Source organism: Heterodontus francisci, chromosome 41 (assembly GCF_036365525.1).
Source record: "Heterodontus francisci isolate sHetFra1 chromosome 41, sHetFra1.hap1, whole genome shotgun sequence".
NCBI classification, from domain to species: domain Eukaryota; kingdom Metazoa; phylum Chordata; class Chondrichthyes; order Heterodontiformes; family Heterodontidae; genus Heterodontus; species Heterodontus francisci.
In genome coordinates, this window is record NC_090411.1 from 26,817,896 (window position 1) to 26,918,988 (window position 101,093).

At 44.3% G+C, this 101,093-nt stretch overlaps 3 protein-coding genes and 1 pseudogene across 6 annotated transcripts; 3 read left to right on the forward strand and 1 right to left on the reverse strand.

The window, feature by feature from the left end:
• The first annotated feature begins 11,102 nt into the window (after positions 1-11,102).
• On the forward strand, positions 11,103-14,135 carry LOC137353653 (ferritin, middle subunit-like). The gene is made up of 4 exons (XM_068020004.1): positions 11,103-11,329; positions 12,415-12,561; positions 12,920-13,045; positions 13,852-14,135. Exons 1-4 carry the CDS (start codon positions 11,228-11,230, stop codon positions 14,002-14,004), a joined length of 528 nt encoding a protein of 175 aa, XP_067876105.1. The 5' UTR covers positions 11,103-11,227; the 3' UTR covers positions 14,005-14,135.
• Positions 14,136-15,934: 1,799 nt separating this feature from the next.
• On the forward strand, positions 15,935-22,763 carry LOC137353545 (ferritin heavy chain-like; annotated as a pseudogene).
• A 2,096-nt stretch (positions 22,764-24,859) lies between these two features.
• Positions 24,860-58,430, reverse strand: tmem150b (transmembrane protein 150B). 4 transcript variants are annotated; one of them, XM_068020007.1, is made up of 9 exons: positions 58,374-58,430; positions 57,450-57,616; positions 55,271-55,434; positions 47,558-47,632; positions 43,382-43,441; positions 38,600-38,667; positions 37,163-37,268; positions 33,006-33,183; positions 24,860-27,927 (listed from the first exon to the last, which is right to left on the reverse strand). In XM_068020007.1, exons 4-9 carry the CDS (start codon positions 47,612-47,614, stop codon positions 27,743-27,745), a joined length of 654 nt encoding a protein of 217 aa, XP_067876108.1. In that variant the 5' UTR covers positions 47,615-47,632; positions 55,271-55,434; positions 57,450-57,616; positions 58,374-58,430; the 3' UTR covers positions 24,860-27,742. The 4 variants fall into 4 exon arrangements, with proteins under 4 accessions (XP_067876108.1, XP_067876106.1, XP_067876109.1 ...); XM_068020005.1 differs by having other exon boundaries at positions 37,163-37,290; XM_068020008.1 differs by lacking the exons at positions 55,271-55,434; positions 57,450-57,616; positions 58,374-58,430 and adding an exon at positions 54,834-55,260.
• A 13,044-nt stretch (positions 58,431-71,474) lies between these two features.
• Positions 71,475-100,325, forward strand: LOC137353385 (histone-lysine N-methyltransferase KMT5C-like). The gene is made up of 10 exons (XM_068019602.1): positions 71,475-71,587; positions 71,715-71,964; positions 75,207-75,343; positions 77,809-77,974; positions 79,685-79,794; positions 82,992-83,155; positions 86,253-86,272; positions 87,819-87,955; positions 88,215-88,396; positions 89,526-100,325. The coding sequence occupies exons 3-10, from the start codon at positions 75,234-75,236 to the stop codon at positions 91,151-91,153; spliced, it is 2,517 nt and encodes an 838-aa protein (XP_067875703.1). The 5' UTR covers positions 71,475-71,587; positions 71,715-71,964; positions 75,207-75,233; the 3' UTR covers positions 91,154-100,325.
• The last annotated feature ends 768 nt before the right edge of the window (positions 100,326-101,093 follow it).

Below are 101,093 nucleotides of genomic sequence, written 5' to 3' on the forward strand. Positions count from 1 at the left end.
GTTCCTGCAGCCATACCAGTGCCAAACGTCGTGCTCTGCACTCCTTTGGACCTCACCAGAAAGGCCGAGAGGGGGATTTTGACGACTGGGCAACTCTCAACCTCCATGAACTCGCCCAGGCATACGCCATGGAGAGGTCACTCCATAGTTGCCTCACAGCGACTGAAACAACATGGAAGGCAGCAGGCCAGTGCAAAGTCAATTATAAGGTGGCAATTATAATCTTAAAGGCAACATTGCTTGTGTAGCACATTGCTGCACTGCTTTGAAGGACCGTTGCTCCTGACTTAACTGCAAAAGTCTCACTAGAGACAGTAGCAATTCAAGGCAGCTCACCCCTGTCAAGGGCAACTCGGGATGTGTCATAAATGTCTGTCTTAAAAAAAAATGAATGAAATCCCATTGTTACCATGAATACAGCAGTTTGTGAATTTAAACATAGCAAGCTTTAATAGTCATAGTCGTACAGCATTGAAACAGGCCCTTCGGCCCACCATGACCATCATGCCTATCTATACTAATCCCACCTGCCTGCATTAATTCCATATCCCTCTATGCCTTGCTCATTCAAGTACCTGTCCAAATGCCTCTTAAATGTCACTACTGTTCCTGCCTCCACCACCTCCTCAAGCAGCTCATTCCGGATACCCACCATTCTTTGTGAAAAATTTACCCCTTTGATCCCCTTTAAACCTCCTCCCTCTCACCTTAAATCTATGCCCTCTAGTTTTAGTTACCCCAACCATGGGAAACAGACTCTGGCTATCTACCCGATATATGACTCATAATTTTATATACCTTTATCATGTCCCCTCTCAGCCTCCTTCGCTCCAGGGAAAACAGACCCAGTTTTCCAATCTCTTTAGAACTCAAGCCCTCAAAACCAGGCAACATCCTTGTGAAATAAAAACAAGAAATGTTGGAAGCATTCAGCAGGTCTGGCAGCATCTGTGGAGAGAGAAGCAGAGTTAACGTTTTGGGTCAGTGACCCTTCTTCGGAACTGGCAAATATTAGAAATTTGAAAGGTTATAAGCAAGTAAAGTGGGGGTGGGGCAAGAGATAACAAAGGAGAAGGTGTAGATAGGACAAGGCCACAGAATAGCTGAACAGAAGGTCATAGAGCAAAGGCAAACAATATGTTAATGGTGTGTTGAAAGACAAAGCATTCGTACAGATAGGGTATTAACGGACTGAAAAATTGAACAGCAAGTATAAACATAAAAAAAAACAGTGGGTAAGCAAACTGAACAAACTAAGATGAAATAAAATAAACATACAAAGAAAAATGTAAAAATTGTAAAAAAAAGAATAACTAAAAGTAAAAGTAAAATGGGGGGCCCGTCATGCTCTGAAATTATCTGAAATAGATCGAGGTTATTAATATATATATCAGGTACAGCAGGGGTCCTAACATCGAACCATGGGAAACTCCATGACAAACTTTCCTCCAGTCTGAAAAACATCCATTATCACTACTCTCTGTTTCCTATCACTCAGCCAATTTCATATCCATGTTGCTACTGTCCCTTTCATTCCATGAGCTAGAGCTTTGCTCACGAGTCTGTTTTTTGGCACTCTATCAAATGCTTTTGGAAGGCCATGTACACCACATCAACAGCATTACCCTGATCAACCTTCTCTGTTAACTCATCAAAAACTCCAGCAAGTTGTTAACCATAATTTGCCATTCATAAAATAGGCTTTCTATAATTAACCCACATTTGCCCAAGTGACTATAAATTTTATTCCAAGTTATCATTTCTAAAACCTTCCCAAAACTGATGTTAAACTGACTGGCCCGTAGTTGCTGGGCTTATCTTTACAACCTTTTTTGAACAATGGTGTAACATTTGAAATTCTTCAGGCCCCTGGCACCACCCCTGAATCTAAGGAAGACTGGAAAATTATGCCTTTGCAGTTTCCACTCTCACTTCCCTCAGTATCCTTGGATGCATCTCATCTGGTCCTGGTGCCTTATCAACTTTAAGTACAGCTAGCCTATCCAATACCACCTCCTTATCAATTTTAAATCATTCAAGTGACTGAATTACTTCCTCTTTCATTATGTCCTGTGCAGCATCTTCTTCCTTGGTAAAGAGAGATGCAAAGTATTCATTTAAAACCTCAGCCATGCCCCTTGACTCCATGTGTAAATCCCCTTTCTGGTCCCTAATTGGCACCACTCCTCCTTTCACCACCCTTTTACTATTTAATATTAATAAGAAGACTTTTGGAATTACTTTTATATTTTCTGACAGCCTCTTTTCATATTCTCTCTTTGCTTCTCTTATTTGCATGTTTCACTTCCCCTCTGAACATTCCATATTCTGCCTGGTTCTCGGTTGTATTATGCATCTGTCATAAACACATTTTTTCTTCTTCATCTTAATCTCTATCTCTTTCATCGTCCAGGGAGCTCTGGATTTGGCTGCCCCACCATTCCCCTTCATGGGAATATACCTTGACTGTGCTCAGACTATCCCTTCTTTCAGGCAGCCCATTGTTAAATTATTGTTTTGCCTGCCAACCTTTGATTCCAATTTATCTGGGTCAGATCCATTCCTAACCCCATTAAAGTTAGCTTTCCCCCAATCATAGAAACATAGAAAATAGGAGCAGGGGTAGGCCATTCGGCCCTTTATGCCTTCTCCGCCATTCAAAAAAGATCATGGCTGATCATCTAATTCAGTACCCTGTTCCCACTTTCTCCCCATGTCCCTTGATCCCTCTGGCATTAAGAAATATACCTATCTCCTTCTTGAATATAGTTAATGACTTGGCCTCCACTGCCTTCTGACGTAGAGAATTCCACAGATTCGCCACCCTCTGCGTGAAGAAATTTCTCCTCATCTCGGTTCCAAATGGCATACCCGTATCCTGAGACTGTGACCCCTGGTTCTGGACTCCCAGTCATCAGGAACATCCTCCCTGCATCTAGCCTGTCTAGTCCTGTTAGAATTTTATAGGTTTCTATGAGATCCCCCCTCATTCTTCTAAACTCTAGTGAATATAGGCCTAGTCGACCCAATCTCTCCTCATACGTCAATCCTGCCACCCCAGGAATCAGCCTAGTAAATCTTCCTTGCACTCCCTCCATGGCAAGAACATCCTTCCTCAGATAAGGAGACCAAAACTGCCCACAATACTCCAGATGTGGTCTCATCAAGGCCCTGTATAACTGCAGTAAGACATCCTTGCTCCTGTACTCAGATCCTCTTGCAATGAAGGCCAACATACCATTCGCCTTCCTAACTGCTTGCTGCACCTGAGTGCTTGCTTTCAGCGACTGGTATACAAGGACACCCAGGTCTCATTGCACCTTCCTCTTTCCCAATCTATCACCATTCAGATAATAATCTGCCTTTCTGTTTTTACAACCAAAGTGGATAACCTCACATTTATCAACATTGGACAGCATCTGCCATGCATTTGCCCACTCACTCAACTTGCCAAATCACATTGCAGCCTCTTTGCATCCTCCTCACAGCTCACATTCCTTTCCCGTCTTCCTGTTTCCTACTCTAGTGCAAGTATCTCTTTCAATTCTCTGTGCATCTTGGTGTTCCTCTGTTCTATTATCTCCTGGTTCCCACGCCCCTGCCAAGTTCGTTTAAACCCTTCCCAATAGCACGAGCAAATCACCCAACATGGATCCTGTCCCAGTTCTGTTCAAGTGCAACCTGTCCAGCCGCTACAGGTCCCATCTACTCCAGAACTGGTCCCAGTGTCCCAGCAATCTAATGCCCTCACTCCTGCGCCATCTTTCCAGCCACACATTCATCTGCTCTATCCTTTATTTCTAGACTCACTTGCACTTGGTACCAGGAATAATCCAGAGATTACTACGTTAGCGACCAGAGATTACCACTCCTCCTGGCTGGCCTCCCGCAATCTATCCTCCATACACCTGAGATCATTGAGAACTCCAATGTCCTTGCCCTAATTCACTCATCATGCCTATCATCGCTGACACACATTGGCTCCTGGTTAAGCAACACCTCAATTTCAAAATTCTCATCCTTCTTTTCAAATCCCTTCATTGCCTCTCCCCTCCATAATGCTGCAATCTCCTCCAGCCCCACAGTCCTCGAGATATCTGCACCCCTCTAATTCTGGCCTTTGTGTATCCCCAATTTTAATCGCTTAACTATTGGCGGCTGTACCTTCAGCTGCCAAGAGCCTAAGTTCTGGAATTCTCTTCTTAAACCTTCTCGCCTTTCTACCTCTCTCTCTCTCCTGCTTTGAGATGCTCCTAAAAATCAGGCTCTTTGCCCAAACTTTTGTCACCTCCATTTAGAATCAGCCTCTCCCTCACTTACCTTCCATTGCATCAAAATCATGAGGGGCCTGGACGAAGTAGATAGGAAGACACTGTTCCCACTCGTGAAAGGATCGAGAATGAGAGGGCACAGATTTCAAGAAATTGGTAAAAGAAACAAAAGTGACATGAGGAAAACTTTTTCACACAGCGTGAGGTTAAGGTTTGGATAGAACTGCCTGAGAGTGTGGTGGAGGCAGGTTCAATGTAGGCTTTCAAAAGGGAATTAGACTGTTATATGAAAAGGAAGAATGTGCAGGGTTACAGGGAGAAGGCGGGGAATGGCATTAGGTGAAATGTTGATTCACAGAGCCGGTAAGACACGATGGGCCGAATGGCCTCCTCGGTGCTGTAACAATTGTATGATTCTGTGTTTCTGCATCCTGCTGCTGCTTTCAAGCTGGAAGGCCTCTGATTGGCCCTCCAGCTTTGACAACCCGCCTGCTGCCCTTAATTAAACGATGAGTCCATCCTCTGGCTATTAATTGTCCTTCCCAGGGAAAATCACAGTGAGTGACTGTTCCCCACACAGTGCAGGTTCAGAAGACCGCAGAGAAATTCCAACCTTAAAGGTGGAGGCGAACACACTGAAGACTGATTCTGGCCTCAGCTGATGTCCACTCACACGTAGACATGTGTCCACAAATACACACACTTACACGTGCAAAGTGTGGGCAGGAGGGCGGCAACGGGAAACACGTCTGCCTCAAATTAACAGCTCATTAGGCTCTTTGAGGAGCTTGTTAACAGACTGGGGAAGGTAAGGAAGCAATTTTTAAAGCTTTATCGCCGAACCCAAACAGAATCTTGCACAGCCGTCAGGTCCAAAGCAGGCAGAGGTGAAAGTTCTTTTATTGGTGATGGCAAATTTCTGGAGCTGGGGGATTTTGTGCAGGATCGTGCACTTGACCATCCATTTGGCCGTTTGGCCACTTTTGTGCTGGGTGAGGCTGCGGCCCGGCGAGGAGCTGCCTGCTCTCTTCTATAAGACAGTGGTAGGCTCCATCATGGCTGCCATCTGCAGAATCAGGACCCTGAAATTATCCAGCCTCAGGTTCCCGAAACCAATTTGAAAATTCAGCCAAAGATTTCACAGCAACAATATCCTAGGAACTGAGCTCAAAAAACTCTCTGACCTGAGCTTTCACAGTTTGCTTTCAATGCCACCTACTGTTGGTGCAGTGAACACAAAGAAAAATGGTGGCCTGGAAATAACAGTGCAATATTATTGGGTAAACACGTTAATTTATTCTTGAGATGTGAGACTCACTGGCAAGGCCAGCATTTATTGCCCATCTCCAATTGTCCTTGAGAAGGTGCTGGTGGGACTTGTTCTTGAACCACTGTAGTCCACGTGCTGAAGGTTCTCCCATCGTGATGTTCGGAAGGGAGTGCTATGATTTTGATCCAGTGACGATGAGGGAATGGTGATTTATGTCCAAGTCAGAATGGTGCGTGACTCAGAGGGGAACTTGGAGGTGGTGGTGTTCCCATACACCTGCTTCCTTTGTCCTTCTAGCTGGTGGAGATCACATGCTCGGGAGGGGCTGTCGGAGTAGCCTTGGCGAGTTGCTGCAGTGTATCCTGTAGATAGTGCACATGGCAGCCCCAATGGAAATGGACCTTTAGGTTACTTGACGTGTTGTTTTGTCTCTTAAGTTAATCGATTTATTTTAAATTAGTTCATGACTTCACTAAAGGACAAGACAAAGGGAGATGTTCTTAGTGTAATATTGAACAGTATAATATCCTAAACAGCAACCTGGTATTTGAAACAACTATTGAACAAAAGTAACTTGCTTCCACCAATCTGCCTTTGATCATGCCTTTTAACTGACTGGTTATCTTCAATTCTCCAGGACCATACAGACCACCAATCCACTGTTGAAGGCTGTTTTAGTTTGTTTTATGTAGAGTAGGAGGAGGCTCATGTGGAGCATAATTGCCAGCATGGACCAGTTGGGCCGAGTGGCCAGTTTTTGTGTTGTACATTGGATATAATTCTATGTAAACAGTATCAGAAACTAACTCATTGGAAACATTTTTGACAGTAGATGGTTGTTGATACAACTGAGAACTGAATATAGGGATAATACAATGGCAGGCATGTGATATGCATCCAGCAACTGATTCCTGGGGAGATTAGACATGTGGGCCTGAGGCCTACCATTTTTTTTTAGAATTAGAATTAGAACATTACAGCGCAGTACAGGCCCTTCGGCCCTCGATGTTGCGCCGACCTGTGAAACCATCTGACCTACACTATTCCATTTTCATCCATATGTCTATCCAATGACCACTTAAATGCCCTTAAAGTTGGCGAGTCTACTACTGTTGCAGGCAGGGCGTTCCACGCCCCTACTACTCTCTGAGTAAAGAAACTACCTCTGACATCTGTCCTATATCTATCACCCCTCAACTTAAAGCTATGTCCCTTCGTGTTTGCCATCACCATCCGAGGAAAAAGACTCTCACTATCCACCCTATCTAACCCTCTGATTATCTTATATGTCTCTATTAAGTCACCTCTCCTCCTCCTTCTCTCCAACGAAAACAACCTCAAGTCCCTCAGCCTTTCCTTGTAAGACCTTCCCTCCATACCAGGCAACATCCTAGTAAATCTCCTCTGCACCCTTTCCATAGCTTCCACATCCTTCCTATAATGTGGTGACCAGAACTGCACGCAATACTCCAGGTGCGGTCTCACCAGAGTTTTGTACAGCTGCAGCATGACCTCGTGGCTCCGAAACTCGATCCCCCTACTAATAAAAGCTAACACACCATATGCCTTCTTAACAGCCCTATTAACCTGGGTAGCAACCTTCAGGGATTTATGCACCTGGACACCAAGATCTCTCTGTTCATCTACACTACCAAGAATCTTCCCATTAGTCCAGTACTCTGCATTCCTGTTACTCCTTCCAAAGTGAATCACCTCACACTTTTCCGCATTAAACTCCATTTGCCATCTCTCAGCCCAGCTCTGCAGCCTATCTATGTCCCTCTGTACCCTACAACATCCTTCGGCACTATCCACAACTCCACCGACCTTAGTGTCATCCGCAAATTTACTAACCCACCCTTCTACACCCTCTTCCAGGTCATTTATAAAAATGACAAACAGCAGTGGCCCCAAAACAGATCCTTGCAGTACACCACTAGTAACTAAACTCCAGGATGAACATTTGCCATCAACCACCACCCTCTGTCTTCTTTCAGCTAGCCAATTTCTGATCCAAAGCTCTAAATCACCTTCAACTCCATACTTCCGTATTTTCTGCAATAGCCTACCATGGGGAACCTTATCAAACGCCTTACTGAAATCCATATACACCACATCCACTGCTTTACACACATCCACCTGTTTGGTCACCTTCTCGAAAAACTCAATAAGGTTTGTGAGGCACGACCTACCCGTCACAAAACCGTGCTGACTATCGCTAATGAATTTATTCTTTTCAAGATGATTATAAATCCTGTCTCTTATAACCTTTTCCAACATTTTACCCACAACCGAAGTAAGGCTCACAGGTCTATAATTACCAGGGCTGTCTCTACTCCCCTTCTTGAACAAGGGGACAACATTTGCTATCCCCCAGTCTTCCGGCACTATTCCTGTCGACAATGACGACATAAAGATCAAGGACAAAGGCTCTGCAATCTCCTCCCTAGCTTCCCAGAGAATCCTAGGATAAATCCCATCTGACCCAGGGGACTTATCTATTTTCACACTTTCCAAAATTGATAACACCTCCTCCTTGTGAACCTCAATCCCATCTAGCCTAGTAGCCTGAATCTCAGTATTCTCCTCGACAACATTTTCTTTCTCTACTGTAAATACTGACGCAAAATATTCATTTAACACTTCGCCTACCTCCTCTGATTCCACACACAACTTCCCACTACTATCCTTGATTGGCCCTAATCTAACTCTAGTCATTCTTTTATTCCTGATATACCTATAGAAAGCCTTAGGGTTTTCCCTGATCCTATCCGCCAATGACTTCTCGTGTCCTCTCCTTGCTCGTCTTAGTTCTCCCTTTAGATCCTTCCTGGCTAGCTTGTAACTCTCAAGCGCCCTAACTGAGCCTTCACGTCTCATCCTAACATAAGCCTTCTTCTTCCTCTTGACAAGCGCTTCAACTTCTTTAGTAAACCACGGCTCCCTCGCTCGACAACTTCCTCCCTGCCTCACAGGTACATACTTATCAAGGACACGCAGTAGCTGCTCCTTGAATAAGCTCCACATTTCGATTGTTCCCATCCCCTGCAGTTTCCTTCCCCATCCTACGCATCCTAAATCTTGCCTAATCGCATCATAATTTCCTTTCCCCCAGCTATAATTTTTGTCCTGCGGTATATACCTGTCCCTGCCCATCGCTAAGGTAAACCTAACCGAATTGTGATCACTATCACCAAAGTGCTCACCTACATCTAAATCTAACACCTGGCCGGGTTCATTACCCAGTACCAAATCCAATGTGGCATCGCCCCTGGTTGGCCTGTCTACATACTGTGTCAGAAAACCCTCCTGCACACACTGGACAAAAACTGACCCATCTAAGGTACTCGAACTATAGTATTTCCAGTCGATATTTGGAAAGTTAAAGTCCCCCATAACAACTACCCTGTTACTCTCGCCCCTGTCGAGAATCATCTTTGCTATCCTTTCCTCTACATCTCTGGAACTATTTGGAGGTCTATAAAAGACTCCCAACAGGGTGACCTCACCTCTCCTGTTTCTAACCTCGGCCCATACTACCTCAGTAGACGAGTCCTCAAATGTCCTTTCTGCCGCTGTAATACTCTCCTTGATTAACAATGCCACACCCCCCCCCCCTCTTTTACCATCTTCTCTGTTCTTACTGAAACATCTAAATCCCGGAACCTGCAACATCCATTCCTGCCCCTGCTCTACCCATGTCTCCGAAATGGCCACTACATCGAGATCCCAGGTACCAACCAATGCTGCAAGCTCACCCACCTTATTCCGGATGCTCCTGGTGTTGAAGTAGACACACTTTAAACCAGGTTCTTGCTTGCCAGTGCCCTCTTGCGTCCTTGTAACCTTAGCCCTGACCTCACTACTCTCAACATCCTGTACACTGGCACTACATTTTAGGTTCCCATTCCCCTGCTGAATTAGTTTAAACCCCCCCGAAGAGCACTAGCAAATCTCCCACCCAGGATATTGGTACCCCTCTGGTTCAGGTGAAGACCATCCTGTTTGTAGAGGTCCCACCTACCCCAGAAAGAGCCCCAATTATCCAGGAAACCAAAACCCTCCCTCCTGCACCATCCCTGCAGCCACGTGTTCAACTCCTCTCTCTCCCTATTCCTCGCTTCGTTATCACTTGGCACGGGCAACAACCCAGAGATAACAACTCTTTTTGTTCTCGCTCTAAGCTTCCACCCTAGCTCCCTGAATTTCTGTCTTAAATCCCCATCTCTCTTCCTACCTATGTCGTTGGTGCCTATGTGGACCACGACTTGGGGCTGCTCCCCCTCCCCCTTAAGGATCCCAAAAACACGATCCAAGACATCACGAACCCTGGCACCTGGGAGGCAACATACCAACCGTGAGTCTCTCTCGTTCCCACAGAACCTCCTATCTGTTCCCCTAACTATGGAGTCCCCAATGACTAATGCTCTGCTCCTCTTCCCTCTTCCCTTCTGAGCAACAGGGACAGACTCTGTGCCAGAGACCTGTACCCCATTGCTTACCCCTGGTAAGTCGTCCCCCGCAACAGTATCCAAAACGGTATACCTGTTGTTGAGGGAAACGGCCACAGGGGATCCCTGCACTGCCTGCTGGTCCCATCTCCTTCCCCTGACGGTAACCCATCTACCTACTTCTTTTACCTGAGGTGTGACTACCTCCCCATAACTCCTCTCAATAACCCCCTCCGCCTCACGAATGATCCGAAGTTCATCCAGCTCCAGCTCCAGTTCCCTAATGCGGTTCTCGAGGAGCTGGAGTTGGGTGCACTTCCCGCAGATGCAGTCAGCAGGGACACTCTTGGCGACCATTACCTCCCACATTCTGCAGGAGGAACATACAACTGCCTTAACCTCCATTCCCACTATTCTAAATTCCCAACAAATCTACTGAAAAACCAAAAAAAAATGTCAAAATTTGTTAGGTTAGCAATCCAACGGACAGAACTTCTTAAATAAAAAGCTGAGGTACTCAGCACTTTAGGGCATTGCTTTTCAAACTGGCCTCCCTACAACCCAGGGAATCCTCAAGGTGATTGCAGGAGGTTCTGAATGGGTCACAACGTCATCATATGTCAACCTATCATCAGATACCTACATTGGTTGACCCACAAGCACATTATTTTTGTTGCTGAATACTAATAGAAACATGTTTTCTACAAATGATGTCTCTATTTTCCAAAGGGCTCCCAGCACTGCCATTTAAAAGTTAGGATAAGGAGTCTCTCAGAGTAACAAACTAATGTAACTTTACAGATCTGCGTCAAGCTTGTCTTAATACCTCCCCATAACTGACAAAATGAGGTTCTGGTGTATATTTTATTGCCATTTTTAGGTCGAGACATTTTTTGGAGTTTGCACCTTTGAGGGAGGTCAAAGATCAAATAAGCTGTGACATCATGGTTGAGTTGTCAATCAAAGAAGCCTTGCCTTCAACATTCTGATTGGCTCCTGGGTCCCAAATCCAACCCTGTGTTGATTGGAATCCTTGGACATGGCAGCTGTTCAATTGATTAACGAGTGGTCAGTCATCATTGATGATGTCATTTCCTGCTTAATGAACTGGGGTTGGGGGTCCTGGAGTATAAATTCCAGTCCTTTGATAGTATAGTTTTAGGCATTTGGTGTTGATCCTAAAATTGTGATAGTTTTTTTTTTGGTTTGTGTAAATTAAAAGCTACATTCTCAAAATGGATTCTCAGATTTGTCAAAACTATCACCAGGATTGTGAGGCTGCTGTCAACAAGCAGATTAATGTGGAACTTACTGCTTCCTATCTTTATTTTTCTTTGGTGAGTGTTGTCTCTGGGTTTACAATAAAATCTATTATGTTGAGGTGAACTCTCTTCCTTCAACCTAACTTGTCTTATTGTATGTTTGAGTTTTGTTGTCTGCATATGTCTTTTTTTAACTTAATTTTTGTAGTAATTTTACTGCAATTAATATAATTGTGGTGTTAGTATCAATTGGTTTGTTAATTGACTATTCTGAGACTGATATATGTGGAGCAAAAGTGTCCTTGCAACTTGAAATTTAGACTTTAGAATTCACTCAGGATGTGGCTGATATTTCCTATCTATCCCTCTAGTTGCCACAACTGAGTGGTTTAGTAGGGTATGTCAGAAGGTAGTTGAGTCAGTTATGTTTGTGCTTGACTGGAGTTACCTATTGGCCAGGTAAGGACTTTTTTTTTAAGTTGGTTTGTTATTTAGCAATTTGACCCCTTCACAATTGCTTTTTCTGGTATTTCTAGTTTGGTGGGTTTTTTTTTCAAGATTTAACATAAATTCTCTGGATTACCAATCCAGTAACATAATTGGTATGCCAGTCTTTTGTCTTTAAATTTGAAAATGCTCTGCTGCTAACATTAAGGAAATTGTGCAGTTTCCTTGGTGAGCTGTGAACAATCCTAACTGTTGAACAATGGAAGGTTTACAATCCTTCTTGGAAGGCCTGTGAGCATTGCACTTGAAGGGATTTGTTTTCAATTCCCACTTCCATGGTGTCTATAAAGTTGCCCATCTGTGTTAATTGTATTCCGGTTACTATTTCAAATTTTCTTTAACTGGAAATATTTTTTAATGGAAAATGGAAAATTTGATGAAATTTAAGCATCAGACTGGAAATTTCATCAGGATTGCTACTAACTTCCTCAAATTTTCTGGTGTGTTTGGTGATTGATTTGGAGTTGGATGGTTTTTTCACTTCAGTTCTACCATCCATACAAACCATCCAAAACACTAAGGAAGGCAAGAGATTTTAATTTCATTATTGAGCAGTCAGTTTAACTGAAAGGCAGGAAGACTATTTGGCTCAAACCTTTTTGAGGAGTAAACGGAGGCCAATTGTGTGAATGAAATTTGAATTGTTCTTTCAGATGTCTTTCTTTGACCGGGATGATGTCGCCCTCAACAACTTCTCCCAGTTCTTCAAACATCATTCCCATGAGAAGCAGGAACATGCGGAGAAGCTGATGAAATTCCAGAATCAGCGTGGAGGCCGCATCCTCCTACAGGATGTGAAGGTTGAAAAAACTAGCTATCTAATCTCTCCTTCCAGAATGTGCAGGTCCAGATACCTTTTTAAATGAGTTGAGGGTTTCTGCCTACACCACTGATCTGTGCAGGGAATTCCTGACTCCTGCCACCCTCTGGGTGTAAAGGTTTTTCCTCATTGCCTCTAATCCTTCTACCAAACACTTTAAATCTGTGCCCCCTGGTAATTGACCTCTCCTCCAGGGAGAATGGGTCCTTCCTGCCTAATCTATTTAGGCCCATCAAATTTGATCCTGAACTTATTTCAGTGGGACTGAGAAATAGACATGGAAGCAATCCTGAAATAGCTGAAACTTCAAGCAGTATAACTGTCTCTTCCCATTTCAGAAACCAGAGAGGGATGAGTGGAGCAATGGTCTACAGGCAATGCAGGTTGCCCTCAGTCTGGAGAAGTATGTGAACCAGAGTTTTCTGGATCTACACCAACTCGCCACCACCTGTACTGACCCTCATGTAAGCTTCACGTCATCCTAATTCTGGTCACTAATAGACTTGTGTATTGTTTCATTCACTTTGAAGTAATCAACCAAAATTAGACTCCAAGCAGATTAATAATCACTATATTCTAGTGTAGCGATAGACACTGATCCAAAGTTAACATACTTAGCAGTTGGTGAAAATATCTATTAAAAATAGAACTTGATGCAACTTGATTTCAGCTGTGGTTTTGTTAGCACTCTGCCTGAGTTGAGAGCTTGTGGGGGCAAAAAGCTGAAGTGTTGCACTCCAAAACTGGACTGTTATACATTTGGTTCAGATGAAATGTTCAACCAAGGCCCCATCTGAGTGAGTGGTGTAAAAGATTGCATAGCAATCTTTGAACATGGGTTATCCCAGTGTTTTGGCCAATATCTAATTTTTTTTTTTTTTTTTTTTTTCCCCCTCCCAAAATCCATAGTTTCTGGGAGCTTGCTGTGCACAAATTGGCTGCTGCATCTTATTACTAACAGTGACACTTCAAAAGTACTTCGTTGGCTGTGCAGTGTTATGGGATGTCCTGTGAATGTCAGTTTTGTTTCACATCTTTCTCAGCCTCTGAACATTCAAAACTGGTTTACCATTAATGAAATACTTTGAAATTTCATTTAAAAGCTGCTGTGTTTGAGTGACCATAACCTGACATAATGCAGCATACCACATCACTTCCTGAAAGCAATCTCCTACTCAAAGCAGGAGTGAGAATTGGCTGCAGAAAAACTGATCTTCATATTTGGCATCTTGCAACTGTGTATATGTAATATATTTTTCTTCCCTTCCAGCTGTGTGACTTCCTGGAGACTCACTATTTGGATGAGCAGGTGAAGGTGATCAAGCAACTTGGGGACTACATCACCAACCTGAAGCGTCTGGGAGCTCCTGAGAATGGGATGGGAGAGTACCTGTTTGACAAGCTCTCTCTAGAGAGTAGCTAATGTGGCATCACATTACCTAACTATTTGATTGTAGACTACTTTGTCTGTATGTCATGTGCATTTCCAACTATAACCAGAATTTAGCTTTCTCTTAGGAGGAAATATTGTACATCAACTGATACATTACCTAAAATAAAACCATCTTCAATTGATCTTGTCTATTGAATGAAATATTATACACTATCATGCAGATCACATACTTATCTTATTTTGACAACTTGTAGCTTGAAGTCAAGTTGCTTAGCTAGTTACAATAGTGATTAGACTCTGGATCTTCTACTGGGTTCCCCTTGCAATGGGGTGAATCTTCACCTGCTCCTAACCCAGGGGTCACTGGACAGGGATCAGGGAAAAAAAAAATTGGGTGAATATTAGTTTCTCAGACTTGTACTTGCTAATGACTTGAACTCATCCCTTTATGATGTGTGGTGACACATGAGCTCCAATCATTCATCAAATTGTCATGATTTGAAGTACTAGAGTCCTGAGGGTGGTGGGGAGAAGTGTTGAAACCAAATTGCTATCCTGCAGCAAAAGGAATTTCTTTTCTAGCCTCGTGAGGCTCCATTTGCAATTAGAGCAAGTTTGTTCCTTTTCTCTTCCCTACTTTCCTTTGACAATTTCTTCTCCTCCTTTTCCACCCCTCCACCACTAGCTAGCCTCTCCTAAACCTCTCATTAAGTTGTGCTGTTGCTGTACTGCAAGTATGTCTTTTTAATCAGCTTTTGGGGGGGAAAGAAGGATTAAGACTGTTCCCATTTTTTTTCTCATGCCGTGTTTGTGTACAGATTTAAGTCACCATCTATTCAATGGTCAGGAAGCTGAAGGGTAGGGGCTTCCACCAATTGCAACAGGTTCTTTAGAACAGTAAATTATGACTTGAGCCAAAAGATGTGAATTGGCTGGTCAGACAAAGTTCAGCTCTGTCACAAACCATCTTGAATTGGACATGATGCTGTTCATTATGGCTGGATCAAAGTTTTAGAACTCCCTACCAATGTTCTCTCTAACTTCTGTTTGCGCATCGCAGGCTTGTGGCAGTGTGCAGCCAATTAAGATGGATGTGCATCTTGAAGGGAATGTTGCTCCTGTGTGGTACATTCCTGGTTACTGCATTGCTTCTAGGGAACATTGTGTCCTACCTAACTGAGTAACTTCACTAGAGACAGCAGCTATTTTGATGCAGCTCACCACCCTATCAAGGGTAACTCCATATGGGCAATAAATGCTGGCCTTGCTAGTGATGCCTACATCCTTAAAGAGAAATCCCATTGTTACTATAAATAGAACAGTTTAAACTTGCTACTTTTAAATTCAATGTTCTGTAATTTGGTTTGAAGTTCAAATATTGAACTAAATTGTCCACTTTTTGTATACTGGCTTGACTTTTCTAGTTCATAAGAATGGTCAATGTCCTATATTCCCCACCCCCAACCCCCCCCCAACTTTCAACTGTGTGCAGATTATTTCCTACAGGAGGTAGGTTTCTTGTAATAAAGTCACTGTGATCTCTTGGGCTAGTTTCCATTGCCTGAAAGACTTGGAGTTTTCAATTTTGTTTTTCCCCCTTGCATGGATTTTTAATCTGGTAGTCTCCTGCCTCTTGCAGGAGATAACACAGTCCTGGGTGGGTGTGGAACATCTATCATGAGCTATGAGAGCACACCTGTGAGATAGGTGAGATGGACTAGTTGCTTACTTGTGAGCCAGACTCACCATAACATAAATTAACCATTGATATCCAGTACTAATGGGCACTTTCCCCAACAAGGAGGGAATATTTTAACCAAACCTTCCGAACACTCGGCTCGCTTCTTTCTATCTACCTTTTTTCCTTTATCAATCTATTGCTGGACAATAGAGACACCACTCGTACTTGAAATCATTGTAAGTAAATCTTGAAGTCTCTGCAAACTGGGTACAATGTAACATGGCATCAAAACAGCAAGAGGAGAGTTTCTGCTATTTGCACAGACGAGGAAAAGTATTAGCACATTCTTGCTTTATTTGGACTCATTTTAAGCATTTCATCAACCATTATCTAGCCTTAAATCCAAACTCATATGAACTGAATCTAATGAACACCAATACTTGTTAAGGGTGACTCAGTCTGCCTGTGCTCCTGTGGTCACCTTACTGTTAGTTCATTAACAAAATCATCTCTGCCACTGTTCTGTGGATTGGGCTTTCAACCTGCATCTTGCACTGGCAGTGAACCTGATACTACCACACTGTACCTCATTTGGGTTGGAGACAGGGGAGCTTCCCTGTTAGATTTTAGCAGATGCTGAGGGGCAGTCAGTAGTTTTGGTGCATAGCACATTACAAACTTACAGGGATTCTGCATAGGCACAGGTTGCAAAAGCACCCTGGATTCTAAACAGCTACTAGAACTGCATCGAATGCTTTGCTATGGGAAGTTCTTGAGGCAGAAACTCTTGCAACTTTTAAGGGAAGACATGATACATGTTTGAAGTAGAGAAAGTTATGGCGCTATCAGGCAGAGTAGGGCAGTGAAACTAGTTTTGGATTGTGAAAAGCCAGCATAGACACGATGGGTAGCTTGGCCCCCTTTCATTGCGTAGTTGAATCAGACACGTGTGTGTGTGTCACCCAATTATTGATATAAATCTGTCATTTTACTGAAATGCTAAATGATGCTTAATTAACTTAAATATTGGATCAAGCTCACGGGCATCTTAAAGTAACAAACTGATACTGTTTTCTGGGTCTGTGTGAGGCTTGAAATCTCCTCTAAAACGTCATTCTCAACAATAACGAGACACTTTCAGATTCTTCACTTTTGAGAGGGCAAGGGACCAATCAGCAATGATGTCATCATTAAACTGCAACCTAAATCTGCCTCATATTTAACATTCAGATTGGCTCCTGTTTTCGAACTCCATCTGATGTTGATTGGAATCCTTGAGCATGGCAGCTGTTTGATTGGTTAACAAGAGTGTGTTGATGATGTCATTTCCTGGATGTGAAAAAATGTGTGGTTTCCAGGAGTATAAATTCAGGGGTTTTTTTTTCTCTAATAAAGATTTAGGTTATTGTTTTATTATTTTAGGTGTCTTTTCTCTATCTTTTAAGAGAGATAAAATAGACAGTATGGAGTCCCAGATATTCCAGAAGTATGACTAGGAGTATGAGGCTACTGTCAACAAGCAGATCAACATGGAGCTCGCTGCCCCCTACCTTTACCTTTCTGTGCTGAGTTTTATCATTTTTCCCCATTACTTGAAGTTAACTTCAGTTTTTTATAAGCTTTAATAGCCCTACTAGGCTGTCTGACTTGAATTCTACTTTGTTACCTAGTTTATGCCACAACTCCAGGCAGGTTTGAGGGACTATACAGCTGCCTTTTTCTTGCCTTCTGTATACTTGTGGGGAGTGGTGATGCTCAACCAGTGGGGCAATTTCCTGTTCTGAAGATTCTTCTGCAGAATAAGAACTTCAACCTGGTATCTGAGCTAAAAGGAGGCTTTGTCATAGTTATACAGCACAGAAACAGGCCTTTTGCCCCATCGTGTCTGTACCAGCCATCAAGCACCTAACTATTCTCATCCCATTTTCCAGCACTTGGTCTGTAACCTTGTATGCTATGGTGTTTCAAGTGCTCATCTAAATGCTATTTCAATGTTGTGAGGGTTCCTGCCTCTACCACCTCTTCAGGCACTTGTGATGTTGTGATGTGATGTTGGTAGTTTTGAATGAATGGGCATAATTGATTTTTCCCCCTTGGGACGTTGTCAGGATAGAAAGCCTGGTATACTGGCAAATCTACACCCATTCTTTCTATTACTGCTACTAATGTGACTGACTACAGTTAAATACTTACTCATTTGTATCTATATACATGTTCTGTTTCTTTATAAAATAAATTGAGATTAGATTGTCCATTCTCTACATCGGTTAATGTGCTTTTGGAAGAAATTTGCTATAAATGCTTGAAGTAGTTTGTGCAACAAGAATCTAACTTTAGATATTATCCCTATGGTCCAGAACTGGGGCCAGTACATTAATCGGATTTGAATTGGTCTTTCAGATGTCTTTCTTTGACCGGGATAATGTCGCTCTTGGCAACTTCTCCCAATTCTTCAAACATCAGTCGCAGAGAAGCTGATGAAATTCCAGAATCAGTATGGAGGCTGTATCCCCTTACAGGATGTGAAGGTTGAAAATGGGGAAATGACCTGATTGAAAAGGGCAGGATTTACACTGGGGCTTTAAGTTGCTATTTTTTTTTTGAAGGAAATTGGATTAAGAAAAATTAGTTCTTTGTTCATTGTTAATCTGCCACTAGAGTTCTGTCAAGGCAAGAACTGAGGAGTCTGCCACTCAACTGGCACAGCTGAAGATTCTTCCATTGAGGTGAAATATATGGAGCTTCCAGGTTGTTCCAAATTGCACATGAGCCCATTGCTCTCTACAAGCTAATTAACATGTTCACTCTCTGTTTCATCATCAGTCAAGTACTAATGGATGTAACCTGAGCTAGTTCTGAATTGTGAAGATAAAACAAATATTCCCAAACTAGCTGACTGAAACCTTGGACGTTTCATCACTTGTCTTTCCCCTTGGAAACTAGAGTGGAGCAATGGTCTACAGGCAATGCAGGTTGCTATGGAGCAGGTGAAGAATGTGATCCAAAGTTTGCTGGATCTATACAAACTTGCCACCACCCAGACTGACCGTCACATAAGTTTTGTGTCAAGATAATTAGGCAAGAATGTTTTTTTTTGAAGTGAAGGGACTGGTACAGAACATGGTTGGATTGGTGTCTCTGGGTCTTAAGACACAACAGAAGTGCACGCAATGTTAAGTGGATCCACACATCTGCTTGCAGACAAGCTTCAAACTGACAATAGGTTAGTATTTGGTCAGTTCTGAATCATTGGAAGTGGTCAATACTGTGACCCACAATGCTTTTTGATCCATTTCTTCCGATTCCAAATCTGGCTTGTAGTCCCTCATGTCTAGAAGATTAAGGGGTGTTTTAATTGAGGTATTTAAGGTGATTAAAGGATTTGATTGAGTAAATAGCTAAACTATTTCCTTGTCCAGAACAAGGACATAACTTTCAAATGAGAGGCTGGGCATTCAGTTGTGATGTCAGGAAACACTTCTTTCTTATGTGGAAAGCTTCCCTGAAACCCAAACCACTGCCCACCCACACCCACCCCACCCCACCCCATCCTAAAATAAAAGCTGAGGCTGGAGGAATCAATTGAAAATTCAAAACTGAGATTGGCATGTTTTTGTTAGGCAAGGATATTGAGGATTATGAAACCGAGGTAGGTAAATTGAATTAAACAGATCAGCTATGAACTAATTGAATAGTAAAACAAGCTCGAGGGGCCGAATGGCCTTACACTTGGCCGTTCCGTCAGGGCCACCCAGCTCCTGACCTCATTAGAGCCTTGGTCCAAACATGGACAGAAGAACTGAACTCGGTGAGTGTGACTGCCCTTGACATCAAGGCAACATTTGACTGAGTGTAGCATCAAGGAGCCCAAGCAAAATTCAAGTCAATGTGGGGGGGGGGTGGGGGTAAAGCTCCCCACTGATTGGGGCCATACCTAGCATAAAAAGATGGTTGTGGTTATTGGAGGTCAATCATCTCAGCCCAGGTCATCACTGCAGGAGTTCCTCCTGGTAGTGTCCTAGGTCCAACCATCTTCAGCTGCTTCTTCATTGACCTTCCCTCCATCTTAAGATCAGAAGTTGGGATGTTTGCTGATTGTAAGATGTTCAGTACCATTTACAACTCCTCAGATACTGAAGCAGTCTGTGTCCATATGCAGCAAGACCTGGACAACATATAGGCTTGGGCTGATAAATGGCAAGTAACATACATGCCAGGAATTGACTATATCCAACAACAGGGAATCTAACTGTCTTCCCTTGACATTCAATGGCATTGCCATCAGTGAATCCCTCACCTATCAACATCCTGGGGGTTCCCACTATCCAGAAACTGAACTGGACCAGCCACATAAATACTGTGGCTACAACATGGGGTTGGAGGCAGTAACTCACCACCTGACTTAAGCCTGTCCGCCAGCTGCAAAGCACACATCAGGTGTGTGATGGAGCACTGTCCATTTGCCTGGATGAGTGCAGCTCTAACACTCAAAGCCCGACACCATCCAGGACAAAGCAGTCTGCTTGATTGGCACCCTATCCACCAACTTAAACATTCACTTCTTCCACAACCAACGCACAGTGGCAGCAGTGTACATCTACAAGATGCACTGCAGCAATGTACCAAGGCTCCAGTGACCTCTATCACCTAGAAGGACAAAGGCAGCATCTGCATGGGAACACCACCTGCAATTTCCCCTCCACACCACCAATCATCCTGACTTGGAACGATTTTGCCATTCCTTCACTGTCGCTGGATGAAAATCCTGCAACTTACACCCACAGTGCTGTTGGGGAGGATCTACATCACATGCACTACAGCCTTTCAAGAATGCAGCTCACTACAAGGACAATTAGGGGTGGGCAAAAATGCTGGCCTTGCCAGCAATGCTCAAATCCCATGTAAGGATTAAAAACCAATTGTGCAGCAGACCACAAACTTCATTTTGAAAGTGACTGGAGTAGTGTAAACCGAATTGGCTGCATTCCTGAATTTTCACTTCGGGTATCTAGTGCCCATTTTAAAAATTAAATTAGGAGGTTACACTGCAGATGTTGCATTTTCCATTCCTCTCTTCCAGCTGTGTGACTTCCTGGAGACTCACTATTTGGATGAAGAGGTAAGGATGATCAAGCAACATGGGGACTACATCACCAACCTGAAGCGTCTGGGAGTTCCTGAGAATGGGGTGGGAGAGTACCTGTTTAACAAGCTCTCTCTAGAGGAGAGTAGTTAATATGACTACAATATTTCAACTGTTTGAAATGAACATGTCTTGTCCATCAATTGGTGTCTCAGCTATTACAAACATTTGTGAACTGAACTTTGTGCCAGATTGTTGTGTGCAAGCTACTTGCAATAAAAGGACTTTTAAATTGGATATAATCATTTATTCATGTCCTGAGCGGTTCAAAAGCCCTTTTATGGAGAAGATGCCCTCGAGTGGTTGAATGGGCTTCATGTATCCCGTAATCTGTGCTGACTTGACTATTCGTAACGAAGGTAAATGCTTTTTAATAGGCCTCTTTAATGCAGCTGGGCTAGGTTGTTGGTCTGTAATGGACTAGCGTGTATGCAGGCTAAAATGGTTTGTTTTAAATTTTACAAATTGAAATCCTTAAACCTTAGTGGATTATTAAATACTATTTTGAGAAACAACTGCTCTTCTAGATAGAATCATGATCCTGAGATGTTGCATTTGGAAGAGGCAAGTTAAAGTCACTTTTTTCTTTATATGACTCTTGTTTTTTTTAAAAAGTCTGAACTCCAGTCTTGCTGGAAAAGGGCTTTTAGTGATTTCTTCACTAGATTCAATATTTATTTCTCAATGCTGAACAGCAATTAATAATGGTCAATGTGCAATTCAATTGGTGCCTAAAACAAACCCCTTCATGTTGAGCATCTGGATGGTTACCATTGATATGTCCTATACTTTGAAACCTCAGGGGGTCTACATGAAGGATGGTCATTTTAAGCAAGGTGGCAATTGGATGGACTCTATACCCCTGCAGAGTGCCTTTTAACAAGTAAAGGCACAGTGTAATCTAGTAAAGAACAGTACAATTTCACAAAATGGCTGGTTACCGAACTCTGATTTTGGAGGTAACTTGCTCCTTCAAGAAATTGTATATTGTCCTTTGATTTACTGATCTGTAATGCCAGTGTAAATTTCAGTATGGGTTACTAGAGGCAAATTTAGATTGGCTAATATATAAACCTTTCCTGGCTACTGACTTTAATTCATATCTCAACTTTTGACTGTATTTTTTTGCACAATATTTAATGTGCACAGCCTTTGTAAAGAGTTCCTGATGATCCTGTACTGTCAAGGCTGCAGCCACTAGCATTGCAGCACCAGATTACCACTTGAGTTTCCATTGAGAGCAAAGACAAGAAGTACTAAGGATTCAGCGCCAACTGCTGGAATTAACTGGTTCTTCAAAACCTCTGAACTAACTTGGGTGCCTCATTCATGCTAGTTTTCTGTGTTGCAGTCATGACATTGGCCAAACCCAGAGATGTTGCTGCCCCAGCATTAAGGTCTACATTTTATAGCCCCAGTTGTGGTTTAAAATAAATGGGTTACTAAGTGGAAAATCTAGACCTGTGTGTTCCAGTAACTTTCTCCGTTAACAATGTTACCTTGATTTTTGGATCTGCAGCTGCATAAGCAGCACTGAAGCTATATTTACAATCTTTAAGTTAGAAACTCCTCTGGTGTCATGGGATGAGGCATGCCCTGGTGTAGAACTAAACCATAGAAATAGTCCCAGGTTTGATCTGTGGCCCTGACCAGAGCAAAATATTTCCCCTGTGCACAATTTCAATTTTAAAAAACCAATTTGCATAATGTTGCAAGGTATTGCAGATCACATCAATCATGGTATGGGCAGACTGGGATGGTTTCCACTTTTCACCTACCACTGACCACCGACTTTTTTTTCTTTACTAGTGTTTCAGCCCCTGTTTTGCCAGATAAACAGTGACAGGTGTTTTGACTGGGGCTGGAGAGCCGAGAATGATAACAGTACTGGTAAGACTCCTTTTGTTCTTATAGGTGAACTCAAGTGTTAGTTTAGCCCATGTGACTTTAGGTTTCCGTTCTTGATGGGCTGGTACAATAACTTTTGATGAGGGCTGTTCACACTCTATTGTGGTGAAGAGTAGCTGGAGACGTAGAAGCTGGGGAGTACCTTTTGTCTTAGTTCATTTTGTGCATAGCTCACTTCCATGTGTGATAGGTTGACTCATTTCCATGCAGATGGGATTAATTGGTTTCACTTCTAGTAAGCATGAATGTGGATTTTACTGCAGGAGTTGGTATGGATCATGTGACTTGTTCTCCATTTTTTTTTTGATGGCAAATGTACCAGTCTTTTAAAATGTTCCCATTTTTTGTAATTCGGTTTGGTTCTGTATTTTCATCACTGAAATTCTTGTGAGTGTGACAGACGTTCTGTGCATATTGGCTCATGATGCTGTGCCATAGAGAAAGGCTTCCAGGATTGTCCTGGAGTCTCCAGGAATGAAAGGTTAATCTGGGCATTGCTGAAAGAAAAACGGAGATAAATCATTTTTATTTTTAAAAAAAAGTGGTCTTCATTTTCTTTGAACATTTTTATTTAGTTACAAAAAATATTGGAGATTGAGCGAAGAAAGGGCTATTTGATTTGCTAATCAGAAAGCCAAGAGCCTATTTGTGTTCTAATTGGTGTGGGCACGACCAGGATGGTTTTCTGATAGGCAAATCCACAGTCCTTTCTCCACCCCCACCCCATCTCTAATATTTTTTGTAACTAAATGAAAATGTTCAAAGAAAATGATCACTTTTTTAAATAACCATGATTTATTTCATATTGAATTATTGTATTGAATGGCGGAGCAGGCTCGAGGGGTTGAATTGCCTACTTCTATTCCTAGTTCTTATGACCTTATGTGCTCACGTGCTACACAGGTCATGTAGGAAGGTACAAAGAAACTGGAGGCCATTCAACCTCTCACCTGCTTCACCATTCAATTAGATTGTGGATGATTTGTATCATGACTCCATTTGCCCTCCATAACCCTTAACCTTGCTAAAGAAGCACATCAATCTCACTTTTGAAATTTCAATTGACCGCCCAGCCTCATAATTTTTCTAGGTGAGTTCTAGATTTCCATTTGCTTCTATGTGAAATGCTTCCTGACATCACTCCTGAACAGCCTAGCTCTAAATTTAAGGTTGCACCCCCTTTGCTTTTTTAATTATTTATTCATGGCATCGCTGGTGAGGCCAGCATTCATTGCCCATCTGTAATTGCCCTTGAAGTTGGTGAGCAGCTGCCTTGAACTGCTGTAGTTCTTGTGGCAAAGGTGCTCCCATAGGGAAGGGAGGAAGTTCCAGGATTTTTGCTCGGATGCAGTGAAGGAACAGCGATACCATCCAAGTCAGTATGGTGAGTGACTTGGAGGGGGATTTGCAGGTGGTGGTGTTCCCATGGGCTTGGTGCCTCCTTCCTTCAAGAGGTAAGGTAAGAGTTTATGGGTTTGGAAGGTGATAACAAAGAAGCCTTGGGTTGCTGAAATGCATCTTGTAGCCTGTAGGTGTGGTGCTCTGGTGATGGAGGGAGTGAATGTTTAAGGCAGTGGATGGGGTACCAATCAAGCAAACTGCTTTGTCCTGGATGATGTTGAGATTCTTGAGTGTTTGTTGGAGCTGCACTCATCCAGGCAAGTGGAGTATTCCATCACACTCCTGGCTTGTGCCTTGTAGATGGTGGACAGGCTTTAGGGAGTCAGGAGCTGAGTCACTCACCACAGAATTCCCAGCCTCTGATGTGTTCTTGTAGCCACACTATTTATATGGCTGGTCAAGAAACTTAACTGGACTCCATCCACCAGAAGAATAGTTTCTCTTAATTTTATAAACTTTAAATCCATGTTGCTGTTAACTTGCTGATATCTCAAGTTGTCAATACAGATTTAGGGGTTTAGTCACCAATAAGATAAGTGTTAAGAATAGTCCTTTCCAAACCTGAGTGCAGAGGCCTGAATCATGTTGACCTGAGGGCTGAGTGTCAGAACTCAAAAGCAACAAGTCGGTCATCCTGTACAAAGCAGTTCCACAGTATAAATGTGTAAAAGGAATAATGCTACAATCAGAAAATAGCAAATCATGTTGACACAGGAACTCAATGTTGGAAAAAGTTTATTCTTTAAAGCTTGTAGCATAACCATTTTTTGAGACACTGTCAAAGAAACACTTGTCGGCAGATACTGCAGTGGTGGGCTATTTTTTGCCAACTGCCAGGTGGTAGAAGCAGGTGATTTCCCTCAGCAGTGAGTTCCCACTCCACCTTAGCACTAGAGTTCAAGATGGAGTCTATGGGCTACACCACAGGAAAGAGCAGTCGGGCAAAACTTACTATATGTTTAGTCATTCCTCAGCAGAGATCAGAAGATGGGAGGGAGCTGGATAAATACTTGAAGGAGGAAAAAAAAATTGCAAGATTATTTAGGGTGGCACAGTGGTTAGCACTGCAGCCTCACAGCTCCAGGGACCCGGTTTCGATTCTGGGTACTGCCTGTGCGGAGTTTGCAAGTTCTCCCTGTGACCGCGTGGGTTTTCGCCGGATGCTCCGGTTTCCTCCCACCACCAAAGACTTGCAGGTGATAGGTAAATTGGCTGTTGTAAATTGCCCCTAGTGTAGATAGGTGGTAGGGAATATGGGATTACTGTAGGGTTAGTATAAAATGGGTGGTTGTTGGTTGGCACAGACTCGGTGGGCCGAAGGGCCTTTTTCAGTGCTGTATCTCTAAATAAACAATGGGGAAAGAGCTGGGGTCAGGAACTGAGTGGCTCTTCAAAGGAGCTGGCACAGACATGAAGGGTCGAGTGGTTGCCTCCTCTACTGTGCTGTTCCATGAAAGGTCTCATTCTACTCAAATCAGACTTCTTCCTTGGCTGGATTTAAATGCGTGTGCAAATCATGCAATAAATTCCACTGAACAGAAACTGCAAGCTGTTGGACAATATATAAATTACATAAATACACTGATCAAGTTATTTTCCAGTTACTTTTCTTAACAATTGCAAGATAAGCAGATTTTTAATGTTGTACACAAAATTTTAGTGTCTCCTAGTTTACATTTTTTAGAATATTTGGCAAGTACTGTACATTTGGTCCTCTACATATGGTCTTGGCAGCCTCAACTGGTGATGTGGATTAGCCTACAGAAGGAGCAGGGCAGGTGGGTGAGGACTGCTTGTTTTACAACTGCTATCTCAGTTAGTGGCAAGTCTTCACATGCGTCTTTAGAAGAAGTCATGTTACTAACAACGGTCATTGAACTTAATTGTCCCCTATATACCTGCTCGTATTACTAAATGTCATTTAAGGGTGGGTTGATAACATTAGAAGAACTGGATGGAAGGAGTCATTGAACTTTGACATTAAGAAGGAGCTGAGGTAACAAGCACATGACCTATGAACCCTGCTCAATGATGGTATTGGCATTAATCCAGCTTCCTTGAGGTGTCAATTTCAGCAAGTCCTTATGCTCAATAAACCCTCCCACTTGGGAGGGTTTCTGTGTCTCTGGCTGCATCACGACAAAATCCAGGTTGATATTCCAGTTGCAGTGCTGAAGTGTCATCTTTTGGATGAGATGTTAACCCACAAGACCCCATCTGCCCTCTCAGGTGGACTTAAAAGATCCCATGGCACTATTCTGAAGAGCTGGGGAGTTCTCCCCAGTGTCCCAATCAATTTTACCCTTCCGTCAACATCAGAAACAGGTTCTTTGGTCATTATCACATTGTGGGATCTTGCTCTGCACAAATTGGCTATTTTACCCATCATCCATGTGCTCACCAACCTACATTGGTCCGGCAATGCCTTTAATTTTAAAATCCCCATGCTTGTTTTCAAGTCCCTTCCTGTCCTCTCCTCTCCCCTCCCTATCTTTGTAGCCTCCTCCAGCCCTACAATCTCCGAGATCTCTACATTACTCCAATTCTGGCATTTTGCGCGTCCCCAATTTTCATCACCCAACATTGGCGTCCATGGCTTCAGCTGCTGAGGCCCTAAGCTCTACAATTTCCTCTTTAAACCTCTTTCCCGTTCTCTCCTCCTTTAATACTCTGTTTATTTAAATCTACCTCTTTGTCTTTGGTTAGTTGCCCTAATATCTCCTTATGTGGCTTGGAGTCAAATTTTCTTCTGTTCTATGAAGCGCTTTGGGCCATTTTCCTAGATTACGGGTATATAAATAAATGAGCTGTTGTGCTTCCTACATTACTACAGCGAGTACAATTCAAAAGTACTCAGCTGTTGTAAAGTATTTTGGGACATCCTGATATTATGAAAGATGCCATGGCAATGCATTTCTATCTCTATTGCTGTCATAGAAACATAGAAAATAGGAGCAGGAGTAGGCCTTCGGGCCTACTCTGCCATTCAAAAAAGATCATGGCTGATTGTCTAATTCAGTTACCCTGTTCCCGCATTCTCCCCATATCCCTTGATCCCTTTGGCATTAAGAAATATATCTATCTCCTTCTTGAATATATTTAATGACTTGGCCTCCACTGCCTTCTGCGGTAGAGAATTCCACAGGTTCACCACCCTCACACTGTCAGGCACAGTAACCCCTCGCAGTCAGTTCACCGTAACAATTTCATGAGTTCTTTCTTGATTCATAAGAACAGACGGAGGCCATTCAGCCCCTGTTCCTCTATTCAATTGATCATGACTGAGCTGTATTTTAACTTCATATAGAGATGACTAGACTCAGTGAATGCAGATTAATCAAACTGGATAAAAACATGCAGAAGGATATCAATCATGACTGATTTTTTTCCCTAATTCTGAGATGCACTTGTGACTGGAATCAGCCTATGCTTTGCATGCATTTTTTTAACCCTACAACAACCTGCATTTATATAGCACCTTTTAATGTAATAAAATGTCCCAAGCTGCATCATGGGAGTGTGGTAAATCATTCCAAGGGGCTTCACGACCCACCGAGCAGCGAAAGAGACCGATCAAACTCTATCAAATGTTTTTTCTTAAAGCAAAACTGTACTGCTGTCCAATATGGCTCCTGCTATAACTCCAATGTGGTGGTTGAGTTTTGAATTGTGGCCCTTTCCCGCATTACGTGGAAGTATTGACCATCAATGTGCTGAAAATCCACCGCAAAGAGCCCAAAGAGAAGGAGGAGAACCATTCCAGCAATCCACTCGCATATCGCTGCTGCTGTTCTCCTCTTCCAGTAGTGGAGCAGCAACACTGGTGTGATGGTCAAGGAAACAGCATCAAGGAGTTTATTTTATTTTCCAGATTACCATGTACAAAACGGTGGCTTTCTCTCCCAATTATCTCCTGACTCGCTATTGGGGTGACTATTCCACAACTGCAGGCTCATCTCTTGTATCTCGTATCAACTACCTGACATTCATGCGTGAACCAAGATGGTATCAGGAGGCTTGGTTGTCTGTATAAGGTGTAGGTGATGGGTCACAGATAAACATGATCTCTTGACCTCCTAGATGTTCATTTATGTATAGGAGTCAGTATGGTGCCATTAAAAGTGGGAACAACAGCTCATTTCGTCACCCACCCTCATTTCTCTCTCTCCTATCTCTACCCTATCAGAAGCCAGGTGGAACAAGATAGGCAAGTGGTTCAACGTGGCGAACAGCACAGAGCAAGGGTCAAATTCGTAACCTTCCTGCTCTGCATAGTTCAGTGCAACAAGATACAAACATACGAATTAGGAGCAGGCCACTCGGCCCCTCAAGCCTGCTCCACCATTCATTAAGACCATGTCTGCTCTGATTGCAACCTCAACTCCACTTTCCCTCCGACCCTGATAACCTTTCACCCCCTTGTTTATCAAGAATCTATCTACCTCTGCCTTAAAAATATTCAAAGGCTCCGCTTCCACTGCCTTTTGAGATGACCCCTTATTTTTAAACAGTGACCCCTAGTGTTAGATTCTCCCACAAGGGGAAACATCCTTTCCACATCCACCCAGACAAGAGCACTCGGAATCTTTTATTTCAATTAAGTTGCCTCTTACTCTTCTAAACTCCAGCGGATACAAGCCTAGCCTGTCCAATCTTTCCTTGTAAGACAACCTACCCATTTCAGGTATTAGTCTAGTAAACCTTCTCCGAATGCTTCCAATGCATTTACATCCTTCCTTAAATAAGGAGACCAATACTGTAAACAGTACTCCAGATGTGGTCTCACCAATGCCCTTTATAACTGTAGCATAACTCCCTACTTTTGTATTCAATCCCCCTTGCAAAATATGATCTATTAACTTTCCTAATTACTTGCTGTACCTAAATACTAACCTTTTGTGATTCATGCACTAGGAGACCTAGAACTTTCTGCATCACAGAGCTCTGCAATCTCTCACCGTTTAGATAATGTGCTTTTTTATTTTTGCTGCCAAAATGGACAATTACACATTTTCCCACATTATACTCCATTTGCCAGATCTTTGCCCACTCACTTAAACTTATCATATTAACCAATCATATTATGATGGCTGATGCCTAGGGGCACCTTCACTGAGGTCATTAATTAATCCTATCTCGTTGCACAATACCAGAGCAGGCTATACTAGGAACATAGGAAGATGGGAACAGGAGTAGGCCATTCAGCTCCTCGAGCCTGTCCCGCCATTGAATGAGATCATGCCTGACCCGCGGCCTAACTCCATATACCTGCCTTTGGCCCGTATCCCTTAATATCTTTGCTTAACAAAAATCTATCTATCTCAGATTTAAAATTCACAACTGTTCTAGCTTCAACTGCTGTTTGTGGGAGAGAGTTCCAAACCTCTACCACCCTTTGCATGAAGAAGTGTTTCTTAACATCTCTCCTGAAAGGTCTGGTCCTAATTTTTAGACCATGCCCCCTAATTTTAGAATCTCCAACCAGTGGAAATAGTTTATCTTTATCTAACCTGTTTTTTCCTGTTAATATCTTGAAGACTTCTATCAGATCACCCCTTAACCTTCTAAATTCTAGCGAAAACAGGCCTAATTTGTGTAATTTCTCCTCGTAACTTAACCCCTGTAGTCCAGGTATCATTCTTGTAAACCTACGTTGCACTCCTTCCAAGGCCGATATATCCTTCCTAAGGTGTGGTGCCCAGAACTGCTCACAGTACTCCGTGGGGTCTAACCAGGGTTTTGTACAGCTGCAGCATAACCTCTGTGTCTTTATACTCCAATCCTCTGGATATAAAGGCTAGCATTCCATTAGCCTTTTTGATTATTTTCTTCACTTCCTCGTGGCATTTTAAAGATCCTCTTTAAAGTGGATGTCTCTTTGGACATCCATTGTACTTAACCTCTTCCCATTTAGAAAGTACCCTGCTCTATCCTTTTTTGGTCCAAAATGGATAATCTCACACTTGCCTGCATTGAAATCTATCTGCCACAGTTTTGCCCACTCACCTAGTCTGTCAATATCTCTTAGCATAAAATTGCAATCATCTAGACTGTCTACAATGCCGCCTAACTTTGTATCGTCAGCAAATTTGGATATATGACTTACTATGCCATCATCCAAGTCATTAATGAATAATGTGAATAATTGAGGCCCCAACACAGATCCCTGCGGAGACCACTAGTCACATCCTGCCAATCAGAGTACTTACCCATTATCCCCACTCTCTGTCGCCTACCACTCGACCAACTCCCTAACCATGTTAATAATTTGCCCTCAACTCCATGGGCTTCTATGTTAGTTAACAGTCTCTTACGTGGGACTTTATCAAATGCCTTCTGGAAGTCCATATAAATAACATCCATAGACATTCCCCTGTTCACTACCTTAGTCACCTCTTCAAAAAATTCAGTGAGATTTGTCAGACATAACCTTCCCATCATGAATCTATGCTGGCTGTCCCTGATTAACTGAATTTTTTCTAGGTGTTCAGTCACCCTATCCTTGATTAGATTCCAGCAACTTGCCCACCACAGATGTCAGGCTAACTGGTCTGTAATTTCCTTGGTTCCTCCTTTCACCCTTCTTAAAAAGTGGAGTGACATGTGCAACTTTCCAGTCCAGAGGGACCACTCCTGAACCCTCCTTCCCCAGTACTGGTGCCAATGTCCCACGAATTCGAACCCATTTCTCCCACACCAATCTTTGAGCCATGCATTTACCTCTTTAATCTTATTGACCCTGTGCCAATTTGCTTGTGGCTCAGGTAGTAATCCGGAGATTATTACCTTTTTGGTTCTGCTTTTTAATTTTAGCCCCTAGCTGCTCATATTCCCTCAGCAGAATCTCTAACCTTGTTCTACCTATATCATTGGTACCTACGGGGACCTCGACAACTGGATCTTTCTCCTCCCACTCCAAGTTCCTCTAAAGCCTAGATGATATCCCAAACCCTGACACCAGGTAGGCAACAGAGTCTTCGGGACTCTCGATCCTGGCCACAGAGAACAGTGTCTATGCCCCTAACTATACTATCCCCGATTACGACTACATTTCTCTTTTCTCCCCCCACTTGAATGGCTCCCTGTACCATGGTGCTGTGGTCAGTTTGCTCATCCTCCCTACAGTCCCTGCTCTCGTCCAAAAAAGGGAGCAAGAATCTTGAACCTGTTAGACAAGGACAATGGCTGAGGCTCCTGCAGCATTACCTCCTGGATCCCTTTACCTGCCTCACTCATAGTCACACCTTCCTGTCCCTGACCACTGGCCAAATTCAAGGTAGTTAAGGGGTGTGACTGCCTCCTGAAGCACAGCATCCAGGTAACTCTCCCCCTCCCTGATGTGTCGCAGTGTCCGAAGCTCAGACTCCGGCTCATCAACTCTGAGCTGGAGTTCCTCGAGCAGCCAACACTTGTTATGGATGTGTTCACCAGGAACCACAATGGGGTCCACCAGCATCAGCGATCATAATATGATGGTATTTTACAACATTGAACAGGCTGAGGCTGTTTTCTGTCGAGAAGAGAAGGCTGAGAGGTGGCCTGATGGGGGTCTTAATGATTCTGAAAGGGTTTGATGGGGTGGACAGAGAAAAAAAAATTATTTTATGGAGAGTCCAATCTAGGGGCCATAAATATACAATAATCACTAATAAATCCAACAGGGAATTCGGGAGAAACTTCATTACCCAGAGAGTGGTTAGAATGTGGAACTCGCTATCACAAAGAGTAGATGAGGTGAATAGCATAGATGCATTTAATTGGAAGCTAGATGAGCACATGAGGAGAAGGGAATAGAAGATTAAGCTGATAGGGTTAGATGAAGAGGGATGGGACAAGGCTTATGTTGAGCATAAACAGCATAGACCAGTTGCGCTGAATGGCCTGTTTCTGCACAGTAAATTCTGTGTAATACATTGTGTGTCTACCACTCAGCCCTCAATGAACTCAATGGAGCAGTAAGATAATGGGCTCAGTCCGGCAATCTGGGATTTGCCAAGAGTAGAGGCACCAGTTAGAGGCCATTCCATCCCCTGCAGTGTGTGAGGAAATCAGGATTGTGGGTGGTGGGCGTTTATTGTTCCTGTCACCATTCATATCTCCCAGTGGCAAAAGGGCATGCAGATGGAGACGGCCTGAACATTGGTTTCTCATCCTCTCTCCAGCAGAGGTGAAGGACTCAACCAGATCTAAAGATTAATATTGAGACAAAAGTTGTGTCTTCTTCAACAAAAGGAATAATTTAAATCTTGTGTGGTCCCTGGGCACTGTCCAGAACCATGCCTAAATGCCCATTTGCGAGCCCAGCAGTGATCATCCTGTGGGATATCACAGCCAAATGCCCATAAGAACACAAGAAATAGGAGCAGGAATGGGCCATTCTCCCCCTCGAGCCTGCTCCACCATTCATGACTGATCTACCTCAACCCGACTTTCCCACTCTATCCCCCATATCCCTTACTTCTCTTTGTACTCAAACATATCCAAATGTCCTCAGAAGCGCCTCTTCCAGCAGGGGTCAAAAAGGGATAGCAAACATAAGCAGGAATTTTAGCTGATTTTTTCCCCCACTGTCCCTCTAGTCCTGGGGCATAGAGGACAATTGCACAGTTACTACGGCTGCTGAAAGCAGTTAACTCAAGACCAGCTTCGGAGCCTGAGGCCTTCTGGTCTGTAAGGCTTGCCATCACATCACATGGTGAATTTACCCATGAAGCCACTGGGGGAGCTTTGCGTGCCAATTGGATCAGGTCCCTGAGAAGATATGTCTGTCTGACCCACTGAGCTCCTCATCAGAGAAAGGGGCCAGCATCACCCCTTCTCGCCTGGGTCAGATTTGAACACAGTCTTCCTGATCATTGATAATGCTAATCGACCTATTGCCTTATGGCTAAAGGATACACAGGATGAGGCAGACAGTGCATACGAGGCTGCAGATTATCCGTACTGGGCCAATCCACTTCCCTCCGTGCTTTGGTTTTATCTTATAGGTAAGTACCACCTGCAGCCAGAAGTAGAGATTGCCAATAAAGAACGTGAGAAAGGCCCCCACCAAGTGCACGTAAATCTGGTTGACGGTCTGTTGAGAAAATAAATGTAGAGGTTAGTGTTCTGGTGGAGTTTGTGGGTTTTTTTGTTTTTCTCCCTCCTATGGTAATGAGTTTAACTACTTGAAGAAGAGTGATGTTATGTAACCAGCCAATAATTAACTATGTAGCACCATCCCGTTATGCCAACCAAGAGACCACCCATCGCTTTGTGGACTCAATTGGAAAGTTCCCAAGAGAGAAAATAAAGGAAAGCAAGAAACATGACCAGCAATAATGTGTCAGCCATGGCTCAGTTGGTAGCACTCACACCTGAGTCTGAAGATTCTGGGTTCAAGTCTGGCTCCAGGACTTAAGCACAAAAATCAAGGCTGACGTTCCAGTGCATTACTGAGAGAGTGCTGCACTGTTGGAGGTGCCATCTTTTGGCTGAGGCATTAAACTGAGGCCTTTCTCAGGTGGAGGTAAAAGATCCCATTTGCACTATTTCAAAGAACAGCAAGGGGGCTTATCTCTGCAGTGCTGTCCTCAACCCACATCACAAAAACAGATGAGCTGGTTATTACCTCATTGCTGTTTGAGGACCTTGCTGTGAGCAAATTGGCTGCTGCATTTCCTACGTTACAACTGTGACTACACTTCAACAAGTACACCATTGGCTGTAAAGCACTTTGAGATGTCCGGTGGTTGTGAAAGGAGCTATATAAATGCTAGCATCAGTAATAATGACCATTGAACTTTAAGATTGTTGTAAAAACCCATCTGGTTCACTAATGTTCTTTAGGGAAGGAAATCTGCTGTCCTTGCATACAAACGTACGAATTAGGAGCAGAAGTAGGCCATTCGGCCCCTCGAGCCTGCTCCGCCATTCAATAAGATTATGGCTGATCTGTTTGTGTCTCAAATTCCACTCTCCCATCTACCTTTGAAGGTATTCTTAGAGTCATAGAGAGATACAGCACTGAAACAGGCCCTTCGGCGCACCGAGTCAGTGCCCACCAACTACCACCCATTTATACTAATCCTACATTAATCCCATATTCCCCGATAACCTTTGATTCCCTTGCCTAAAAAGAATCTATCTACCTTAAAAATATTCTATGCCCCCGCCTCCACCACCTTCTGAGGCAGAGAGTTCCAAAGTCACACAACCCTCAGAGAAAAAACTTCTCCTCATCTCTGTCCTAATAAGGGCAACTCTGAATTTTAAAATCGCGCGCCCCAGTTCTAGACTCACCCACAAGAGGAAACATCCTTTCCACATCCACATTGTCAAGACCATTCAAGATCTTATATACTTCAAGCAAGTCTCCCCACTCTTCCAAACTCCATTGAAAACAAGCCCAGTCTGTCCAAGCCTTCCTTATAAGACAACCCACTCATTCCAGTTATCAATCTAGTAAACCTCCTCTGAACTGCCTCCAATGCATTTACATCCTTCCTTAAATAAGGAGACCAAAACTGCACACAGTATTCGAGATGTGGTCTCACCAATGTCCTGTACGACTGAAGCATAACATCCTTACTTTTATTTTCAATTCCTCTCACATAAATAAAGGATAGCATTCCATTAGCCTTCTTTATTATTTGCTTTACCTGCATACTAACTTTTTGTGACTCATACACTAGAACACCTAGATCCCTCTGTACTTTGGAGCTCTGCAGTCATTCTCTGTTTAAGTAATATTCTGCTTTTTTATTCTTAGAGTCATAGAGAGATACAGCACTGAAACAGGCCCTTCAGCGCACCGAGTCTGTGCCCACCAACAACCACCCATTTATACTAATCCTACATTAATCCCATATTCCCTACCACATCCCCACCACCTACCTACACTAGGGGCAATTTACTATGGCCAATTTACCTATCAACCTGCAAGTCTTTTGCTGTGGGAGGAAACCAGAGCACCCACCGGAAACCCACACGAGCACAGGGAGAACTTGCAAACTCCGCACAGGCAGTACCTAGAACCAAACCTGGGTCGCTGGAGCTGTGAGGCTGCAGTGCTAATCACAGCGCCCCTGTGCGCTCTTCCTGCCAAAGTGAACAACTTCACATTTTCCCACATGCTCCATCTACCAGATTTTGCCCACTCACTCAACCTATCTATATCGGTCTGCAACCTCTTTATGTCCTCTTCACAACATATTTTCCTACCCATTTTTGTGTCACCTGCAAATTTCACTACCACGCCATCGCTCCCCTCATCTAAGTCATTGATATAAATTGTAAAAAGTTGAGGCCCCAGCACAGACCCCTGCAGGACTCCACTCATCACATCCTGACGATCAGAAAAGGACCTATTTATGCATACTCTCTGTTTTCTGCCAGAGCCAATTTTCTATCCACGCTAATATGTTACCCCCTACGCCATGAGCTCCTACTTTGCGCAATAACCTTTTATGTGGCATCTTGTCAAATGCTTCTCGAAATCCAAGTACAGTACGTCAACTGGCTCCCCTTTATCCACAGCGCCTGTTAATCCTTCAAAGAACTCCAATAAATTGTTTAAACATGATTTCCCTTTCACAAAACCATGCTGACTATTCCCAATGACCTTGAGTTTTTCTAAGTGCCCAGCTATAGCCTCCTTAATGGTCGATTCTAACACATTCCCCATAATAGACATCAAGCCTAATGGCCTATAGTTACCAGTTTTCTGACTCCCCCCCACCACTCAATCTTCTTGAATAGAGGGGTTATATTTACTACTTTCCAGTCTGATGGAACCTTTCCAGAATCCAGAGAATTTTGAAAAATTAACACCAACACATCTACTACCTCATTAGCCACCTCTTTTAAGAACCTAGGATGAAGCCCATCTGGACCCGGGGACTTGTCAGTCCGCAGCTCCATCAGTTTGCTCAGTACCATTTCCCTGGTGCCTGTAATTTCACCAAGTTCCTCTCTTCCTTCCACCTCCTGATTTACAGTTATTACTGGAATGATTTTTGTATCCTCTATAGTGAAGACAGAAGCAAAATATTTGCTCATTTCATCCGCCATTTCCTTATTATCTACTATTAACTCCCATTCTCACTCTTTAGAGGACAAACACTCACTTTACTTACTATTTTCCTTTTTAAATACCTGTAGAAACTCTAGCTATGTTTTTACATCTCTAGTTAGCTTCCTCGCATACTCTAATTTCTTTCTCCTGATTAACCATTTAGTCATTCTCTGCTGCTCTTTATATTCTGACCAATCAAATGAACTGCCACTCAACTTTGCACAATTATATGCTTTTCCCTGGTCAGGCCGACATGTGACTCCAAACCTACAGCACTGTGGTCAACTCTTAACTGCCCTCTGAAATGGCCTAGTAAGCCACTCAGTTGTGAAGAAGGCAGCTCACCACAACCTTCTCAAGGGCAATTAGGGATGGGCAATAAATGCTGGCCTTGCCAGCAACACCCACATCCCATGAACGAATTAAAAAAGAGTGGCACAGAAATGGAAGGGAAATATTTTTCAAGAATTAGAGATATCTTCAGAATGGGAATATGGGGGTATCAGAACCACTTTGTTCAAGACAAAAAAAGGGGGTGAAAAAACAGGAAGGAGAGTGGAGGGGGGCGGGAAAGGGAAGTTGGGGTTTCCTTTCATAGATCATGCAATGGCATTTTTGTTTTTTATTAAGTACATCTGTTAAAGAACAGGACTTGTGTTGCTAATGCTTTTGGGTATTTTGCTGAAGTGAAGACAGCAATGGATCAGCAGTTTGTTCACCACCACCATCTCGAGCATAATTATTAATGGGCAATAAATGACTGGCTTTGCCAGTGACACCCACACTCTGTCTCCGGATGCTCTGGAAATCATGAGTGTGGGGAACAGCTGGTCTTTTGTACATATGCAGTCATTATCCATGCTCGATTATCAGGAATGGCAGCTGCCATCGGTGGAACAGTAACCCAGCAAGAGTCTACCCATTCAACCTGAACTATTCCCCTACTGCAATCTACCTCCCCACTTCTGATGCTGCGCTGGAGTCCAATGAAGTTAGTTACCTGAAAATTCCCCACCAAAGACGCCCCCACAGCACACAAGCAGCCGGCCACCAGACTGACGATGTTTAGGGAAGACTGGTATCCGTAGTCAATCACTTGTTGGTACCTGATGACACAAACCCAAGTAACTGCAAAGAATGAGAAAGACCAACTTAAAAAAAACAAACAAACATTAAAAATAAGCAAGATTACTCACAATGTAACCTCTTTTAGATGATGAGAGAAAATCCCCAGCACTTAAACAAAGATGATCCGGCCGTTATCACACTGCTGTTCGTGGGAGCTTGCTGCGCTCAAATTGTCTGCTGCTACTACAGTAACTACACTTCACGTGTACTTCATTGGCTGTAAAATGCTTTGGCACATCCTGAGGTCATGAAAGGTACTATATAAATGTAAGTTCTTTCTAGTCGGTCTTTCTTTATAACAAACCTCTCAGATTCCTCTTTCCAACATTTGTGCGACGACATAGGATATTCAGAAACAGGCCATTTGGCCCAACCCATCCATGCTAGCACTTATGCTCCACTCGAGCCTCCTAACCCTCCATTCCCTTCTCCCTCAAATGCTTGTCCAGCTTCCCAATAAATGCATCTATACGATTCACTTCAACCATTCCCTGTGATAGCAAGAGACACATTCTCGCCACTCCTTGGGTAAAGAAGTTTCTTTTGAATTCCCTATTGGATTTCTGGTGACTATCTTACGTGACTATCTCTTATCTTGCAAGAGACTGCCACATAGAGCAGGAGGCAATGCAAGCAGATGGGAAATGAGTCATCTAAGCTATGACACCTATCACTGGTGATCATAGGATCAAGGAGAGGAATTTCCCTCCTTGAGGTCAACTGTAGTCCAGCCTAAGGTTGCCAACCCTCCAGAATTGGTATAGAGTCTCCAAGAACAGAAGATTAATCTCCAGGGCACTGCTTTGAGCAAACCCTGGACATAAATCATAGGGGAAACTCAAAAAGTGTTTTTCTCCTCCATTTTCTTTGAACTATCTATTCGTTATAAAAGTTATTGGAGATGGGAAAAAGGCTATTTGACTGGTAGTCAAGTACCATCCAATCAGGGAATGAAGAGTCTTTTTGCTTTCCAATTGGTTTGAGGAAGCAGGATGCCGCAAGGATGGGCATGCCGGGTGACCGATAGCGGGAGTGTAGGGGCGGGTGGTTGGAGGCAGGAAATCATGTGGATGAAACCACAAGGAGAACATCCAGCCAAAGTTGGCAATCCTAGCCAGGCTGCTTCCGTTTTATCATTGGGTAACCCAGCAGTTACCAACAATTGATCCTGTGCTCTTTACAGACTCTGTGCCTCAGTCCCTCGCTAAACCCTGGCGCAATAACGTGCCTTCGTTAATTGCAATCAAAATAGTTCTCCGCATGTTCTCAAAGAAAACACAATTGAAGATCGTGTCCAAGACCTACTCACCCAGAAAAGCCCCGATGTTCATGATTTGGCCAAAAATGCAACTCTGGGGAGGTTCTGCCCCACAGATACTGAGGAGAGAACAGAAAGTCAAAGATGAAGCCTTTTTCATTCAGCCAGCTAGCTGTAACTTACATTACGTAGAATTACAGAATTTGCAGCACAGAAACAGGCCATTCGGCCCAACAGGTCGGTGCAGGTGCTTCTGCTCCATACGTACCTCCTCTCACCCTACTTCATCTCACCCTATTGGAAAAACCTTCTATTCCTTTCTCCCTCGTGTGCTTCTTCAGCTTCCCCTTAAATGTATCCATGCTATTCACCACCACTCCATGAGGTAGTGAGTTCCACATTCTGAGTAAAGATGTTTCTCTTGAATTCCCTATTGGGTTGATTGGTGACTATCATATATTTATGTCCCTTAGCTTTAGACTCCCCCACAAATAGAAACATCTTCTCTGTGTCTGCCCTATCGAATCCCTTCATATTTTAATGATATTTATCAGGTCACCCCTCAGCTTTCTCTTTATTAGAGAAAAGAGCCCAGTCCTGTTTAGTCTTTCCTGTTAGTTATACTGTCCCGGTTCTGGTATTATCTTTGTAAATCTTTTCTGAAATTTCCTTCTTTAATATGGAGACCAGGCGCTGGATTTTTGTGGAGGAGGTGGAGCTCCTGGCACTGGGCTGAAAAGGTGGGGGTGACGTCCACCCACTCTCCATGGTATAATACCCTGCTGACACCCTCCATCTGGGCTCGCATATTAAGACTGGGTATTTGGCCATGGTGTTGCAGGATTTATGGTGCCTCTAGAATCATTCCGAGGCAGCAGTGAGTGTCTTCAGGACAGAAGGAGCGAAAATGGGAGGGAGGTAAACGAGGATGATCCCTCTGGGGAACATCATTGGTCGTGTGGAGTTGGGACTGCTAGTTACTTTATGGGGAAGCAATGTGACAGTGATGTCGACACCTAAGGTCTGGCACACCTTGCTTTTCTAGGTGATTAAGTGCTAGCAATAATGGAATATCTTGTAAGACTTGCAGAGAATATCCATCAGCAAATCCCAAGGGCAGGATTTGTAGGTCCCGATGAGGTAGGGTCAGAGGTGGGTACTAAAAATAGCCAGTGTTCTGGTTTCACGTTGCGGTTCCAGCCGCCAGCGACTTTCCTCAGGACAGGGAAAGGCGGGACCCAGAAACCTGCCCGATTTGGAGACAAGGCCAATTAATGTTGTTAACAAGCTCATTGTCAGCTTGTTGAGGGCCAGTTTGGGATTTTGGTGGGGCCGCACCGGTCGCACCTTGGATCAGGGACAGACCAGGTGCATGGAGGTGGCAACACAGTGGCGAGCCAGTCACGGCCACACCATGATATTCAGTGGGCCCATAAAAGGAGCACTGCTGAGAGGGCCATTCAACCATTGGCGCCCAAGGAACATCGAGTGTGCACAGGTTGCGGGGACAGTAGTCTGTACACACATTGGGCAACAGTGGTGGTCACCCTGCTGGCATCACCGGGGCATTAGAGGAGGGGGTAAGGCTTCCAGATATTATGGGGAGTCCAGCTGAGCACAAGGAAAGCAGAAGCTGGTAATGGGAGAATGATGCTGAGATATTGGTCCCAGTGGCTATGAGAATCAACTTCAGCAGCAGCAGAGGCGCAGCTTGAGGCATGAGGAGGGCAGACGAGAGGAATAAGGGGTAGGAGGGCAACAGAGGCCATACCCTCATCATAGGGTGTACCGCCGAAGATGGAGCTACCTGGACATTTCGAGAACCATTGCCGCTGGAGACTGCGCCTATTCAGGCAGATATTCGCTGAGATTTGTGTCCTCATCACAGAGGACTTCACACCTTGCAGCACTGTTCGCCATGCCTGCCAGTAGCCATCAAAGTCACTGTGGCCTTGAACTTCTTTGCCTCTGGCTCCTTCCAAGGATAAACTGTAGACCGTGGTGCCACCACACAATTACATCTCACAGGTCACTGATGCCCTATTTGCGAGAGCTGGACAGTACATTCAATTTCAGACGGACGCGGCCTTGCAGGCACAGGGGGCAGAGGGTTTTGCTTTCCACCACTGTTGCCCAATGTGTGTACAGACTACTGTCCCCGCAACCTGTGCACACTCGATGTTCCTTGGGCGCCAATGGTTGAATGGCCCTCTCAGCAGTGCTCCTTTTATGGGCCCACTGAATATCATGGTGTGGCCGTGACTGGCTCGCCACTGTGTTGCCACCTCCATGCACCTGGTCTGTCCCTGATCCAAGGTGCGACCGGTGCGGCCCCACCAAAATCCCAAACTGGCCCTCAACAAGCTGACAATGAGCTTGTTAACAACATTCATCCATCGCTGGATTGCCGCAGGTGCAGGGCATCACCCATTGCACCATCAGGCTTCTGATTATCTGGTTCCGGTGCCTGGACTTGTCAGGTGGTGCCCTGCACTACACTCCTGCAAGGGTCTCACTCATTGTGGTCGTCTGCTGCGCTCTCCATGGCCCTCCAGAGAGGCGTGGACCTTTAAGAGGGTGAGGCACTGGAATGGCACAGCTCATCGGAGAAAGAGGAAGAGCAGGAGATGGAAAAGGAGGAAGATGCAGAGCAGAGAGGTGACCCAGCTGCACAGGGAGGTGGCCAGGCCAGTGGCAGGACTCGGTGGGAGGGGGGGATCTCATCAGGGTGCCATCAACGTCAGAGATCATTTAATCCAAGCATGCTTCAGCTCAGCCCTTCCAACCCAGGAAGGCGGCATGGTCTGCAACTCACTTTTAGCTGCCTGTGACAGCAATTCCATTGAAGACACAGCCTTGAATAAATCCATTCTTACCATCAATGAATGCTGCAGATCTGTCCCCTTCACTGACCCTTGCTTCCTTTCACCACCTCTGCCCTCTTTTCCAGTCTCACCATTAAAGAATGGAAGCTCACACGTCTGGCTTCATGTGTCAATACTTATATTGTGTTCAAAAAGTTAAAAAAAAGTGCACATTGAGAGGTGAGGGCAAACCCCAGTGAACCACTCGGCCCGATGCAGTGGCCTCCACTCTTGGCCACTTCTACGCGGTGCTCTCCATGAGGCCTCAGATGGGTGGAGGCTTGTCTCTGCTAGCGGCTGAGATGCACGTGGCCGTTGTCCTCATCATGGAGGTGCCAGTGGAGGCACATCCAGAGGCAGCTCCACCGGGGTCAATGCAGGGGCAGCCTCTGGATCTCAGAGTAGCCAAGGAGGCCGATGATGATGATGGTGCCCCATGAGGGATGGCACACTCATCCTCCTTGGTTACTGCCTCAGATAGCTGGAGGGGACCACCAGCTGCAGTGCAACTGGCATCCACTCCAATCATCTCTGCACCACTGACGAGTGCATGCTACAGAGCGTTGCACGTCAATGCACTGTTCCTGCATCTACGCAGAGTGCTGCCACATATGGCTCTCCATGAGGTTGGCCATTCTCTCAGTGGAGGAGCTCATGCGTTTGAAAACCTGAGCCATGAATGGACTCCTCCGTTCTCAGCCCATGACCCCACACTGCCTTAGGGAACTGTGACATTTGGGTGCACATCTATTTGCTCCTAGTCTAAGTACAGCCTCCTTTCCTGTGACTCTGTCCTCCATCCTCTGAGAGGGACTGCTCGCAGCTGCCTCTGCCTCTCTCACCTCCTCCTGCTCACTCATGACATGCACTTTACCCAGTGCCACCCTATCTAATCACATGCGAGGAATCGCCGATGTGAGTGTAGGGTGCACTTGTAAGATGTGACGGTGCTGGCTCTGCTGCCTCTGTTTCTTGTGAGTGGTGTGGTGCCATTGCAAGACTCTGGCATTCCTCCTCCACTTCAGAACCTGGGAGACACAAGAAGAGAGCATGAGAACCAGTCTTTGAGAACAGAAGCCTCTGCAGTGGTGAGGCTTCACAGTGCAGCTGAGTCTTTGCCATGCTGTTGGATAGAGAGGAGTGCACCCCACCCCTTTCATCTACAGATTTCAATATGTTTTCACCCTCTCCTTCAGGTATGTCCATCTTTCCTTCACTGACATGATCTAGAGGGGCCACCTCCATGGCTCCCTCCTCCATGGCAGTCACGTTGTGGAGACGGGGCATTCCTCTTCCTGTCAGAGCAATTTCTCTGGCATTGTGCCACCCTTTTCTCCTACAAGGACAAAAGAGAGAGAGAGAGAGAGAGAGAGATAAAGCACTGCTGGCCTCTGTGACCAATGCCAGCAGCTCATCGACATAGGAAGCTGCATGTATCAGAGCTCATAAGTCGTCAGCAGTGCTGAGGGGTCAGTGAGTACCCTGGGAAACATGGCTCCCATGTTCAGGAGCAGCATGTGCCCTCAGGCTCCTCAGCTGGAGTGTCTGCTGGAGATTGAGTACTCAGAGACCTGTCATCTGGGTCTGGCGTTGCACTCACCTTGCCAGAGTGAGGAAGATCATTGAAACTTTCTCGGTACTGGTCCTGGTTCCTACGGACCACACTTCTGCTACAGACGGTCTCTGCCATCTGCAGCCATGCCAGCTTTGTGTGGGAGGGTGGCCTTCTCTTTCCACCTTCCAGGAAAGAGTACCCCCCTCCTGTCCCTCACCACTTCCAGAAGGATCTCAAGGTCGGCATTGGAGAATCGAGGGGCAGCCCTGCCCCCGGTGCCATGCCTCTGCTTCTCTTCCACGATCCCTAGTGCATGCATTTTCTCCTGCAAACGACAGCTAGAGTAATGGCTGTGTTTAAATTGTCCCGACATTGGTTTCCCGACCCCAGAAGGAAAATCCTGTCCCAAATTACCTGATGTAGGGGAATTCTACTGTGACGTTCACAGAGCCATTTACCACCGCTATTCCAAACCTGCAGAAAATTTACAAGCAAAGTAAGGTTGTTGCAAAATGGAGTGTTTAATGTTGATGTATGACCACATAAAACAATAAAATAACTGAACCAGACAACTGGTATTTGCTAGAATACTGAACTTCATAATGACAAAATTGTGGATCAGGTGTAATGTGTTGGCAGTCATCATAAAGAGACAGCAGAAGTCCAAAGGTGGGAGGCAAAACCTAACAATAATTAAATCACCATGAGAAAGTGTTTGACCAGGCCTGAATGAATATAAATGCAGGACTTCCCAAAAGGAAGAAGAAACAGATGCTGCTTTAAAAGAAAACTTGTGTTTATATAGCGCCGTTCACAACCTCAGAACATCCCAAAGTATTTTACAGCCAAAAAAGTACTTTTGAAATGTTGTCACTGCCATCATGTTGGAAAGGTGTGTAATCAATTTGCACAGTATTGCACTGTATTTTTATGCTGCAGTCCAGGAGTCGGACTTGAACCCACAATCTATTGACCCAGAGGTATAAGTGCTACAAACTGAGCCATGGGAGCTGAAAAGAACATGAGGAGGTAAAATCGGACCTAATATAGCAAAAATGTGCTAAAAGTTCTCAAGGTGCAAGATAGGAGTAATCCAACAGTAGCCCACATTCTCAAGAGTATAAGAAATACAATAAAAAGAGAGGGGTTCTCAGCAGTCAGAGAGAAAAGAATTGTTGAGGACTTCAACCTGCATCATGGAAGAAAAGTGACCACTCCTAGACTAAGAAGGTGGTGAAATCTTATTATGAATTAAAATAACCTCCACAATATTTCTCCTAGTTCTTTAATTATGTATTGAATTCTAAGTTGTATTTAACTGAATCCAGTTCATGTTGGGCTGTCGTAATTGTGAACGAAACTGTCGTGTTGTAATGCTATCACTGACTGATATTATCTTCCTTGTTTTTTGACACATTAGCTCTACAATCATTGATAGTTTGGAGGCAGGCAAGTGTTAAATGGTATCTCAAGCTTTGACGAATTATGTTCCTGTTGCTAGTCAATTTGACTTTGATCCTTTTAGTCAGATTTAGACTGGGTAATTCAGAATGAGCTAAATCTGGCGTCTCATATAAAACCCTAAACCATATGAATTTCAACACTTATACTGCGTTTTATCAGATTTAGTCATTTCAAAGTCCTTCGCATACCGAATCATCAAGTCAGGCAGTATCAGTGGAGAGATATAGAGTTAACTTTTCATAGCCTTTGGGTTATTGACCTTAAACGTTAACTCTATTTCTCTCTCTGTCTGACCTGCTGAGTATTTCCAGCATCTGCAGTATTTTGCTTTTGCGCAATGAATCATATTGGGTGTGAAGTGCAGTGACATATGAAAGCAAATGTGAGCACTAAGGATCAGAACGCCCATTCAGCCCATTGCTCCAATATCCTAGCTCAATCATTACAGTATCCATCGTCAATGTAATGAAGCTATTTGCTTCACCTCCCTTGTGCCTGGAAGATTTCCCCCAAAGTGTCTTACTCTTCAAGAATCGCTTCTTACTAACTGGTCTAAAATTATTTCCCATTCGTTTAAACTTGTGCCCTCTAATCTTACTTTAAAGTAAAAGTCTCAAAAGCTTGAGTGTTAGCTGTGGCTCAGCTCGTAGCACTTTTACCTTTGAATCATAAGATTCTGGGTTCACATCCCACGCTAGGGCTTGAGCCTAAAAATCTAGGCTCATGTTCCTGTGCAGTAATGAAGGAGTGCTGTGCTGTCTTTTGGATGAGATACTAAACTGAGGCCGCAGCTGCCTATTTGGGTGGATGTAAAGAATCCCACGGCACAATTTTTAAAAAGAGCAGCGGAGTTCTCCCCCGTCCCCTGGCCAACATTTATTCCACTACTGACGTCACAAAAATAGATGATCTGGTCATTATCATATTGTTGTTAGTGGGAGCTTGCTGTGTACAAATTGGCTGCTGTGATTCCTGCATTACAACAGTGATTACATTTCAAGAAAGTACTTCATTGGTTGTAAAGCACTTTGAGATGTCTGGTGTTTGTGAAAAGTCCTACATAAAGGCAAGTCATTTTTTCTATACAGTTTGTATACATTAACACTTCCACCCTGTATCCAATCGCCAGCTGCCTAGACTCATAGCCTTAACAACAATTTGCATTTATTTTGCATCTTTATCATAGTAAAATGCCCCAAGGGGCATTGTCAAACAAAATTTGACACTGACAAAAGGAGATAGTAGGACAGTTGACTAAAAGCTTGGTCAAACATCTAGGTTTTAAGGAGGATCTTAAAGGAGAAGAGCGAGGTGGAGAGGTTTCGGGAGGGAATTCCAGAGCTTAGGGCCTAGATGGCTAAAGACATGGCTGCCGATGGCAGAGCAAATAAAATCTAGGATGCACAAGAGGCCAGAATTGGAGGAGTGCAGAGATTTCGGAGAGTTTTGGGGCTGGGGGAGGTTACGGAATAGGGAGGAGCAAGGCCATGGAGGGCTTTGAAAACAAGGATGAGAATTTTAAAATCAAGATCTAACATTTGCGATCAGTCATGTTGCTTTTCCCTGAACCCTCGCCAAGCTTTGCAAATTTTTGTCCTTTATCCCAGTTTCCTCCCCTAGCTCTCCTGAATAAAGACAAGTTGTAACTCCACAGTTACCTCCCCAGTTGGCTACTTTTCATATGCAAGCCTGGGCAATGGAAGTTAGCACGTTTCCTCAGCTTAACTCCATCAGTGGCAGCAATGTAATGATAAGAGGCAGGAATGCTATCTTCTGCTCTCCCTATCCTTTGAGGTGAATCACCATATCACTACCATTATCTGGCTGTGATTAGGCTCACCTTGGATTGGGGCTACCCGGGCCTAGGATCTTTTAGGCCACATTGCCCGTACACTTCCCCAGTTTACCAAATCCTACCAGATCCTTCTCATTTATTCTCGGGCTTCAAATGCTAATCAGGTGCAGATCACAGTATCCACCCATTGTGTGTGGTACAGATAGGATATAAACTGCACAATGGCCAGAAGACTGAATGGAAATGATTGTGTTCCAGCCAAACTTGAGTGTTCTCCTCCTCCCACTGTCAAAATATTGCCAGAGTGTTGAAATATTAATTTTTGTTGGCTACTCATCATCTCAGTCACAGCACAAGGTACTCAGGTTTCTTACTTATTTATGACTTTACAAAAAACCTTAAAACAATCTTTCTTTGAGCTTCTCATAGACCACTAACATACTACTGCCTTCATTTCAGCCTTGAATCAGTGGTAGTACTCTTGCTTTGAGAAGGTTAGCATTAGGGTTAGGGTTCACACTGCGATTGAGCTAGTCTAGGCTGATACTTTAGCGCAGTATTGATGTCCTTCCCTTTCCCTATCTCTGTAACCTCCAGCTCTACGACACTGCTTGAATTCTCTGTTCCTCTGACTCTGATCCCTTATACATTCTTCATTCCCTTTACCCCATCATTGGCAGCCATGTCTTCAGCCGTCTCAGCCTGCAATTCTGGGATTTCCTCCCTAAACCTCTCAGCCTCTTTCTCCCATTTTAGGACACTGCTATAGCTTTGCCCAAGCTTTTGGTCACCCATCCAAATGTCCCCTTCTTTGGCTCAGTTACGTTTCTGTGAAGTGCCTTTGGAGGTTTTCTTACATTAAAGGTGCTATTTAAATGCAAATTGTTGTTGTTAGGATTCTGTATAAGGAGGATGATGGAAAGGGATTTGGTCTGTTGTAGAAGAGAGATGAATGGGGAGAGTTTCTTAAATATAACCTGTCCTTGGCATGTGGGCAACATTGGCTAGGGTCGCATTTATTGCCCACCCCTATTTGCAGAGAATGCATTGAAGAGTTGAGTTCATAATGTTGGACTGGAGGCACGAGTAGGCCAGACTAGGGTAGGGGTGGCAGGTTCTCTGAAGGCCATTAGTGAACTAGTTGGACTGTTACAGCAGTGTTACATCTTGCATGGTTGCTTTACCTGTATAAGGAGAGTGAATGGGAAGGGGATAGATTGGTGCATTGGAACCTCATTGATCTTGCCTGGAATTGAGAGTAATGTCTCCGACTAGATTGTCATGATGACATATACAAGCATGACATGCGTTAGTGCTCAATGCATACTTACACGGCCCAGAAACCTCCGACCGCAGTGACCGCCATCAAGATGGGGAGTAGGCTCCATGCCCACATCCTTCGCAGTCTGGAACAGATTGCAAACTATTGGTTACTCTGAAAACAACATTACCCACCAGTGTACCATAGAACCTTCCTCAAGCATGGGGTGTTAGCGTTCATTAGCAGAGGGATTGAATTTAAGAGCCGTGAAGTGATGATGCAGCTGTACAGGACCTTGGTAAGGCCTCATTTGGAGTACTGTGTGCAGTTCTGGTCGCCTCATTTTAGGAAGGATGTGGAAGCCTTGGAGAGGGTGCAGAGGAGATTTACCAGGATGTTGCCTGGAATGGAGAATAAGTCTTACGAGGAAAGGCTGAACATTCTAGGCCTCTTCTCATTAGAAAGGAGAAGGATGAGGGGTGACATGATAGAGGTTTATAAGATGATCAGGGGAATAGATAGGGTAGACAGTCAGAAACTTTTTCCCCGGGTGGTGCAAAGCGTTACAAGGGGTCATAAATTTAAGGTGAAGGGTGGGAGATATAAGGGGGATGTCAGGGGAAGGTTCTTTACCCAGAGAGTGGTCGAGGCATGGAATGCCTTGCCCGGGGAAGTTGTTGAGTCAGAAACTTTAGGGACTTTCAAAAGGCTTTTGGATAGGTATATGGATAAAGGAGAATGATGGGGTATAGATTAAATTGTCCTTGACAGAGGACAAAGGATCGGCACAACATTGTGGGCCGAAGGGCCTGTTCTGTGCTGTATGTTCTATGTTCTATGTTCTATGTTCAGTTGACTGTGTGAAGTGTACACTGTCACAAGGAATCTTCACAGGCAGTGACCCCTTGGCGTGGATTGCGAGTGCCTAGTGGGCCACTTTTGGTAAGCAGAACTGGCGCTGCGGGATGAACTGAACACCGGGTTTTTTTTTTTGCAGCGGCGACAGGGAGAGCGAGGTGGCAGCTGGGTAAGTAAGTCCTATATATTTGGGCAGAGGTGCATTTGTTTTAATGCAAGAAGTGTAGTAGGTAAGGCAGATGAACTTAGGGCTTGGATTAGTACCTGGGAGTATGATGTTATTGCTATTACTGAGACTTGGTTGAGGGAAGGGCACGATTGGCAACTAAATATCCCAGGATATCGATGCTTCAGGCGGGATAGAGAGGGAGGTAAAAGGGGTGGAGAAGTTGCATTACTGGTCAAAGAGGATATCACAGCTGTGCTGAAGGAGGGCACTATGGAGGACTCGAGCAGTGAGGCAATATGGGCAGAACTCAGAAATAGGAAGGGTGCGGTAACAATGTTGGGGCTGTACTACAGGCCTCCCAACAGCGAGCGTGAGATAGAGGTACAAATATGTAAACAGATTATGGAAAGATGTAGGAGCAACAGAGTGGTGGTGATAGGAAGTTTTAATTTTCCCAACATTGACTGGGATTCACTTAGTGTTAGAGGTCTAGATGGAGCAGAATTTGTAAGGAGCATCCAGGAGGGTTTTCTAGAGCAGTATGTAAATAGTCCAACTCGGGAAGGGGCCATACTGGACCTGGTGTTGGGGAATGAGCCCGGCCAGGTGGTTGAAGTTTCAGTAGGGAGTTTTAGAATACTCATGGACAAAGACGAGAGTGTTCCTAAAGGAAGAGTGCTAAATTGGGGGAAGGCCAACTATACCAAAATTCGGCAGGAGCTGGGGAATGTAGATTGGGAGCAGCTGTTTGAAGATAAATCCACATTTGATATGTGGGAGGCTTTTAAAGAGAGGTTGATTAGCGTGCAGGAGAGACATGTTCCTGTGAAAATGAGGGATAGAAATGGCAAGATTAGGGAACCATGGATGACAGGTGAAATTGTGATACTAGCTAAGGGGAAAAAGGAAGCATACATAAGGTCTAGGCGGCTGAAGACAGACGAAGCTTTGGAAGAATATCGGGAATGTAGGACCAATCTGAAACGAGGAATTAAGAGGGCTAAAAGGGGTCATGAAATATCTTTAGCAAACAGGGTTAAGGAAAGTCCCAAAGCCTTTTATTCATATATAAGGAGCAAGAGGGTAACTAGAGAAAGGATTGGCCCACTCAAGGACAAAGGAGGAAAATTATGCGTGGAGTCAGAGAAAATGGGTGAGATTCTAAACGAGTACTTTGCATCGGTATTCACCGAGGAGAGGGACATGACGGATGTTGAGGTTAGGGACAGATGTTTGATTACTCTAGGTCAAGTCGGCATAAGGAGGGAGGAAGTGTTGGGTATTCTAAAAGGCATTAAGGTGGACAAGTCCCCAGGTCCAGATGAGATCTATCCCAGGTTACTGAGGGAAGCGAGAGAGGAAATAGCTGGGGCCTTAACAGATATCTTTGCAGCATCCTTAAACACAGGTGAGGTCCCGGAGGACTGGAGAATTGCTAATGTTGTCCCCTTGTTTAAGAAGGGTAGAAGGGATAATCCAGATAATTATAGACCGGTGAGCCTGACGTCAGTGGTAGGGAAGCTGCTGGAGAAGATACTGAGGGATAGGATCTATTCCCATTTGGAAGAAAATGGGCTTATCAGTGATAGGCAACATGGTTTTGTGCAGGGAAGGTCATGTCTTACAAACTTAATAGAATTCTTTGAGGAAGTGACAAAGTTGATTGATGAGGGAAGGGCTGTAGATGTCATATACATGGACTTCAGTAAGGCGTTTGATAAGGTTCCCCATGGTAGGTTGATGGAGAAAGTGAAGTCGCATGGGGTCCAGGGTGTACTAGCTAGATGGATAAAGAACTGGCTGGGCAACAGGAGACAGAGAGTAGCAGTGGAAGGGAGTTTCTCAAAATGGAGACGTGTGACCAGTGGTGTTCCACAGGGATCCGTGCTGGGACCACTGTTGTTTGTGATATACATAAATGATTTGGAGGAAAGTATAGGTGGTCTGATTAGCACGTTTGCAGATGACACTAAGATTGGTGGAGTAGCAGATAGTGAAGGGGACTGTCAGAGAATACAGCAGAATATAGATAGATTGGAGAGTTGGGCAGAGAAATGGCAGATGGAGTTCAATCTGGGCAAATGCGAGGTGATGCATTTTGGAAGATCCAATTCAAGAGTGAACTATACAACAAATGGAAAAGTCCTGGGGAAAATTGATGTACAGAGAGATTTGGGTGTTCAGGTCCATTGCTCCCTGAAGGTGGCAACGCAGGTCAATAGAGTGGTCAAGAAGGCATACGGCATGCTTTCCTTCATCGGACGGGGTATTGAGTACAAGAGTTGGCAGGTCATGTTACAGTTGTTTAAGACTTTGGTTCGGCCACATTTGGAATGCTGCGGGCAATTCTGGTCGCCACATTACCAAAAGGATGTAGATGCTTTGGAGAGGGTGCAGAGGAGGTTCACCAGGATGTTGCCTGGTATGGAGGGCGCTAGCTATGAAGAGAGGTTGAGTAGATTAGGATTATTTTCATTAGAAAGACGGAAGTTGAGGGGGGACCTGATTGAGGTGTACAAAATCATGAGAGGTATAGACAGGGTGGATAGCAAGAAGCTTTTTCCCAGAGTGGGGGATTCAATTACTAGGGGTCACGAGTTCAAAGTGAGAGGGGAAAAGTTTAGGGGATATGCGTGGAAAGTTCTTTACGCAGAGGGTGGTGGGTGCCTGGAACGCGTTGCCAGCGGAGGTGGTAGACGCGGGCACGATAGCGTCTTTTAAGATGTATCTAGACAGATACATGAATGGGCAGGAAGCAAAGAGATACAGACCCTTAGAAAATAGGCGACAGGTTTAGATAGAGGATCTGGATCGGTGCAGGCTTGGAGGGCCGAAGGGCCTGTTCCTGTGCTGTAATTTTCTTTGTTCTTTGTTCTTTTGTTCTTTGTTAAGGCGCCCGATGCCCAGACCAGTGTCTGCTTGCAGATGAGCCTTTGACTAGTATTACAGGGTATCTCTAGATTTTAACGCAAATAAATCTGATTTTTTCAAATAATTCAAATTCTCCCATTGACTGTCGCAGCTAGTGGCGTGGTTTAAAGAGCGGTTGAGATTATTAAGTTTTCTGCTGAATCTTCTTCAGCAAAATGAAAGTCATAACTAAAGCCTGTCTTTTGTTCAATTTTAGCCATGGAGAAAAAAAACCATCTTCTTGATCAAGGTTCAAGTCTAAATGGTTACATACATAACTATATAATATTTGGTTATTTCTGTTTATATAGAATGGCACAAGATGTATGGGGGCACAGTGAGGCTTTTTAAAATTTATTCATTCTCAGAATCTGGGCATTGCTGACAAAGCACACATTTATTGCCCATCACGAGTTGCCCCTTGAGAAGGTGGTGGTGAGCCGCCTTCTTGAACCGTTGCAATCTGTGTTCTTAGGGATGGAGATCCAGAATTTTGACTCAGTGACAAGGAAGAAATGGTGCTAGCTATCCAAGTCAGTTGGGGTGCTTTAATAAAAACAAGAAATGCTGGAAATACTCAGCAGGTCTGGCAGCATCTGTGGAGAGAGAAGCAGAGTTCACGTTTCAGGTCAGTGACCCTCTTCAGAACTGGCAAATATTAGAAATGTGAAAGGTTTTAAGCAAGTAAAGCAGGGGTGGGGCAAGAGATAGCAAACGAGAGGGTGTAGATAGGACAAGGTCACAGAGAATAACTGACCAGAAGGTCATGGAGCAAAGACAAACAATATGTTAATGGTGTGTTGAAATGAGAACGGATCGGGTGTTCAGGGACTGAAAACTGAACAGCCGCAAGTACAACATGAAAAAAAAACGTGGGTAAGCAAACTGAACAAACTAAGATAAAATAAAATAAACACAAAAAAAAAGAAAAAATAACTAAAAGTAAAATGGGGGGCCCGTCATGCTCTGAAAAGTAAAGCAGGGGTGGGGCAAGAGGTAACAAAGGAGGTGTAGATGGGACAAGGTCACAGAGAATTCTCTGTGACGTTGTCCTATCTACACATTCTCCTTTGTTATCTCTTGCCCCACCCCCGCTTTACTTGCTTAAAACCTTTCACATTTCTAATATTTGTCAGTTCTGAAGAAGGGTCACTGACCTGAAACGTTAACTCTGCTTCCCTCTCCACAGATGCTGCCAGACCTGCTGAGTATTGTTTTTATTTCAGATTTCCAGCATCCGCAGTATTTTGCTTTTACATCAGTTGGGGTGCTAATCTTCACCATGTCTTTTCTCTGCCAGTTTCCTGTCTTCTCTCCTGAACATGCTGCTTCCTTCAGTTCCATTGTATCCTTGACTATTTTTCACATGTTTGAGCTTAACAGTGAATCTCACCAGACTACTACTGCATGGGAACCATAAACACATTAGAAATCGGAGCAGGAGTAGGCCATTTGGCCCTTCGAGCCTGTTCTGCCATTCAGCACCATCATGGCTGACCTTTTACCTCAAATCCACCTTCCTGCACCATCCCCGTATCCATTAATTCCCTTAGTACCCCAAAAAATCTATTGATCTCTGTCTTGAATATGCTCAATGACTGAGCACAGCTCTCTGGGATATAGAATTCCACAGATTCACAATCCATTGAGTAAAGAAATTTCTCTTCATCTCAGTCCTAAATGGCTGACCCCCTTACTCTGAGACTGTGACCCCATGTTCTAGATTCCCCAGCCAGGGGAAAGATTTTCTCAGCATCTACCCTGTCAAGCTCCTTAAGATTAAGGCACGTCTCATTTTTCTAAACTCTAAGAAATATAGGCCTAGTCTACTCAATTGCTCCTCATAGGACAATCCCCTCCTCCCAGGAACCAGTCTAGAACCTTTGTTGCGCTCCATCTAGGGCAAGTATGTCCTTCCTCCAGTAAGGAGATCCTGGGTGTATATTACATCCACAAGGCATCCAATAGTGATCTGTTGCTGTGGTTGATTACTAACACTCATGGTTTACTGCACTGATGGTTTAGTAAGCATCCTGTCTTGTGTACCGAACCAAGAAGGTCGCAGTTTTAATCGCTGGTCTTTGTTAAGTCAGTCAGACTCAGTCAAGGGGGCAGCCACTAGGAGCCTCACTACCAGAAAGTGTATATATTTGTTTCAGGGAGTGCTTGGGCATGACTGTGATGCCCTACATGGTTGAATAGTTTGACACTATCATGTGGAGAGCAGCCACTTGAGCAAGATACTGAACAAAATCTGAACCTTCTGGAAAGGAGGCGAGAGGGGAGGAGGTGGAAATTCAAGGGGGACTTTTAATCCCAGTCTCTCTTTCCTTCACTAAACCTCCACACGCATGAATTCAAGCAGCTAAGTTTGTATAAGTTAATCATAATTTTTATATTATTTTATTCCCCACCCTATCCCCACTAAATTCCACATTGCTTACTAGTCTCCTGCATTGTACCAGGAGTTAGGCAAGAATATGTCTGTGCCGACATGAACCATGATAGCTGTTTAAGAGTCCATATTTAGGATAGTAACTATTTATAAACACTAAATATTTACTTTGACCAAAACTATTTATCCTTTGGCACAGCTTGATCAATGCTGGAATCCCTCTCCACAGGAACACAGAAGCTTTTTCCAACAGGTTCTCTTGTATTCATAGCTAGACTCCATAAGCAGAGATTCCTTTATGAACCAAAGCTTGCCTCAATGTTCTACCCTTTTATTAGAATTAGCATTTCCAGTTTTGACATTTTTTTCTCCCTATTCCCTACTGGAAAATACATGGGATGCCCACAAAATATATTTTTCCCCATCACATCCAACAGCAGAAATGAACACATCACCAAATCGGTGCTCACAAGCTAAAATTACTTGGCTGGATTTATTGGCGGGTGTAATATTATACAGAAGCAAAAAGACACCAAGGGATACTTAAACGGAACAAACAGAAACTTTTCGCAGCATGTGGACAAGTTTCTTGGTTCGAAAAAACAAGGAAAGGAAGTATAAAATGTTTGCAGTTACTTTTACCAAGTCCTTGGTAAACATTTCAGTTGGTACTTATAGGAGGAGATTGTGCCTAGACTTCCCTTTCACTCCATTTGAAAACCAGGTGACTGAAAAGGTTTAAAGACCCCAGTTAATTCTGTGGGTTATAAGGTTCTGCCACATTTTTGCTCATCGATAAGGGATTTATGCGGGAGCTAATTTAAATGTTGATGATGTTTTGAAGTTACATTCATGACCTAAACAAGGGGTTAACTCCCAGAAACGAGTTATTAGATAAAGTAGTTAACAGAATCACATCTGCTGAAAATATCAGAAAAGCTTGAGATAATAGCAGTAAATACTATCTGATTTTTAAAAAGATCATTTCCTCTTTAAATTGATCATTTTACTTACCAATATTCTGTCTTTTCCCCTGATGGTGTTTAGTCTTTAGTGTGGGAAAATTCCAGTACCTCACTCAAGTGATTAAAGATTCATATATAAGTTGGCATGTTCAGATGTGTGAGGCTTCACTGCAAGGCCTGATCCACTCTTTGTGTGAATCAGGACAAGGAATCCCAGATGATTATGTTTCCTTTCTTTAGTATTCCTTTCCTCGCCCTAACACAGGAGCGCCGAGTCCAATTGTAGCAATCCTACATTCACCCCAGCTGAGGCCAGTTTGCGTAGCATGGACCAGGAACTGAACCCACGTCTGCAGCTCTTGGTTCAACATTGCTTTTATCCAACTAGTATTTTCCAGAGCATGGTTTGTTGCATTTATTTTTAAAATTATATTTCCTGTTTAATTTGCTGCTTATATATTTTTTCAAAAAATACAGCTCACTCACCTCTTTCCAAGTGAATAAAGTGAAAGCAATGGAACAAATCCCTTGAGTGTACTTTGCCTCTACACGTGTGCAGAGAGTGTTTCCATTTAGAAAGCCTCGAACTTCCTACAGAAAGAGTCACCGTATACACTCAGGTATAAGCCTACTCCATGTATAAGATCACCCTAAGGGAGAAATGAAAGTTAGCTGGGTTAGTTTAGAATCATGAATTAAAATGTATCAATTCCATTTTTTCAATTAAAGTGTTATCATCCTACATAGATTATATTCTCAGTGTTTTAGGGTCTATATGAGGGAGTCAATCTCTTATCGCCATCCTCTCTAGGTTCCCCTCCAAATCACACACCGTCCTGACACATAAGAGTGGTGAGAATGTGAAACTTACTACAGTGTAAAGGAAGTAAAAATAATCAGCCAGGATTCTTGGTCTTCTTTCACACATAGAGTGGATCAGGCTTTGCAGTGAAGCCCCACCAGTGAACTTACTGGAGTGGTTCAGGCGAATAGCAGAGATACCTTTAAGGAGAAATTGGATAGTGCATGAGGCAGAAAGGAATCGAATATGCTGATGGGGTTAGTTGAGAAGGGTGGTAGGAGGCTCATGTGGAGCATAAACACCAGTGTGGATTTGTTGGGCTGTTTTTGTGCTGTAAATTCTAGGCATCTATATATCGCTGTTCATTGTCATTGGGGAAAAATCCTAGAATTCCCATCCTGACACCATTGAGGAAGAACCAGCAGCACGTGGAGTGCAGCAATTCAAGGAAAAAGGTAGAATCATAGAATAGTCACAGCACAGAAGGAGGCCATTCGGCTCTCTGTAAGAGTTAACCAGCTAGTCCCACGCCCCTGCCTTTTCCTTGTAACCCTACAACTTTTTTCTCTTTAGATAATTATCCGATACCTTTTTGAAAGCCACGATTGAATCTGCCTCTACCACACTCTCAGGTCGTCCCTCTGTAAGTGGTTGACAAGCCTGGAGTTAGAGGGACTCTCGAAATGGGTGGTCTTTGAGAATATTGTGTTGCATGGCCTTACACAAACGGGAGGGTATTGAGAGGGGTAGGAGAAGTGAGAGACCTTGGAATGCATGTCCACAGGTCCCTGAAGGTTGCAGGACAGGTAGATAGAGTGCTGAAGAAGGTATATGGAATGCTTTCCTTTATTGGCCGAGGTATAGAATACAAAAGCAGGGATGTAATGCTGGAACTGTGTAAAACGCTGGTTAGACCACAGCTGGAGTATTGTGTACAGATCTGGCCACCACATTACAGGAAAGACATAATTGCTCAGGAGAGAGTACAGAGGAGATTTACAAGAATGTTGCCAGGCTTGAAAGTTGCGGCTATGAGGAAAGATTGGATCGTTTAGGGTTGTTTTCCTTAGAACAGAGGAGACTGAGGAGTGACTTAATTGAGGTGTACAAAATTATGAGGGGCCGAGATAGAATAGACAGGAAGGACCTGTTTCCCCTAGCGGAGAGGTCAATTACCAGGGGGCACAGATTTAAGGTGATTGGTAGAAGGATTAGAGGGGACATGAGGAAAAACCTTTTCACCCAGAGGATGGTGGGTGCCTGGAATTCACTGCCTGGATCGGTGGTGGAGGCAGAAACCCTCAACTCATTTAAAAAGTACTTGGACCTCCACCTGAAGTGCTGTAACCTGCAAGGCTGCGGAACAGGTGCTGGAAGGTGGTATTAGATTGAGCGGCTAGAGTTTTCAGCCGGTGCAGACACGATGGGAGGAATGGCCTCCTTCTGTGTTGTAACTTTTCTATGGTTCTACTTGGAGTTTGTAAACACACAGTGGATGGTGGAGAATGGAGTGTGATTCACACTAGTGAGAGAATGAGACAGAAATTGGAGGTTTAAACTAAAGGGGTGCGGGATCGAATCTAACCTTCTTGAGTGATGTAACAAAAGAAACTACAATTTGATTGCACTGAAGACGGCTACCAAGAAGAAAACTAAGACTGCACTTTAGAGGTCAGGAACCATTGCTGTGGGCTACGCACTGAGGACTTACGATCTTACTACACTTGCCACAATTCAGAGATACCACTCATGGTCTAGGCAAGTCTGTCAGTGAATGGTATTTGGTGCTTTAGGAAAGGTGACACCCAAGAGGAGAGAATAATAAATTAGTAATGCAGAAAATAATTATTTTGAGCAGCCTACCTCCTGTAGTGAGCAGCCAACTCCAAATTATCATATTTTCTCTCATGATTCTTCACTGGGTTTGTATTTTTATACTGGGCCAGCAGTGTGTATCATCTACAAGATGCATTACAGCAACTCAACACGCCTCCTTCAGCAGCACTTTCCAAACCCGTGACGTCTTCCACCTAGAAGGACAAGGACAGCAGACTCATGGGAACACCACCACCTTCAAGTTCCCCTCCAAGTCAAAAACCATCTTGACTTGGAAATATATTGCCTTTGCTTCACTGTCGCTGGGTCAAAATCATGGAACTCCCTCCCTTACTGCACTATGGGTGTACCCACACCAGATGGACTGGTTCTCAAGCGCAATTGGGGATGGGTAACAAATTCTGGCATTGCCAGCAACTCCCACATCCCATGATTACATATATATATATATATATATTCCCTTCTCTCCTTTTTCTGGCCCGTCCACCTCTTTTTTTCAGTTTTCAAGAAGGCTCCACATTTGAAATGAGAGCCTTTCCATTCTCTCCGTAGAAGCTGACTTACCTGCTGGGCGATTGCAGCGCTTGCTGTGTTTGTCCCAAAGCAGAAGTTCTTTTTAACCCTTTCCACATCAGTCCAGCCTGTTCACACAATGCTGCTGAGTTTCGTTTGCAATCAGTTGGGCTTGCATAAGATCTTGGAGTGTGGTGTTTGATCTGGAGAGGGAAAGGGGATAAAACTGCTTGACTCACTTCCCCCTCACCTCCCCCCACCCTTGGGCCAGTCCTCGTGTCGAATGAGCCCAACTTGTAGAGTCGCCGTTGGTTATGGTGAATTTGAAATCTAGTGAAGAAGGAAGCATTGTGGAAGACCAGCCTGCAAAAAGGCAAGAGGGGGAAAAAAATAGGTGGGAGTAAATCAATATTTGAAAGAAAACGAACGTGCACATACCTGTGGAAATGGGCTGTGAAGGGATTAGCTCTCCTGACAGTACTGGGAGAAGTCTCTTTAGTCTGCAAAAAGACCTGTGACAGAGAAGTTTTTGAGGACACCAGCAACCTTTCTGTATGTAAATAAACACCAGCATCCTGGTTGGCCCCAAAGCAAACCTAGCTTAATGCCAAGGACATGTAGAACATATTAAGCACTCACTACTGTTAAGGTACTGTTTGGGAAATATAGGTGTAAATATCTGATTGGAACGGGTGAGAAGTGAGGGGGTGGACTAGAGAATGTACGCATGTTTCCAGGATTAATTTAGCTCCCTTGCCATTTTATTACAGTTTTGAATTTGCTTAGGTATTCTACTATAAAACATTAACAGCTCTCAAGAGATTGAAAGAAGAAAGCTATGAATGCGGAAATCTAAAATGAACACAGAAAATGCCCGAGAAACATGGCAGATCCGTCAGCATCTGAATAAATATTATTTTCACTGTGGGCTTTCTTTTTGTATTGTAAGCTGTCAGGTATGGCTCAGTGGATAGCACTCTGAATCACAAGGTAGTGGATTCAAGTCCTGCAACAGAGACTTGATCACACAATCTGTGCTGACGCTCCCAGTGCAGTACTGAGGGAACGCTACAGTGCCGGAGGTGCCGTCTTTCGGATGAGATGTTTAACCGAGGCCCTGTCTACCCATCTCAGGTGGATGTAAAAGATCCTATTCCACTATTCTGAAGAAGAGCAGGGGAGTTCTCTCTGGTGTCCTGGTTAATAGTTACCCTTCAATAAACATTACTGAAACAGATTACAAAAGGCAAATACACAAACAAAGTTCAAATCACTAAGTATTGGACAGTGGGGCATCTGACAGAAAGCATCACCATCAAGCCTCATCTGGTCATTATCTCACTGCTGTTTGTGGGAGCTTGCTGTGCATAGACTGGCTGCCCATTTCCTACATTGCAACAGTGATTACACTTCAAAAAGTACTTAATTGGCTGTAACGCTCTTTGGGACTTCCTGAGGTCATGAAAGGCACCAAATAAATGCAAATCTTTCTTTCTTTTTGTCCTTTAAATTCCAATTAACATCCCTTCTTTGCTGCCTCTCCTGACCTTTCCTGGGGGAGGTGGCAGTCTAGCCATACTCTTACATTGTTTAGACACAAAGAAAGTTCAACGCAGCAAGGGTTGGAAGGTGGGCTCTCCACCTATGGCTGTGTCTCAACCCTCATTCTATTTGCATGGGTTGTCCACACAGTGACAATGTACTCTGCCTGTTGAAGTTCACTGGTTAGCAATCGGGAGCTGGATCCCTGGCTTGTAATTCCTTTCCCCACCCCTTTCCTTTGCCTAGAGATGTTGAGGCTATGGCACTCTTGATGTTGGCATTGATTGCAGTGGAGTCAACTGAAATCTGTTAATTCAGCACTGGGAATTCCTGGTATCACACTGAGTTACCAGAGAGCAATCCTGTCTCCATTTCTTAACAAAACAACCTTAAATTTAAAGGGGATGTTCCTCAGGAAAAAAAAGTTTCTGGCCAAACCCTTTCTGATTTACCTAGGATGGCATGGAGTACTGAAGTGTGTCAAGTCAAAACATACATTATTGACACTTATAGCACTGTAAGGTAAATGGTGCTTGACCTTCCGGATAATTCCCCGCCCTAATTAAAAACAGGTTTGCCAAATACGTTTTGCTGGGGACAATCACCCTCCTTTTTGAGCTTTGTAAAAGTGGAATGTCCAATGGTTCAGGTTCAGTTTGCACTTATATAGTGCCCCTAACATAGCAAAACGTTCCAAGACACTTCGCAGGAGCGCAATCAAACAAAGTTTGACACCTAGCCATAGGGAGATATTAGGGCAGGTGACCAAATGTTTGCTCAAAGAGACAAATTTTAGGGAGCATCTGAAAGGAGGAAAGAGAGATTGAGGAAGGGAATTCCTGAGGTTAGGGCCTGGATGACTCAAAGCACAGCCACCAGTGGTGGAGCAATTAAAATTGGGGATGTGCAAGAGGCCAGAATTAGATGACTGCAGATATCTTGGAGGGTTGTAGGGCTGGAGAAGAGACAGGAAGAGGCAAGGCCATGGAGGGATTTGAAAACAAGGGTGATAAGTGTATTTATTTTTTTTATTTATTTAGAGATACAGCACTGAAACAGGCCCTTCGGCCCACCGAGTCTGTGCCTACCATCAACCACCCATTTATACTAATCCTACACTAATCCCATATTCCTACCACATCCCCACCAGTCCCTATGTTCCCCGACCACCTACCTATACTAGGGGCAATTTATAATGGTCAATTTACCTATCAACCTGCAAGTCTTTGGCTGTGGGAGGAAACCAGAGCACCCGGCGAAAACCCACGCAGTCACAGGGAGAACTTGCAAACTCCACACAGGCAGTACCCAGAATTGAACCCGGGTCGCTGGAGCTATGAGGCTGCGGTGCTAACTGCTGCGCCACTGTGCTGGACTGGGAGCCAATGTGGGTACAGGGGTAATGGGTAAACGGGTGAGAGTTAGGATTCGGACAGCAGAGTTTTGGATGATTAAGGTGTATGTATGTGCCTGCTGCCCACTGTAAAAATGCGTTGCTGATATGGATTCAGCTGTCGAGGAGGGATTTGCTGTACAGACTGGGGGATCACCAGACAGGAAGGTAGGGAGAAAAGAAATCCGAGGCAAAAGGCAACATTGGCAAAAACTTGGTAGATGGTTGCCTGTTACCCTCTCGACTGGGAATAATGGTACATATGGAGATGGGGGTGCTGGGGCTGTTGGTTCATCTGGGCCAGGCAAATGGTGGAGAATCAGGTTGTGCTCCCTTAAGGCGGGACCATTCCTCCCTGTCTGATTTTCCATCAGGTGTGAGAGAGCCTGATATGTCTTAACTCAACATTCCCTATGGTAAATACCCAAGTGACAGTCACTGGGTTCAGTCATGAGCAGAAGTTACTCGACTAAGGGAGCTGCCAGTGCAGAGGGGAGACAGTGGCTTAGTCACTGGACTAGTAATCCAGGGGCCCAGGTTAATGCCCTGAGGACACGGATTCAAATCCCACCATGGCAGCTGGTGGAGTTTTAATTCAATTAATTAATAAAAATCCGGAATTGAAAATTAGTCTCAGTAATGGTTGTCATCAATTATTGCAAAAATCCATCTGGTTCACTAATGTCCTTTAGGGAAGGAAATCTACTGTCCTTATCTGGTCTGGCCTGTATGTGACTCCAGATCCACAGCAATGCTGTTGACTCTTAACTGCCTTTGAAATGGCTTAGCAAGCCACTCAGTTCAAGGGCAATTAGGGATGGGGCACAAATGCTGGCCTGCCAGCAACGCCCACATCCCATGAACAAAAAGATACAGATATGAAGCAGCAGAAGAAACTGTGTTCCTCAAATAAACAGTCAAGTAACAATGTGCCTGTTTTAACTAGTGGCTGTAGCTTTAAAAGCTGTCATCCTACCTGCAGGAAAAAACACAATAGTGTCCTGGAGATTAATCTTTAATTCCTGGAGACTCCAGACAATCCCCTAAATAGGTTGCCTTAACAACGTTCAATCGCAGAGAGGGTTACGGCACAGGGCTCCACAGAATGGCATTCAAAGTTAATTTTTTTTAAATTCATTCACAGGATTTGGGCATCGCTGGAGTTATTGCCCATCCATAATTGCCATTGAGAAGGTGTGGTGACTGCCTCTTGAATATAGCTGAGTGGCTTGCTAGGCCATTTCAAAGGGCAGTTAAGAGTCAACCACATTGCTGTCACATGTAGGCCAGACCGGGTAAGGAGGACAGATTTCCTTCCCAATAGGATATTAGGTTTTTATGACAAGCTGGTAGTTTCAAGGTCACCATTACCGATACTAGCTTTTTCTTCCAGATTTATTTAATTAACTGATTTTAAGTTCCCCAGCTGCAGTGGTGGGATTTGAACTCATGTCTTTGGATCATTAGTCAAGGCTTCAGGAAGGTTGCAGAAAAGATTTACGGGAATGGTTCCGGAGATGAGAGACTTCAGTTACATGGATAGATTGGTGAAGCTGGGGCTGTTCTCCTTAGAGAAGGTTGAGAGGAGATTTGATAGAGGTGTTCAAAATCATGAGGGGCTGGACAGAGTAGATAGGGGAGAAACTGTTCCCGTTGGTGGAAGGGTAGAGAACCAGAGGACACCAATTTGAGGTGATTGGCAACAGAACCAAAGGCGACATGAGGAAAAACTTCTTTATGGAGTGAGTGGTTAGGATCCAGAATGCACTGCCTGAGAGTGTGGTGATGCCAGATTCAATCATGGCTTTCAAAAGGGAATTGGATAATTATCTGAAGAGAAAAAATTTGCAGGGCTACGGGGAAAAGGTGGATGAGTGGGACTAGCTGAGTATCTCTTCCAGAGAGCTAGCACAGATGAAACAGGTAACAATTCTACTCTATAAGGCCTCTGGATCACTAGTCCAGTAAAATAATCACTATGCTACGTATGCCTCACACACAGCTATGAATTCCAGGATAGCTGATATAAAAAGAATTGAAGAGAATAATAAACCCTGGGCCATCCTCAGCAAACTCCCAGTGGCACTGACTGGGAGGAAGTGATTGGAAACTTCACAGGAAAAAATACAGTAGATCCTATAATCCGAAAGATTCAAGAGAGACTATGTTTACAGAAGATAGCACAGTGGCGCAGTGGTTAGCACCGCAGCCTCACAGCTCCAGCGACCCGGGTTCAATTCTGGGTACTGCCTGTGTGGAGTTTGCAAGTTCTCCCTGTGTCTGCGTGGGTTTCCTCCCACATGCCAAAGATTTGCAGGTTGATAGGTTAATTGACCATTAAAAATTGCCCCTAGTATAGGTAGGTGGTAGGGAAACATAGAGACAGGTGGGGATATGGTAGGAATATGGGATTAGTGTAGGATTAGTATAAATGGGTGGTTGATGTTCGGCACAGACTCGGTGGGCTGAAGGGCCTGTTTCAGTGCTGTATCTCTAAACTAAACTAAACTGTGATGACTTATTTTACCGATTTAAGGAGTTCAACTGTAAATACTTAAATAAAAGACTTGCATTTATATAGTGCCTTTCAAAACCTCAGAATGTTCTGATGCACTGTACAGACAATTAAGTAGTTTTAAAATGTAGTCACTGTTGTCATGCAGGAAATGTGGCAGCCAACTTACACACAGCAAGCTCCCACAAACCTTAGTATAATAATGAGCAGATAATCTGTTCTAGTGATGTTGGTTCAGAGATAAATATTGGCCAGGATACCAGGGAGAATTCCCTTTCTCTTCTTCAAGATAGTACCATGGGATCTTTTGAGAGGCCAGAAGGGGCCTTGATTTAACATCTCATCCAAAAGACAGCACATTCGACAGCGCAGCACTCCCTCAGTGCTGCACTGGAGTGTTGGCTTGAATTTTTGGGGGAGATGATGGTGTAGTGGTAATCCAGAGGCACAGGCTAATGCCCTGGGATCATGGATTCAAATCCCACCACAGCAGCTGGTGGCATTTAAATTCAATTAATTAATAAAATTCAGTTAATTAATAAAAATCTGGAATTGATAGCTAGTCTCAGTAACAGCGCCATGAAACTATCATTGTCATAAAAACCCAACTAGTTCACTCTTGTTTAGGGAAGGAAATCTGCTGTCCTTACTTGGCCTGGCCTACATGTGACTCCAGGCCCATAGCAATGTGGTTGACTTTTAACTGCCCTCTGAAATGGCCTGGCAAACCACTCAGTTGTCAAGAGCAGTTATGGATGGCCAACAAACGCTGGCCTTGCCATGAAAGAATAAAAAAAATTGTGCTCAAGTCTCTAGAGTGGGACTATGAACCTGCAGCTTTCTGATTCAAAGCTACCAACTGGCCACTCCTGACAACTTATGCATGAAGCCATGAAATAAGTACCTGTAAACAATTAATAAATCAGGTGTGGCTGTTCACTTCCCTGGTAAACATGTTTCCGAAAAGTTCCCTGGATCCCAAGGCAAGGATAGACACTCCCAAAGGCTTGGGAAATGGACCGCATCCATGAGAGTGATGAGGTACAAAAGTCAAAATTATCGAGGTTTGAAACGATCCTAAAACATATCAGATCATTTATTTATTTGAGATCCATTATGGATTCTTTTAGAAAAGGATGCAGAAGATCTCTTAAACATAACTTTATTTAAATGTTTTCCAGCTAGGCGGTGACAATTTTTGGACTGCTGCAAACCAGATTGTATCCACTTTGTTCATCTTTTTGGTAACTCACCTCTCCCTCTGCTGTCCTTTATAGATATTTACATGTATAAGATAGCTTTTCACTATTTAGAAAGTATTCTGTTCTGTCTTTTTTTTTGTCCAAAGTGAATGACCTCACATTTGCCCACACTGAAATTATTTGCCACAGTTTTACACAATCACTTAATCTATTAATATCTCTTTGTAACTTTATGCTTCCATCTACACTGCTTACAATGCTGCCTATCTTTTGGAAGAGTACTTTAAGGGCATTTAAGTGGTCATTGATAGACATATGGATGAAAATGGAATAGTGTAGGTCAGATGGTTTCACAGGTCGGTGCAACATCGAGGGCCGAAGGGCCTGTACTGCGCTGTAATGTTCTAATTCTAATTCTACTTGTTTATCATTGATTTGCTGTAGCTGGAATATCCTGTAATGGGAACAGTGGCATATCGGTAATGTTATTGGACTAGTAATCCAGAGACCCAGACTAATGCTTTGGTGACCCATGTTCAAATCCCGCCATGGTGCCAAGTGGAATTTAAATTCAATCAATTAATACATCTGGACTAAAAAGCTACTCTCAGTATTGGTGACCATGAAACTACCAGATTATTGTAAAAACCCATCTGGTTCACTAATGTCCTGCAGTGAAGGAAATCCACCATCCTTACCTGGTCCGGCCAACATGTGACTCCAGACCACACAGCAATGTGGTTGACTCTTAACTTCCCTTTGAAAAGGCCTAGCAAGCCACTCAGTTGTATCAAATCGCGACAGAAAAGTTAAATAGAATACAACCGGCCGGACCACATGGCATCGACCATTTCACCAGAAACAACAAAGGCGCAGCCTGCCCAGTCAATTCTGCACAGTCTTCTTCACTAACATCTGGGGACTTGTGTTAAAATTGGGAGAGTTGTCCACAGCCAAGTCAAACTACAACCTGACACAGTCATACTCACTGAATTATACCTTACAGCCAATGTCCCAGGCATTCTCCATCATTATCCCTGGGTATGTCCACTGGCAGAAGTGTTGGCACAGTGGTATAAGTCTGAAGTGAGTGGTCCTGGGAGTCCTTCATGAAGTCTCATGGCATCAGCTCAAACATGGGCAAGGAAACCTCCTGCTGATTACCATCTACTGCCCTCCCTCAGCTGATGAATCAGTTCTCCTTCATGTCGTATACCACTTGGAAGAAGCACTGAGGGTAGCAAGGGCACTCTGGTGGAGGACTTCAATGTCCATCACCAAGAATGGATTGGGAGCACCACTACTGCCCAAGCTGTTAGACTGGACCTGCAGCAGGTGATGAGAGAACCAATAAGAGGGAAAAACCTACATGACTTCTCCCTCACCAATCTACCTGTTGCAGATACATCTGTCCATGACAGTATTGAAAGGAGTGACCACCTCACAGTCCTTGTGGAGATGAAGTCACAGCTTCACACTGAGGATACCTTCCATCATGTTGTATGGCACATCACCATGCTAAATGGGATAGATTCAGAACAAATCTGGCAGCTCAAAACTGGGCATCCATGAGGTGCTGCGAGCCAACAGCAGCAGTGGAATTGTATTCAGCCACAACCTGTAACCTCATGGCCCAACATATCCCCCACTCTACCATTACTATCAAGCCAGGGAAGTACCAGGCATACCTAAAAGTGAGGTGCCAACCTAGTGAAGCTACAACCCGGGACTACCTGCATGCTAAACAGCGGAAGCAGTATGTGACAGAGCTAAGCAATCCCGCAACCAACTGGTCAGATCTAAGCTCTGCAGCCCTGCTAGATCCAGTCATGAATGGTGGTGGACAATTAAACAAGTATTGGAGAAGGAGGCTCCACAACATACCCATCCTCAATGATGGCAAAGCCCAGAACATCAGTGCAAAAGACAAGGCTGAAGTATTTGCAACCACCTTAAGCCAGAAGTGGCAAGTGGATGATCCATCTCGGCTTCCTCCTGAGGTCCCAGCATTACAGATGCCAGTCTTCAGCCAATTCGATTCACTCCACGTGATATCAAGAAACAGCTGAAGGCAGTGGATACAGCAAAGACTATGGGCCCTGACAACATCCTGGCTGTAGTACTGAAGACTTGCGCCCCTACCCAAGTTGTTCCAGTACAGCTACAACATGGCATCTACCCGACAAAATCAAAAATTGCCCAGCTATGTCATGTCCACAAAAAACAGGACAAATCCAATCAGGCCAATTACCCCCCCACCCACCACCCCCCCCCCCCCCGCCCCACCCCATCAGTCTATTCTCAACCATCAGCAAAGTGATGGAAGGGGTTATCGACAGTGCTTTTGAGCAACATTTACACAGCAATAACCTGTAGAACGTTGCTCAGTTTGACCTCATTACAGCCTTGGTCCAAAAATGGACAAAATTCAAGAGGTGAGGTGAGAGTGACTGCCCTTGATATCATGGCAGCATTTGACCGAGTGTGCCATCAAGGAGCCCTAGCAAAACTGCAGTCAATGGGAATCTGGGGGAAAACTCTCCACTGGTTGGAATCATAGCTAGCACAAAAGAAGATGCTTGTTCTTGGAGGCCAATCATCTCAGCCGAGGACATTGCTGCAGGGGTTCCTCAGGATAGTGTCCTAAGCCCAACCACCTTCAGCTGCATCACTCCAATGTAAGGTCAGAAGTGGGGATATTCACTGATGATTGCACAGTGTTCAGTACCAATTGCAACCCCTCAGATACTAAAGTAGCCCGTGCCCTCATGCGAAAGAACTGGACAACATTCAGGCTTAGGCTGATAACTGGCAAGTAGTATTTGTGACACCCAAGTGCCAGGCAATGACCATCTCCAACAAGAAAGAATCTGACCAACTCCATTGACGTTCAGTGGCATTACCATCACTAAGTCCCCATCATCAATATCCTGGGGATTGCCATTGACCAGAAAATTAACTGGACAAGCCATATAAATACTGTGGCTACAAGAACAGGTCAGAGACTGGGAATTCTGCAGTGAGTAACTCACCTCCTGACTCCCCAAACCAGAAGTGTGATGGCATACTCTCCAACTCAACTGCAGCTCCAACAACACTCAAGAAACTCAACACTATCCAGGACAAAGCAGCCCGCTTGATTGGCACCCCATTCGTCACGTTCAACATTCACTCCCTTCACCACCGATGCCCAGTGGCAGCAGTGTGGACCATCTACAAGATGCAGTGCAGCAACTCACCAAGCCTCCTTCGACAACTCCTTCTAATCCCGTAACCTAGAAGAACAAGAGCAGCAGACACATGGGAACACCACCACCTGCAAGTTCCCTGCCAAGCCACACACCATTCTGACTTGGAACTATATCGCCGTTCCTTCACTGTCACTGGGTCAAAACCTAGAATTCCCTTCCTAACAGCACTGTCGGTGTACCTACACCACAGACTGTAGTGGTTCAAGAATACGGTTTACTATCTCTTCTCAAGAGCAATTAGGGATGAGCAATAAATGCTAGCATAATCAGCGACACCCACATCCAACGAACAAATCAAAAAAAGCCCATCCACATATTCCTTTGTATCTGTCTTGAATCCCAACCTCTTTTTAGAGTATTTGTCCATGATGCCTGTTCAAGGGTGCAATAGTCCAATTGTTATGGTACTGGGCATGTATCTCAGAGGTCACCCGAGCAAACTGTAAAATTGAATTCAATAAATGTGGTAATTTGTGAGCTAGTTCCATTGCAGTCAAAAGAGTTAAATATCAGGTGCTGCCTAGAACAGGCGGCCGACCTGATGCCACTCATTTTGCACCACCACCTGAGAAGAATTTCTAACCCGTAGTCTTTTATAGCATGGAAGGAGACCATTCAGCCCATTGTGCCTGGGGCAGCTCTTTGACAGAATTTTTTTGTTCGTGGGATGTGGGCATTGCTGGCTACACCAGCATTTATTACCCATCCCTAATTGCCCTTGAGAAGGCGGTGGTGAGCTGCCTTCTTGAACTGCTGCAGTCTGTGCGGTGTAGGCACAGTAGGGACTTTCATGATTATGACCCAGCAATGATGAAGGAATGGCGATACATTTCCAAGTCAGGATGGTGTGTGTGGATGCTGGAAATCTGTAAGCACAGCAGAAAAAATTGGAAACACTCAGCAGGTTAGTCAGCATCTAGTTTATGCTTCAGATGTAGATCCTTGATTGGAACTGAAAAAAATGAACAGCATTTAAATAGGTTCTAGTCAAAAAGAAAAAGGAAGCATTTGTAAGGGCTGGAAGGCTAGGAACAGATGAAGCACTTGAGGAATATAAAGACAGTAGGAAGGAACTTAAGCAAGGAGTTAGGAGGGCTAAAAGGGGTCATGAAAAGTCATTGGCAAACAGGATTAAGGAAAATCCCAAGGCTTTTTATACATATATAAAGAGTAAGAGGGTAACCAGGGAAAGGGTTAGCCCACTCAAGGACAGAGATGGGAATCTATGCGTGGAGCCAGAGGAAATGGGTGAGGTGCGAAATGCGTACTTTGCATCCATATTCACCAAGGAGAAGGACTTGGTGGATGATGAGCCTAGGGAAGGGAGTGCAGATAGTCTCAGTCATCTCATTATCAAAAAGGAGGAGGTGTTGGGTGTCTTGCAAAGCATTAAGGTAGATAAGTCCCCAGGGCCTGATGGGATCTACCCTAGAATACTGAGGGAGGCAAGGGAAGAAATTGCTGGGGCCTTGACAGAAATCTTTGCATCCTCATTGGCTACAGGTGAGGTCCCAGAGGACTGGAGAATAGCCAATGTTGTTCCTTTGTTTAAGAAGGGTGGTAAGGATAATCCAGGAAATTATAGGCCGGTGAGCCTTACGTCAGTGGTAGGGAAACTATTAGAGAGGATTCTTCGGGACGGGATTTACTCCCATTTGGAAACAAACGAACTTATTAGCGAGAGACAGCATGGTTTTGTGAAAGGGAGGTCGTGTCTTACTAATTTGATTGAATTTTTTGAGGAAGTGACAATGTGAGGTAATGTATTTTGGAAGGTCTAATGCAGGTGGGAGGTATACAGTAAATGGCAGAACCCTTAGGAGTATTGACAGGCAGAGAGATCTGGGTGTACAGGTCCACAGGTCACTGAAAGTGGCAACGCAGGTGGATAAGGTAGTCAAGAAGGCATACGGCATGCTTGCCATCATCGGTCAGGGGCATAGAGTATAAAAATTGGCAAGTCATGTTGCAGCTGTACAGAACCTTAGTTAGGCCACACTTAGAATATTGCGTGCAGTTCTGGTCGCCACACTACCAGAAAGACGTGGAGGCTTTGGAGAGGGTACAGAAGAGGTTTACCAGGATGTTGCCTGGTCTGGAGGGCATTAGCTATGAGGAGAGGTTGGAAAAACTCGGAATATTTTCACTGGAATGACGGAGGTGGAGGGGCGACATGATAAAGGTTTACAAAGTTATGAGCGGCATGGACAGAGTGGATAGTCAGAAGCTTTTTCCCAGGGTGGAAGAGTCAGTTACTAGGGGACATAGGTTTAAGGTGCGAGGGGCAAAGTTTAGAGGGGATGTGCGAGGCAAATTTTTTACACAGAGGGTGGTGAGTGCCTGGAACTTGCTGCCAGGGGAGGTGGTGGAAGCAGATACGATAGCGACGTTTAAGAGACATCTTGACAAATATATGAATAGGAAGGGAATAGAGGGATATGGGCCCCGGAAGTGCAGAAGGTGTTAGTTTAGGCAGGCATCAAGATCGGCGCAGGCTTGGAGGGCCGAATGGCCTGTTCCTGTGCTGTACTGTTCTTTGTTCGTTCTTTGTTCAGAATAAAGGGGAAGTTATGGAGGAAAATAAAAAACAAGTGAGGAAATACGGAAAGATTGATGGTAACAAGAAAACAGAATATGGTTAATTGGAAACATAAGGAATTAAAAACATGAGAAAGACAATCATCATGTGGATAGTTGAGATGGTGAGACGGTCAGGTCTGAATTGGAAATATCAGATGATTAAAGAGAACGGGACGTAAAAAGGTAGGCAGAGGGAGTAGACACTCCTCTCAACAGTGTCCTGACAGAGCTCTCCATTCCTTGCACCAACCTGCCTCTCTCTCTGTGATTGCGTGTCGGTAAATTTTGTCCCTGTCCCCCAACCCTCTTTTGCTCTAGCTCCAGATTGCACTGATACACTCGGGTTTGTTGGCATAACTGCAGTTTCACCCAACACTCCTGTGCTCCCTGACCTAATTTGACTCCCAAGCAGGCAACGCCTCGATTTTAAAATTCTCATCCTTGTTTTCAAATTCCTGTGGCCGCGCCCGTCTCTATATTAGTAATCCTCTGGGGTATGTGCACTCCTCCAATTCTGGCCTCCTGCTCATCCCTTAATGTCATCGCTCCAAAAATGTCGACTGTGCCTTCAGCTATCTGGACCCTAAGCTCTGGAATTCCCTCCCTAAACCTGTCTGTGTTACCTCTCTCTCCTATTATAAGATCATTCTTAAAACCTACCCATTTGACCAAGCTGACGGACACTTATCCTAATGTCCTCTCATGTGACTCAGTATTAAATTTTGTTTGAATACGCACCTGTGAAGTGTCTTGAGACCGTTTACTGTGTTAAAGGTGCTTATACAAATGCAAGTTGCAAGTCTAGAGCAGTGAGGGTCAAGCAGCTGGGAAGTTTGGTGCCATTTTCAGAAAATGATTGGGCGGCTTCCATCGTTCGGAGTGACAGTTGGCAGGAATGGCACAGATTACAAAAAACCCAGTTAAAATAATATTTACGTAGCCACTTTAGATTTGAGATCTATCAACATGTGAAGTATGTGCAAAAGCTCTTTTTAACAATGACCGTTGTATCTCAGCCATTCTGCCTGAAACGATGAGCTTTCTCTGTGACAGAACAAAAGAAAACTAAACAGTTTCCAGCTCTTGTCATACTTCTGACCCCATTTGGCTTCTGGAGCAAGAGACTGATTAAGACTGAAAGGTCATCCCTTGAGTAACCAGGACATAAGGTAGATAATTATTTTTAAATAAACCTCAGAATTCCTCATGTTGCTGTTGGTGATTGCATCAGAACTCAAATTTGTTTTCATTGTTTCTACATATTTTCTTAAAAAAAAAGGTTTTTTTTTTGTAAAGAATAGGTTGGGAAAAAAGTCGCTTAGCAACACAAGGTAGGCTTCAGAGCGGCCTCCACTTCCGGTACACCCCAACCTGCTGGTAGGCGGAAGCGGAGGGTTGATTGATGTGCCACCGAGCAATCAGAAGGCAGTAAAGTGAGATCATGCCTGACGTTCGACCAATCACTGGGCGCAGAAGGCGGGACCCGGCTCGGCATCAGGCTTGGGTGGCGTGCGGAGGCACTCGGGATTGTCTCAGTGGCTTAAAGGTAGGCATCAGTTTTTTTTTAAAAATGCTAAAATTTGCAAAGGCTCAAATTGGGTTTGGGGATATTTGGGGGATTTAAAAACTAACGCCAGTTCCTGGAAATGGAAACCTAAACTATTGCTCTTTGTTTACAAATGTTCAGCAGTTTCAGCCCTTTTCACACTGATTGTCCTTCCTGAGTTATTGCAGGTTTCACAGCTGAACACTCTTCATATGTTTTTCCCTTCTGTACTAGTTTTCTCTCCTGAGGGTGCTGTTCACTGATGGGTGCAATTTCAGGGGTGATGGTCACCCACCCAAGTGAATGGTCATTCTCCATCTGGGACAAATATGAACTTGCATTTATATAGCACCCTCAACCTAGTAAAACATCCCAAGGTGCTTCGCAGGAGCGATATCAAACAAACATTTGAGCCACGTATTAGGGTGCTGACGAAAAGCTTAGTTTAAGAGGTGGATTTTAAAAGAGGAGAGAGAGACGGAGAGGTTTAGGGGAGGGGATTCCAGAGCTTAGGGTCTCGACAGTTGAAGGCACAGCCGGCAATGATGGATTGATCAAAATCGGGGGCGCGCAAGAGGCCAGAATTGGAGGATCCCGGATATTTCGTAGGGTTGTAGGAGGTTACGGATATTGGGAGGGGTTTGGCCATGGAAGGATTTGAAAACAAGAATGAGTTTTAAAGTCTTGGTGTTGATGAAGCGGGAGCCAATGTAGGTCAGTGAGTACAGAGGGGATGGGTGAACTGGAGTTGATGTAATTAATTGGCAGAAGGATTAGAGGGAGTTGAAGAGAATATTTTTATCTAGAAGGTGGTGGGGGTCTAGCATTCACTGCTTGAAAGGGTGGTAGAAGCAGAAACCCTCATCGCATTTAAAAAGTACTTGGATAGGCACTTGAAGTGCCGTAACCTAGAGGGCTATAGACCAAGAGCTGGAAAGGGGGTTTAGCCTGGAGCACATTTTTTCACCCAGCACAGACAGAATGAGCTGAATTGGCCGCCTTTTGTGCTGTTAATTTTTGATGTTTCTATGTTGGGATACGGGTAGTAGAGTTTTGGATGGGCTGGAGTTTATGGAGGGTGCAATGTGTCAGGCTGGCCAGGAGAGTATTCTAACAGTTGAGTCTAGAGGGATGAGGTTTTTAGCAGGAAATGGTTTTTATTGAGTCACAGGATCTGGGTGCAACAGGCAAGTTATTGCACATATCAAATTGCCCTTGAGAAGGTAGTGAGCCACCTTAAACCGCTGCAGTCCGTGTGGCGCAGGTACACCCACAGCACTGTTAGGTCGGATTTTGACCCAGCAACAATGCAGGAACCGTGATAGTTTTAGAAGTCAGGATGGTGTGTGATTTGGAGGGGAACTTGCAGCTGGTGGTGTGCCCATGCGCTTGCTGCCTTTGCCCTTCTAGGTGGTGACGCTGTCAAAGAAGCCTTGGCAAATTGCTGTAGTGGATCTCGTAGATGGTATGCCCTGCTACCACAGTGTACTGGTGGTAGATGGAGGTGCCAATTAGGCAGACTGTTTTGTGCTAAATGGTGTTGAACTTCTTGAGCGTTGTTGGAGCAGCACTCATCCAGGCGAGTGGAGAGTATTCCATCAGTTTTTGTTGGTGGTGGAGGGGGCAGGGGAGAGTGGGTGAGAAGTGGAGTAGAGAAGCCGAGGGTTATCTTTGCATTCCAGGATAGTCCTTAAATAGTGAGCAATTTTGAAGCAGAAGAGAGCAGGACCCGATGGTACTTTACGTGGTCCAGCCAGAACTGTTAATGAATGGTTGAACTGGTTGTCCGCTATAAATGCTCAAGTCTGCATTCCTTGGACTTAAGACAGCGGAGTTGAGGGCCATACTGGGGTAATGACTAGGCTGAGAGAGAGTAATGGTTTAATGCGGACAAGGGATCATGGGTGGAGGTGAGGTTTTGATTGGTGAAGTGTCATGGTGAATGGAGGTCCAAAGGCCAGACAGTTGGGAATTTGGAAGTGCCATTGTAAACGTTTTGTTCCCCCAGGGGCGGCACAGAAGGAAGTGAGGTTGCGATGGGGAAGGGAGGCGTGAGTGGAGAGAGATACAAGGAAATGATCAGAGATTGCTTTCTCTGTGATTGACACAATGAGAATAGAGGCCACTATAGGGGTGTTCATATGGAGAGAAAAATTAAGGAATAATGAAGAGCAGTGAATTCAGAGGAGAGGGCATAATGAGTTTAGATGAAGGTGGTAATCCCCAAGGATGAGGAGTCGCTTGGTGTAGAGGCTGAGGGAGGAAAACAGTGAGTGTCAGTGGGCTAGTCAGCTGTTAGGGAAGCATTGCAGGGAAGCCTGATCCTGTCTCCTTCACATCTGCACCTTCCAGCAAGGACCCCTTAACCGCCACTGAAATTCACATCCCGGGCAACTCCTGTGTCTCCATTAGAGTGTGGAACTTGCTACCACAGGGAATGGTTCAGGTGAATAACATAAATGTGATTAAGGGAAAGCCTAGATAATTAAATGAGGGAGAAAGGAAAAGAAGATTATGTGAATAGAGTGAGATGAAGTAAGATGGGAGGATGCTCATGTGGACCATCAACATTGACATAGACCAGTTGGGTTGAATGGCCTGTTTCTCTGCAGTAAATTCTATGTAATTCAATGCATCCATGCCTTTGGCATCTCCAGATTCGATTAATCCCTGGTTGACTTACGGTTCCTTCGCCCATCATAAACTTTCAATCCTCCTCTGTAACTTCTTCCAGCCTTACAATCTACCCCTGCTCCCCTAGAAGCCTCAATTGCTCAAATGGCAACCACTTGCGCATCTTTCCCCACACTGTCATCCCTTCACCCACTGAGGCTCTTTGACCAAGCTGTAGTTGGGTCAAGAGCGCTGACTGATTACCCCTCCACCCCCACCCCCTGCCTTGACCCAGGAATACTGAGGCTAATTATAATGCCCTGCAGACAATGGGAAGACCTGGGCCCTTGCATTCTGCATGGCTCAGGAGTGCTGAGCAAAATTAGTACTTAACTGAGGAATCGACTGCTGCCAACATTTTGTTTGTACTGTATGACAAGGGGTTAGTTTGTTCTAAGAGTTTACAGTGTCAGGCAGATTAGAGCTTTAGAGCAGAGCGGTTTTGAGTTTGAGTCTGGTGAAAGAGAGGAGAGTTTTGGAGATTTGGATTTCATTACAGCCCTAGTTATAAGGCATGTTACCATTACTTTGTGTGGTTGTTTATTCTGATGTGTTCTTTCCAAATGCAGTACACAACAGTATGGTGATTGCAGGCCATGGAATCCATACGCGTGACAGCTAGAGACCTATGCGAATACGATGATCTTGCAACAAGCCTGGTGCTGGATCCTTACTTGGGTTTTCAAACCCACAAAATGAACATCAGGTACAACAATTCAGTCAACTGGTTTTCTTCTATGTCAGCCTTGGTTCAGTGGGTAGCACCCTCATCTCGGAGTCATGTCACAGATTTAATGTTTTGGGCAAGAGATGTAGGGGGAATGTGAGGAAGAACTTTTTTACGCAGCTAGTGGTGATGACCTGGAACTCACTGCCAACAAGGGTGGTGGAAGCAGAGACGATCAAAGATTTCAAAAGGAAATTGGATGGGTGCTTGAGGGAAATAAATTTGCAGGGCTACGGGGATAGAACTGGGGAATGGGACTGCCTGGATTGCTCTACACAGCTGGCATGGACTCAGTGGGCTGAATGGCTTCCTCTTGCTCCATAATGACTCTATGAGAAGGTTGTGGGTTGAAGCCCCACTCCAGAGGCTTGAGCAACCTTGAGTACTGCCAGTGCAGTACTGAGAGAGTGCTGCACTGTTGGTGACGCCGTCTTTTGAATGGGAGGTTAAACCGAGCCCCTGTCTGCCCGCTCAGATGAACATAAAAGATCCTATGGCAGTATTTCCAAGAAGAGCAGGGAGTTCTCCCTGGTTCCCTGGCCAATATTTTTTCCTCAATCAGAATCACAAGTAGATTGTCCGCTCATCTTCGCATTGCTATTCGTGGAATCTTGCTGTGCATAAATTGGCTGCTGCATTTCCTACGTTACAACAGTGGCTACACTTCAAAAAAAGTACTTCATTGGCTGTAAAGTGCTTTGGGACGTCCTGACGTTGGAAAATGCAAGGCTTTCTTTATTTCTTGGCTGTAACCAACCTGTTCGAGCTCTGTCATCCAAACCTCCACTGGAAATGCTTAAACTACTTGTGCTGTTTAAGATGATTAAAGGATTTGATAGGGATTTGACAGAAACTATTTTGTCGGGGTGGGGGAGGTGTGGAGTACAGAACAAGGGGGAAATCACTTTAAAACTAGAGCTTGGCAGGGGGGATGTCAGGAAGCAATCCTTCACACAAAAGGTAGTGGAAATCTGTAACACTCTTGCCCAATTTGTGTTGGATATGTGTACTAAGAATTACGGAGCCAAGGAGGATAGAGAGTTAAAATACCGATGAGCCATGATCTACTTAAATGACAGAACAGGCTCAAGGGCCTGAATGGCCTTCTCTTGTTCCTATGTCCCCCTCATTGCCTCTGTTTCTTCTGGCTCACTGTCCTTGCTAGCTCAGTTCTTAATTTTAAAACTGAACTTTATAGATTTTTGTTAACCAAAGGTTTAAAGGGATAGAGAACAAAGGCGGCTGCATGGAGTTAGGTCACAGATCAGCCATGATCTCATTGCATGGCAGAACGGGCTCAAGGGGCTAAACTCCAGTTCCTCCGTCCTCTGTTTCTCCTGCCCCACTGTCTTCCTCTTCCACCCTGAGCTTCCACTTCTGCTTTCTGCCCTCTTTTTAATAGAACTCCTCTGCACTCCATTACCATAGTTTCTGCCCCACTTTTCTCCAGCCTTCATTACATTCATCTTATCTGATTACACCACCTGCACTGTGAACACTATCTGGTAGTACCATCTAGAAACAGGAGGCCTCCATGTTTACATGATGACCCTCAACTTCTCCCTTCCTACATCGATCCTGAAATGTTTGCAACACAACTACTTGTCTAACATTATGGTTTGGATGAGCTGAAATTTTCTTTATGTTTGCCGGCAAAACCAAATTAATCACTTTAAGCACCTCAATGCCTCTGGCCTTCTCTCTATCAGCCTCCTTGCTGTCTCTTTAGGCTCTGTCTACAGGTATGCTACTCTATCCCGGATCTGTTCTGTTGCCAACAGTTTTCTTCCACCTCTGTAATGCCGCCCACCTCTTCCTCATCTTTAACAACACCCCAGTTCATTATCATCTTAGACTCACTTTCTCTAATACCTGCTCTCTACTCTCCACAAATGAAAACTCATTCAGAATAGTATGACCTGCCTCTCCACCCACACGTCCCAACTTCCCATTACCCACGTCGTTGCCAAGCCCGACTATGTGCCTCTGCGTAGTGACGTGATGATCTTTGTCCTACCTCAGTCATCTCTAAGAGTATATCTCTGTTCCTTTTGATGGGGGTTATCTCAGTGTCTTGGCCAATATTAATCCCTCAATTATCATCACTAAAATAGATTATGTCTTCACCTTTGTCATTACTGTTTGCGGGATCATGCGCACAACCTGGCAGCTGTGCTTGCTTACAATACAATGGTGACTACACTTCAGAAGCACTTTCTTGGATGAGAAGCACTTTGCATCCTGAGGTTGTGACAGGTGCTCTGGAAGTCTTTATCTTTTTTAGTGGCTTAAAGCTGACTGCTCACTTGCTTTTGGTGAGACTGTGTTTTATTTGCTGACCATTAAGTCTTTGAGGATAAAATAACTTCTTGTACTTGTTCAACTTGGGTCTGAAGTATCAGGTCTAATTCTCGATGGTTCTGTGTTTTTTATTTCCCTTCCAGCAATCGACCCGTTGTAAGGAGACACCAATACCTCAGGGACATTCTACAAAAGTTTCTTAAGTCACAAGACTTGGAGACAGTGTATCGGGCCTTGACTTTGGGAGATTGGGCCTGGCATTACTTCCTGCACAAAACTCCTCTGGAAGAAGAAATATTCAAAGCTCAGGTGAGTGAGCAGGTGGATCTTTTTGTTTGCCAGCTTTCCCCCTTTCCAGAAGGTCGTCCTGGTAGCCCTCATCGCAATGCCCAAGTGCCCAGTCTTCACCCAGACAGAATCTTGTAGGCTATTCAGCTGTGGGAATCATCATTGCCATGCCCTAGCTCATCTTCACCCAATGTACACACATGCATTGTGCAGCACATGATAGGATAGGCAGGCTGATTTTCTTTGTTCCTTTCTCCCTAATGCAGGATTGCGGAGGCTAACTGGAGCCCCAGTCACAGCCTAAGCAGCTTTGTGCGCTTCAGTACCACAGCATGTGTATTTAAGGGCTAAGCCATCAGGGTGTAACTATATAATCTGTCCTTGGACAGTACCCTCTACCAAAATGTGCATTTTATATGTCTTGTAGAAACAGTTATAAAGCACCAAGCTGGAGAGTATCCACTCTAAATGGTGCATTTGTAAATTATTCCATTTGTTTTTCTGCCTTGTTCTCCATAAGTCACTGACTTGCACTGGAGTGCAGCTCCACATGCATTAGCAGCCCTCTAAGACCTTAACGAAGTAGCCATTCTCTATGCATGAGTCCAGAAAGTGAAGATTGACAAGTAACTCCACCTTTGGTATCACAGTTTAGCCTGATTTTGTCCTTACCCACAATCCACACACCAGCAGGACTTATTGGATAGGGATTTAGTCTTGCACTTCTCCTGCCCCTTATCCCACACCCGGGCCTAAGGCACTGATATCAGCTGCAGCAGCCCTGGCTGAGACTAGCTATTTCAGTGCAGACCAGGTTTCAACTTTGGGACCTCCTTGTCTGTTCTGTTGAGTGCTGCACTGGACAGCACCTTTTATGAATCAAATTGTTTTACCCATTGTAAATTTAAATTGTGTTTTTTTTAAATCTTGTTTTTAATTTTGTGGTCCAGTTAATATGCTCGACATGTGTGCACTCCCCCCCACTCCCCCCAATCGAACTCTTCCCCCCCCCCCCCCCCACTTCCCCTCTCCCTTCCCTCCCCCCGTACCCCCTCCCTCCCCCCCCGTACCCCCTCCCTCCCCCCCCGTACCCCCTCCCTCCCCCACCCCCGTACCCCCTCCCTCCCCCACCCCCGTACCCCCTCCCTCCCCCACCCCCGTACCCCCTCCCTCCCCCACCCCCCCCGCAACCACCTTACACCCCCCCGCACCCGCCAATCCAACTCTTCTTCCCCACTCCCACCCCCATTTCCCCCACACCCCCATTTCCCCCACACCCCCATTTCCCCCACACCCCCATTTCCCCCACACCCCCATTTCCCCCACACCCCCATTTCCCCCACACCCCCATTTCCCCCACACCCCCATTTCCCCCACACCCCCCACACCCCCATTCCACCACTACTCCCAGCCCCACCCCCCCTCCCCCCCGCACCCCCCTCTCTGTCTCGCCCGCCCCCTCTCTGTCTCGCCCGCCCCCTCTCTGTCTCGCCCGCCCCCTCTCTGTCTCGCCCGCCCCCTCTCCCCCGCGGGCGCTCTCTGTCTCTCGCTCTTTCTCTCTCGCTCTTTCTCTCTCGCTCTTTCTCTCTCGCTCTTTCTCTCTCGCTCTCTCTCTCCGTCTCTCGCACACAGACACACACAGACACACACAGACACACACACCACTGTGTAAGTGCCTTATCAGAATAGCTCTTTTTATTTTAAACGCCTGGATTTCTGTCCTTGATTTAGGTATTCCGTTACCTTCGAATATTCCTACCTGAAAGTGGCTTTGAAATATTACCCTGCGATCGATACTCTTCAGAATCTAATGGAGCCAAGATTGTGTCCTTGAGAAAGTGGTACGTTCCTTTGTCTTTCATATATAAGTGAAGGAGTGTTGTGGGGTAAGACGCTGCCCTTTCACCTCTGTAACTTCGATTTAAGTTCAGCCAGGCTAATGTAATAAATGTGCCTGCTGGGCACAGTTAGTAGCACATGTGTCTCTTAGAAGATTGCAATTTCAAGCCCCACTGCAGGACTTGAGCACAAGTTTCTGTATGACTACCACACTTTCGGAGGTGCTGTCTTCTGGATGAGATATAAAACAAAGATCCTAGCTGCCTGTGCAGGTGGATGTAAAAGATCTCATGGTAAATTTCAGAGAAGAGCAGGGAGTTCTTCCAGTCATCTGGGCAGCATTTATCTTTACCCAACACCATCAAAATAGCGCTCATCATTTATCTGATTGCTGTTTGTGGGACCTTGCTGTATGCACTTGCCATAGCAACAATAATTTATTTAGATTTATTTATTTATTTAGATATACAGCACTGAAACAGGCCCTTCGGCCCACCGAGTCTGTGCTGACCAACAACCACCCATTTATACTAATCCTACATTAACCCCATATTCTCTACCACAACCCCACAATTCTCCTACTACCTACCTATACTAGGCTCAATTTACAATGGCCAATTTATCTATCAACCTGCAAGTCTTTGGTTGTGGGAGGAAACCAGAGCACCCGGCGGAAACCCACGCAGACACAGGGAGAACTTGCAAACTCCACACAGTCAGTACCCAGAATTGAACCCGGGTTGCTGGAGCTGTGAGGCTGCGGTGCTAACCACTGCACCACTGTAACTAAACTTCAAAAGGCCTGAAGACATGAAAGGCACAATATGGATGCAAGTTCTTTCTTTTGAAAGTCTGTTGGGCGCAAAGGTCATAACATGAAATGAATTTGACAAGTCTGAACAGTGTGGGCCCAAAGCACAAACTGTTCCTAATTTGGCACTAATGGTGATCTCAGAATGGCTTTCCCCAGTAGTAACATTCCTCCCCACTGCATATAGTGGGCATGTTCATGCAAATGCAATTTTCCCACTATATGTGGTGAACATTAAATGCATTGGACTCCCTAGTGCGTAAGCTTTTGAGGAGCTAAGCATCTAGGATCCCTAATCTAGTTAAAAAGTTGCGGGGATGCTGTTGCACGATGCTAAATCAATCCAAAATCCAATTATAATTTATTTCAATGAAAACCAACAGATCGTCTGTTTGGTGAGCAGCTGCTGAAGCTGTCTGAAGTCACCATCAGTTGCTCACACAGTTAACAACCAGGGGATTCGGAAAGTGCAGACTTCAGGCAGCTTCAGTGAGCTGTTACTAGGGCATTAAAAATGGATAAAAATGGACAGCACTCCAAGGCACTCAGCTGCTCAGGCAAATAGTGAACGGCACTTTGAACAAAGTGCAGACAGTTTATTACATAAACCCTGCTTATGCTGTCATATGCTGCATTTCTGTAAACGAATTCTGTGATAATGGCAATAATACAGGCAACTGACTGGGTTAAATGTGATCAATGTACTTCCCTCCCCAAGGGCAGGATTTTTAACCCCTTATGGGGCTGAACACAGATGTCAGCAATTGCGAAGATTTGCGCTGGCATGCCAGTTTGCTGGCACTATCCCACCCCCGGGCCATTTTCCTGGAGGCAGGATGGAGGGGGTAGTGCAGCATGGGCTACCCGCCTGCAAATGGTGGGTAGCCACTTAACAGGATTTAAAGGCCTATTGCCAGAGGCTGACTGGAATTTTCCAGTCGGCCTCTGGGCTCCCGCAAGGTAAAGGGGTCTAAGCCAGCTGCCTGGAGACAGCTTCCCAGCGGTAGTCCATGGGGCCAGCGCTCTGGGAAGGTTTTCAGGCCCTCCCTCCCTGCCTGGCCTCAGTTCCCCCTCCACAATGGTGGCCCGGCTGCTGAGTCTATTTTTTTTATTTAAAATTTTTTAAAGTTGCGGAGAGAGAACCTCCATCTTGAGACACCCTCCCGCTCTCTGTCTTGCCTGAAAAGGCAGCCTGCTGCTTCTTCAGTGCTGGAGGGCCTCCTATTGGCCTTCAAGCTTCGAGAGCCACCCAGTGCCCTTAACTGGATGGCGAACCCGCCCTCTGGCCACTAATTGGCCAATTCAGGGAATATCACTGCCGGGTGACTGTTCCTCACACGCTGTGGGGTTGTGACCCATGTCAGGGACCGGACCCAAAATCCAAAATTTTGCCCTTGCACGCATCTATGCTGACACTCAGAGCGCAGTTCTGAGGGAGTCCTGCATTGTCGGTGATGCTGTCAATAGATGAGTTGTTCAACCCTGTCCTCTCAGGTGGGTGTAAATGATCCCATGGCACTATTTTGAAGAAGAGCAATGGGAGCTGTCCCCAGTGTTCTAGCTAATATGTATCCCTCAACCAATGTAACAAACAAAAAGTTATCTGCTCATTGTGCGCTAATTGGCTGATGCGTTTCCTACGTGACAACAATGACTACACCTCAGATGTACTTCATTGGCTGTAAAGTGCTCTGGGACCATCTGAGGTGGTGAAAGGCACTCATCTGTTGTTTGTGTTTGCTGATATTGGGTTACTACTTCCGCTAGACGTCACTGAGGAGGCAACAAGGACACACCTTTGGTGGAAGAGCAAATTAACCCCAGGCTGCTTTCTCATACTTAGTTGCTCATTGTAGAGATGCTGAAGCAAGTTAAGGAATCCAGTGATCCACAACTATCATGTTAAATAAGTAAAAGCAGCCTTCCTGCAGGCTTAGAATTATACAATGACTTAATTCTCTCCTCTCCAGGAGGCTCAGGCCTGGATATGATCTGTTCCCATGGAGTGTGGTTTTAGACGGTGTTTTTGTAGGGTTTCAACCATGGAGGGCAGGGGGGGCATCAGAGCCAATCCCTATCCATTTTTCATTTGGCATCCACCCATTATTCTTCTTTCCAGCATCATAGAAACCCTGGATGTGTGTAAGTAGTTTTCCCCTCCATTACCCCAAGGTAAGAGGCCAACTGTAGATCCTTGGCTGGGATAAGCTAACTCAGCAAAGTCTGTGGATTCCCAAACGATTTGGGATCTTCCTGGTCTGTGAAGCTCACTTCTACACAAAACAGTGCGTTGCGCAGTCGAGGCACTGTGGTTGTGTGGTAATGTTTTCGAGCAGCTTTCCTTTCTCCCCCACTGATTCAATCAGCAGTTTGGTTCTTATTCAACAGGAAGGAGAATGATAAGATTGAGCTGCTTGTCGGCTGCTTGGCTGAACTTTCTGAGAAAGAGGAATCCCTCCTGCGCCCAGGGGAGAATGACTTCAGTGTGATGTACTCAACCCGCAAAAAATGTGCTCAGCTCTGGCTGGGGCCTGCTTCCTTCATCAACCATGGTATGTGGATAACTGACCTTTTTAAAGGGGAAATTGGAAGGGAAGTATTTTTTGTCGAAAGTATTTACCCATTTTATTTTATGTAATCATATTCTTCAAGAAGCCTTCACTGACCTTTTTAAGATGTAAATTGTCTTGGGGAGATGTGTCAGGTCCAGTATCCCCTGCTCACCTGCTCAGTGATGTGTCACTGAAGGGGGAAAACCAGCAGTGCTCGGAGGTGGCTCCATTGGAAGTATGCAGGACACAGCTTTCAGCCCAGTCCTAGGGGCTAACCCAGAGCTAGCTGACCCCGAAATACCTCAGTTTCAGCTAATGACACAGCACAGAGCCTCAGGGCTCCTCAAGATGATCTTGGCCCTCATGGCCCCTAGAACCATGTCTCAGTGTCTTTGGATTCTCTTTCTTATAGTTATTTACACCACGATATAAAAATAAGATAATGTGCATCCAAAAGTACCAATGGAAACTGCAGGAATTATTTATGACTTTCGCACTTCCCATATTGGTTTCATGGACTTGAATCCACCTTAACAGAAACACACAGATACACAATCTCTCAGATTGTCTTTTTCTTTAAACACTTTTACACAAATTAAATGAGAAACGCAACTGAAACTTTCCTTGAGTTTTCAAATGCCTGGTTAACCAAAGTAACATCTGTTGATTCTTTAGACCTCATCTTTCCTGTCTTTCCAAGCTGGCTACAGTGAAAAGGCTAAATATTGTTTAGTTTCTGTATTCTTTGTGTCCATGTTTCCTTTGTGATTCACATGCACATTTAAATGATTGGTTCCTACAGGCATACTATAGCCCTTGTTCATAGTTGGCTCTAAGTTTAGTGCAGTTACTTCATCATGCATGCCACTTGATGCTGCCTAATGGTGTCTTAACAGTATTGGCTCTGGCTCAGTTGATAGCACTTTCACCTCTGAGACAGAAGGTTGTGGGTTCAAGTCCCACTCCAGAGACTAGAGCCCAGGCTGACACTCCAGTGTAGTACTGAGGGAATGCTGCACTGTCAGAGGTGCTCTCTTTTGGATGAGACATTAAACCAAGACCCTGTCTGCTCTCGAAGGTGGATGTAAAAGGTCCCATGGCATTATTTCAAAGAAGATCTGGGAGTTATCCCCAGTGTCCTGGCCAATATTTATCCCTCAATCAATATCACTATAATAGATTCTCTGGTTGTCATCACATTGCTGTCTGTGGGAGCTTGCAGTTTTCAAATTGCCTGCTGCATTTTCTACATTAAATAGCAGTGACTCCACTTCAAAAATACTTCATTGGCTGTGAGAAGCTTTTGGGACATCCTGAGGTTGTGAAAGGCACTATATAAATGCAAGTCTTTCTTTTTACCTCAAGCCTGTACCTGGTCCTGCTAATCCCATAGCAATCTTGTCCTTGTTTACCAGCTGCCCTTAACTAACAGTATCTGTTAATGTTCTTTCATATTCCTGATCCACAGTTTGCAGTTTAATTTAGTTTAGCCATCATTAAAGTTGTTCTTGTTAGGGATGTTTAAAACAGATTTTTCCTTCAAAACACAAGTTCTATCTTTGCTGGTATGTTGTCCTTAAAACTCTCAGATTAGATTAGATTAGATTAGATTAGAGATACAGCACTGAAACAGGCCCTTCGGCCCACCGAGTCTGTGCCGAACATCAACCACCCATTTATACTAATCCTACACTAATCCCATATTCCTACCAAACATCCCCACCTGTCCCTATATTTCCCTACCACCTACCTATACTAGTGACAATTTATAATGGCCAATTTACCTATCAACCTGCAAGTCTTTTGGCTTGTGGGAGGAAACCGGAGCACCCGGAGAAAACCCACGCAGACACAGGGAGAACTTGCAAACTCCACACAGGCAGTACCCGGAATCGAACCCGGGTCCCTGGAGCTGTGAGGCTGCGGTGCTAACCACTGCGCCACTGTCACTCTTTACGTTATATTCGGTTAGCACATTTTCTGGGACTGGGATTTGAATCCAACCCAATCTGATGAAACAGAAATTCCCTATCTCTGGTTCTAAGGATTCTAATTGAACTGATTTTTGAGCAGTCTCCATTGAGTTCCCAATGAGTGTGAGCTTGCAGCACAAACCTATTGATAAATTGGCACCAATTAGTATTAAAGTTGCAGACTCACTCAGATGTCACTTTTCTCCCCTCTATGTACACTTTACACTTGTCTGCATTAAATTTCATCTGCCATTCTGCATATTTATGTAAGAAACAATGATGATCCCAGCCCTGAGCCATCTCAGTTTGGTGCTCTTCCCCACCCACCTTACATAAATCCTCTAACAAGTACCCGTTTTGTATCCTTAAGCCCATTTCTTAATCATTCCCAGGGTTCACCCTGAATCTGCACAGCTTTGCATTCAGTTAAGCAGCCTTTCATGTGAACCTTTAGCAAAGCTCTTTGGAAACCTAGGTAAACCGCATCATGGGGTTTCCCGCAGTCCACTTAGGATGTAACTTCCTCAAAGAAGTCAAGGAGGTTTGTTTAGGTGGCTCCGGACCCTTCTGAATCCATGTTGACTGCTGTTTACTAGGTTGTTATTGTACAGATTATCCTCACATATACGCCGTTAATCAATTCCGCTATTGTACACGGTATTCATGTAAGACTATAGTTGCCGATTTTGTCGGCTTCTTTGACTACGGGCATCGCATTAGCATATTTCCAGTCTGCTTATATCACTCTCGATCCCTCTTAATGATCCTTGATGCCTCTGAAATCTCCTGCCCTATCCTCTGGGATAAATATCATCTATGTATGGGTATTTATTTGTCTTGAGCCCTTTAGACTATTCATCTTCTGTCTTATATCAAAGTCCTTTCTACAAACAGAATGGACTTGCAGTCAACAGTGTTCCAAATCAATTAATGGTGAACTTCATTCTGTTGCTGTTATTCCAAACAGTCCATGTATTATCAGGGTCAACAGAAATGTGTTATTTTTAAGCCAGATATTCCTCAAGATAAATTGCCTCAAAAGTTTGTATTTTTTTGAAAGGTGCATGTTCGAGTAAATTTACTTGTAATAATTAGTATTTCTCTTTTCTCTTTGTGTCCTGAAGACTGCAGGCCAAACTGTAAGGTAAGAGAGCAACCATTTTCATGTTCTCTCAGCTGATTTTATATCGTAGTAGCAACTACCACGTGTTGAACCAGGGGCTTTGCCCTGTGACTTGCAGTGCCACGCTCAAAACTATTCCAAAATTCCTATCACTTCACTCGCTTTTCCTCCCCTCCTCACATGACATTACAAACTCACAATGGAGTGTCCGCTTGGCTCTGAATCAGCAGATTCGGAGTTCAACCCTGCAGTAAACCTGAGTATATAATATAGGCTGAAATCTCGGTGCAGTACTCTGAGTGCTGCATTGACAGAGATGCTGATTTTTTTGGGATGAGATGTTAAACCGTGGCTCTGTCTGCTGTTCAGGTGGACATTAATGTTCTCATGGTACAATTTTTAAAAAAGAGTTCTCCTGGCCAACAATTATTCCTCATCCAATGCTACCAAAGCCGAGTAACAGGTCGTTCACCTCACTTGCTGTTTGGGAAATTGGTTGCCATATTAGGCTACAAAAGAACAGGGACTTCTTCAAAAATAGTTCATCGACTGTGTTTAGGCAGGTGCTGAGGATGTAAACGGTTTTTCTTTACTCACTTGATCTTTGTGAACATTTGCTTGTAATTGAGTGCGAGCCACAGCTCCAGAGTGTTGTGTCGAATTAAAGTTCCCTAATTGTCTCCTGGACTGAGGCATGCTAACTTAATACAGATGGGAACAATCCCTGAAATTTTCCTGCTCCATGAGGTTCAGTATTACACCAGCCAGTGCCTTTGCTCGCAGATCAGATAACATTTCATTATCGGTGAGCCGTTTCCTTAAATGATTATTTCCCCCCCCCATTTACTTTCTTGACACTGTGACCCAATAGGACATCATCGGCTCAGAGGACTGCCGCTATATGCCAAGTCCAAAAGTAGACACTGAGGCAGGTTCTGGGCGAGGTTGGGAAATTACAAACATCTTGTCCAGTCCTTGTGTTGTGGAGGTGGGGACTGTAATGGGATGGGATGATTTAAACAATGAATTAACTTTTACCAATGTCCATCAATTCACTGTGTGTTTATCTTTTAAACTGTTAAAAACCCAGGCTTTTGGTGCCCAGTGAGTGGCCAGCCCCGAAATCAGACTGGCTATGAAAGTAGCCCTCTGTTTCCCTTTCGCTCCCCTGCAGCATGTTGCCTTGACCTTTCACATTCCCTCATGACGGCGACAACACCACCTTGCATGTATCTTTTACATAGTCCCAAGGCGCTTCACAGGAGCGTTATCAAGCAAAATTTGACAGCAAACCACATAAGGAGATATTAGGACAGGTGACCAAAAGCTAGGTGAAAGAAATAGGTTTTAAGGAACGACTTAAAGGAGGAGAGAGGTAGAGATGCAGAGAGGTTTAGGGAGGGAATGCCAGAGATAACACAGCTAAGAGTGTAAACTCATAGAACAGAACATGAAGCTTTGTGCCACTCTTCTATAACACAGGGTATTGGTACTTCAGTGCAATGCACAACTAACCTTCCATTTTGTGTTTCATATTCGTCTTGCATCTCTCTCTTTTCTTACATAGTTTGTTCCTACTGAAGGCGACCGGGCCTGTGTCAAAGTACTTCGAGACATTGAACCCGGAGATGAGATCACCTGTTACTACGGTGACAGTTTTTTTGGTGAAAACAACGAGCTATGCGAATGCTACACATGTGAAAGGTAAGGGATAAAATAACCCTGGGTTTCCCCGGACCACCTAGTCCAGTGTTAGTAACTTCAAGTTGAGGATCACGATCGCAGGCACTGACTTTTACCGCCAAATACCTGTCTGCACCCACTGAAGCATACACCAGCAACAACCAACAACACCTATGTGAGAGGACATAGAAATGTGAAAGGGCTAGGAGGTAGTGAAAGATCAGAAATAAAGACCCATTTTTTTATTTTAAAATAAAGAGTTGATCTTTACTCTTTCCAGGCGAGGAGAAGGAGCCTTCAGGATGAAGAAGCGTGATGTTGAGATGGACGCACTCTGTAAGTACGGACTGCGAGACACTGATAGTCGCTTGAGTCGTATGAAAGAGAAAGGCAAAGGAAGGCGGCCCAAGGGAACACGTGTTGATTTGTATCAGAAAACCGCAGAAAAGGCGTTGTGGCAGAGTGAGTACTGTAACAGAAGAAACTTACGCTTCTATTGGGAGGGTCAGGGCATCTGGATTATGGTGCTGTTGTTGGAGTGGCAATAGGAATGCAATATTCCGAGGGGTTCTCCGAATTGATAGTCTTTTAACAATGGTTGAGCACGTTAAAATTGGTTAGCAAGTTGAAAATATTGTTCACAAGATAGTTACGGATGAGGAAGATCATTTGGCTCAAATTAGCTCATCTATCCAAAATGATCTGACAACAGTCACATGGTTTTTAAATGTTTCCACGGTTTTCACCTCCACTTCTCTTCCTGGAATTCCATTTCCTGCGTTGATCAGTCCTAAATTTGCTGTTTTACTAACCTTAATCTGTGTCCTCCTTGTCTACTCTCACTGTTTAGCTTTCTGAATTTATCTTTTCCGTACTGTTTTACAATCTTATATAACTCCATAAGGTCAAGTTGATATTAGCCTCTCTTTATGGTTGCAATCTTTCTTCATAACTCAGAATAGCAATCTGCCTTGTTGCTCAATTTTGTGTTCTTTCCGTTGTTTGAATGTCTCCTTTGTCTCTTGGTTCCCAGAACTGGATGGACACAGTCCTCAAGGTGCGGACTAACTACGGAGTTATAAAGTGTCTACTGGGGGCATAGGCAGCAGCCAGGAGCAGCCTGCATGCCCCTCACTGCTGACCAAGCAGACAAAGAGCAATGGTTGTAAATACCAACGGTAAATGGGGCACTTGCTCTATGTATCTCCTACCCCCCGCCATGTTCAAAAAAAAAAGGGACTATTAGATAATTCCAACGCCAGCACTAGTGGAAAGACACTAGTATCCTTGTGATATAGTGAGGGAAAGATAGTCCAGTTTAAATGCTATGCAGTGAGTGTTACTGGATTGCATGTGTGGATGTGAAGTGAGGACAGAATCACCTCAGCCGTGATGTCCTTCATGGTCTAATAGCCTTCCAATTCTCACTGTCTTGGCTTACACATAAAGAGTGGGCATATAGGTGAGGTGGCAGCAAGATTAATGCCTTCAGGGCAAAATTGAGCAAATAAGTTGCATTTTGGGATCTCACCTTGTTGGAACTTGCCAATGCTGAGCAGGCTTGCTGAATCTTACTTTTTTTTTACTTCAGCTTCAGCCAGAAGGCTCTCCTTAAGTTCAAGAAGGAGCAAAAGAGGAAAATGGAAAAGGCGGACCCCACGTAGCGCCCATTCAAAGTTGCCATCGATGGCATTGCAGCTGCAGAATACTCAGGCTGACAAAGGGAAGGAGGCTGCAAGCAACAGAAGCTCAGTGGAGTATATGCAGAATGGAAGCAGGACTACTTATTGTGGAAGGAAGTCTGCATTGCAGAAGCGGAAGGCAGAAAGACTTCACCAGGGGTTTGGGTATTCCTCAACATTGCAGCTTCAGCCCATGGCTAAGAAAACTGATCCCGAAACACCAGCAACATTCCTGATGCCAGAAGGTGTCTTCCTGAAGGATCTGCGAGTGGATTTATACAATTGTGCAGATTTAGCTGGGTCGTTGACCAATTTGAATGAAGCAGCTACAAGAAAAAGTGAGAGATGTCTGTGGGACAAACCACAGGTAGACCCAGACTCAATTGCCCCTCAATCGCCAGAAGAGGTGTCCAATCAGAAAGCTGCAAGCACTGATGGAGTCTTCGCATCGAAACTCAAACCTGAGAAGCCATCAAAGCCAAATTTGAATTTTAATGCTCTCAATTTAATAACCGAAGTGACCCCCTCTTCACTGGGCCAAGCATCATCCAAACAAAGTACATTTACAGCCTTTTCTCCAAGTCAACCTCTTCATTTACAGACTGCCAGCGAGAAGGTGTCGGGCGGCACTCTGATAAGGAAGCGGAGGAGGAGGCGGAAGAGGGCGTTGAGAAAGAGGACAAATCAAAAGAGGAAGAGCTCACAAAGCATAGAGATATTGCCAAGAAGAGCATTTGGTTTGACCCATTTTGTGAAAATTGATTTGAGCAAGGATGCTGTCCTTGTAACAAGTGTCAAGGATGAAGCACACGACAACACAACACCTCAGCAAAACTGCAGTCAAGGCTCTCGAGTTTCAGCGGACAAACGCTACGGAGTTACATGCTCGGAAATTCGAGATGTCCGCGTCGTTCTGGAAGACGTTTCAAAGATCTGCGAGTCTGCCACTCGCACGTGGTATGTTAAAAGGAGGTTGGCTGCAAGGCTGAATATGGAAGAAGAGGGAGGGAATGGCTTGCTGGATTCCAAAATGGGGTCTGAGCAAATGGCAGGTGGTGGCGGATCATTGAGGACTTTGCAACGTGCTCAGCAGTGCTCCCATGCGAGCAAACCAGCGAGGCTATACAAGAGGACAGCGAGCAGACGGAGAGCAGGCAGTCAGCAGTCACCAAAGCAAACCATCAAAAGGAAGGGGCCCAACAGCGAGAGAACAGAAATGACGGATGGACTGGGTTTAGCAGTCAGTAATAAACCATGGCATAACGCAACCCACTGTAAGCGTTCCAGGCGTTCCCCGTGCTCCGCGCAGGAAATGAGGGTGTTGTGTGGCGCGGAGGTGACGAGGCTGGGGCCATCGCGGGGTGGGGCGTGCGCCGAGGGTGTGCTGTCCCACAACTGTTTCGTTTCCTCGGTGGAAGATGGTAAAAGACCCGCAGCTTTCACCCCATTTGCTCGATCCAAACGCTTGCGTCTGGTCGTCAGCCATGGTTCCATAGACTTCGATATCTCCTCTTCGACGAGTGAAGACTCTGTCTGAGGATTACATTGGGGCAGGAAGTGGGTTTTTTTTCCCTGTAAAGAAATATTCTGCAGAAAGGAAAGAAAGAAATTCTGTTTCTGATCTTTCCTGCACGAATAGAGAGATAATGTAAAATTTCCTCCTGCGTATATTATCGGTTAGGTCAGTGGTTGAACTATAGCTGTTTCCCCAGTTTGCACAACGATTTTGCCACTTTGTGATGATGGAGCTGTGTTTGACATCGACTTTGCTCTCCCATCGTGGAACAGGAAGGCCCAAGGGCTTTGATACCCAACCTGTGTGAGTGTCAGCTGATCTCAACTGGAGCAGGGGTGATGGCACTCTAGCTGGCCACAGTGTCATTGAGAGAGATTGGAATCAGCCAATCCCTACTGGAAAAGGCACCTTCAGAGCCCAGGTGAGAACAATCAGCTGGGAAACACTGGATCAAATAGCTTGCTGATGGTTGAATATTTGGGTTCACAGGGCACTTGGCTGATTTACCAGAGAGCTACAAGTGTCCTGGAACTGCAAGAGTCATGAGAGGTGGGGGGGCTTAAAGGAACAAAGATATATCGCTGTGCAAACTAGGAAGTGGCTGTGTCTGTCCTGCTGGGTGGTTTGGGCAGTGTGTTCCTAAAGCAAGTAGCTCATGAACTGGCAAGTCATGTAGCCTATAAGGAACAGCTCACAAAAGTGAGATTTGTTAGAGCTTTCCTTTGAGTGTCCCTTTAAATAGAATTTGAAGTACTCTCTCACACCTTCTCGACTCACTCCCAGGGAGAATATGTAAAGCTTCGTATAACCTCAGGATAACAACTTTTGGTGCTTATCGATCGGCTGATGTGCTTGAGATCCTTCCTCATACAAGAAAAGTAAAAATTTTTTTGAGTAAAGTTTTTCTTTTCTGTGTCTGTGAAGTCTATAAAGAATGTTTGTGGGTTTCTTTTTCTCGAATGGTTCTAACTAGATCTGAAAATTTCAGACGAGTCCAAGGATAAGGAGTCTTGATGTTGTCACTAGGGTTCCTAGAATGATGCAGCACAGAAAGAGGGCATTTGGCCCATTCACCCTCTGCCAGCTCTTTGGAAAAGCTATCCAATTAATCCCGTTTCCCCATCTGCTTCTACTGCCCCTTTCAGCAGTGCATTCCAGATCATCACAACCTACTATGTTTAAAAAAAAAACACCTCATCACTCACCTGCCCCAGTTCTTTTTCCAATTATCATAAAGTGTGGTTTCTATAACATGTAATGACAAGGGGTTATGGAAAACACTCAGTAGTACAGTTCCAGATTCAGATCTCCCAAACATGGGGTGTGTCTGCAGAGAATAGTCTGGGCTATATAGCATTAAGCTGACATGCTGGGTAGGTGCAGGTCTGTCACCGGGCCTGGGAGTAATTTGATGTGATGATTTGAGAATATCACATGAAGTTCAACATTGAAGTTTTTTTTTTATATAGCTTCTTGTTACCATTGCAGTAAATATACCCTCCTGACAACACTGTCTGTGGGTCTGTAGAACACAGCATGAGAATATGATGTATGTGCGAGTGCGTGCAGGCTCCCTCTCCTGGCCTGGCCTGAGTTTTAAAAAAATCTTCGACTGAGAAGCAATTGTTTCTCTTACCTGTGCGTCCGAAAGACTGAAATAAGGATGTTAAATTGCTGCTTCTTTGAATATTCTGTTCGGCTAAGGGTAGTTCCATAAAAATAGAAATTAAAGTAAAAGCAGGATCTTATTATAGTTTGTATTGTTTTGTCATGGATTTTTAAACTACTTATCCGCCCTCCAGAGAAACCTGTCTATAACTAATAATTTGGGCAAATAATTTGGCACAGCAATAACTTGTAACTACTTAAGAAGTAGGAGTAGGGCATTCAGCCCTTGGAGTCTGCTCCGCCATTCAATAAGACCATGGCTGATCATCTACCTCAATCCCACCTTCCCACCCATAGAACAATATAATCATAGAAAAATTATAGCATAGAAGGAGGCCATTCAGCCCATTGTGTCCATGCCAGCCGGAAAAACTAGCCGTCCAATCTAATTCCACCTTCCAGCACCTGGTCCATAGCCCTGCAGGTTACAGCACTACAGGTGCATGTCCAGGTACCTTTTAAAAGAATTGAGGGTTTCTGCCTCTACCACCATTCCTGGCAGTGAATTCCAGACACACACCATCATCTGGGTGAAAAAGTTTTTCCTCATGTCCCCTCAAATCCTTCTACCAATCACCTTAAATCTGTGCCCCCTGGTAATTGACCTCTCTGCTAGGGGAAACAGGTTCTTCCTGTCTACTCTATCTAGGCCCCTCATAATTTTGTATCCCTCAATTAAGTCACCCCTCCGCCTCCTCTGTTCTAAGGAAAAAACCCTAGCCGATCCAATCTTGCATCATAGCTGCAACTTTCAATATTCTTGTCAATCTCCTCTCTACTGTCTCCAAAACAACTCTGTCCTTCCTGTAATGTGGCGACCAGAACTGTACGCAATACTCCAGCTTTGGCCGAACCAGTGTTTTATACAGTTCCAGCATTACATCCCTGCTTTTGTGTTTATACCTCGGTCAATAACGAAAACCATTCCATATGCCGCCTTCCCCTCTTTATCTACCTGTCCTGCCACCTTTAGGGAGCTGTGGACTTGCACTTCAAGGTGTCTTACTTCTACCCCTCTCAATATCCTCCCATCTATTGTGTATTCCCTCACTTTATTTGCCCTCCCCAACTGCATTACCTCACACTTCTCCAGATTGAACTCCATTTGCCACTTTTCCGCCCACTCAACCAAACCATTGATATCATTCTGGAGTCTACAGCCATCCTCTTCTCTATCAACTACACAACCAATTTTTGTGTCATCAACAAATTTCCCAATCATGCCTCCCACATTTAAGTCCAAATCATTAATAAACCACAAACAGCAAGGTACCCAACACTGAGCCCTGTGGAACGCCACTGGAAACAGCCTTCCATTCACTAAAACATCCATCGATTACTACCCTTTGCTTCCTGTCACTGAGCCAATTTTGGATCCAACCTGCCATATTCCCCTGTATCCCATGGGCTTTCATTTTTACTGACCAGTCTGCCATGTGGGACCTTGTCAAATGCCTTACTAAAATCCATGTAGACCACATCCACTGTACTACCCTCATCAATCCTCCTTGTTACTTCTTCAAAGAATTCAGTTGAGTTAGTAAAACATGACCTTCCCTTAACAAATCCATGCTGACTATCCCTGATCAGTCCGTGGCTTTCTAAGTGGCAGTTTATCCTGTCTCTCAGAATTGATTCTAATAATTTACCCATCACCGAGTTCAGACTGACAGGCCTATAATTATTTGGCCTACCCCTCGTACCCTTTTTAAACAATAGTATGACTTTCGCAGACCTCCAATCAAAGAACAAAGAAAATTACAGCACAGGAACAGGCCCTTCGGCCCTCCAAGCCTGCGCCAATCCAGATCCTCTATCTAAACATGATGCCTATTTTCTAAGGGTCTGTATCTCTTTACTTCCTGCCCATTCATGTATCTGTCTAGATACATCTTAAAAGACGCTATCGTGCCCGCGTCTACCACCTCCGCTGGCAACGCGTTCCAGGCTCCCACCACCCTCTGCGTAAAGAACTTTCCACGCATATCCCCCCTAAACTTTTCCCCTTTCACTTTGAACTCGTGACCCCTAGTAATTGAATCCCCCACTCTGGGGAAAAAGCTTCTTGCTATCCACCCTGTCTATATCTCTCATGATTTTGTACACCTCAATCAGGTCCTCCCTCAACCTCCGTCTTTCTAATGAAAATAATCCTAATCTACTCCACCTCTCTTCATAGCTAGCGCCCTCCATACCAGGCAACATCCTGGTGAACCTCCTCTGCACCCTCTCCAAAGCATCCACATCCTTTTGGTAATGTGGCGACCAGAACTGCACGCAGTAATCCTCTGGCACTTTGCCCGTAGCCAGCGAGGATTTGAAGATGATCCTCAGCGCATCTGCTATTTCACCCAATCCCCATATCCCTTGATTCTTTTAGTACTCAAAAATCTATCGTTCTCAGTCTTGACTATACTCTGACTGAGCATCCACAGCTCTCTGGGGTCGAGAATTCCAAAGATTCACAAACCTTTGAAGAAACTTTTCATTTAAATGGCCAGCCTTGAGACTGAAATGCTTAGTTATGTCCCCAAACTTTCTCATATTACTCTTCGCCTAGCTTCTGCAAAGCAACGTTGGTGTTTTATTTTATTAAAGGTGTTAGATAAATGCACATGGACTGTTGTACAAGGGTGCAATGCCCAATCAATCTTGCTACGCATGTTTGTCATCACTTTCTAAGTCGAGAACAGTAATTTAAAAGTTATGATGTCTGGGAGTAAATAGCGATCAAAATAACAGCAATGGCATTTATTGCTGAAGCTCAATCTGCAGTAATATCTTTTAAAATGTTTTAAAGGTGTAACTAAATACCCATTTAATGAATCTGATCAATTTGGGAATGTTTATGGCAGGTATCAGATTTGGTATCCTTTTGATTTTACATCTATTTCTATTGACATTTTTAAGAATATATTTTTATTTCAGATATGTTAGCTCCATAATCAGAGAGCTGGCAGGCTGTGTGAAGGAGCTGAATTATTAGACACAATTGAACATTGGAGATATACTATTTCTTTTTCGTCAAGTTGTATGTTCTTTTTCCCCTCCTTTTTTGTGGCCTGCCTACACATCACACACCATTCCATAGAGAAGATGCTTTAGAAATAAGAAAATATTAGGGGCCATAATTATAAGATAGTCATGAATTAATCCAATAGGGAATTCAGTAGAAACTTTTTTACCTAACGACTGGTGAATACGTGGAACTTGCTACTACAGGGAGTAAGTTGAGGCGAATAGCATAGATGTATTTAGGGGGAATCTAGATATGAGGGAAAAATGAATATAAGGATATGCTGGTAGGGTTAGATGAAGTAATGGGAGGAGGCTCGTGTGGAGCATAAGTGTAAAATGGACCAATTGGGCTCAGTGGCCTGTTTCTGTTCAGTAAATTTCTATGTAGTCACTTGCTTGGAAGAATTAGTAATTTTTCCTCACCAAACCACTGCTATTTCTGAAACGTTATTGTTCTCAGTTGGATACATGTACCAGCTGGTGTTAGAGGTCAGTAACGTCCCAAGCCTGATCCCAGTCTGTGCTGAGTTACTTAATCTCGGGAGGGCTACAACGAGAGGGCCTGGAGTCCGAGAGGTGGTGGGGGTGGGGTGGAGAAAGTTCGGCCAGAGTTCACATCTGATCAATAGTAAGGGGATCGGATGTTAGAGAGAAACTATTTCTGCTGCTTGGGAGTTTTTAGACATAGTCTAAAAATTTGAGCCAGACCTTTCAGGAGTGAAATTAAGGAACACTTCTACATGCAAAGGATAGTAGAAGCTTGGAAATTTCTTCCGCAAACAGCAATTGATACTGGATCAATTGTTAATTTCAAATCTGAGATTAATAGATTGTTGTTAACCAAAGGTATTGAGGGATATGGCGCACAGGTGGCTATATGGAGTTAGGATGCAGATCAGCCATGATCTCATTGAACGGTGGAACAGGTAAGCGGGGCAAAATGACCTCCATTTGTAACTGTGACTGCCATCCTGTGATCCCAACACGGGGAAACTGCATGCTAGTGAATGTTGGGTTGTGACGAGGTTTGTTTGGCTGCAGTGCTTTCCAAGGTGCACTAGCCTGCTGATCCATGCTGTCTAAGCCCATCCGTGAACACTGGCCACTTGGGGGCTAATTTCTGGTGGGTGTCTGGCAGCGCCTTCAGGAGAGGAGAGCAGAAGGCTGCCAAGTAAAAGTGGCTGTTTTCTGCCTTGGGTGGCAGAAAGAAAGCACTGGAGGGTGGAAACTGCTGCACATTAAAGAACTTGTATTTATGTAGTGCCTGTGACCACCTCAGGGGCATTCCAAATCACTTCACAGCCAATGCAGTAGTTGGGAATTGTAGTCGCTGCTGTAATGTAGTAAATGCAGCAACCAATTTCTGCACAGCAAGATCCTATAAACTGTTCCGCGATAATGACCTGATAATTACTTTTTAGTGCAGAGAAAGTATAGGCTAGGACACCAGGCAGAACTCCCCTGCTGTTCTTCGAAATAGTACCATGGGATCTTTTATGTCTATCCGATTGGGCAGATGGAACCTCGGTTTAACATCTCATTTGAAAGCAATCCATGTCTAAGAGCAAATGATGCCACGGAATGGCGGGATGTGCCTTTGATTTTGGCCAGACTTTTTTTTGTGTTTGTTTTGGAGCGGGGGGAGGGGTCCGGGAGAGAGATTCTCCCTATTGTTATAGGACAGAGTGGGATAGTTGCCTCCGGCTGCTTATGTTTACTCTGTGATGTGAGTGATGCTGGCAGAGGCCTGGAAGGGAGCTGTTTTAAGTAGGAAACACTGTAAAATAAATGAATGGAGCAGCGCATTTTTTGGAGGTATCCCAGAAATGTTCCAGCTGGAGAGTGGTTCAGATGTTTATCACTTATTTGCCGTTTATGTTCTTCCCATTTGCAATGTTACTGCAGAACAAGTTGCTGGCCCACTCTTGAGCCAATGCCCAGTGCAAAGAGATACACAAGATACACAATACCTACCTCACGTGGACTGCAGTGGTTCAAGAAGGCAGTTCATCACCACCACCTTCTCAAGGGCAATTAGGGATGGGCAATAAATGCTGGCATAGCCAGTGACGCCAACATCCCATGAATGAATTTTTTAAAAAAGTATGATGGACTGAGTGCCCTTCCATTTTTATTCCTCTGAAGTCACCCACTCCTCCCCTGGCACCGAGAAGTAAATAACTTTTACCTTGTGCCAGTGCAGTTGAGATTAGGAACATGCCATGTAGTTAGTCCCAGGTACAAATGTGGAACTCTGTTGTGCCCAGGATATTGTATTGTCCAAGTCTCACCAGTGCTGGCCTTAAGACATTGCAGGCAAACCTTCCAACAACAATGATCCATTGTTTACTCTAGATCTACATTTACGAAGTTTGTCTGCAACATCTAGAGTCCTTCCACAAAGATCAGGACATTGGGATGGCTTAAAGATATTTATCTGTCTTTTTGTAATAGGGACTATCTCATTCAGACTAACGATGCTTATCTTGTCCATTATTTCCAGTTCTCCCTCTAACTAATTTTGAACCATTGAACAGAATTGATGTCTGGTAAAAGGCTAGTCTGTACAATAGTCAATTTAAGCCTTTGTGGTCTTAAATGACCCTTCTCAGTAGCTTTGCATGAGAGTGTGTGTGTGTACACACATGTGAGTACATGAGATAGATGATACATAAACACTTACCTAAGAAAAAAGTATGCCAAATTTGGAGAACAAACAAAATGACTGCATTTCTTATTTGAGTTGTGTATCTCTAGTATCTCTGTTTTGAGGATGTCACTTGTCACGGACCTGCTCCCGGTCAGGTACCAGGAGCTTGAGAAAAAGCCACTTCCGTATTGCGACTTAGGTTGTGTGGAAATCACCGTAGATTCAGCTATAAAGCAGGTGGCATTACCATAATTCCACAGGCCTCTCTCTCCCACCATTTCCCATTAAATTAAGGCACTGCCTTGGTCTAGCAGCAACCCGTACAGATGCAAAGTTTTATTGCTGGGGTGCTGCAGTTTGCACCATCATTCCTGAGCAGGAGGAGATGGGAGAAGAATTGACCAGGGTCCAGGTCTGTTGAAAATGTTTGTCTGTTGGCTGTAATGCTCTCCGTTGCTGGATAACCTGCTGATGGTCACCGTCTATGCTCAAACCAATGGCCAAAGTGGTGAGGTTACTGGAGGGCTGTCATTGCCCTTAGTAACACAAGAGAACTTTTGCAAGGCAGGTAATGAATAACAGCCAGAAGGTTAGAGTCCAGTGGCAGTTGTGGCACAATGTTCATGCATAACGATGCCGGAACATTCCCTAACTTGCCAGCGCACATGTTCTAAATGGGATGTTTTGGGATCATTCATAAGGCACTTGTTTTAGGATATAGACGTGAATGTGACATGCAGTCCCAGCTTCCTAAGCAAGTAGGACTGTTTCAACTAGCAGTTGTTCTGGGCTGCAGGCACTGAATCTTACCTGGAGAGGCACCTGCAGCCCATTGAACTGATACCTGCAGAGGGCACATTTGGTACTGCAATGCTAAGAGGTACCTCTTACCCCTAGCTACCCTTAAGCCGCCTACAGCCAGTGGTCCTTCTCCAGGCTAAACAATTTACTGGTGAAAAACATATTGGGTTTGCGTAATACCGTACGTAGAAGCTACCGCACAGAAATACCGCACACAGCTATTCTGTGCCAGGATTTATGCTCCACATGAGCCTCCTCCCTCCTCTTGATGTGGCCATGTCTCAAAAACTAATTTTTAAATGGAGCCGATATGCAGTAATGAAATAACCAAACTGGATATGGAAATTCAACAATTTTTCAAATAAATTAAAAAGGAGTTTCATGATTTAGTTTTACAGCAATGTTTTTGGCTGATAATCTGTAATTTGAGTGGAAACTACTGTTAATGATCAGGAATGAGAACACCAGTGGATTTTCTTTCCTATCTCCCATCCTACTCCACACCCCACTACACCCCAAACCCAGAAAACGTGCATGTTAAACAACAGAATCTGGCTCAGTTGTGATGCCTCACAAAGTCAAACATCCCTCTCTCGACTTACAAACTGAGAATGGCAACTGGGGGAGCAATACCTGTGCGACTGTACCCCACCAAGGGGAGTGGCCTCACATGAGAAAAGGCCAACTGATGATTAAATGATTTTGGAAGAGGTGGAGCTTATTTTTAAGAAGATTCTAAACACCAGTGGATATTATGTGCGAGGTTCCTATTCAGCACGGAAGAATGTTAGAATCGGTGGATGAAATGCGCATTTGGTAAAAATCCACTTGAAACCTTTGGCGATCAGAGTCCCCACATTCTAATGACAAGTTGAAATTTATCTTTTTATCGTTGGCACAATTGCATTTTTTTTTTAAAGCTGTGGGAAGTCTTTTTGTGTGATTTTATCCCCTTGTTCTTATTTCAAATGGTGCTTGTTATAAATAAAAACAGACAATGCTGGAAATACTCAGCAGGTCTGGCAGCATCTGTGGAGAGAGAAGCAGAGTTAACGTTTCAGGTCTATGACCTTCTGATACAAAGTCACAGACCTGAAATGTTAACTGCTTCTCTCTCCACAGATGCTGCCTGACCTGAGTATTTCCAGCATTTTCTGCTTGTACTTCAGAGTTCCAGCATCTGCAGTATTTTGCTTTTATTTTGGTGCTTGTTAAAATTATTTTTCCCAAGAACTGCAACACCTCAGCTTTTGAATCCTTTCACATACTGAATAAAATGTGTATTTTCCCCCAGGCTAAATAAAATGAACATTTCTAAGTTGCATTCTCTCTGTTGTGCTGGCTTTTATTTTTGTTTTTGAGGTGAAGAAATTCTGCCACCCTTCCCACCACCCCCCACCACCTCCTACTTCCCCTCCTGGAGGTGCTGTCTCTTCCTAGGGGGAGAAAAAGTGAGGGACTGACTTGTGCTTAGTCTTGATATCCTGGTCAAATCGCATTCCAACTCTCACTGTCTCAGCTCGCACAAGAAGCATGACGGCTTGGGCTCATTACTTCACCCAAGCTAAGTGGTAGGTGCCTTGGGGGGGAGATCATTTTAGATGAGGAAGGGGTAATCAGCCTGTGTTCTAGAGTTGTCATCCCTCCAGGAAAGCTAATAGAATGTTATTGTTTATTGCGAGGGGAATTCATTACAAAAGTAGGAAGGTTATGCTTCAGTTATACAGGGCATTGGTGAGACCACATCTGGAGCACTGTGTACAGTATTGGTCTTATTTAAGGAAGGATGTAAATGCGTTTGAAGCAGTTCAGAGAAGGTTTACT

What these genes read in the sequence shown, in the direction of transcription:
- LOC137353653 (XM_068020004.1), top strand. Translation starts at nt 11,228, where the DNA reads ATGGATTCTCAGATTTGTCAAAACTATCACCAGGATTGTGAGGCTGCT. An exon ending in CCTATCTTTATTTTTCTTTG is followed by an intron (nt 11,330 to 12,414) that starts GTGAGTGTTGTC and finishes TTGTTCTTTCAG; the next exon opens with ATGTCTTTCTTTGACCGGGA. An exon ending in CCACCTGTACTGACCCTCAT is followed by an intron (nt 13,046 to 13,851) that starts GTAAGCTTCACG and finishes CTTCCCTTCCAG; the next exon opens with CTGTGTGACTTCCTGGAGAC.
- tmem150b (XM_068020005.1), bottom strand. Translation starts at nt 47,622, where the DNA reads ATGTGGGCATGGAGCCTACTCCCCATCTTGATGGCGGTCACTGCGGTC. An exon ending in GTCGGAGGTTTCTGGGCCGT is followed by an intron (nt 43,442 to 47,557) that starts GTAAGTATGCAT and finishes AATTTTCTGCAG; the next exon opens with GTTTGGAATAGCGGTGGTAA. An exon ending in CTTTGGTGGGGAATTTTCAG is followed by an intron (nt 33,184 to 37,162) that starts GTAACTAACTTC and finishes TTTTCTCAACAG; the next exon opens with ACCGTCAACCAGATTTACGT.
- LOC137353385 (XM_068019602.1), top strand. Translation starts at nt 75,234, where the DNA reads ATGGAATCCATACGCGTGACAGCTAGAGACCTATGCGAATACGATGAT. An exon ending in AAGAAATATTCAAAGCTCAG is followed by an intron (nt 77,975 to 79,684) that starts GTGAGTGAGCAG and finishes TCCTTGATTTAG; the next exon opens with GTATTCCGTTACCTTCGAAT. An exon ending in ACTGCAGGCCAAACTGTAAG is followed by an intron (nt 86,273 to 87,818) that starts GTAAGAGAGCAA and finishes TTTCTTACATAG; the next exon opens with TTTGTTCCTACTGAAGGCGA.